The sequence below is a fragment of the Muntiacus reevesi genome, chromosome 1 (assembly GCF_963930625.1).
Source record: "Muntiacus reevesi chromosome 1, mMunRee1.1, whole genome shotgun sequence".
Classification (NCBI taxonomy): Eukaryota; Metazoa; Chordata; class Mammalia; order Artiodactyla; family Cervidae; genus Muntiacus; species Muntiacus reevesi.
The window spans coordinates 50,056,700-50,178,595 of NC_089249.1; the positions used below are offsets into that span (position 1 = coordinate 50,056,700).

A 121,896-nucleotide genomic window follows, 5' to 3' on the forward strand; every position below is an offset into this window, starting at 1 on the left:
GGGGATAATACTGGGTAAAGCACTAACTTAAGCAGAATGCCAGGAATATAGTTGGTGCTCAATAAATGTTTCTCATGCCTCCTGCACCTTATTCTGCCATTCCCTTCTTTCTCTCCCTATCATTTCTAACCACATTACTGCCTAGGCTCAGCCAGAGAGCAGAGTGGTTAGGGAAAAGTGGGTCATTTGGGAAAGCTGGGAAATGACTGGCAAGTCTGAGAGAGAGCATGGCAGCTGGACCAACTGCTTGGTCTTTGGAAGAAAGGCATAATGAGAAACTGGTGATGCCCCCAGCCCATGTAGATTGCTAAGAATGACAGAAACAGGTATGTCTTTGTTCATAAAGTAACTGGACCCTTAGAAAGAAGACTAGTATTTTTTGCTCCCAGGATATCTCAAATGGCACCTGGGTCACCAAGAGCCTGCTATTCAATCATTGAAGTCACCCGGGGAGCAGTAGAAATGTTTTCATTGGACGTTAACTAGAAAGTGATAAGAGATGGATGGATGAAAGAAAATGAATATAGCCTACCAGACTCCTCTGTCCATGGGATTTTCCAGGCAAGAACACTGGAGTGGGTGGCTATTTCCTTCTCCAGGGGATCTTCCCGACCCAGGGATTGAACCCGGGTCTCCTGTACTGCAGGTAGACGTTTTACCGTCTGAGCCACCAGGGAAGTTAGAGATGGATAGGAATTAACCAAAGCTGGAGGTCAGAGGACTTGGGCCCTCAAACTCTTTCTCAGCACCAGACGTGGCACCTGGAACTTCCCGGGAAACACCTATAGATTCTGTCTTCACCTCTGCTCTGCAGATGCCCACATTAGTGAGAAAGTGACAGGGGGCCCCAGCTCTGTTCACCCCGTCACTAGCCATCTTTTTTCCCGAGTTGCAAGGCAGAGGAGGGGACCCAAAGGTCTCCCATCGCTGCTGCGGTCACCAGCCAAGCCCCTGCCCAATCCTGTGCCCCTGTCTCCCAACAGAACCCTGTTAGGTGCTAGGTGTAGCTGCACTCCACACGCCAAAGCGCTTCCTTCTTCTATGTTTGTCACAAACATGTGCGATGTTGATTGCACACATTTGCAGGTAGGCTTCAGGAGACTGCGAGTCAGTCCACTTATACAAGAGAACACCCAGTGACCACATCTGCAGCCAAAGAAGGCTTTCAGGAGAGCACAGCTGGTTTTCCATGAGGTGTGAGGTGTGCCTGCCCCCGTGTTAGGCTAGCACGCCGACACAGGATTTCCCACGCCTGCCCTCCCCACAACAGGCCCAGGAAAGGGGCGCTCTCTTTGAACGTTGACTTGAAGTCACGCCCACTAGGGAAGAAACAAAAGTTTTGCCCAGACATGTGGGCAGATGAGGAGGGGGACGGAGGGCAGCCAAGAGTCCCAGTCTAGAGCTGGTCACAAGCACTGAACATGTGGTAACGCTGCCCAAGGTTCTTAGATTTCTAGGCAGTCAGACCTGGCCCTGGTTTCCAAAGCAGGTGTCCCCAGAAGAGCTGAGGGAGTAAAAGGTTTCTGACTGAAAGGTGAACGTAGGAAGAGCGGCCCCGGCCGTCAGGTCCTCGGGCCACCCTGACAAACGTCTACTATGTCACACCTTCAATCTTTGCACACACCTAACCTAGGGAAAGAAAAAAATCCCCAACTAGAAAGGCAAGCAAAAAATCCCCAACTCCGTGGGGCCAATCATTTTCAAGTGGACACCCTCTGAGGAAGTTGGCAAATAAACCAGGCCTTGACCTTTTCCCAGGAAGACTCGGCAAAGTCTCCTGTTGATTGCCCACACAAGAGAGGGGTTCAGATGATCACCCCGAGAGGGAGTAACTGGCCACCGACTGCAGAGGCAAGTGGGGTGAGACCCAGAGAATGAGAAAAGTCTCGGGGGCCACCAAAGCCATCAAATGCAGACAAGGAAGTCAGTACTCGCCAAACAAGGGGAGGGTCCCACTGCATTAAGAAAGGTCAGGGAGGTGGTCCCAATGGAAGGGCCATGGGACAGGGAGAGTGTGCACCAGAGAAAGTTTGGTCCCAACTTTGGAGTGGTTCAAAAAGCAAATTATAAACTCTGTCTTGGGATACCTCGCTGTTCAGACTTTGTAGCACAGAGGCCCGGGCACAGCTCGGAACAGATCCCGGAGGGATGGACTTGTGGTGCCTGGTCCCAGCTGTAGGGGATGCGTCTGCTGTCAGGTCGGGGAAGTTTTTCTTTGACATACACTTTCGTGAAGAGTTAGGATCCCTAAGCTTCTTGGCTCCTACATAGCTTTAAAAGTGCCCTGATATCACTCCAGCGGTCTTTTCCTCGCTGCCGACAATGGACAGGCATGCCTCTCTCTTGGCCAAACAGATGCGATAATCATGGGAAAGTAGTTGGATAAATTTGTTAGCAGGTGGCTACGTTTTCCAAACAGGAAAACTGAGGTCCAGAGCCCCAGCCCTGGAAGCTGGGGGAAATAATACATGATTTCAATACAGCTGTATCGGGGTAGGGCGAGGCCAGCTGGAATGATCTCACCAGAGGTCAACAAGCACTCAAATGTGGGCGATGGGATTACAGGTGATTTTTATTTTCTTCTTTTCTGGATCTGTTTTCTATATTATTCTTTCCCATGCTGGGGTTCTATATTCTCCGAATTTTTCCACTAGGTGTGGTTTTGAAATCATATTTTTGAAAAAAAATGTTGATGCAGCAAGGATGAACTCAAGGTCAAGGTGGCTGTGGAGCTGAGGGTGGGGGGTGTTGCCCCCGCCTTCACCCCCGACTCCACCCAGGAGTTGAGAATTCAGACCCTTCTCCTGAGTTTGGCACCCCATGCCGACCAGAGCCCCCTGGGGTCCATCTAAGCCAGAGGGGCCTGTCTGTGCTCCCCCCACAGAAAGGGTGGCCATGTGGGTCCAGGTTCCAGACACCAGCTCTTGTAAAGCTCACTCGGAATCCAGGTGGAGCAGAAACTGCAATGAGCATCTGGCCCTTAGGAGACACCTCCTCTGCAAGATGGACAGAGAGCCCCAGTGCCAGAGGACGGGGTGGGGAAGGTGCCTGGTACTCTCCCCAGGTCCCTGGGTCCCCAGGATGCTACTTCTCCGGCCTAAGTGTTTCCATGACCGGGATGGTCAGCAGACCAGGCCCCCAGTCCCAGCCACCCACCCAAGAGAAAGTCTCTGAGTTGAGAGAGCCCACAACTTCTGTTCTGTTGTTCACCTATTATTTCCCTGCAGGAGGGTTTCAATTCTGTCTGGTAAAACTTCCTTCCCCACACCCACCCACCCCTGGCCTTTTTTCCTCTCTTGTTCGATCCTTAGTCAACAGGGAGGAGAGGGTGGACACCGCCAGTGTCTCAGTCCCTCTGATCTTCACTGATCTTCACTGCAGTGTGTCCTCCAGGCCCAGACGACCCAACCCCAGGACTGGGGTGGGGACCTTCCCCACCACCCACCTCTAGTCCTCGATGTGTGTGTTCCTTCCACACTGGGTGGATTCGGAAGCACCGCCCTGGCCCTCTCACAAGGGAAAGACCGGAGAACACCTGGCCAACAGAGCAAGTCACTCACCGTGTCAACATTTACACTCATGCGTCCTGGTTTTCCATCTGGCGAAAGAGTTTTGCAAGTGGCTTTGGAGACTTTGAGAGTTCCCCTGAAATGCTATAGAAAATGGTATAGGATGGATGTGTTGGCATTGGGCTTTTTTTTTTTTTTTGACTTGGGAGAGGGATCCATGGTTTTTGTTAGTTTCTGAAAGAAGTCTGTCAACCAGAAGAGCATGGAGAATGTTTCACCCAATGGCTCCGTCCACCAACTTAGACAGAGCCATTACCCCAGCAGTCTTGGGTTGTGGTGGGTGCGAGGTGGCCACCTCCTAGGGGGTGGGCTGCACAAGACTGCCATAATAGATTCTGATGTGGCCACAGAGACTTGTGGTTCCAAGAAAGGAGGCAGGTGCCCTTTATGGGGAGTTTGTGGTTCAGCCAGGAGCCCAGCTCCACAGCTCTGGGGTTCAGTCCTTGCTCAAGCCCCACTTTTCCTCAGCCACATGGGAATTATTATCCTCATTTTACAGATGAGGAAAAGGCTCAGAGAAGTTAAGGAACTTCCCCTATATCACAAAGGTAGAGAGAGACAGAACCGGACCTAAAACGGGGACTGTGTTGAGGGCTCAAGATCTGTGCCAGTTTCACGGCCTTCTGCAGCTGGGTCCCCGCCTCTGAGGTCCCTGCTGGGGTGGGCGGAGGCCAGAGACACTTCACCTGGCCTCTTGGGCATCCTGGTCCCCGTATCTGCAGAATGGCCTTCCATCCCTCCGCGCCTGGCTGTTTGCGGGAGGGAGGCAGAAGGACCTAGCCGGCCATCTTCAGTTTAGCGGGTTCAGCTCCACCGCCTCTCCTCCCTCAGCCTCCGCCAACCAGGAGCTGGGTAGAAGGTGGAGGCCACCAGCCGGGGGTGCCCTCAGCCAGGGCAGAGCCCAAGACCCGGGCCCCCCTCACTGCCTCCTCTCCGTCACCTGGGGTGGTGGTTCAGATAGGAGTGAGGCAAGAATCCCTGCTTGCCAGGTGGGAGCTGCTGCCCCAAAGCCCACAGTGGGCAGTTCCCACCTGGCATGCTCAGAAGTACCCTAAGTGTATGGTACGTTGTTCATGGGGGAGGGGTCAATTTCAATTTAGCAAGGGGCTCAGAAGCAGAAGTAAGGGCAGCACCTCTCCCTCCCCCAGCTCCCCCAATGCCTCTGGCCCTGTCTGAGGGTCCTAGTCCTTGTGCTGTGCCCCCTCCTCCAGGCTCAGGCCCCTGCCCCACCTGCAGCCTTCCTCCCCCCGAAAAAGTCCACAAAGACGAGCTGGTGCATCATCACGGCTGGGTTTGGGGAGGGACTGAGAGCCACTGTTCCCGGCCCCACCCTCCCATCCCCACCCCCCACCCCCGGATGCTCCGCCAGGAACCACTTCCTCTGTGGTCCTTCCCTTCCACTCCAGCCCCCATCACCCCCTCCTCTAAAGAGCACTCACATAATGTGGTCTTGTCATCAGGATGGGTGATTCACTTCCCATCCAACTTTAAATACTGGCCCCCTCTGCAATGAGTAATCCTGACTCCAAAGGGAGCCTTGCCGTCCGTCACAAGGTTCTCTGGTTCCTGCTGCTCCTGGCTTCCCCATATAAGGCCCTGAGAGGTGGTGGGTGGGGGAGGCCTTGGTGGGTGACTGGGCACCCAGCCCAGGTAGGGGAGGGACTGATGTGGGTGGGGATCCAGGGGACTCAGCACGTGGACTAGAGATGGGAGCCTGAGGCTCTAGCCCCCCCCCCCCCATAGCCCTTTGCAGCCCCACCCTTGAATGGTCTGTGAAGGGCCTTTGTAGGTGCATATGAGAACCTCAGATAACATGGGGAGGTGTCCCTGAGGCTCTTTCCCAGCTCTCTGATCACCCCCACCCCTGGGCTCCCCTCAAGCACACGCCCAGATCTCAAGAGGGCAACCACCGGCCACCCCGCGCCTGCAGGTCACCATGCTTTGTACCCTGTGACACCACCAACCACCCCGGCCAAGATGCTGGATGTGGGGTTAGTGCCTAAGCCCATGGCGGCCCCCTCGGGGCCAACCAGCAGCCTAGGAGGTATGCTCGATGGGGCCCTGGCCCCCTCGAGCCCAGTGTGTCCCCCCACCCCCACCTCGTAAGGACTGGGAGAGAACTTAAGGAGATGCTGATAGAAGGACAGAGAAGCCAGGGCCTCCCCGGGGTCAGGCAGGGGCCGCGGGACGTGAGACAGATGGCGAGTGAGAGGCGGGAAGCAGGTGGCTCGCTTTGGAGCAAGGCGGGGACGAGGGCAGGGGCTGGACCTGCTGCGAGTGTCTGGTGCTGCCCTCAGCTGAGAGCCGGACGTGGCCTGGCCTGGCTGTTCCCCCGTATATCCTTACAATACACCCCCGTTACCCAAGGTGACCTGAGCCTATCACTGCTGCTCATACTTGACAGAGCCCATCGTAGACTTTCCACGAGAGACCCAGGCGACTGTGGAGTCCCAGCCCCGAGGCCCATGCTCTACCAGAAGCCAAAAGGCCCTCTTGCCGCTGGGAGGCCAGGTTGAGGGAGGGGGCTTCCGTGAATAAGAGCATCAGGGTGCCACGTGCCAGGCCACCTAGGGACCTGATGGCAGGGGCCGGATGTTAGCCCCCCAGCGCCAGGAGGCCTGGAGCAGTCAGGACCTGGGCTGCCCAGGAGGGGAGGCTGGTGGGGCAGGGCGGTCTGTGAAACAAGGGGCTTCTGGGCCAACAGTCACCCTTGCTGGTACATCCTCAGATGTGGTCCTTGGTCACTGCTAACAAGAACCACAGGAAGGAACCAGAGATGCCACCTAGCCCAGCCTCCGGCTCTGGACAGGGGGACTCCAGCCCGGGACAGCTTCAAACGAGATCACTTGGGGTACTAGCTCTTAGAGCTCCCTGGTGGGGAAAAGGCACAGAAGACAGGGCTGGAAATAATTTTCAAGTTCCATGTCAGACTTCTAAACTTTCCCATGCTCTGCAGTTGGCCAGTAAATTATCTTTCTGCAGTGCTTAAGTGAAACCAAGGGGGAAGGGGGGCCCTTTTTCTCAGCTCAGCCCCCACCAAAGGCAGGCCCTGCACTCCCTTTCTAAAGAACACTGCAGGTCACCAGGAAGAGGTCCTTGCCCTCACCGTCATGAATAACTGTGACTCCATGCCAGAAGCCTGTTTACGGGGAGAAGCCGCATCTGTTTTCCACGTCCCGCACTCCCCACCCTGCCTCCTGGGACAGAGAAAAACAGCTGCAGTTTTCCTGTGGAATACTGTTTCGAGGCACAGGAGGTCATAGTGATGGCTGAGGACACGGAAGCTCCCTGGAAAACCTTCAGAAGCTTCTTTTAAGTTTGTCAAAGTGCAAGGTCAGCTCAGTTCAGTTCAGTCGCTCAGTCGTGTCCGACTCTGCGACCCCATGAACCGCAGCATGCCAGGCCTCCCTGTCCATCACCAACTCCCAGAGGCCACCCAAACCCATGTCCATTGAGTCGGTGATGCCATCCAACCACCTAGTCCTCTGTTGTCCCCTTCTCCTCCTGCCCTCAATCTTTCCCAGCATCAGGGTCTTTTCAAATGAGTCTGCTCTTTGAATCAGGTGGCCAAAGTAATGGAGTTACAGTTTCAGCATCAGTCCTTCCAATGAACACCCATCTCCTTTAGGATGGACTGGTTGGATCTCCTTGCAGTCCAAGGGACTCTCAAGAGTCTTCTCCAACACCACAGTTCAAAAGCATTAATTCTTCTGCGCTTAGCTTTCTCTATAGTCCAACTCTCACATCCATACATGACCACTGGAAAAACCATAGCCTTGACTAGACAGACCTTTGTTGACAAAGTAACGTCCCTGCTTTTTAATATGCTGTCTGGGCTGGTCATAACTTTCCTTCCAAGGAGTAAGTGTCTTTTAATTTCATGGCTGCAATCACCATCTGCAGTGATTTTGGAACCCAGAAAAATAGTCAGCCACTGTTTCCACTGTTTCCCCATTTATTTGCCATGAAGTGATGGGACCAGATGCCATGATCTTATTTTTCTGAATGCTAAGCTTTAAGCCAACTTTTTCACTCTGTTCTTTCACTTTCATCAAGAGGCTCTTTAGTTCTTCTTCACTTTCTGCCATGAGGACGGTGTCATCTGCATATCTGAGGTTATTGATATTTCTCCCGGCAATCTTGATTCCAGTTTGTGCTTCCTCCAGTCCAGCATTTCTCATGATGTACTCTGCATATAAGTTAAATAAGTAGGGTGACAATATACAGCCTTGACGTACTCCTTTTCCTATTTGGAACCAGTCTGTTGTTCCATGTCCAGTTCTAACTGTGGCTTCCTGACCTGCATACAGATTTCTCAAGAGGCAGGTCAGGTGGTCTGATATTCCCGTCTCTTTAAGAATTTTCCACAGTTAATTGTGATCCACACAGTCAAAGGCTTTGGCATAGTCAATAAAACAGAAATAGATGTTTTTCTGGAACTCTCTTGTTTTTTCGATGATCTAGCGGATGTTGGCAATTTGATCTCTGGTTCCTCTGCCTTTTCTAAAACCAGCTTGAACATCTGGAAGTTCATGGTTCATATATTGCTGAAGCCTGGCTTGGAGAATTTTGAGCATTACTGTATTAGCATGTGAGATGAGTGCAATTGTGCAGCAGTTTGAGCATTCTTTGGCATTGCCTTTCTTAGGGATTGGAATGAAAACTGACCTTTTCCAGTCCTGTGGCCACTGCTGAGTTTTCCATATTTGCTGGCATATTGAGCGCAGCACTTTCACAGCATCATCTTTCAGGATTTGAAAGAGTTCAACTGGAATTGCATCACCTCCACTAGCTTTGTTGGGGTGTGGGGTAGCTCCTCCTGGCCGCAGCCCCTGACCTCGGTCGGACATGGAGTAGCTCCACCCAGCCGCGCTTGTGCGCCGTCGCAGCCGCCCACAACGGCTCAATCCAAGAGATAGGCTCTTCTCTATCCACCCTGCGTAGTACACCAATATTTACTGGTTTTCTGAGAGTTTTGATGATCTGATAGACCTGCACAGTGCCTCAGCATCCAGATGTCAGGAATTTCTGTGGTCTATTATGATGATGTCATGGTGTTTGTCCAGGAAACAGGCGAGGGCAGTCTGAGCCTCCTTGATAACTGTACACATAAACCCTGCTTTTTCACATGCTCTGAAGACTCCATTACACTGGTTATCTTCTTTGATAAATACTAAAAGTACCTGCAGTTGATCTGGATGAAATCTTTCGGGACCAAATTGCACATCAGCTACTGCTACTTTGTTGCTGTTTCTGCTGCTGCTGCCTCTGTGAGGCTCCAACTCTGTGCAAGGTGGGGAGTCCTTATAAAGTAATCACACTGTGATATGACCCAATGAAGCCAAAGAACCACAGAGTTCCCTGGCTAATCAGCTCGAAGGGGTGCCTGACTGTCGGAACACACAGGGGCCACCTGGCACCTCTGCCCACCTGGTGGTCCCAGCACCTGGAGACACTAGCAGCCAGCCGCTTTCCCCAACCCCCTCAGTGCTGCTGGGCCAAAAGAAGCTTGCCGACACATGACCTGTATGTGAGTATAATGATGTACAGTCACCCCACGTGCCCTCAAGCATCATCTTGCAGGTGGATGCCTGTTGAGGCCCCAAGAGGGCTTGAGGACTAAGGGGTGAGAGCTAGGAGGAAGAGCACTGGACTGGGAATCAGAAGACCTGGGTTCTAGGTCTAGTTCCTCCATGAGCAGCTGTGAGAACTTGGGTCTATCCCCTGGCTGGGTCTCCGTCTGCCAGTCTGCAGTCCAAAGAGGCTGGATCAGACCACCTCCTGGGGCCCTTCCCTAGCTCACCATGTAAACAGCTCCTGTTTGCTCAAGACAGACACCTGCAGTAGTCTTACCTCACCATCAGAGGGAGACGAGGCTGGTGGAGACCAGAAGGCATCCCCTGGGGTCCCCAAACCCCTTCTGGTTCAGCAAGGTCAGAACTAGCTTCGTCGTTAATCGAAGGTGCCATGTGCCTTTGCTGCTGGGTTGATACTCGCACTGATGGTGTTGAGTGTGCGGCAGATGCATCAGACGGGTCTCAGGGCCAGTTGAACGAAGGCCGTGCTGGTCGTCGTGGTTGTTACAGGGGACTGGGAAGGGGGATGGGGAGTGGAGGGGGGAAAAAGCCAGTTTCCCTTAGGAATGCCCTTGATGAAGCAGTAAACGTGAATCTCACTCCACTGCTGATACACTTTTATGATATTCTTTGGGCTGCTGAGGGAGGCACCCAGAAAGCACTCAGGCTGTCCATCGGGGCGAGGTGGGGTGTCGGGAAGGAGCCCATGGGGGCGGGGTTTGAGTGAGGGGCTGCAGCAACTGCTTTAAACACAGAACAGTATCTTCATTTGGAAGAACCATCTGTACTCCAATTGTGTAAACGCTGGTATTCGGTAGCCATTTTTTCAATCATCAGCGAGCCGGTCACTTCCAGGAGAACAATTTGTAGTGTTTTTTGGACAAAATCGGATTTTTGACAAAATCGGATCTTTCCAGGTGGAAACAGATTTTTGGATAACTTGAATCTGTTGTTGTGATCTTGACAGTTGCCCAGAATTTTAAAACTTTTGTAATAAAATGAATACGAACACATGTAATTTCTTTTACAGTGAGATGCGTCAAACTTGACAAGACCCGCACAAAACTTTTCCAAAGAAGTTATGTGTGATGTTTCGAAAATAAGGAACCATCCAAAGGTTAAGATAAACGGATGTATTTGGATGTAACAGAGTAGAAAAAGTTCATGACCACAGCAGACTCCACGTTACAACTAAGCTTGAAGAAACCGCCACACGTTGGGTTTTGGGGTAGCACCAAAGAAGACTACACACAGTTATTTTGAAAGCTATTAAAATGCATCTCCCTTCTCCAACCACATGTCTGTGGACAGCTGTAAGTTCAAGACGCACTTCAACCCAAACAACATAATCACTGCAGACTGAATGCAGAAGCGGGTGGAAGGATTCAGTTGTCTTCTGTAAATGAAGACATTTAAAAGATCTGCAGATGTAAAACAGTGGTTCTCAACCAGGATGAGACTGTTCCCTGCCCCACTCCAGGGGACATTAGTTGTCATAGCTGAGAGGCGGTGGTGGGTGGCCCTAGGTGCCCCTAACACCTAGTGGGCATGAACACCAGGGATTTTGCTCAAAGTTCTACAAGTAGGCACAGGAAAGCTCCCTCTGCCCCCCTCCCCACACATCACCAAGAATAACCTGGCCCAAGATTTCCATATTGCCATGGTTTAGAAACCCTGATATAAAATAACACTACCTCCTCCTTTGTTTGTTTCAAAAATACTCATGTGAGTGTGAAACGGATTTATTGTTGTTATGTTTAAGGTAGTGTATATATAAATATTTTTTAAGTTCAGCTTTACCGCATAACACTGGAACCATCAGTAGACATAATCCACATAAACAAAAGCTCTTTGGTGTCTTTAGTGACTTTCAAGATTACAAAAGGCTCCTGAGACCAAAACGTCTGAGGACTCCCCAGACAGGCAGGAGAAGGGTATAGATGACAAAAGGAAAGTTGCCTAGAGGGTCTACCCACTGGCCAGCATAAAAAGAAGAGCCCTTCTTCGTGGTAGATGTGCCCCCAAGTATATGTCATTTCTTCTCGAGGCCAGCTGAGGGGGCGAGCGCCAGAGTGGGGTGAGAGTATCAGCAGAAGAACATACCTGGGCTTGTGGTCACCAAGGCGGACATGACCAGGACTGACATGCACTGTTCCCAAAAAGCTTACTGTCTAGAAGGGAAGAGAGACACAATAGCTTCGACTGTAATTAATATATGGATGAGAAGCATGGAAAATACATGCACAGGTGTCATGAGATCAGTGGGCAAGAGTCCAAGGTTAGGGGTTGGCTGAGGGTGGGGGTTGAGGGGTGGAGATAAAGGAGACAGGGACGGCTCCCCAGAGAAAGTGCTGTCTCAGTTGAGTCTTGAAGGATGAGTAGGAGTTTGGTCTCAGGGCTTGGGAGGAGCCCTAAGGAGGAGATGGGGGTCCCAGGCACAGGGAACAGCGTTTAAGTGAAGGTTCAGAAGTACCAAACGGCCCGGGGATTTGGAGAAGGTATGAAAGTGTGTAGAGAAAACGAACACTATGCTAGATATGCCCCCTCCAAACAAAATGCAATGCCACCAATAAAACTAACGTATTTTCAAATCAAGAAAGAACCAGAAAAATAATAAAGGAAAGAACAGCTCTGATAACATGCGGTATCTGTTTTTAGAAGAGAACAACATTCCAGTGTTCTGATACCAGCTACCTATTTGGGAAAACACAAATGAGACCTTGCTCTCTTGTCCAGACACAGGGTAAAGATGCTCGGTGATTCCTTCACCACCACCCTCCACCCCCAAGCCCCACATGCCCGTCCCTGTCTTTACGCTCTTTCCATCTTGGGTCCACCAGCGCTTTCTAGAACATTTGCTGTGGGTCAGCAGATCCTGCCAAGAAAGGGCGAGGGAAGCTCATTAGCACAGATGCCCCGGACCTGACTCCCCATCGTTCAGAAAAGGGTCCCCATGGCTCATTCCATCAAAGGCAGTCACACTTGCTTCTCCCACCAAAGAAGACGAGCGAGGTGGTTGTGGGTTGATTTTCGAAGCAGTAAGTCAACAGCATCCAGCGCACTGGACCAAATAAAAGAGGAGTGGGGGGAGAAGAGCCCATCTCTGCTCACCAACAGCCCCCAACAGAGGCTTGAGCTGGTGGGCAGCACACGCTGTGTTTGCCCCAGGCCCAGGGGAGAGCCTGCCATTCCCAACAGTCACTGCTGGCTGCACAAGAAGTCGGTCTGACACGCATCCGTGACTCTGTTTCCAATACAAGTCTGACGGGTCTCCCTTGAATTAAAGAAGCCTAGCTGGTCTCCATCCGGCCTGGGGTCTCAGCTTCCCAGGACCCCTCAGAGGGCCGCCTGCACAGGCTGGTATGGGTGACCCACGAGAGTTCAACCAAGATGTTTTCCCAGAACAGTGGATAGCTGAGACCGCGTGGCTAGTGTGCGGGGGACGAGGGGCTCAGGATGGGGAGTGAGGTGCTGGGGAGGAGGGCTGGTGGATGCTTCTAGGAACAGGAGAAGGAAATGACCAGGAAGGGCAGAGGCCCCAGAGCAGCCAAGGTGGGACAATTTAGGGCAGCCTGGGGCAGACAGCAAAGGCTCGAGGGTGCAGAGATGCGTGACAAGCGAATCCTTACTCAGGAGCAGACAGCTTAACCACGAGGGTCTCACCCCCAGAGGCCTTGCTCACACACTCCTCTGGCCAATAGTCCAGGGGTAGACAACTGCTCCTGGACTTTGTGAACATCTATGAGCCCAGTGGGCTGTGTGTCTGTGCCTGAGTCAGTGAGCTGGGCAGGGAAGAGGGTGCCCTGAATCCCAGGTTGGCCCAGCCCCACCCAGTGTCCCGGGCCAGGACACAGGCCCAGAGTGAAGGCTTATTAGCCAAGTCTCTAAATTCAGGTGGAATCATATGGGCACCCCCTTTGGTGGTGCCAGGAGGCAGATGGCTCAGAAGGTAACACCCACATCACAAGTCCCACCAGCGGATGGGTGGCCTGCACACACCCTATTAGCACATGCCCGTTGCTAAAGGGGGCCTCTGGGCTGGCCAAGCACTTCACCCACATGAGGCCCCAGTGCCAGAGATTCAGTTCAGTTCAGTCGCTCAGTCGTGTCCAATTCTTTGCGACCCCATAGACTGCAGCACGCCAGGTTTCCCTGTCTCATCATCAACTCCCGGAGCTTACTCAAACACATGTCCACTGAGTCGGTGATGCCATCCAACCATCTCATCCTCTGTCTGCCCTTCTCCTGTCTTCAGTCTTTCCCAGCATCAGGGTCTTTTCCAACAATTCGGTTCTTCACAACAGGTGGCCAAAGTATTGGAGTTTCAGCAATAGCATCAGTCCTTCCAATGAATATTCAGGACTGATTTCCTTTAGGATGGACTGGTTGGATCTCCTCACAGTGCAAGGGACTCTCAAGAGTCTTCTCCTGCAACACAGTTCAAAAGCATCAATTCTTTGCTGCTTAGCCTTCTTTATAGTCCAGCTCTCATGTCCGTAGATGACCACTGGAAAAACCAAAGCCAGAGTGTTAGGTTCAAACAAACAGCCATGTGGACCAGCTGCTTGGGTGACTTCCTCCTCCCCGCCTGTGAAGCTCATCCAATGAGCCAATGGAACCCATGGGTGCTTCCCTGTTACCCTCGAGTAACCCTGGTTTACTCGGGTTATCAGAAATTAGTGGCTGAAACACTGCAGCTGCTATAATGATAACAATAGCTGGAACAGCTAACAGTGCCAAGCACTGTCTAAGCACTTCACAAACATTAACTCAGCTGATGGGCATGAGTCGATAGAGTGTTGTGTCTGCAACTTAAATCAGCAAAGTAAAGGTACCTGCCTCTGGTGACTAACAAGAAAGCCAGCAGGCTGTGGCAGGGCCTCGGTATGGCTCCCCCGCTCCCAGGGTCTGATGCTGCCTGGATGGCCTCAGGCACCAGAGGCAGAGGGTTTCCTTCTGTCTGTGCTTGTCCGGCTTTGATTCAGCAATGGAGACAGTGAGGACACACGTGGATGCACATAACTCTGATTTATCAAGTCCACTCCCTGTCAGGTTATAAAAGCAGAACTGGGAGGTCTACCCCAGCCCAGAGGTTCCCTCCAGCCTGCAGCCCCCCAAATCCCTGCCCTACTCTACTCCAAGTCCCTCATTCAAACATCATTAACTAATATGGTACAAAAGCCCCTTCCCTCACCTCCTGACCTCCCCCCAAGGAAGCAGGGGAGCCCCAGGACGTGCCCTTGAGGACCATGTGTTCCCCAGCCTTTTTTCCCCCATGGTCACAGCCAGAGGCAAGGCCATAGCCGGGACCACCTCAGGGAGCATATGCGGGCAGCTTCGGCACACTTTCGGCCACCCTGTGGAGCCCCCTCACCCTCACCCTTGAAGCAGGTCAGCCCACCGCTGCGCCTCCTGTGTCTCCCCACTTCACTCTTGCCTGAGGATTCACTCTTGCCCCAGGAATTCCAGCAGCGTCCACAGTCTGCCCCGATTATAGCAGCCTAGTTCCTTCCATCAACATGGTGCTATTGGCCTGACCTGCATGCCAGTCCCTTCCCATCGAGGGAGAACTGATCTCTGACTTTCCCCTCTGACCACGACTTCCACTCAACACCTACTGCTCACAAGAAATATCTGGAGGGAACTGAGACCAGATTTTTCAAACAGACTAAAAGCGGACGACTTTGGAGGAGAGGGGCCCATCTCCCTGGGACTTTGCCCTGCTGCGGAGGGGGCTGCAAGAGACCACAGCCCCAATGCTCTTGTCTGGAGCAGGCGATCTCCTCCTGGCCCCAATCCCCTTAGGGATCAGCGGGCTAACACAGCATGAGAAGCAAGGGGACAAGCCCCAGGGGGAGAGATGCCAGTGGGGAGGTGATCACCAGGAAGCAAGGTGTTAGCACCAGAGGGAGAAACGCCGATGGGCGGGCAGGGGTGTTTCTGTGATCACCAGGAAGGCCAGGAAGGCAGCTCAGACAGGAGAAAAGCGTTCCCAGCATCTGGGAGCAGCATGCTCCTAGAGTGACAGGGGAAAAGCTTCATAGTGCACCTTATAAGAAGGGAAATTAACCCAAATCCTTGGTGACTGAGTTCCAGACTCAGGAGGAATAGGACTGGCCACTGGCCATTCCTGGCCACTGCCACAGGTGTGCGGCAAAGTACAAGGACTTTGCGATCACTCTGCACCTAACATTGAAAATATCACGGGGAGGTGTCAGAGAGGGAATGGGGGGTGCGGCTCCTTGAGCTGGGTTCAGAGAGAAGACATTTAAGCTGAAATCAGGCAAGTTTAAATGATCCAGTTACAAGAAGATTTGGGGGCATGCATTTTGGGGAAAAGGAGCCGGGGCCAGTCTCTAAGATAGGAACAAACTTGGAGAAAAGAGACAAAGGCTACTGTGGCCAGGGCGGGCTGGGTGTAGGGGAGAAAGTCAAGGCTGACGCTGACGGGGCTGGAGGGGGCCAGGCTGTGTGTATAAGTCAGGAGACTGAAGGCCAGGGAAAGGGGTCTGGATTTTATCACAAACCAGACGAATGTCGCTTAGAAGGTGGTGGGTGATGTGGTCTATTCACAGTTAAAGATAACTCCATGTGGTTCACGGAGAAACCCAGAGAGGAAAGGAGCAGACATGTGAACACCACGTAAGAAAGGGGCTGTGGGCCACGGCTCTCGGGGCGGGAAATCGGGGTGGGAGACAGACACAGTGCCAGTTTGGGAAATGTCTTAGAGGCAGTCTCGATGAGACTTTATGGTAGATTGCATGTGAGTCAGGGGAGAAGGAAACCGAAGACAGATCCCAAGGGTTTCCCTTGAGCAACTCTAGCTGGATGGCTGGGCCACTTAGTTAGATGAAGTTGGGGGGAGCAGGGAGCAGGTTTGGGAGTCGTTAAGAACTCTTGTTTTTATAACAGTTGATCAAAATAGTGGACAACTTTGCCTATCAGAATGGAGTTTTATTTGCCAGATTAAAATCTAGAACATCCCAAAGGGAGTCTGAGCATTTGTGTATGTGTGTGTGTGTATGTGTGTATTCTCCAAATTATAAAATCCTATCACTCAAAAAATCTTCACCTTGAATATATTCTGAAATAAAACTTGGTTTCACAGACCACCAGCCCAGGTGGGAAGCATGAGTCAAGTGTTCGGGCCTGGTGGGCTGGGAAGACCCAGAGGAATCGGGTGGAGAGGGAGGTGGGATGGGGGACCAGGATGGGGAATTCGTGTAACTCTATGGCTGATTCATATCAATGTATGACAAAACCCACTGAAAAAAAAAATTAAAAAAAAAACTTGGTTTCAAATTTTAAAAATAAATAAATGAAAAAGAAGGCTGGTTTTGGACATGTCGAATTTGAGAATTAATGGCTTGTAAAATGTAATGCCATTGTAGGACCCAGAACCCTCCCCAGAGCTATGGCTTCTTCCCTGAGATTTTAAGCTCTACGGTGAAGACCATCTACAGAGCCCACAGGGTTACAGGTCATCCTCAAGGTCATCAAATGATGGCTTTGTCCTTGGGACACTCATTCGTTCATCTGTCCCACAACTATACACATGGGTTCCAGGGAGGAGGTCTGCACTTCCCGCGATCTTCATAAGAATCCAAACTGTAAAAGACTTTGGACCCAGAATCTGTCGTCTCACTTTTTAAAGATGATCTTTTGTAGCAGATGGAGGCAAGGGAAAGTACAAAAAGGCCCAACCATGGCCACCAGCCCCCAGGACAGGGTGCATCCGAGGGGACTCGCAGCCGCTCCCAGCCTACCCGGGGATCCCAGTCACAGGGTGGTCCAGATGGGAATGTCTTACCCCCCATCCACCCCAGGAGGGACTGCACTGTTCTCATGGGGTGGTGGAGGGAACTGGTCGGGGTGGGCAGTTGCCCAGGAGCCTCAAACAACATCACCACCAGCTCCCCGTCTCTTCCCCCACCAGCACAGCCTTCTGGAAGGTAGGCTCCGAAAAGTCACTTTCCTCTTTGCCTTTGGGTTTCCATTCTTTTTCATTTACACTGTTGTATCTCTGCCTTCTCTGTTTAAAGAGAAGAAATAATAGCCACCCTACAATCCACCCTTCAGTTACTTTATTGAGTCTTCAGATTTTCTGAGTTCGGAAAGACTTTGTTGCAACATTATTTCCTCTGCTCTCCTTTCCTTGTATTTCTTTTTCTCCCCACTTCTAACTTTTCTAGCCAGATGCTCAGTTGTCCAATTCATCACCACACTCTCATCTTTAGTTAAGTACGAAATGCAAAAATGTTCCTCTTTGTATAACACTGGCTCTCTTTCACAGGTATCTATACAGTGCTTTCACTGTCAGTATCCTAAATAACGGTGCAGTTTGGACTCTTGTGGGTTATTTTTTTTTTTCCTGATTCAAAGTTTATTTAGAAGAGTTTTGAGATTTCCAGAGCTGCTTTTTGATTTTTGTGTCTTGTTTACTAAATTTGCCAAAATGTGATTATAGAAAATGACCATCAGAAAATTTTATTTTTCAAATAACGTTGAGTTCTTCTTTGTAATTCAAAGGGTGAATTCTGATGAATGGTTTGTGGTCACCCAATGTCAAACATTTGTTAAGTGTTTTTAATTATTTTACACAGATGCTTTAGGCCCAGGGGAGTTCAAAACCCATGGAACAGAACCATCCCCTGAAAGAGTAGAACTTTCTGTTGAGTCCTCAGAGACTGCCAACGATGGCTGTTTCACTTATTTGGGCTTTTATTCCACAAACATGGGGAACGCTGCGTGCCAGGCCCCACACAGGGCCCAGGGACACCAGCGTGAGGCCTGATGGTTATGGATAGACACATGCTCACCACACTGTCCTGAGTTCAAAGACCTTCCCGGTATAGGGGACGGTGAGAGTTTCACCCTGTGATGGAGAAAGACCAATGCCTGGGGTCCCTGGAGGTCTAGACGCACCAACCTTGAGGTTCTGCCCATCACAGGCTTTTTAGCAACCCCTGGATGGTCAGATCAAGAGGAGGACCAGATGTCTATCACTTCAACAAAGATCCAAGTTCTGAACGAAGAAGCCAAACCCATCGGAACACAAGAGGAAGAAGCTAAAACACTTTAAAATTATTGCAGGCAACTGAAGGAATACTCGGGACCTGTATACTGACCTCTAGGACCCGTGGAAGGCTGACCAGTCTCTGCAGGAATGTCCGTTGATGGAGGAAGAAGTGGCAGCTTCCATGAGAGAAGACACACAGGTGATAATGTGGGGTCAGGAGGTAGAAACTGGCTGGACCACTAGGCTCCTGCTCTTGGGGCCTGGAGAGAAGGACTGATATGAGGAAGGAAGGGAGCATCTGAGTGCCCAAGATGGAAAGAAAAGTCCGTATCAGGGCAGAAGAAGAAGAGGGAGATATGAGAGCAAGACCCAGTGGAGAGTACAGATTCAAATTTTTCAGGCAAGTCCCTGAAGTGACTGAACTTTGTCAAGAAGTAGAGCTTCTAGGAATATTCTGTCAAAGCAGATGATCTGGAGCAAAGGGGGAACTGTCCCGAAGCAAGAGACGAGGTAAGCCATGCAGATGAAGCTCCAGATATCTACAGGGCAGGAGGCGGGGTGGGGGTGGGGGTGCAGGGGTAACTACAAGACCTTGAAGAAAAGCAGAGAAGTATTTCTTCTTCTCCAAAGCCTGATGCTGTCCGGTGAGCTGAGAGCTCTCAAAGGTCCTCTGGGAGCTCGGGAGACTGATAGTTGCCTCCTCATCTCCACAACGGGGTTGCAGATCAGAGAAGAGTCGTCACTGAAACAGATTAAAGTCAAGCTCCTGGAAGTGGACCCTCGTGCGTCTGATAACCCAGGTGGAGCATCTCCCAGAGAACACTGCTCCCGGTCCCTGGGCACAGGTTTAGAAGGCTTGGCTCCTTCCCTCCAAGAAGCCCCTAGTGGGTGCTACCCTTTCCTCCTCGTCCCCTCTTCTGCTCCTCCTTCCCTCCATTTATCCCCAAATCCCACATTTCCATGGATACAAACAGGGAGGTCAGGACAAGAGTTTGTTCCACCCCCAGGAGCTGCCCAGGCTCTGCGGTTCACCCCATCCTCCCTCCCTCAGGGCCAGATTGTCCCTGGACCCCCTCCCTCAAAACAGAGCGAGTTCCCTCCCAGAGTCCCTGACTCTCTCATGACCACACTCGTCAAAATGGCAAAAGACCAAGAAGGCCTCAGGGCACTGTGCTGCTCCAGATATTTTTGAATTTTCTGCATTTATTTTTAGTTTAGAAAACTTCTAAATGGCAATTGTATTTTTACTCAACTTGATTTGATAGTATTATGAATTTCAAGACTTTTAAAAAATAGAGGTCATTGAAGATGCATTGTATTATCCAGATATCTACAGGGTGGGTGTAATATGTTTTATGTAATAATATGTAATATGTATTATGCATTGTATTATCTCTTCTAGAAAATGTAAGCAGTAAATTTTCATTTAATGATTCGCTTGTCTGCTTCCCAAAAGTATATAGCATCTCTAAGCAGTGCAGCAATAAAGGACATTTGAAATAGCAAAGACTGTATCCTTCTGTTAATGTTCCACAGTGATAAAAAGGTAGAAGCCACTTATAGGTCTCAACAAATTTTTGATCGATCTTCTAAAAATTTAAGTTAGATGTCAGATCCTGATACACCCTCTACAAACGTTTCTTCCTGTAATTGTGACCTGGCTTCTGAAAGAGACCCCAAGGGAAACATCATAGCCAGAAGATTCGTCCATAATTGTCAGATTCACATCTTTACCCTTTTTTGATGGGATATCTCTTATCAATAAAAATCCTGGGTCACACCCCCAAACAGGTATTTCTTTGTATATAAATTATAACGCATGTGTCTCTGTATAAATATATTTCTTGTAAAGCAAATGTTTAAATGCTTTTTGAAAGGATGCCATGAAAAATTTTAAACGTTCCCAATGTATTTAAATTTACTCATTAATTATGCAAAATGTCTGCTCTCCTTAAAATGCTATCCATATTTTTAGTGAGAGCAATGTGGTAGAAGTCACGCCATTTTGAAAACAGGTTTGGTGGTATGCTTTGACATACATCCATGTGAACATCTCAAATACCAAACGTTTGAAGTGCCAGTTCATGCTTGCTTTTAATGGTCATCAGAGTTTAATGGTCATCTGAGTTGTGCTCCCAAAGGCACAATGGACACACCACTTGGTTTTTGGCTCTGCCACTCTGAACATCCCCTGTGTCATCTCAGAAGCCAAGCAGGGTTGGGGCTGGTGAATGCTTGGATGGAGACACACCACGCAAAGCACATTGTTAACAAGAGGAAGCAAGTCTATATTTTTAAAGCCTAGAGAACTGGGCAGTTTAAGTCAAGTTCTTATGTGATCCAATTAGGGCTTTCATTGTCTTTTGTTCATAATGAGAGTGACAGATTGTTCTAGGCACAGAAGAAAGGTTGATTATACTGTTTTTCTTGCTGTTTTTCTGTCTTCACAAAATCACTTCTCATTCATCCATGCATTTCTTCAAGAAATCTTAGTCACTCATCCTTGTTAAGGGTTAGTTTGGTTCAAACTAGATAATACACTTTAGTGGGGCCTGGGGAAAGGGGAAAACGCCGCATTGGGCTGAAAGCCAACGCTTTTGCATAATGAAGCTCCTCCTTCCCTCAGCACCATACGGGACACGCCATCCAGGGGGACTGTTACAGGGCTTCAGACTCATGAACCGTAGGTGGAGCATGAGTGCCTGGCACAAGACGTCAATCTCTATCCAGATGGATTATTTTTAAAGATAAAGTAAGAATACAAGGTCTAATATCTTCATCCTGTGCCTTGATGGCTTGCACGGGCATCCCAGTAGAGGCCACCTATCCGCTTTTCAGATTCAGAAAGACTCGGCACGTGCAAGTGGCAACTTCCCCCAGGTCTCACATCACAGCCAGAGGAAGAGCAGGCTGCGCCAAATGCCCAGGGCTTGCTCTGCAACACAGGGTACCTGAAGCTTCTGCCACAGCCACCCTCTCCAGTTCCTGACCCAGTTTGAGACCCCTAATTCCCTCAGAAAACAATGAATGCTCCAAAATTAAGTCAGCAATTTTACACACGAGTGCAAATGGGTGTGTCTTAGCGAGGTGACAGTGGGTGACACAGGAGACACTGCTTGTTATGACTATAAATGCAAGGGAACAGGGTCACCCCCATCTTTATTTCCCACGTGGATTGCTCTGAGTGAGATGTAGCAGTAGCCGTTGTCTGTGAGAAATCAGAAAACACTGAACTGGTGCCTACTGAGAGGTGTGAGCTGCAGTAGCAGCTTCAGAGGATGAGGCTGAAACTGCGAGCTGATGGAGTTTTGTGCCAACAAGTCAACCAGGAAAGACGCTGGGATGGAAGGTGAGAAAAGGCGAATCCAACATTTTAGAGAAATCAGGAAATGATCAGAAAATGTATCAGATTTTGTTATTGTTTTTTTTTAAACGATCTCAGATGACAACACCTCCAGTTGTGTTGGTGACATCAAGTGTAAATGAGGTGTGATGCTGGGCTAAAGAGCCTGTTACATTGAAACCAGTGGTACCCAGGAGTGGGCAAGGGAGTAGGAGAGGCCACCTGGAACAGTGTCGCCAAGCCTCAGGATGTAACAGTTCAGTTCAGTCACTCAGTCAGTCTGACTCTTGACTCTTGGTGACCCCATGGACTGCAGCATGCCAGGCTTCCCTTCCATTACCTACTCTCAGAGCTTACTCAAACTTAAGTCCATTGAGTCGGTGATGCCATCCAACCATCTCATCCTCTGTCTTCTCCTTCTCCTCCTGCCTTCAATCTTTCCCAGCATCAGGGTCTTTTCCAATGAGTCAGTTCTTCGCATTAGGTGGCCAAAGTATTGGAGCGTCAGCATCAGTCCTTCCAGTGAATATTCAGGACTGTATATATTCAGGATGTAATAGATAAGGACAATTCTAAAGTTTGGGACTCCACAAAGGATTGCCTATTTTCTAATCTGTCCAAATATGGATGTAAAAACAGGGGAGAAACTAATAAAATATTGAAGTTTGAGGGAGAAAAACCATACAAATTTGAAATATAAAATAGATTTCTCACAGCTTTATCTAAATTGCAAAAAGAATTGAATATGAATACATAAAAATGCAAACTACACACCAAAAAGTGTGATCCATAAAATCAAGTGACATACGACAAGTTGGGAAGACTTTGCAAATATTTTCCTTAGAGAGGTTGATGTTTGTAAAATCTAGGCTATTTTACAAATCAACATGAAAAGCATTAATACCCAATGGACATATGGGCCAAGTCCTTGAACAGAAAAATCACAGAAATGAAAATATCATTGGAAATGCTTCCAATTGTCAAAAAAGAAATGACCACCATTTTCAAAATGACATTTTAATGCCAAAAAGGCTATCTCTCCACCGCAGAGTATTAAGAACAGTCCTCAAAATTGACCATACTCAACATTAAGAAAATTCACCACTCTGTTATTTTTCTCATTTCACCATGAACCAGTGATGGAAACCAGTGTGGGGGCCACTATTGGCATCTCTGACCTAGAAAATTCTGAGTACATGGACAAGCCCCAAACCACATGGACACCCAAGGGTTTCTGGGCTATTAAGGAGGCCAGGGGGGTACACGTATCTGATGGCCTTGGAGTCTCCAGAGAGAAGCAGTAGAATGACTCACGGATGACCCCAGTGGCCCCTGGACCCTAGAATGGAGAGGATCTGCAAAGCAAACCATGTCAGCCTCTTGGTTGGTATGCGGGTGGGGGGCCGGCCCCATGGAGGCAGATGGGATCCCGTGGATGTTCTGCCTGTTTGCAGAATGCACGGGGCTGACACCCAGACCCCGTGTGTTGTCAGCTTTTCATCACAGGAGGCTGACTGTTCAAGACCAGCTCCATGGCACTTGCCAGCTGCAGCCACTGAGAACTGAGATAAATCTAGATAAACGACGACAGCCCTTAAGGAGAAGTGCCAGTGACATTGACGCAGGAGGTGGCAGCCACTGCCACAGCTGAAGGAGCTTATCTGCCGCATGGGTGCCTGGCACAGGGACTGAACTGGGGAATGGGGAGCCTCAGAGGGGTTCTACTCACAGAGCAGAGGCAAGAGGCCTAGTTACTCCCTGGTGCTTCCCGGGGCCCTGCCCCGCCGACCCCCGCCAGAGGAGGCTGCATCTTTGCTGCTGTTCAGTCTCACTGTTGTGTTCAACTCTTTGCAACCCCAAGGACTGCAGCATGCCAGGCTTCCTTTACACCATCTCCTGGAGCTGGCTCACACTCATGTCCCTTAAGTCGGTGGTGCCATCCAACCATCTCATCCTTTGTCGTCCCTCTTCTCCTGCCTTTAATCTTTCCCAGCATCAGGGTCTTTTCCAGTGAGTCAGCTCTTTGCATCAGGTGGCCAAAGTACTGGTGCTTCAGTTTCAGCATCAGTCTTTCCAATGAATATTCAGGGTTGATGTCCTTTATAATTGACCGGTTTGCTCTCCTTGCTGTCCAGGAGACTCTCAAGAGTCTTCTCCAGCAACACAGTTCCAAAGCATGAATTCTTCAGCATTCAGCCTTCTCTATGGTTCAACTCTCACATGACTGCAAGTATGGAAGGGTTGGCATGGTGGGATCTGCATTCCCCAGACCCTGGAGAGTCCTAGCCTCCAGTCACAAACAGCAAGAAACCTGCCAAGACAAGCAGAGCCTTCCAAACCTGCAGGCGCCCCTGATGTTTTTTGAGCACCCGCACATGTCAGGCCCTTCTCCCAGACACTTGATCTGGACCATCCCCTGCCAGCCTCACCGCGTCACTTCAGTCCCCATTTTGCAGCTGATGACGCTGAAGTTAGAAGAGCTCAGAGACGACATGAAAGCTCACACAATAAATGGCAAAGCCGAGATTCACACCCAGGTCTCTCTTCTCCCAAAGCCCCTGTTTAGGCACAAATACTTCCAGAAGGAAGCCTCTGGGAGCAAAAGCTAGAAACAACCTGAAAACACATGGGAAGGAGAACGATGAAAGAAACCACACAGCCCCCATAACGTAACCAAGCAGGACCCTATGAGGCTTTCTCTGAACAGATTACCACCTACCCCACTCTCAAGTCCTCCGTCCACCTTTCGTCTGTAGAAAACCTTTAGTCTCCTAGGTCTTCCCCAAGTTCCAAAGAGTAAATCAGGGAAGTGAGAAAATGCAGAAAGGAAAACAGTCAAGCAGGACAAAATAATAGTTTAGTCATTAAACAAAGTCTAGGGCCTTTAATTCCTCTTCAAGGGTTATAGATAATATTCTGAGCTGGGTCCTTTGAGCTATTTTACAGATATTGAAATCTCCACCAGGTGGAAGAAGTTAACTGCCATAAGCCTGTAGATCCCAGACCAATTGGAAACACAAGTTGGAACCACAAGGTAAATGCCCAATGACCTCACCACCAACCAATCAGAAGAAGGCCCGCTCCCAATGACCTCACCACCAACCAATCAGAAGAAGGCCCGTGAGCTGATGACACACCCCACAAACCTTCTCCTTCACCCTGTCTTTAACAACCTTTCCCTGAAAGTGTTTGGAGAGTTTTAGTCTTTTAAGCAGTAGCTGTCTGGACTCCCTGCTTGACACCTGCAATAAACACTGTGAGCAGACCCAAGTTTGGTTCCGTAACAATAGCATGGGATCATACGCAGCTATTGAACAGAAATAAGCTGGATTTATATGTATAAACCTAGAAACTCTGTTATATGGTTAGGAGCGGGGGTGGGGGGGGCAAAGAAAGTTGCAGAAAATACAAATTGCATCATGCATATACCTGTAAATTCCTATACTTGTGAACATGTTCGCAATGGCATAGAAAACCTATGGAAGCCTACGGTGCGGAGGCACCTTGGACACCTCATGGAGCTGGGAGTTGAAGGGGAAGAGGATGATCATCGAACTTGTCATTAGAATTATTATGACAAGATTATTTCAAATCCATAATTTAACATCACAGAGAAGACTTGCTTTTATGTACTCTGGGCACAAAGTGGGAACTGAGCAAATGTTTGCTAAAATAATCAAATTGAACCAATTGAACCCTCCAGTCCACTGGATCCCCCACCAGTGAGGCAGGTTGGCCCAGAGCAGGAACGGGGAGTCTGTGCTCCCAGGGACAGAAGTCAGGGAGCCGGGGGATGGCATGGGCAGCCTCGCCTGCCAAGTCCGCTCTCCATCACCCGGGCCTCAATGCTGCCAGTGATCAGCTGGAAATAACTTCACCTTGATCTTTAACTGACTCATGGCTTTTGCATTTCCAGGCAGCACGATCACATTAGTAGCCCCACAACCCAATTACGGCCACGCACCCAGCCGAAACCTCATACAAAAGTGGACAGCCAAGCTTGGCCAGCTGCATCAATGCCTCCTCTTAGAAAAACCCCCAGAAGCATGAACTCTTTAGTCTATTAATAGAGATCTCCTGCACTCTGACAATAGCAGTGCATGAAAAGAGAACGCTGATGCCCGGGTTCTGAGGGATGAGACCAGAATTTTCTCACTGTGGCTCAGCCTCCGGCTTACCTGGGGCTGCCATCATTGAAAAGATGGAGAGCTTTGTGCCTTTCAAAGGCGTGAGCTTGAAAGTTACCTGGCGTTCCTGTGGAAACCGTATTAAGGTGTTTTAAAGGCAAGTTGAGGGTCAAAGTGTGATGGAGCCATGAGACGGGAAAAGCCAAGGATTTCTTAGCACTTTGGGTGAACTCAGTGCATGACTGGATCCCACAAATCCTCACCAGGCCATGATTTTTATTCAGGTGAGTTAAGGGGACCCAAGGAGCCCAGTAACCTTGACTCCAAGTCACAAGGCAACGACTGCCTCACCTCGGACCAACCTCAGCACAGCGTGGGCTCTGATCCTGGACCTGTTCCATCCCCAACTCTTCTCCCAACCTCCATCACTCCTTCCTAAGGAAGAATCAGTGGTGGGACTTCCCACTGGTTAAGACTCCAGTGGTCAAGACCCAGTGCTTCCACTGCAGGGGGCACGGGGTCCATCCCTGGTTGGAGAACTCAGATCTCAAGTACCGTGAAGTGTGGCCAAAATATACAAATAAAGGATTAAATGGGATCTGGGCTCAGTTTCCATTCTGACATGGAGTGGTGTCTGGGACCAAACCCTGGTTCCCTACAGGTGACATGTAACAGGTGAATCCCCCCCAGCAGCACACAGAAAGGACCTGTGAGCCTGTGAGGTCCCGAGATGGTTCAGATGAAGACACATGACATTATCACAAGAAGGAAACAGCATCCTGGACCCCAGCAGTTGCTCCATTGGGGGGATAGATGGATATGCCAGAATGTTCTACTCTCTGTGGGGCAAACTCTGCCTTAAATATATTATAATATGGTTAGTTCTTGGTGCCAGGCTGGACAGGCTTAGATAAAGTCAACCAGTGCAATGAAGGGACCTGAAACTATGTCACTGGAAGATTTTAAACAGGGTGGGGAGTAGGGTAACAGAAAGGGCAGCTGTTGATGGCTTCTTAGTCAGGATTTCTTAAAAAGGAGATCTCATTCAGTCTCCATAAGAATGACCTGAAATCAATGTTACATTCATTTTACAGATCCAGAATGGAGGCACACCAGCTGCACTGAGGCTACACGTCTAAGTGGGAACACCAGATTTAAACACAGGTCTGTGTCTCATCTCGTTCTCTCCACCGCATTTTGCCCAAGATCCGTACAGACGACAGCGAAGGTTGGAATGGGGAGGGAGGAGGTGGAGATGAGGGACAAGACTGTTTGAGGGTCCTAGTGACGGATGCCAACAATGTGAACCAGGACAGGAACCGTGGGAATGCGGAGCCGGATGTGGATTTCAGGCTCCTACGAGGGAGCATCACACAACGTGATGTCCAGCTGGACAGCCCGAGGAGGGGGAGAGTGGGCGTGGCTTCTGGGGCAACTGGATGGACGGGGGTGTCCCTGCAAAGAGAGGCTAGTTTTCTGTGACCTTTAGAGGGATGTGACAGGAGTTGGACTCCTGCTCTGTACACGGACATGCTCTCTGGCCAGGATGAAAGGGGACAGAAGTGGAGGGCGACGGACACCAGCTCAGAGCCCCTCGGCAGGGATGGGCGACCATGGGCACCAGGAGCATTGAGGTGAGGACTAAAGGGAATGCCCTGACTGACCAGCCGGTGGCTCTGATCCACTCCACAGGTGTTGAAGGGGATTGCAGAACAAAGCCATCTGCTTAGCTTCTCCTACACTTCATAGAGGCAATAAGGATGTGGTTTAATGCAGGTCAAGAGGAAGGACCTAAAAGCTGAACCACCAGCTCACAGGCAAATATGGCCATGACATCCTCCCGCCTCACCATCCGGCTCTAATGATGCATTCTATATTGTCTGGCTTTTTGCTTAAAAGAAGACATACAAACTTTCATATTAACTTCCTTTAAATTCAATGGTACTCTACATGTAATAAAATAAACTTACTTGGTTAAAATGGAACATTTTTGGAATAGCTCCTAGGGGTTCTGTTTCTGCTCCCACTGGCTTCTTATTTTCTAAGCCACGCAACTGGCCTCATTGGCTGTCTTACCCTCCGACAGTCTGATGTCTGGGATACATAAACAGCCCAACTCCGCCAGCCCCTCTGATCCATCTGATCTGAGCTCACAGCAGGTGAAGTTCATTTCCAGGGAGGACACAAGGACATGCTTCCCCAGCTCCCTTTGTTTATCACCAAGATGTGCGTGTTGTGTGTTAAGTCGCTTCAGTCATATCCAACTCTTTATGACCCTATGAACTGTAGCCCGCCAGGCTCCTCTGTCCATAGGATTCTCCAGGCAAGAATACTGGAGTGGGTTGCCATGCCCTGCTCCAGGGGATCTTCCTGACCCAGGGATTGAACCCGCTTCTCTTATATCTCCTGCATTGGCAGGAGGTTTCTTTACAACTAGCGCCACCTGGGAAGCCCCAAGTGTGCTTATCACCAAGATAAGTCCAGGCAATTCCAGGGAGAAGGGTCTCTGTTCAGTGTAAGGGGATGCAGAAAGCAGCTTTGCTCCTTTCTAATTGCTGATGGTCCAAACCCCAGAACCACAGCCCGGCAGCCTGACACCTCAGAGGCTCATGGGAAATACAGACTGGTCAAAGAAAAGCTTGGCCATCTTTGCATCTTACCCCATGCCCCATTTTACAGATGAGGCAACCGAGGCCCACAGAGCTAAAGGGAGAGCTGGTTTTGATCTTCCAGGCCCACCTCCAGCACCCCAGCTCAGACCCCACATCCCCACAGCCTCCCCGACCCTCTGCCCCCAGAGGACCCACAGGCTTCATGTAGACTTTGAGGAAGTGCTGAGGACGCAACCCTGTCACCCCAGGCGAGCACCACCCCGGGGAGAGGCCGGCAATGCCCGTGGCCCCAGCAGATGCAGAGACCCGGACCAGCTCCCCCAGCAGCAGCCTCAGCCCAGGCCCCTGGGTTATGGCCCTTCCTCCTCCAAGAGGTTAATGGCTCTGCCTTCACATCTGTCTGCCTGGCTACTTGCTCTTTCAAAATGGAAAAGAAATTAGAGAAACACGGTGATTAAGTTCTGTGCCTTCAAAGGGCCTCTTTCCCCCAGGTGGCAGTTATGAGTTCCAGGGGTGGGGTTCGAAGGTGTGTCCTTTCTGTTCCCGAGGCAGCAGGAGTCAGGCTCTTATGAGAATGCTGTCCAAGGTGGAGGAGACAGCAGCCCGGCTTTCAGGGACCAAAAGGCTGAACAGAGGGAGCTTATATTGCTCCCCGGCGTGTGGAGAGCTGACATCAACTTCACAGGGGTCTGAACCCCCAGGAGAAGCCTGATCCTTGGTGGGCAGCTTCTCAGGCTCCATGCTGGGGGAGACCCGGTCCACCGCCTATAGGGCTGTCTTTCCAGCCTGCCCTCAGCTACGGAAAAGTGACCCCAGAGGCTGCTGCACTGAACCCAAACCCACTTGATTCTGAGCAGAAATAAATCCCTGCCTTCTGGGTGCTCACAGTCTATGGAGGTGGGTCTGCACCACTCTCCACTTTTTTTTTTCCCCTGAATTACGTTTTTAAGCTAAACTGAAGGCATAGTGGAAGAGTGGGAGGTGAAATGGTTGGATGGCATCATCAACTCAATGGACATGAGTTTGAGCAAACTCCAGGAGATGGTGAAGGACAGGGAAGCCTGGTGTGCTGCAGCCCATGGGATCGCAAAGAGTCAGACACGACTGAGCGACAATCAAGAGGCCCCTCAATTGGTGAGACAAGGAGAAGGTCTTACACTCTCCTTGGCCTCACAGAGCATTTTCTCAATATCTCTGCCTCCCAAAGGACGCCTGACATTTGATATAATTCTGATCATTAAGATTTCGGCTTTCTCTAAAGCGTGTGTGTCCCAGGTCCCACCCCCTCCCACCAAGCCACACTCCAGTCTCACGGAAGCAGCTCCATTGACATGTCCTACTTGACCCCAACCATCTATGCAGGGGGTGGAGTTATAAGCCAAGAAGACCCTAGGTTCCGTCCCCAGAAACAGATTGGCCAACTGAAGAGCATGAATGGAATTTACTGGGAGGGGACAGTGCCGCTCCCAGACAATTCTAGAAGGCAGGGGAGACAGGATCCAAGCTCTGGCTGCAGGGGAGTCTGGGCTGGACACCCTGACGAGTGACAGCCTCCAGTGGCACTGTCACGGTCACTTCTAATTTTCCACCGCACCTACCTGTTTTTATGAGAAAATTTAAAGTACTGAAAATAAAAACTAAAACAAATGAATGGGTGTGAGGAGGCCATGCAGGAGGCTGATGTAGCTACAAGTGTTTGGAGCCAGACGGAGAGAAACAGAGGGATTCAGGAATGTTTTAAACATGGGATTGAAAGTTCTCAGCGATGGATTAAACACACGTCGGGGGTTGGGGTGGGGTGGGGGGAGGGGAGGGCACACAAAAAGGAAAAGCCAGTGGCTCAGGCAAGTGGGTGGTCTGTGGTGCTCTCTAGGACCGCAGGTGAAAATGGGCCGGGAGGCTCGGAGCTGAGAACCCAGGCAGTAAGCTGGAAGCTTAAAGGTCAAATACAGCCTCTTGGATGGTCACTGTGGGTGGCGCCCTGGTATCTGAAGGCTGCAGTGGCATCAGTACCCTGCATAGGGCATCGAAAGGCAAGCTGACAAGCAACAGCCCCTGCAGGTAACCCCAAGGTGCAGGGGAACCTGGGGTCTCCTATCAGCTCTGCGACAAACCCAATTTGTGACCTTGAGCAAACTGCTTGCCTTCTGGGGTCTTGGTCTCCTGGCCATCACTAACACTCCAGGGACTCACGGATGAATACTGGAGGAGGCGAATGCCTTGTAAATGTTTTCCGCTAATGCCAAACCGTCCACAAAACGTCTGTGTATTGCCTGGGCAACCCAACGGCTTTAAAAATCTTAAGTGGCTCTTGTTCTTCTGATTCATCGCATCCTATGCATTTAACTTCTAGAACACATTTAGCCCTCAAAATATCTTGGTACATTTTCTACCCACCCCTTAACATTTCAGTCCTCCGTCTTCCACACCACGGCTCCATTTCGGCGTCACCTGTTCCCCCAGCACATCCTCATCCTTTTCCTCTCCGAGTCAGGAGCCCAGCGCACCCACCCTCCCCCCGGAGAAGACAAAAAGCCACCAGACACACTGCCTCGCTGGGTCTGCCCAGCCCCCTCCCGAAAGAGAAACCAGCAGAGATCTAAAAGAAAAACACCATAGAGGCATCACAGGGTCACAGAGTCAGACACGACGGAAGCAACTTAGCACACACAGGGGAGGGGAGGCAAGGAGTCAGGACCCAATTGAAGGGAGGGACAGCGTGGTTAGATTCAAACCTGACCAACACACACACACACACACACACACACACACACACACACACACACACACGTGAATCCTCCGGAAGCCGTGGGATCAGGGAAGCTCTCTGCAGCATGTCAGTTTCAGCCCTCTGGTCACTGGCTAGATCACCAGTGTCATCAGCAGTGGGGCTGAACCAACCTGGAGTCCCAGCCCACCCTTTTGGTCATTTGGACCAAAGCCAAGGTTTGCACTACTGTCAGAAGCATGTGCCTCACCCTCCCATCCTTCCCACTACTTGCTTTTTTATTTAAGTAGAAATTGCTTCTAGGGACTTCTCTGGCGGTTAAGAGCCCATGTTTCCAATGCCAGGGTGCAGGTTCAGTCTCTGGTAGGAGAGCTAAGATTTTCACAGCCAAAAAACCAAAACATAAATCAGAACCAGTATTGTAACAAATTCAATAAATACTTTAAAAATGGTCCACATCAAAAAAATACATATTTTTTAAAAAATTGCCCCTAAAATGACCAGCAAGGCTGCTGTGTTTGCTCGATTGTCGGATCAGCATGTAGGGAGCTGAAGAGCAGGGATTGAATAATTCCCTCATTCATTGTCGTCGTTTAGTCAGTAGGTCATGTTCAACTCTTTTGCGACCCCATGGACTATAGCCCTCCAGGCTCCTCTGTCCATGGAATTCTCCAGGCAAGAACACTGGAGTGGGTTGCCATTTCCTTCTGCAGCAGATCTTCCCGACCCAGGGATCCAACTCAGGTCTCCTGCGCTGCAGGCAGGATCTTTACCACTGAGTCACCGGGGAAGCCCAATCCCCTCGTTAACGGGTGGCCAGATCCGATGCGTGAGATTTTGCTCCAAGGAAGCTTCTCTTGAAAACACTTAGCCCGGGTGTCGCTTCCCCTGTGACCTGTTTGTTTGTCTGATTTTTCCTTCCTTCCTCTGAGTGCTCACCCCACATCCCAGTTTCATTCTTCCCATCACAAGGGCTGAAGGGCATTCTGAGTGTCTGCAGTTGAGAAGTGGAGAGAACTCGCAGCTGCGCCCAGTCTCCATCCCTCAAACAGCAGCCGCCAGCCTCCGGAAAGCTAGGACGAGTCTGGACAGAATTGGCACTGAGCACTTCATAGGTTTCAGGAGCCGCACTGAGTATCTTATATGCAATATAAGAGCCTCGTGAAGTGAATACTCTTAGCATCTTCATTTTACAGATAGGAAAGCAAAGCACAAAGCGGGTAGACCACCAGCCCCAAGCCCCCCAGGTGGAAGCTGCAGAGCCCGGTTCTGAAGCCAGGCAGGTGGCTTCCACCAGGGCGCCTCTGAAAACGAACACACCTGGTCTACATCCATGACCAGAGAAGCCACTAAGGTGGGATTTCTGTCTCCTTGCCCCACCTCTTCTCCCCGGGTGCCATTCGAAGTCCCTTAGAAATGGGAAGAGGACCTCCCTAAGCCCCACTTGAATAAGGAAGGGGTGACAAGGTGGGATGAATGCCTGGTGGAGAAGTTTCCAGCCTCCGGGCTTCTGAGCACAGGTGGGATTTTGAGCTGGGATCGGAGCATCAGCCCTTGAGATCTAAATGCTACTTCAAGTGCGTGCTCAGTGCTCAGGTGTGTCTGACTCTTTGCAACCACATGAGCTATAGCCCACCAGGCTCCTCTGCCCATGGAATTCTGCAGGCAAGAATACTGGACTGGGTTGCCATTTCCTACTCCAGGGGATCTTCCCGACCCAGGGATCAAACCCGCGTCTCTTCACATCTCCTGCATTGGCAGAAGGAATCTTTACCACTAGCGCAGGTGGTGAGACCAGCCCACTCCATATCCAACAAAGTGCGCCAGTGCAGGGACCCCACCTCCTCCAGGCAGTCCCCCATCTCTCCAGACCCGAGTCCCCATCCCATTGCTTCCTCTTTCAATTATCTTCACCTCAAACAGCACAAATCGTTCTTCTCCTTTCAATATTGTCCCTTCCTGACTCAGGGCCCTCTTAACGTCTTTCTGAAACTGACACCAGCATCTGGGAGAAAAGAGAAGCCGGCAGAAAGTCTTTGAAGGGCTCTGCTAACGAGCTCTGCACTGCCTGTCCCTCTCCCAGCTGCTCGTCCAAATTTCCAGTCTGTTCCTTCCAGACCTGCCCCGGCCTTTCACAAGCATGCTCCTTCCAACAGCTCACACCTGCCTCACAAGTGTTCACAGCACTCACACCAGACACCGACTGGTGGGCCGGGAGGATACCAGCGTGCAGACGAAGCCATCCCTACCTTAGAGTCTCAACAAGGAGAACGCCAAGCCTAGGGGGGTCTTCCCAGATGAGAGGCACAGCCTCTACCCACCAAAGAAGGGGAGGATGAACCCCGGAGTCGCTGGTGGAGGGAACAGGAGAGGGGGTCCTGATAGGGGGTCCGGGGAACAAAGCCACTAGCACCCTGGGGACGGTGAGTCTGCTGCTCGGCGTGGGAGGACCAGACGAGGGTGGTGGGGTTGAGAGGGTGGCGCACGGGCCAGGGAAGACAGGGGGAATTTTTATCTTTGTTCACCTCTGCCTGGAAAGGTATCTGGCATGCAAGCGATGCTTGTACTATCATACCTATGAAATAGGTATTTAACTATCGGCTGGATAAATTAATGAGAGAATGAGTGCACCCTACAGGAGATGAGAGCAGTGCCAAAGAGAGGAGGAACCCTGGTCCTTCTCCCCAGAGGCCACCTTCCAGAGCGCAGAGCCCCCATCACTGAGAAAAACACACACAGCCTATCTTCATTGACTTCTCAGGCTAGAGTAATCAGCCTATTGGCTGAACAGCCTATTGGCCTATTGGCCTAAATAAAACAGCCCATTGGCCTGACCCACAGCTATTCATTCAGCCCAAAAGATGCATTAAACATCTGTGTCTGTGTGTGCGTGTACGTGTGTGCCCTGTCGCTCAGTCATGTCTGACTGTTGTGACCCCACGGACTGTAGTCCACCAGGGTTCTCTGTCCCAGGCAAGATTTCCCAGGCAAGAATGCTGGAGTAGGTAGCTAGTTCCTTCTCCAGGGAATCTTCCCAAACCAGGGATCAAATTAAGCACCTACTATGTGCAAAGGATGGCACTGGGCAGTGGAGGGCCAGTGGTGAACAAAATGACCAGTTCTCTGCCCTCCTGGACATTATCATCCAATGAACAACATCAAACCAAACGAACAGCAGAACTATCCATCATAAGACGTGCTAGAACTCCTTCCCAAGTCACATCCTTCTGAGACGAGGCAGTGTGGCCTAGTGGACAGCAGTGTGAGCTCAGAAAGCACACCACCTGATTCAGTCCTGGCCACACTATTAGCTGTGTGACCTCAGGCAATTTACTTACCCTCTCTGAGCTTCAGTTCATGCATGCATGCACACTAAGTCGCTTCAGTCATGTTTGACTCTTTACGACCCTATGGACCGTGGCCCACCAGGCTCCTCTGTCCATGGGATTCTCCAGGCAAGAATACTGAAATGGGTTACCATGCTCTCCTCTGGGGATCTTCCTGACCCAGGGATCAAACATACATCTTTTATTTCTTCTGCATTGGCAGGTAGGTTCTTTACTGCTAGCGCCACCTGGGAAGCCCGAGCTTCAGTTCCCTCCTATGCAAAACAGGAATCTTAGTAATATCTTCATCTTATCTGGGTTACTGCAAGGATGAAATAGGTCATCCATATAAATACCACAAAACAGTCTGGCATCATAAAATATCACGAATCTGTCATGGTTGTTGCCAACTATTGTCAAGGGCAAGGATCCATGGCCAAACTGCATAAAGTCATTTCATCAGCTCACTAAGAGCTGATGCTTCCTAACTGGCCTGACCATGCCACTGGTCAGCGGCAGGAACAGAACAGTGCACCCCAAACTTTTCACTGCCTGCCTACGCCTTGGTCTAACCAGCACCAAATTCCTCCCTTCCAGCTTGTGATGTGATCGTTCCCCTGTGCAGAATCAGATTCAGGCTTAGATTGGAGTGATAACTGTCCGTCCTGCACTGAGCCGGGGGATCACAGGGCCCCCGGCAGCTGGCGCGGCAATTAGTGACCTGCGGGCCGTCGTGTCCCTGCTTCTCGGCGTCCTCCCCTCTTCGCCCCCGGCTGCCGCCCCCACGCCCACAAGCACAAACAGCTCTGGAGCTGGGCGGCCACAGAGGACGCCGAGCTCTCGTTTAAACCTTTGAACCAAGCCGATAACCAGCTCCAGGCTGTTAATGGCCTGTGGTACTTACATACACACCAGCCACACCAATTACTCCCGAGGCCCTGACAGGCTGTGTTTCTGGGTCCCTTCTGAACTCCTCTCATTGCACATTTACCAGCTCTACTCTGCTTTTCCTTCCCGTCCTCTCTTCCCCTTCCGTGTGTGTGGGGGTGGGGTGGGTGAGGCGGTCATATCTATCTCAGCAAACTCCCACATGCCCACAGAACATCAAGGCAGCCTTCCTTTTCTGCATCTCAGGGGCTCTAGACGCAGTGTTACCCCAGCACTGAACACTTAGTATGGTGGTTGTCGAATTCCCTCCTCCAGCTAAACAGGATCTGCTTCGAGGCTGACACTGTGTCTCTTTTCTCTCTGTACCCCTGCACCTGGCACACAGCAGGAGGAGGATAAATGTAGGTTAGCAATGAATGAACCAATGAAGGAACGGGGGAAACATGACCCAGCACCTTCCAAAAAAACAAATCTGAGAAGAGAAAGGCCGGGAGAGGGCAGCGGAGAGACCGGGGATCAGGCAGGCTGGTCAGTGAGGCTGACCCTGGGCAAGGGTGCGACCGAGATAACCTTAGTGGTTTTGCGGCACTAGTGGTAAAGAATCCACCTGCCAATGCAGGAGATGCAAGAGACATGGGTTCGATCCTTGGGTTGGGAAGGTCCCCTGGAGTAGGAAATGGCCACCCACTCCAGTATTCTTGCCTAGAGAATTTCATTGACAGGGAAGCCTGGTGGGCTACAGGTCCAGGGGGTTGCAAAGAGTCAGACACGACTGAGCATGCACACATGCAAGGAATCCCTAGTCTGGCTCCAGATCTGTGGGTCACCAGTTGTGACCTTGGGCAGTCCTCTTACCACTCCAGGGCTCAGCTTCCTCATCTACAAAAGAAAGGAGTTGGACTGGGTATCGCTTCACTCTTGTAATTTTAATACATTCCCATGTTTTAATTCAGCTCTTCTTTCTTTCTGACCTTGCCCCGTGGCACATGAGATCTTGGTTTCCCGACCAGAGACCAAATTCGTGCCCCCTACCCTTGAAAGTACAGAGTCCTAATCCCTGGACTTCCAGGGAAGTCCCTTGAAATCAATTCTTGACTGGCAAGTTTGGCACCAGTAGAAAAGAATATCCCTACCCCCATCCCCAGGATCCCTCAAATCCACCTTTCTGGGTCCCAAGAGTACCCCAGGTGAACAGTATCACTCAAGGACTTAGCACAGAATATTATGGTGGTTGGATTGATCTCCCCCACCTACGTTGTGACCCAGAGAGAAGCCCCATGAAGTCAACGCTGGGGATTGAGGCAGTGGTCTTCCTCACAGCTGGATGGACCGATACCACGTGTGAGGGCATCAACCACAGTCCAGTGCTGGCCAGCGTCAGTCCTGGACCCCAGGACAGCAAATCAAAGGAGAACAGCACAGTCCAGGGGCCACTGGACAAAAGCATAATTTATTCACCACGTGTCAGATAACAGTGAAAGGTGAAGCAAGAGGGACGGACGAGGCTTCAACAGGGGGGAAAAGTGCTTAGGGAATAAGGAGAAAGAGACTCCAGGGTTGAAATGAACTGTGTCTGATATGATCTTAAAAACCACTTTTTCTTGTCTTGCCTGGAGCAAAAGGGATGTGATGTTTACCTCCAGATAGAACGACGTGGGGAGCAGTAATAGAAGAAGCGTGAGAGGCAGCCAGACTTGGATTGAAAGCCCAGCTCCATCCCTTACCAGCTTTGAGCACGCCTCTTTATCTCTCTAAGATTCAGCCTCTTCACTGTAAAAATAGGGGAAACGGTATCTTCCTCACAGGGTTATTATGCGAGTTTAAAAAGATAACGTATGATCATGGCCAATGATTGCGAAAACCGCCAGGGAAAGTCACACAACCACCCAGTAGCGCCCTGCAGCTTTTGAAAATGGCATCTCTGAGACACAGAAGTCAGGGAAGGGAAGGGAAAATGGCATCTCTGAGACACAGAAGTCAGGCAACAGCCGCCTCGGCCAAGTGATCCTAACATCATCAGTGACGGGACAAACTGACATTTTACATCGCCCCCCAATGGGATGAACTGAGAAGCACATAGCGTCATTTGTGCAATTATCCTTGCCAAACAATATTTACCCTGAAGTCTTTCCACAAGGGAAGATCAAACACATCTAAAACTGAGGGACATTTTGCAAAATAACTAGCTTGGACTCCTGACAATGGAAGGAGAAAAGGGGGCTGAGAAACTGTTCTACATTAAAGGAAACTAACAAAGCATGAAAAATAAGTGCAATTGACAAGCCTTGATTAGATCCAGGAAGGAAGGAAGGATTGTTGTTATGAAAATTGGGAAATTTTTAATAACCACCACAAAATGCATAATGGAATTGGTTTAATGTTAAATTTCTTGGATGGGGGTTCTACTTTATTTACATAGAAGAATGCCCTTGTTCTGAGGAATTATATGCTGATATATTTAGGACGGAAGTGTCGTGATGTCTGCATGTAACTCTGAAATGGTTCAAATATATATGTATATATATAGAGAGAGAAAGAGAGAAATAAAGCAAAAATGTGAAACTAGGTGTAAGAAATAAAGCAATTAGTAAAATTCAATGTTTCATTTTATATTACTACTAAATGTAGGTTTGGAATTTTTTTCAAAGTAAAGCTTTTGGAGAAAAGATAATGCTTATCAAGTTCTTGGCACTTAATAAGAGCTCCATAAATAGTAAATATGATATGCTGGTGATGATTATATCTCAGCTTGATGGAAACTATTAAAACCTAACAATGCCTATTCTATCGCTTATATCTCAGTTCCTGACTTTCCCTATGCGGTGGCTCAGCCCCCAGGCCATTGGGCTGAGGTTTGGTTTTTCTACCCATAAACCAGGACAGTTATAAGATCCATATGTGGAATAGCAATAAGAAATGGGATGCTGAGAGGATGGTAATTAGACATAATGAAGCAATCAAATTCTTCTTAGGGGCTGGGATAAGTCAGTCCACATTTCTGGAATCATGACAGTGACACTCTCTGATTATTTGTGTGAACTCTGTCCTGGTTTATTTTCCTCTTTTTTTGCATCCTCTTTCAGACTCTGATGAAATTAGTGTCTCTCTATGCTTTTTTAACATCCCAGGAAACTTAAAAGGGAAAAGGACTGCCTGTCTCAGGAGGCTTGACGAGAAGGCAGGCGCTGTCAGAGGGATAATCCAATTCTACAAACGTTGATTGAGTACCTTCCTCTGTGTCAGGCACTTGGTACAGAAAGAGTAACAAGAGCCTTTCTTGTCCCTGCTTAAAGAATCTATAACCTACCAAAGGAAAAAATCTCATAATCAAAAAACTGACAAACCACATGAATTCTTTCTTAAATGTTAAGGCATGTAAAATATAGTAGGGTCATTGTAAGTAGGTGTTTACCAATTCATTGTTGAATTAAAGAATAGCTGAGTGGATGGATGGATAATGGAAGGATGGTGGGATGAAGGGATGATGGAGGGATAGAGGAAGAGATGGATAGGTGGATGGATGAACAGGCAAAGGGATGGAGAGGTAAGTCATGAATAACTCTCAATACAGGCAAAGTAGAAATGCCCCCAGGAATTGCTTCCTTAAGGATGTGTCTATTCCAAAGCTCTCAGTGGCTGGTTTTGCCTCCTGGAAGCCTTGCACAAGCAAAATAGCTTTACAATGCCTAGAATCATTGAGAAAATAAAAAAGCATGAAGAAAGTCAGAGCTTAGATATGGAGTAATTAAAAGCAATACTTGAGGAAGACAACTTATACTCACTGCCATATTTTAATTTTGTACTAATCATATCTTTTCTTAAGAACTGTAAACTCTGGGTTGTAATTAAGGCATACCCTAATAGTTAAACTGTTGCTTTAATGAGGAGTTTTTCTTTTAGAAATAGCAAAATAATATGGCTGAATCACGCTCTTCATCTCTTATCCCTTTCTCAGTCATACAAAACTAGAGTAAATTTATTCATTTTCCCCTACATTCCCTCCAGCTGGTAGGGAGACACGGTCACTGTGGGCATAATCTAGGAAGACTTGCCAGACTTTTGGAGAATGTCTTGCTAATTCACTCAGAATAAATGAAAGCAAGAGACCAAAAAAGGCTTATTTTACTGGGGAAGAAGTACAGTAGACCAGCAAATCCTGCTGATTTCGGGAATCAGATCTTAAGCAACTTCCTTCCTTTTGCTCTGCAGAAGATCCCGTCAAGAGGACGAAAAAGCAGCCCACAAGCAGGGAGAAAATGTTTGCCAACCACGTATCTGACAAAGCGCTGGTGTCCAGAAGAGGTCAGAACTCTTAAAACTCAATAGTAAAAAACAAACAATCCTATTAGAAAAATAGGCCAGAAATACAAAGAAACATTTCAACAGGGAGGCTATACAGGTGGCAGTTAAGCCTATGAGAAGACAGTGAAGAGCACCGGTGACTAGGAACATGCAAACATAAGTCACAGCAAGACATCATAGAGCCCGGTCAGAACGACCACGGTCAAAAAGTAGAGGCCACATTAAACACCGGTGAAGATGTAAGGAAACGATGACTCACACGTGGCCGGGGGGCATGTGCAACGGAACAGCCACCCTGGAGAACAGTTTGAAGTTTTGTTCAAAAGAACTAAATATGCAACAATCACATGACCCAGCAATTGCATTCCTGGGTATTTATCCTGGAGAGACGAAAACTTGTATTCACACAAGAAACCCATATACAACTGTTTCTGGCAGCTTTCGTCAAAACAGCCCCAAACTGCAAGCAACACAGGTGTCCTTCAATGAATGAACGGGGACAAATTTATACCAGGAATACTGCTTAGCAATAAGGAGGATCTATTGATATATGCAACAGTTTGGATGAATGTCCAGAGAATTATGCCTAGGATGCAAACCAAGCCAATCCCAGAAGGTTACAGAACATATGATTCCATTTATATAGCTTCCTTGAAATGACAAAATTATAGAAGTGAAGACCAGATTAGCGGTTGCCATGGGTAACTGAGGGGTACAGTAGGAGGGGAGGGATGAGGGAAGGCGTGGCCATAAAAGGATAACAGCAGAGACCCTTGCATTAAGATGCTCTGCATCTTGAAAGTACTAGCATATTTCTCCTCCACATCCTCCTTGTGATACTGGCTATAGTTCTGCGAGATGCTACCATGGGGGAAACCAGTAAACAGGGTCTGGACTCTCTCTGCATTTTTCTTACAACAGCCTGTGGAACGAAAATGAGCTGGTAAGTAAAAAGTTTAATTTTTAAACATTGCACCAGGAAGCCCAGATTCCTGTGGTGGGTGTTGGAGAAAGATGACAACAGGCCCTGCAGGTGAACAAGAGGGAAAAAGCCAACAACCCCACAAGGGGTCAAGACACACACATACTGATATTCCCCTCGCAGGAAGAAGAAAGGAAAAGAATTACCATGCAGGCCGGTTTACCAAAAGAAACCTCTTTCAGCCCAAACTCCTCTGAAGCCAGAGGCTCCATTCAGCCTGGCACACGTTCAAACATCAAGGCCCCAGCCCTCCCCGACAGACTTGGAGATCCGATCTGTTCGCACAGAGTCAGCAGTCTGGAACATGTGTTTGCAATTGGAGGCTTCCTGTGAGGTTTGCGGGCCTTCATCACGTGTCTTCCGGCATCTCTGTGGTTTGGGAGGCCTGGCCAGCCGGTCGTTGGACTAAATTTCTGGCTGAGCACAAACAAGGGGTCTAAAGGGCAGTTCTCCAGCCAGCAGGCTGGACTGTGGGCCTTGGGGTGCAGACGGGGCCTGCTCTCATGCATTTTCTCAGAAGATCATTTATCTTTTTTCCCCCTCGTATCAGAGAAGAAAATCCCTCTAGGACTGACCCACTGCTCCATTCCGGCCTCTCCTGGGAGCCAGGGAGGTGGCACAGAGCCCCCTGCCCTGCCCACCCCCACCCTCCCTGCAGCCCAAGGGAAAGCTGGCAGGCCGGCCACACAGGTCAAGCAAAACCACTGCCTGCCCCCAGCCTGGCTGCCGCCTGGGTGCCCCCACGTGCCCTGGCTCATGCAAGGCCTGTTTTGCAGGAGTCACTCCCAGAGGAGCCATTCTCTTCCTAATGTGCTTCTTGGGCATTTCAAGGGATTCCATGAACCACACTCTCAAAAATCATGTTCTAAGGTATTAGCGTGACCGATTTCTCATTTAATCTGCCCCTACCGTTCTCAACTTCTTTTCCGGATGGGATAACAGAGATCTGGAAAAGCTCATTCTTTCTTACCTAACGCTGACATCCTATCAACAATTTCTCCTCCCCCCGCCGTCTGCTTCAGGAAACAGAAATCAAGAGTTTGATGAGGAAACTTTCGGGAATTCCCTGGCAGTCCAGGGGTTGGGATTCTTGAGTTCTCACTACTGCAGGCTTGGATTCGATCCCTGGTCAGGGAACTGAGATTCCACAGCCATGTAGCTGGTCAAAAATGATACATAAATAGGTGAGGACTTCCCTGGTGGCCCAGTTGTTAGGAATCCTGCCAACGGAGGGGACATGCGTTCGATCCCTGGGCTGGGAAGATCCCACAGGCTGCTGGGCAACTAAGCACGCGCACCATTATGACTGCCCAGGCGCTGTAACTACTGAAGCCCGTGGGCCCTAGAGCCTGCGCTCTGCAACAAGAGAAGCCACAGCAATGAGAAGCCTGTGCACCGCAACTAGAGAGCAGTCCCCGCTTGCTACAACTACAGAAAGCCCTCACATAGCAATGAAGACCCAGCACAGCCAAAAATAAATAAATAAAATTCAAAAATAAATAGGTGAGGACACTTCCTTAAGCTATCAGCACACACTGATTCTCCATCTGGTCAGAGTCCTGAGCCCCCTCCCTCCATCCAGGGTCTCCAGGACTATCCTCAAAGGCAAAGGAAAGCAGCTGATGAATTTTTCCAGAGGCTCTTCTGCAAATGTCCTTTATCATATGCAGCCTCAGGGCCCACATACTGGAAAGAAATGTCAGCCAGCCAGGGGGACCATGAATGTTCTCTATCCGGACATGGAACTTTCTCAAGGCCTGTGCTTTTGTTTAGTAGGGGGTGAGGTGGGCACAGAGGAGAAAAGTGAGAGAAAGGACGAGGAAAACTACCCAAATGACTAAGAAATCTGGTGACAGAAGTTCCCGGACTCTGACGTCCTGGCTCCCCATTCCCAGGATCAAACATCATGTCCTCAAGGGTTACAGGGGAAGGTCCTCAGAAACAGGGGGAAGGGGCCCGGGGTGCATCTGCAGGGCTGCTGATCCTCTGTCTCAGCTGTACCGTGAAGGCTACTTACCGCGCCAAAAACACAACGGAGGAGGGCAGGTAGGGCGGCAAGTGCAGTGGACTTCCAGTGTGTGGATTGCATGCTCTGCAGTTCTCTGTCCTCATTAGTCAGACACAGATATTAACACCCATCTCACCTTGGACAGCAAGGAAATCAAACCAATCAATCCTAAAGGAAATCAACCCTGAATATTCACTGGAAGGACTGACGCTGAAGCTGAAGCTCCAACACTGTGGCCACCTGATGAGAGGATCCGACTGACTGGAAATGACCCTGATGCTGGAAAAGACTGAAGGAAAAAGGAGAGGGTGGCAGAGGATGAGATGGTTAGAGAACATCACCGACTCAATGGACATGAATGTGAGCATACTACATGAGACAGTGGAAGACGGGGGAACCTGGCAGGCAGCAGTCCACGTGGTTGCAAAGAGTCAGACTCGACTGAGCAACTGAACAACAGGAGATGCCATAAATACCAGAAAGCCTGCCAACCAGGCCCCAGAGAAATAGGGGTTCTTTGTTCTCACATGAATCTAGAGGTATATATTCCAGGGCTCAGATACTTATTCCATATTCATCGACCTGAAGGCCCACTTTTCTCTTTTTCACATTTTAACATCTTGGGAATCTGACTGTGCTTTACCAATAAACCAGGGTTTCATTAGCAGTGAGCACATCTCTTTCCTACTGATACTTAAGTAAAGGTGTGTCTTAAAATATGGTTTGCACTTCAGTGAAAGACAACGTGTTCTCAGGAGCTACACTCTTACCTTGGGGGCATTCACCCTCCTGCCTTGCCTCATGGTTGCAGGGTGGCTGCTGCACCTTCGACCATCACATCCAGATTGCAGATGGCAGGAAAAGAGACATGGGAAGGAAAATCAAGGTTTTTTCTTCTGGAAACTTTGTCTTTTTAGCTAGGAAGAGATGTTCCTTCCAATAAATGTCCACTTTTATATTATTGACCAGGACTGGGTCTCATGGCCATCTGTTGTGTGCTGGAAAGGTAAGCTTTAGGCTCCCAGGTTCTGAGTGAGCCAACGTGTCGTGTCTGCTCCAGGGGGTAAAATAACTATCCCATGTCCTGGCTATTGTAAATAGAGCTGCACTATAGCCAGGACATGGAAGCAACCTAAATGTCCATCAACAAAAGAATGGATAAAGAAGATGTGATACATACATACAATGGAATATTACTCGGCCATAGAAAGGAATGAAATAGTTTCATTTGCAGCAACGTGAATGGACCTAGAGACTATCATACAGAGAGAAGTAAGAAAGAGAAAAACAAATCTCATATATTAATGTGTACATACGGAATCTAGAAAATGGTATAGATGATCTTATCTGCCTGCAATGTAGGAAACTCGGGTTCAGTTCCTGGGTTGGGAAGGTGGACCAGATGCCAAGATCTTAGTTTTTGACTACTGAGTTTTAAGCCAGATTTTTCACTCTCCTCTTTCACTTTCATCAAGAGGCTCTAAAAAGCCTCTAAAAAGCCTCTTTGCTTTCTGCCATAAGGGTGGTGTCATCTGCATACCTGAGGTTATTGATATTTCTCCCGGCAATCTTGATTCCAGCTCGTGCTTCATCCAGTAACTATTCTCTAATAAAAATTAATTTGAAAACATAGCATAATAACAAGCCCAGCCTCTGCCATGTATAATAGTAGAAGCTGCCCAAGCAGCAGCTCTTTACCTCTACACACAAACAAAAAGGCATGACTTCTGTGCTGGGGTGAGGAAGCCAGCACACTAAACAGCCTCACTTCTTGGAACGTGGCAACCAACACTCTCTAGGAATGCAAATGAGCTTTGCCCAGGGAAGAGGGAGACACACAAGATTCTGCAGAACTATCTCCACAAGCTTATACACCTATTTATTTTCTGGTGCAAAATAAATAAACACACTGTTGTACTTTGCTCACAAATGGTTTCTTTGGTTTTTCCCCCACCAAGTGCAGCCCATCTCCTGCGCCCACTCTTGGGCACTCTCAGCCCTGCAGCCCCTTCCAGCCTCAGCAGGAATGAGCCAGGCATCCTGGGCATCCAGCCATCCCATGGATATGCCCAGCTTTCTCAGGCAACTGGAAAGGAGTTGATCTCTCTTCAGCCCTTCATAGGGCTCCCCTGGTGCCTTAGATGGTAAAGAATCTGCCTGCAACGCCAGTGATATGAGTTCAGTCCCTGGCTCGGGAGATCCCCTGGAGAAGGGAATGGCAATCCACTCCAGTATGCTTGCCTGGAGAATTCCATGGACAGAGGAGCCTGGTGGGCTATAGTCCATGGGATCTCAAAGAGTCAGATACAACTGATCGACTAACATTTTCACTTACTTTCAGCTTCTCATAGAGTAACTCACATAATCTTCCTGAGAATCTGCACGCAGGGTCGAAGCGTTCCTATTTGCCAAAACTACGGCTCGGAGAAGTTAGGGACGTGTTCAGGGTTACTGGCTGGGAAGCAAGGAGCTGAGACACAAACCCAGGCCGCCTGCACCCCATCCCCTCTGCAGCATGACTCAGTGCCTCCCCCGTGTTGCCACTGTGTACCTCTCTGCTTAGGCCAGAAAGCAGCACATCAGGAGGCCATGGAAAGAGGAGGTATTGCAACTGCGGGGGCCCTAGGACCCCAAGACCTCCTCTCTTCTGCACGTGCTGGGCGGGCAGTGCTCTGGAATCATGGAGATGTCCGGCACATGGCCAGCACAAGACCAGCCAATCCGGTTCCCTCCCGAGACAGGTGAGGACATGGAGGCCCTGAATGGTAACAAGAAGGAATGGAGCCAGGGCTCAGATCACAGCTTCTAGGCCACTTGCCGTTTCCAGCATGATCTTCAAGCTCTCCGACGACAGTCACTCACAGGGCCAGGACAAGAAGTCGCCCCCACCACAGCTATCTTGTGGATTTCCATTCGTCAACTGCACAAAAATATTTCCAGAGGGAGGACCACAGGCCCAGCATTGTTCTGGAAACGGGGCGACCAACAAGAGGTAATGACTAGGTTCTCATGCAGCTTATATCCTTGTGTGGCAGACAGGAAGGTTGTAAAAAGGACCCAGAGCTGCACTTGAGAACGGGGATCAGGGAAGCACTCTCGAAGGAGGTGACACTTACACGGGGAAGAATGAGAAAGAAGCAGCAGGTGAAGGTCTAGAGGAAGAACGGTCCAGGCAGAGGACAGAAGGCCTTGACGGGGAGAGGGCTTGGCTACCCTACCAAAGAAGGGAGGCCACTGGGGCTTGATTCTGGAAGAGAAGAAAGTGACAGGAGGAAGAGGAGGCCAAGGGCAGGTCCCATGCAGCCCAAGGGCAGGGAGAGGGGCTTGGCTTTTGTTCTCCATACAGTGAGGAGTCACTGCAAGGTTTGCACCTGAGCCTATGCTCTCACTTCAGCTTTAGAAAGATTGTTCTGGATGCTGGGGAAAGAGCAGAGAAGGGGCAAGAATACAAAGAGGCAGCTGAGTCCTCAAGCAGGGCCAGCCGTCCTCAGGTCATGTCCTCATTAAGCTGTGAACCTGGAGTTTTCACAAGGCCGCACGGCACAGCTGTGCAGGTTGTGCACTGCCCAACTCTGGGATGCCCATCACTTAATCTACATATGGACAGCATCCTGATTGCTTCAGTCCTTTGTGACTCTGAAAGACTCTTACCAGCCTGACACAGTCATGTCAAAGGAGCAAAATGAAAACTCCTTTAGCACCATTTTTCTACATGAAAGTGAGACACTCTACAAATCACTGTGTCTAGGATGGGATCCTTAATTATACAATGATGTAAATAGGAGGAACCATAAAATCTAAAATAATCTTGTACCTTTAATGAATTCACATCCACTGGAAAATACATTAATCTCTTGGTTATCTGGCTCAGCACTTAAAAAAAAGTCATTGATGATCCCCCAAAAATGGGCTTATAATTGTAATTGATTTAAACATGCACCAGGGACTTCCCTGGCAGTCCAGTGGTCGAAACTCCTCCTTCATCCTCCTCCATCCCTGGTTGGGGAGCTAAGATTTCACATTGGCCTCCAGGCCAAAAATTCAAAACATAAAAAAAGAAGCAATGTTGTAACAAATTCAATAAAGACTTTAAAACTGATCCACATAAAAAAAAAGTCTTAATAAAATCAGCATGCACGGGACGATGGGTACTCACAGAGATAAGCTGCAGCTCTTCCACGGTCAATGGCATTTCAGTTCATATTACTGTCCAAACCTGACTCATGAATATTTAAAACGAACATAAATCCTCGTTCATTCTCTCATCAAACATGTGTTGAGAGTCTGCTGTACGTAGCCAGACATTGCTGGGTCTTGGAGCAAACAAGCTGTATGTCCCCTGCTTTCAAGGACCTTGGCATCTAATGGTCTGCACAGACACTAAACAAGGAAAAACACACAAATGCATAGACCGTTATAACTTATAATAAGGGCTAGAAAAGAAAAGGACAGAGAAGAGATTGGGGTGGGGGAGGGGACTCCTTTAGGTTGTAAGGATCCGAGAACAAATCCCTGGTGCCTTTATGATGATCAAGGGCCACCACGGCTATGACACCTTTCCATGGCTCTCCTGCCTCATTCTCCTCACTCTCTCTTCAAGCTTATATTTGCTCAATAATTCACTCTCTTACCCCCATTATCCTCTCTGCCCACCCCAGGCACTCCAAGCTCTTCTGAAGCACGCAGATAATCCTCAGAACCAGCACTGCTTATCAAAGTGTTCTCGGAAGGACAGCAGTGAGCAGTTTGAAGAGAGAGCTTGGTTTCTTATCCAGGAATTGGACCTGGGTAGCCTGAAAACCAGGAATCCCGGCCACGAGTCCACCAGGTGTGCGGGAGCAAGCACACAGCCCCTGGAGTCCCCACGTGAACCCCCAGAATTGACTGCTGCACAGATGGCCTCAGCAGCCCCACAGCAGACTGGCAGACAGACTCCCAGACCAGCCAGGGAGCAGAGCAGCAGAGAGCATCACAGAAGAGCCCCAACCCCTGCCGGATCCCCCAGCAGGGGACCAGGGCCAGACCCCAGGCACAGACTCCCCAAAGACGTCTTTGCAAAGTCTGCCCAGGGCCGTGCTGCTGAAACTTACCGCATCACCTGAGTGTATCCAACAGGCTTAAGAGCCACTGCCCCCAGCAGACCGGATCTGGGAAATTTACATTAACCACATTTTAGATTGGGCCCAAATCATGATCTATGCTGTCAGCAGAGCCTCTGGCTGGTTTCATAATTTATCCCACAGGTATCGAGGTCTATTACTGTCCGGCTGTGCTCCGAGCTAGAGAAATAAAGATGAATGGAACCCAGTCCTCACTCTTCAGCAATTTCCAGCTGACTGACTGTAGCACCCTGGGGTGTCCTGAGCTAGAGCACCCATTAGTCCAAATTGCACCTTTTACACAAACTAGGGGAGCCCCTCTGGGCCAGTGTAGCCTGGTGGACAGATGGGGCCGGCCACTGGTCCCCTTCTGTCTCTTCATATGAGCACCCTGATGCAGCAAGCAATCTTGCCTCTGAGCTGGAAGGTCATGATGGGCTGACAACTTAACAGTCAGTGTCTAGCAGATGTTTCTGCTCCCGTGGGATTCGCATGTTAATGATGTCTTTCAAATGGAACACAGACCCAAAAAGTCCCATGACAGTGGAGGGAGGAGCAAGCCAGCTCTGAGAAGGTGAGAGCTGTAAACTCAAGCCAGCATGGTGTTTATTGGAACATAAGAAACCATAATGTTTAAAATATACAAGAGCTCATATTCAGAGCAGCAAACCGGTATTAATGGGGACCAAGTGATAGATAGAGTGGGAGCTTTTATAGCCGCTGTGGGACCCAGTTACACTGCAGCAGTGACTGTGCTATGATTATTCTCGACTTGTTTAATGTGTTTTTAGTATTTTAATGCCACAGGGTGCCACACACACACCAATGAGGAAACACACACATACACAAAGGTTGGAAACCTTCAGTCTACCAGGAAAGAGGTGTAAAGAAAAGAATTCTAGCTCCTTGATTCAGTTCTTACTGGAGACCTCAGATCAAGAAGACAAGACATGTAGTTCTACCTGAAGAGGTCAAGGAGGGCTTCCTGAAGGAGGTGAGAATGCAAACAATTTTGAAGACCGAGTAGGAGCTTCCTGAGCAGACAGGATGGGGAGAGCCTTGTGCAGATGTGAGAGGAAAGAGCAAGCTTTGTGTACATCCTAACTGTAGGCTGTGATGTGGCTGGATGCGGAGAGGGGATGAGTAAAGGAGGGAGTAGGAGGGGGAGGGGAAGCAGCTCATGAAAGAAAATCAACGATGTGGCTCTGTTCCTTTTATTTCCCCTCCATTCAATGCCCCCCCCAAACCCTGCAGAAAACAGAAGATTAGTCTGAAGACATACGATGGCACTTTCTTTGGGATGAGTGCGATTCCACAAGCCTGCATCTTTAACTTGAGTGGGGAATGAGTAGTTTGCAGAAATATCCAGGGCCCAGCTCTGCCGAACAGAAGCCCATGTTCAGGATCAGTGATGCAAAATGAAAATGAGGGCCTCTTGTTAGAAAATTACAGAGAATTTCAAGACAGCACCAGCAAAGCATTAAATGAAGGACAAGCCTCTTTGTGTCATCCATGATTCTAAGTGCTGGGCCAGATAATCAAGGGATTAATGTATTTTCCAATGAGCATGAAGTAATTAAAAGTACAAGATTAATGCCATTTTCAAAAATTGTATGGTCCTAGAGATGATTATACTAAGTCAGCGGTCCCCAACTCCATTTTGGCACCTAGGGTCAAATCTTATATATAATGGAATACTATTCAGACATAAAAAAAGAATGAAATTTTGTCTCCAAGTCAGCATCATGGATGGACTTGTAGGGCATTATGCTAAGTGAAACAAGTCAGAAGGAAAAAGACAAATACTGTACAATGTTATTGATATGTGGAATTTAAAAACTACAACAGACTAGTGAATATAACACAAAAAAGGCAGACTCACAGATATAGAGAACAAACTAGTGGTTACCAGTGGGAGGGGGGAGGGGAGGGGCAATAGAAGGGTAGGAGATTAAGAGGCACAAACTATTACGTAGAAAATAAGTCACAAGGAAATACTGCATAACATGGGGAATATAGCCAATATTTTATAATAAGTATAAATGGAGTATAACCTTTAAACACTGTGAATCACTGTATTATACCTGTAACTTATATAATACGCATCAACTACACTTCAATTTAAATTTTTTAATTAAAAAAAGAATGTAAAATCTCTAAGTCAAATGCTCCCTTTATGTCATTTTTACCTTATACATTTTGAAACTGTGCACAAAGATTTATGAGCACAGAAGACCAAAGCAGAACAAAACCCTCTTCTCGGACCATTAATTCTTTTGGCTTCAAATTCCATTCTATCTTACGTTAATAATGGCACACCTATTTCCCATGGTGGGCGTTTCCATTTCTTCACTTTGCAACTTTCTGTCTTATACTTTTGTGTCCCCATTTAAACAACATACACCTGGATTTTGTTTTGTTACCCAATATGAGAGGCACAACCTTTTAACAGACACTTTAACCAAAGCACACAAATTGTGAGCACTGGAATACAAGGATGTATTTGGTAAACTTGTATTTTCTATTCACAGGGCTTTCCTATTGCTTCTTTTCTTTTTTTCATTTCTTGCTTTTGTTGTATTAGTCACCTTTTAGTTGCTGTGTTTCCCTTCTCTCTTTTAACAGTTTATAATTTATATATCCCATTTCTACTCTTCTTTTTTTAAACTTTTATTTTTTTTCAGTAGAAGAATTTTTTTTTCAATAGAAGAAAATGAACAGTTTTACTTCCAATGATGTGTGATTTTCAGCTGATAACTACTTTATCTTGCCCTGTTTGTTGCTGTTGTTTTTAATTTTTAGCAATGTAAAGTTACACAGACATTTTCTTCTTGTGAAAAACAAAAACATCATGGATTTGGTCAATTCCTCTTTGATTACATCCCCAGTGCCAATCCCCTCTCAAAAAGTAGTGACTATATTAAGTTTAAAGATATTCTTCTAACATTTTCCATGGATTATATTATATATATTATATATATATTCAGTACACGTGTGCTAGGTCACTCAGTCGTGTCCAACTCTTTGTGACCCCATGAACTGTAGCCTGCCAGGTTCCTCTGTCCATGGGATTTCCCAGGCAAGAATACTGGAGCGGATTGGCACTTCCTACTCCAGGGGATCTCCCCAACCCAGGGGTTGAGCCCACGTCTCTTCCATCTCCTGCATTGACCAGCTAATTCTTTACCACTAGCGATACCTGGGGAGCCCCACATTCAATACACATATATTCACAAAAACTGGTATTTTCTTCAATTCCATTTCTAGAAATCTGTTATAAAGAAATAATTGAATAAGTAGGCCAAAATATTGGAGAAGGAAATGGCAACCCACTCCAGTATTCTTGCATACAGAATCCCGTGGACGGAGGAGCCTGGTGGGCTGCTGTCCATAGGGTCACACAGAGTCAGACACGACTGAGGCAACTTAGCATGCATGCATGCATTGGAGAAGGAAATGGCAACCCACTCCAGTGTTCTTGCCTGGAGAATCCCAGGGACAGAGGAGCCTGGTGGGCTCCCGTCTATGGGGTCACACAGAGTGGGACACGACTGAAGTGACTTAGCAGCAGCAGGCCAAAATATATGTGAAAAAATGTTTCATAACTACACTGTGAAATTTTTAATTAAAAACACTCTAAATATTCATCAATAGAAGACTGGTTAAGTAAATTGTTGTATATTCATATATTACATCAAAGGTGATGTAATATATTCTTAATTTCATTGACATAAAACAGTGACTAGAACATATTTTTAAAAGAAACAAGGATTTCCCTGGTGGTCCAGTGGCTAAGCCTCTATGCTCCAGTGCAGGGAGCCCAGGTTTGGTTCCTGGTCAGGAAACTAGATCCCAAGGGCTGCAACTAAGACCCGGCAGAGCCACATACATAAGAAATATTTTTTTAAAAAGAAGAAGAAAGAGAAATAAATCAGGTTACAATCACACACACACAAGTGTGCACACATGCACACGCACACAAACACACACACACACTACGGAAAGGGTACTGACATAATAATCCAGTGATTCCCTCTGATGGCTAAGATTTCAAGTGATTTTGCTTTCTTTATTATCTTATATTAATTGAATTTTTACGAACAGCATACATAGATGTTCTAATTTTAAAAATATTAAAAAATCTTTTCCAAAAAGATTAATCTTAAATGACATAAATGCTCCGGGAATATTTGTCATGTTTATCCAAAGGTTTCTCCTCCTCCCTGGCATATGGCCTTTGACGCCGGGAAATCCTATGTCCCCATTATAAAAGCAAGCTCTGGAGAACTTCTAAATAAGGAGGAAAGAGGGTTAGCATCATGTGCTATGCATACTAAAAACATCCAGCTGCAAATAGTCTGTGTCACTTCGCATGTCACTGGTATTATTTGCTCAGCTGTCAGTCCTTATGTTTTCTGAACCCTAGACACGTTTTTCTGTGTTTTGCCTTAAATATTCTTCTTCTGGAAAAGAAGCAGGCAGTAAAGCCCTTCGTGAAGAATGCCAAGAGCATGGCAAGCAGTCTAAGCAATGCTTCTGACACTGTTAATGAAAATCAATAATTATTTCAAGTACTCATTAGTGCAATTAATGTTCTTGGCGTCATTGGAAGTGTGCCTCGCAACCGCTGAAAAACTCCTACTCCTGGTGAAACATTTCTGTCCTGGGAATTATCCCTGAGATCGTGAGGTTTGGTGCCACAATCATTTTGTTACCACCTCCTATTAAGCCCCAAGAGTTGTTGCAAAAAAGAGTAGCTTGGTCATTAAGCTCACAGTTAAACGCAGGCTGAAACCAAGCTGATCAATATTTCATATCTTGTCATTCTCCTGTCCCTTTGGAAGAGGCTCACCAGAGGCTACTTAATGCTATTTGTCACGTGAAGAAACCAAGACCAGTTCCCTCACCCTGGGGGTAGAAAGAGTCTTAAGAAGAGTTTCTCCTGATTTTAAATAAAGATGAGGGGCCAGGCTGTCACACAAGCTAAAGGCTGTACACAAGAGGGGAGTGCTTTCCACCTGGTTGAGTCCACCTGCAGGAACATGGCTATTTTTCCTGAAAAGGGCTCTCAGAGTCTACACAAGGAGTTCTTATCGGGGCCACATCAGGACTGTGGTTTAACAAGCAGGCATGTCAGGGAGCAGGAGGAGAGGTTGTCAAGGGAAACTTCATTTCCTTGCAACCCTCCTGGGTGCTGACTGCAAATTGTTTGGGAAGACAGGCTTGTCCTGGAGGATGGAGAAAGCCAGGTTTTACATTTCCTGACCTGTGACGGTTCAGGGTCCAACCTGAACGCTAGGCTGATACACCAAATGTCCCGGGGGTGGGGATGCCAATAACATCAGATCATGCTCTTTAGTGTGTGTGTGTAAGCATCCACCCAAATAATAAGGTATTTTCTGTGACTCCATCTCTAGGAGTGGACATGGATACCATTGCCAGAAAACAAGGATATCAAGCCCCATGCTGACATGAAGGGGACCCCACAAGATCTACCCTGCACCTCCAAGCAATAGGTGACAGTCATTTTAGATCTAAGGAAAGACGTCTAAGTGGCATTATTTTTTTACATCTCTAAAGGAGTTTCAACAACTCCCACACTCCAGCACCCTGTGATCCGTCTCGCTCAGACATAAGGCAGCAAACAGTGCCGAGTGCCAACTGGAAGCAGAAGCTGCCAGTCTCCAGCCAGGGGCAGAGAACGCAGGGCAGGCCTGGACGAGGTGTGCACGTGCTAAGGCACTTCAGTTGTGTCCAAATCTTTGCAATCTTATGGACTGTAGCCCACCAGGCTCCTCTGTCCATGGGATTCGCCAGGCAAGAATACTAGAGTGGGTTGCCATGCCCGCCTCCAGGGGATCTTCCCAACCCAGGGATCAAACTTACAACTCTTGTGTCTCCTCCATTGGCAGGCGGACTCTTTACCACTAGCGCCGTTGGGACAGCCCAGGATGAGGAACACAGGACTCCAATCTGGGACTAAAACTCCTCCTTCACTGTAGCTTCCTGTTGGGGGTTTCACCAGTCCCTACTGGTTTTTCTCCCAAATGAAGGACTTTGTTGTGATTGTCTAGTCAGTCGCTCAGTCGTTTCTGACTCTTTGCAACCTTGTGGACTGTGGCCCACCAAGCTCTTCTGTCCGTGGGATTTCCCAGGCAAAAATACTGGAGTGGGTAGCCATTCCCTTCTCCAGGGAATCCTCCAAACCCAGGGATTGAACCCGTGTCTCCTGCATTGCAGGCAGACTCTACCACTGAGCCACCAGGGAAGCCCAAATGAAGGACTATTCTTCCCATTTTTCAGATGCAGGAGCCAAGGCCAGGACCCAGCAGCCAAGCCCAAGCGCCTGTGACTCAGTGCTCAGAACTCGGGGGGCCAGTGTGGGGAGCTATGACAGGGGGGTCCTGGCCTGCATAAGGAGAGCCTTCGGAGGAGCTGGCTTGACCAGGAAACCATGGCCTTCTTCACATGAACACGGGAGGAGAATGGGAATGAAATATGTCCAACTCACATCTCACTTATCTCTCCTCACCAAAGTGGTCCAAGCCGACGCCCAGTTCCCTCCCCACAGGGGCTGGATCCTCAGCCACTCTGCCATCTTCTCCAAGCGTGTCCTGTGAAACAGAATGGAATGGATCAGGCTCTTGTTGGTGGAGCAGCACCTGGAGGGGACCAGGGGCCCATTCTTTCAAAGAAGGTGAGGACAAAGCAAAGACTAAAGTCTAGGATTTCATAACCACGAGCCTGGTATGGGAACACGGGCCACGTGTGGTTACTGAACACTTGAAATGTGTTAAGTGCAACTAAAGCACTAAATGTTTTATTTCAATTAATTTAATTAACCTAAATAAATGTAAAAACTGACCATTTGAGGGACTTCCCTGGCAGTCCAGTGGTTAAGACTGCAATTCCTCTGTAGGGACGCAGGTTCATTCCCTGGTATGGGAACTAACATCCCGCATGCCACACAGTGTGACCAAAAAATAAATCAGTAAAAATGAGAAATTGGTCATTCGATTTGGTTTTTGAAAAGCATAAGTATGTGTCAAGCAACTTAGGCTTATAAATCTACTTTCTCAATCTTAAATTTTATGAAATCTAAATGCAAAGCAGACATCTCCAGTGAAGAGGGAGCATCTGAACTCAGAGGGGCTGTGAGTGTACAGTGCACACCAGGGCTGGAAACTCAGTAGGAAGAAAATCTAAAATATCTCTTTAATAACTTTTTATATTGATGTGTCCTGAAGCCATCACATTCTAGATACACTGTGTTAAATAAGATGTATTATGAAAAGTCATTTCACCTGTTTCTTTTTTTACATTTTTTTTTAATGCGGCTACTGGGAAATTTAAAATTGCGTATCACATTTCCATGGGTTCACTACTCTCTATGTTAATGTTGCCAGGGGCAGTGCTGGAAAGCGGACAGCCTGGCCCAGAGGTTCATTTGTCACTGGTCCTCTCATATTGTTAAAAGGTCCCTCTGGGACATTTTCCAGCCCTCTCTTTACTAATTACTGTTTCAACAACACTAATTTCCATGAGCACGCACGTCTCCTGCTCCTTACCCCCACAGCCTCTTCTCCGCTCAAGCCTCCTCCTTCTTCTCTCCTCCACCGTTTTGAAACTACCTTCTATATCTCCTCCCACCCATTTCTCAGGGCTTTTTCTTTACCGTTACCTTCTCTGGCATATCTATGTCACTTCACTAGAAGTTAAGGTGCTCCCCAGAGGTCAAAGTCCTCCCCAGAGGCCATGGAAGGTCAGGGAGAGGCCCTCATATTCCATCTGCCCTGTCCTCTCTCCCACCACAGGCTCAGCCTTCACCCCAAGTGCAGTGCCAGGGGTCCACAGCCTCTCCCTTGCCCAGTCCACCACCTCTTCCTTCTCACTGACATTCTGTCTCAGGGTGGATTTCTGGAAAACAGGCTGTGCACAGAGATGGACAGCCCAGCGTCAATGGGAGGGACTCTTGGGGACATGACTGTGAGAAAGCCAGAGAACAAGACCGGGCAGACAGTGAACTTGAACTGGATGCCATTTCCCCAGCAGCTGAGCCCTCAGGAAGCCTGGGAGCCCGGATGGCCTCAGAGGCCTCCGGAGCAGAAGCAGGTCACTCGAGTGGGTGTAGATGCCCCTAAAGGGCTTGAAGGCAGGAGACAACAGAGGATGAGATGGTTAGCTGGCATCACTGACTCAATGGACATGAGTTTGAGTAAACTCTGGGAGTTGGTGATGGACAGGGAGGCCTGGCATACTGTGGTCCATGGGGTCGCGAAGAGTTGGACACAACTGAGCGACTAAACTGAACTGAACTGAAAGGTGAGGGATCGTGGTTCATCTTCCCCCCCACCTCCAGCAAAGAGACTCTCTCAGAAGCCCCCAAAGATGCACTCATCGCCAAGTCTAATGCCGCCTCCTCTTCAGCATCCCTGGAGGAGGGGCCCTGCAGGACCTGCCCTCCCCCCCACCTCCTACTCCAGTGATGTGACCCCTGGCACCGTGCAGACCCCCGCCAGCTGGGACAGTTTCTTTCACCCACTCCTTTCCCGCTTAGACTGGGGTCTGTCTTCAGCCAGGCCCTCTCTGCCCCGTCTACACTCATCCTGCAACTCAGCTTCCAAACCTTGGGCTGGCTCCCTCACCCCCAGCGCCACGGAGGCCTCTTTTCTGAGACCGGCCCCCTCCACTTTCAGCTGCACACCCCCTTCCCCCTCATCCCCCCACAGCTCTAGAGAGCTGTCCGTTGCATCTTCCCCAGTCACTCGCCCCCATTTCAGGTCTTCCTCTATAGGGACCACGGCCATCATCTCCTTCCGAGACCCCCCCACTCCACCTCCCCTCTGTCCACCTCTCACTGTCCTGGGAGGCCTGTCAGCTCTCCCCCGACTGTATTCCCTGACCCAGCAGTCTGGCAAATGGGTAACCCGGCTCTCTGTGGTCAAGTCTTAAGAGACCACGGGTTGGATAAGTTCTGGCCTTTGCTGCTTGGGGAAATGGCAGTAGCTGTCTCGCCCTGCGGGTTAGATCCAGTTTAGGCAGCTCTGCCCCTGCGAGGGGCCAGGACGGGACGGGGCGGGGCGGGGCGCGGAATGGGAAACTGACAGCACACGAGACTCCCAGACGGCTAGGGCAGTGATGGGGTCGTCCTTGTTGGCGGGGCTCTGGGGGGTGGGCAGGAGGGAAGGGAGGATCTTTGTGACAAGAAGGGCTGGTTCTTGGAGTCCCTGGGCAACCCCCACCCCCACGGGCAAGTTCTCCCAGGACCCTGCCGGTTTCCCGCCCCAGTAGAGGCCGACCCGGGGTAGGTGGGGCCAACGAGCCCTGGCGGACGCCCAAGTGGGTACTTGCAGGCCGCCCGACATCTATCCGTCCATCCGTCCATCCGTTCGTACCCGCTCCCCGCAGGGACCCCGGGGCCGCCGCCCAGCTGCCCTGATTCCCACTGGATTCGCCCCCGCTCTCCGAACGAGAGAAAGATCAACCCCAAACAAAGACCGGCAGCCGGCGGGGCGGCGGGAGAAGGAGCCCTGGCATTGGAGGGGCCGGGGGTGGGCGCTCGGGAGGCGGGGCGCGGCCGCAGGAAGTGCCGATCTCGATCTCGGGGCTGAGCGCGGCTGCGGTGCTGACCCGCCAGCCCTGCAGCCCCCAGCCGGCCCGGCCCTGGCGGCCCTCGCTGCGGAGCCCGCAGCCGGTGAGTGCGGCGGGGGCGCGGGAGGGGGCCCGGCGGCCGCTAGGGACTCCAAGGGAGGGGGCTGGAGTGGGGGGTGCCCGGGGCCCAGCGCCGCGGCCCATTCTGGAGAGGAGGGGCAGGATGGGGCGGGCACGCAGTGCAGACAGCCCTGTCCCCAGCTGGTGTCCCCAGCTGTCCTCCCGAGATTGCCCGTATGCACTTTGTGTCTTGGAAGGAAGCTCAGTGCACGCTGTCCCTGCTCCAGACGTCACTCCCTTTGTCCACCCTGACTCCTGGCAGCTCTTATGTGCTACCCAAGGTGACAGGTCCCGGGCCATCCCAGCTAGCACGGAAGGGTCCTTGGCTCCGTAACCAGGCAAAATTCACTCAATGCGGGCTGCTGGCATGTCTCCTCCAGGCGTTGGACTGTTCTCCGCGCAGGAGTCGTCTGTCTGCTGGGCAGGGTGGTCCACAAGTCCGCGGGCACATCTGTGTATTGGGGTACCGGGCCCTGCGGGGCCTGTCACCCGCGTGGCCTGCCCCTTCCTGTGCGTGCAGCTGGCTGGCTTGCATGGAAGGGCAGGAGGTGCGGAAGGTTCTGGGTGTGTTGTTTTCACCAACTCTGTGTCCACACACGTGACTTGGCTGGAGAACATGAAGGGGGCTCAGGAAGGCATCTCGAGCTGGGTCTCAGATCCGAGGGCGAGGGGTGAGTGCTGGTGGTCTCTGCGTGTGGGCACGCGCTATGGGGCAGGGTGGAGGGGTAAGGCTTCCCTGGTGGCTCAGTGGTAAAGAATCCGCCTGCCAGTGCAGGAGACACAGGTTCAATCCCCAGATCGGGAAGATCCCCTGGAGAAGGGAATGGCTACCCACTCCAGTATTCTTGCATGGAGGATCCCATGAACAGAGGCAGGCTACAGTTCATGGGGTTGCAAAGAGTTGGAGAGGGAAGAGCTTCTGGAAAAACCGCAAGGGCCCTCTAGCTCCTGGACTCTCGGGGACACGTCTCGGGTAGGTGGACATGTGGGGAGAGACCGGGGCTGTGGGCAGCTGTGGGCAGCTGCATTAGAGGTGACCTTCGAGACCTGAGTTTGAACCAGTGACATCTCCCCCGCTCCTGTCATCCTGGGGCTCCACTGCTTTGGGTCTAATGACTGCTGTCCTGCCCACCTCTCGAGGCGGCTGGCTGCTTAAGTGGGCTGAGTCCTGGGAGAGTGCTTTGGCAGCAGGCAGGCTCTGACGGCACAGGCCGAGGGCCAGGGCCACAGTTCCAGTCGAGGATTTGGGGAGTGCCTGCAGGAGACCCAGGTTTGATCCGGGTCAGGAAGATCCCCCTGGAGAAGGGAATGGCAACCCACTCTAGTATTCTTGCCTGGAGAATCCCATGAACAAAGGAGACTGGAGGGCTACAGTTCGTGGGGTCTCAAAGGGTCGGACACGATGGAGCGACCCTCAGAGGCCCGCTCTGCGGGCAGTGGAAGGACCTATCTTTTCGTTGTTTCCCTGCGTGTTCCAGAGATGAGAGTGTGTGCCTGGCGCCGGCCTTGATCCTCTGGAGTGTGAGGTTTGTAGGGCAGGCCCTTAGGTGTGGACACTTCAGCAGTAACCAAGGACAGCTGGCTCGATGGGTCCTCGCCTCGTAGCCCTGGAGCAGCTGCACTGTACAGAGAGCCTTCTCCAGGCAGGCCAGGACCTTCATACCCACCGGCTGGCTTTTCTCGTGTGACTCCTGGGCACGGCCAGGGCACCTTCCACAACTCAGGCCAGGGAGGTGGCAGAGGAGGGAGCTCTCTGTCCCAAGTTACCAGCCTCATTTCAGTTCAGTTGAGTTCAGTCGCTCAGTCGTGTCTGACTCTTTGTGACCACATGGACTGCAGCACGCCAGGCCTCCCTGTCCATCGCCAACTCCTGGAGCTTACTCAAACTCATGTCCATTGAGTTGGTAATGCCATCCAACTGTCTCATCCTCTGTTGTCCCCGTCTCCTCCTGCCTTCAATCTTTCCCAGCATCAGGGTCTTTTCCAATGAGTCAGTTCACCAGCTTCAAGTTTCTCTCCTCTGGTCTCGGGGGCTCCTGCCCCACGCTGGACCTGCCAAGGAACCCCGGGAGGGTGTCTAGAGTCCTGACAGCCCCAGACACTAGGGAGTGGCTTTTCTTTGTGGCCCCTGGATGTCACCTGTCACCGAGGTTTCTTGGCTCATAGTAGCTGTTTAGGAAGCATTGAGAGGAGAACCAGGTTCAGCCCAGCTCGGCTTCCTACCTGCTGTGTGACCGGGGAATGTCCCTTCACCTCTCTGGGCTGTTCCCTCGTCTTTTTTCGAGATTGGCATCTTTCCAGGTTACAATTCTGATCTCGACTCACATTTCACATCCTCAGAGAGGAAGTGACCCTTTATCTAAAGCAGCCGCCTCCTGGCCTCAGTCACATCGCCCTGGTCTGTTTCCTTCCTAGCACTTCATACCGTCTGACCCTTTCTTGCCAGCATCCGACCACACAGAGAGCTTTGCTGAGGAGTGGCCCTACCTGGGTTCTGTTACCTGCCGGCTCATCTCACCTGGAACTTGGTAGGTGCTCCGAGAGGCTGTGTCGGTGACTGAGTGAGTGACTCAGTGAGGAGTGGACGTGTATCTTTCACCTTGTGCTCCTGGGAGCTTGTGCAGGAGCTGCAGCCCCATAGGCAGGACCTGGGGTCACGCACCCCAGCCCCGGACTGATCTGATTACAGGCGGGTTTCCGGGTAGGACTTCCTTTGAAAAAAGGGCCTTCCCACTATAATAAAGCTAGAAAATCGTTGCATCCAAAGACAATAGGGCCCTTTCAATACCAGTCCTGGCATGGAATATCCCATACTTGGGGAGGACCAGAGGCGAAGGTTCAGATGCTCAGAGCTATCATCCCACCAGGTGTCTCTGCTTGGCCATGGAATCCATCACATGGGTGATTTTTTGCAACTGATTTAATTTCCTGAGCTTTGGGTCAAGGCTAGTGGGAAATGATTCTGCATGTGGTATGGCAGCGAGGGATACACGGGGCGCTCAATCAGGAGGCTACAGCCGGCATCGCAGAGTGAACGGGATGCACGCTGATATTGGAGAACTACACGTGCAGGGGATCCTTCTGTCACTGTCTTCCCCTGGGTGTGTCCCAGGCCAGCTGCCCAGATATGCCTCTCTCTAGGAGATTGCTCAACCTGGTTCTCCTGAGTAGTTGGCAGTGGAGGACGCCCTTCTCTTTGAGTGACTCTTGAGCCTGGTGGCCGAGGCGGATGGCAGGCCCTGCCCTATGTTTAAGGAGCCATGGGAAATGTCCCTCCTTTGTGGCTTCTTGTAAATTCACTTGTGAGTGGCAGGGTGACTCCGTGTCCAGTGCTGTGCCTGGGTTTGGGATATAGTTCCTCACCACTTTTGCTGAACCCCGAGGGCCAGGCGTCAGTGGTTCACCCAGAGATGGGCAAGGAGGTCTAGCTGTTTGTAGGGTTGTTTTAGGTCACTAGTCAAGGAGGGAGACTGGGGAGAAGTAGACAGAAGGGACCTGAGTGCAGGACTGAGCCCCCTCTCTGTTAATTCCTTCGGCCATTGACCTTGCTTCTCATATGTTTCCCCCCTGGGCTGGCTTGTGGTTCTTGGGTCCATAAGGTTTATACTTCCAAGATGGCACAGGCAGAGGGCAGAGCTATGGGGGGGAGGGGAGCCAGGGGTTCGGGGGGTGACCCTTGGTCCTGAGAAATAATAAAGACCCAGCCCTGACCTTCTGGCATCCAGTTGTGGAGGAGACGCTGCTTACTCCCAGGAGGAGAGCAGAGAAGAGCTGAGTGCAAACTGCGGAGGAGGCAGGAAGCAGGACTCCCCCAGGCCACAGTTGGAGCTCAGAGAAGGATCGGGAAAGTGCAGCCTGGAATCTGGGCTCTGCTTTCTCCTGAGCAGCTTCCGTTCGGTGACCTCACTAAGCCTCAATCTCCTGCCATGTAAACGGAGGAGATGGTCTCTGGGTCCTAACCTGGGTTCAGGTCGTTGAGGTTACCCAGTAGGCCAGCCCCACCTCTGGATGCCCCTCCAACTGGGCGATTCCCCTCCCCAAAGATCTGCGAGGAGGAGCCAGTTATATTCCAGAACTTCTGCCCCACTCCCTGGGGGAGGGGTGGGTGCGCAGATGGCCCTTCTTAAAGGCTTAAGGAGCTTTGCTGGCAAATACCAAGAATTCAAGACCTGGAGAGATTACAGAGGCTCAGGAAATGTTATGGGAAGTTGCTCGACCAGGTCCCTGATCTGCTTAGATCCAGAGCAGTGTTCTCAAACCCTCTCTGAAGGTAGTGGGGGTAGGTAACCCGCAGTGGTTCTCACCCTCGTCCTGACGTGCAGATTCCTCCTCTTCTTTTTAAACATGAACCTTTGAAAGATGTTTTATCAGCCTAACTTCAACATAAGTGAAAAATGTGTTTTTCCATCTGACAAAAGTAACCAAAGACCATAAAACAGTGCCTGCCTTTCAGCTTTGTTTCATTATGTTTTCTTAAAATATCAGCTTATGTCATTTACTGACAAATTCTATTGTGTTTAAAAGGCTCAGAAGGGGGCCATCCAGTGGTTAAGACTTTGCTGTTCAGTGTAGGGGTTGCAGATTCAATCCCTAGTTGGGGAGCTAAGACCCCACATGTCTCGGGGCCAAAAATCCAAAACATAAAACAGAAGCAATATTATAACAGATTTTAAAAAGACTTTAAAAGTGTTCCACATTTTTTAAAAAATCTTTTTTAATAATTAGTAAATAAAAATAAAAGACTCAGAAGAGGAAAGAATAAAGGACAGAAGTGAGCTGTGCGTGTCGGTTTGTTTGAGGCCTGGAACTGATTGCAAAAGTTTAATAAAAAAGTATCACCTCTTCTGGTTGATCAAGGAGGGTGGTAACTGATCTCTGAAGTATATTTGATAGGTGAAGGCCCAAGTTTCTTGTAATATTGTAAAGAGACTTCTCTCTCAGAAGCCCCTTTCATGGACATATATGAGAGTTCTCATATTTGAAAAGCGATGTCCCAAATCCTGGTTGCAGAATGCTGTTGCACCCCACCACTGAAGGATGGAAATTACATTCACAGTATTGACTTTCTGCTCTGGCAACCAGCACACAGCTGGGCAGACAGTGGGAGTTCAGTAAATGTTCACTGGGTGAATATTTTAGGACGGACTCATCAGCCTGAGACCGTGTCTCAAACTCTCATCCGGGACCTTAGTTCCAAAATCAGGAAAAAAGATGTATAATAAAAATCTTAATTAACAACAACAAAAAAATTTCTGTACAATGATTGATGGCAGATTGATCCATCTCCTGCAAAAATGAGGCTGAACAACACTGAAGGTGAACCAGAGAACCTTTATTTTTTTCTATCTTTAGTGTATTTTTTCTCTGTCCTTTTATCTTCTAAATTTTGAAGTAAAAGTTGCAAGGTATCAAGAATCTCAATAACCACTTATGAAAATCTCATAACCCTAGAAAACTATTTATAATTAAAATTAATATTTCTCTCAATATAAAGAAATAAAATTGAATTATAGATTGGTTTATTTTTTTTTTTTTTAATCAGGAAAAAAGGACCATTAACATTAAAGGCACTAAAATATAAAGCCTTTTCCTTTCCTCCGTGCCCTCTTTCTTGACTTGTCATGACGGGTTATTTTTTAACTTGCTTTTTAATGACATTGTAAGTAAAGTCAAAATTTTGAATGATTTGCATGAATTGTAGCATTCATTTTACATCGTTGTTCAGCCTCTCAGTCGTGTCCGACTCCCTGCGATCCCGTGGACCGCAGCACGCCAGGCTTCCCTGTCCCTCACCACCTCCTGGAGTCTGCTCAAACTCGTGTCCGCTGAGTCGGTGATGCCTTTACATTGGGCAGTGCCAGTTTTCAATGTAAATAGACAGGCCTGTAACTCGTATGTTGCGTCATCAAAGTGACAACGATTCTTATCGCAAACCCGTGTGTGCACAGGTATTTTATTCTTATCAGGGCAGTAGAAAGAGGGCACGGAACTGATTCAAACTGTTTCTATTTCACTTCTTGACACACACACACTCTATCAACACACTCCACTTTTGGCTTGGTAATGATAAGGGAAGGCTGAAAAGGAAAAGAAACTATGCCTGGCCATCCTTGCTTTCCTCCCGTGTCCTCATTTGCGGTATAAGTGGGTGTCTAACGCAGGAGGTAGCAGAAATCGGAAAGGACAGGCCGCCTCAGGGTCCTTTGGTTGTTGGTATTTCTCAGAATGCACGGCTTTCTGTCAGCTTTGAACCAAGCTCTGGTTCCTGGCCAGCAGGGAAGGGAGCCTGGCCTCAGGGGCTGCTATGTCGTCGGTATAACCCCTTCCCCGTGCAATAAGCCCCCTACCTACGAACCTTCACATTATGAACTTTCAAAGATGCGAGTGTGCGTTCACATGTCCATCACGTAAGTTAGTTCCCGTGCCTGGGGCACGCTGTCACATGCGTGTACCCTCTACAAGTGGGTGTGTATTTGTGCTCTTGGTACAGTGGTGTGTAGAGGACAGTAGTACAGTGTCTTCATTTCAAGCCCAGGATGTCTGGAAGCAAGTGTAAAACCAGCAGCGATATAGCTAGTACTGCTATAATTTTCAAGGTACTGTACTGTAAGATTAAAATTGTTTCTTTATTTTTGTGTTTTTTAATGCGTTATTTGTATGAAAACTATTATAAAACCTATTACAGTACAGTACTGTATAGCCTTTCGTGTTGGTTGGATACCTGGGCTAACGTTATTAGACTGAGCAGCAAGTTGGACTTAACGAACGCACTCACACGACCAAACTCCTTTGTATGCAGGGGGCTTATTGTACTTGTTCTGAGGCTCTCTGAACCCCACGCAGCAAGAATGCCCTGGGATTCTGTGCTCACGGGACACCAGAAACGCCAGGTCAGACGTGGCGGCAAGGTGCAGTGGGCCCGTATACTGCGTGTATCTCCCCAACGTGCCCACCGTCCGGTGGAACTCCATGTACAAAACACAAGTTCAAAGGTAAATGATTAAGAATTCCAAGATGAAACAGCTGAGCATTAAACCAGGGGTGGAGTCCGGTGAGGCTGTTCATGTTTCTGACCCAGGAAGTCCAGGAGGACCCTCATGTGGTCACATTTCTGGATAGTGGCCCAGTTAGGGCAGAATTAATCCTTTAAGGCAAAAGGAGAAGAGGGTGGCAGAGGGTGAGATGGTTAGATAGCATCACCGACTTCAGGAGATAGTGGAAGACAGAGAAGCCTGGCGTGCTGCAGCCCATGGGGTCACAGAGAGTCAGACCCAACTTAGCAACTGAACAACAACAACAAATCCCTTAAAAGAGTGTGCTGGTCAAGTGTCCTCAGATCCCCATTCAAAGTTTATATCTTTGGAAAATTCTGGAGGCTGCTGTTTCCTTTCTAGGCCTCCACCCTTCTACTTGAAATCATTTACATTTTTTAAAAGTCAGCTTAGGTCATTCACTCACAGGTTCTAGTGAGTTTTAAAGGCTAGGAAGAAAAGAACAGGAAAGGAGCAGAGGTGGGTGTTGTCCATTTCATCTGGGATCTGGAACGGATCAGAAAGCAAAAAGCCTCTAGGAGTTCTGCTACTGCTGCTGCTGCTAAGTCGCTTCAGTCGTGTCTGACTCTGTGCAACCCCATAAACGGCAGCCCACCAGGCTCCCCCGTCCCTGGGATTCTCCAGGAAAGAACACTGGAGTGGCTTGCCATTTCCTTCTCCAATGCATGAAAGTGAAAAGTGAAAGTGAAGTCACTCAGTCGTGTCCGACTCTTAGCGACCCCATGGACTGCAGCCTACCAGGCTCCTCCGTCCATGGGATTTTTCAGGCAAGAATACTGGAGTGGGGTGCCATTGCCTTCTCTGCTAGGAGTTCTGAGTCCCATTCAGAGAAGCTCGCCAGCTGCTCCGGGCACGGTTATTTTCTTGCCAAAACTGAGCAGACAAGTTGAGACAGGGAGGGAGTGGCCTGGTGACCAGGGACCCAGTGCCCTCGGGGCTGGAGAGAAGGGAGGAGAGGAGGGGCCGTGGGGAGGTGCCACGTGGCTCCACATTCGGGGTGTGTTTGGCACACACAGAGGCTTTAGGAAGCCAGGAGTTTCATTCCAGAAGAAAAACTCTCTCCCTGTGGGGAGGCAGGGTGAAACAGGAAGCTCGGACTAGAAGCACAGGGAGAGAAATAAATGCTCAGAAAGCAATTAGCACTTTCTGGCAACTCTGAGCAGATCACTGAGGGCTTTTAAGTCACTGGAAACGGAAAGTTACAAGCACATTGTAGGAAGCAGGTCTTGGTACCTTGAGCCAGGAGGAGGAGGGTGAGAGGAAGCCTGCCCCCTCTTTAATGGAGAAGGAACACTGTGTTAGCGGAAACAGTGAGGATGAGAAGTAAAAGGTGAGTGGGAAAAGCCGCGTTTACAGGGTACCTTCCGTTCCTTTGACTCAGTCTGCCTTCTACCTTGGTTTTCATTTACTGTGTGATTAATGCAGATTGTGGGTCGCTGTTTCCATCATTAGATTTAATAGTTGCATGACTGACTGTCCTCCAGGGCTCTGCACACCGTTTTTGGATGACCAGCAAGCTGAGGGTGCTTTTTACCTGTTTAAAGGGCCGAAATAAAAAAAACACAAAGAATATACGGCCGAGGCCAGAGGCCCACAAAGCCTGAAATGTTGCAACTGGTCCTGTGCAAAGATGAAGCACTGGGCGGTAACAGTGAGCCCCAGGCTGAGATCATGGACAGCTCAGCGCACCCAGGGCGTCCCCCCTCTGAGATCCCAACATTCAGTGCAACTCAGGTTGAAAAGCACTGCCCTGAGGCAGCGGTTCTCAAAGGGAGATCTCGGCCTCCTCCAGCTGGTTAGAGATGCAGCATTCCGGCCCACCTGACCTGCCAGCTCAAGAACTCTTGGGCGGGGCTAGTAAACCGCATTTTAACAAGCCCTCCAAGGGACTCTGATACACCTCAAGTCAAAGACCACTGTCTCTCTTAGCCTTGGCCTTTCAAGCCTAAACCTTCTTGCTTGCAGGCAAACGTCATAGATGGTTAGGTGGAGAGGGCAAGGTGTAGAGGGGTGGAGCTGCGAGGCCTGGAAGACTCTTTCAAGGCTGCACATAACTGTAATCGTTGCTTTATACACAACCAAGGCACTAGGAGACACTAGTTAGGAGAAACTAGTTCGATCCCTGGGTCAGGAAGATCCCCTGGAGAAGGAAATGGCAAGCCACTCCACTATTCTTGCCTGGGAAATTCCACGGACAGAAGAGGCTGGTGGGCTACAATCTGTGGGGTCGCAAAAAGTCAGACACAATTGGCGACTAAACACAGGGCCCTAGGAAGTGAAATGAGTTGCAGGAAGCAGATCTTGGTACTAGACCAACACCACCATCGACAGCAATAATGTTATCCTTTAAATTTTTTTTTTTTTTTAAATTTTTTGGTTGTAGCACATGGCATGTAGGATCTTAGATTCCTGACCATGGCTCTAACGGTCGTCCCCTGCATTGGAAGAGCTGAGTCTGTACCACCAGGGAAGTCCCAACAATAATGTTATCCTTAATCAATGTTACCATGAGCATCAATAGTAGCTTTGGGCTCTATTTTTCATGACTATGTGTATGTTTGTCTTTTAGTACACTGATTTATAGAAGGTGCGCATTTGGTAAATGCAAAGATTTAAGCACACTTCTAAACCACCTTGAAATCATTGAAATAAACACTGTACGTGCCTGGGGAGTCGGAAGGCTGTATTGCTGACCTTGACATCATGACTGTGAATTCTGTTCTCTCAGCATCCCTCAAGGGTAGACAGACCACCCCCACCCAGGCTGCTTCAACCAGTTGCTGGCCCTCCAGTGATGTAGCACGTGGCACACTCATCAGAACTTCGTAGGGACTTGAACCCATTGATGTCCTGCCGCATGCCAAGCACCGTGTGAGGTGTGCATGCACGCTCAGTCACCATGTCTGACTCCTTGCGACCCTGTGTATCATAGCCCGCCAGGCTCCTCTGTCCATGGAATTCTCTGGGCAAGAATACTGGAGTGGGTTGCCATTTCCTCCTCCAGGGAATCTTCCTGATCCAGGGATGGAATCTGTCTCTTCTGCATTGACAGGTGGGGTCTTTACCACTGAGCCCCCTGGGAAGCCCATGTGTGATAGCCTATGTCATCTTCTACCATCATCATGGTGTAGTTATCCCCATTTTACAGCTGTGGATTCTGAGGCACAGAGAGGTTCAAGGCTTCCCCCAGTCCCAGGATGTCTGGCCTCAGCATTGGTGGGAGTGGAGGGAATGCTTGCCCATGTTCAGGCAGTATGGGGCATTTCGGTAAATCTAAGCTGGTGAGCCTGTGGACATGGAAACCAGTTATTTCCTTCCCAGTTCTCCCAAGCCTTGCCCAGTGTCCTGGGTGTCCTTGGAAGGGTGAGCCTGCGCCCTCCAAAGGCTTGCATCGCTGATGTGCCATCTTAGAAAGAATTCAAGGATCAGAGGCACATGGGCGACCAGAAAGAAAGACTCCATCTGGGTTGTCAGAAATGCAGTTGCTCCCTGCGGAGCTGGCTGGGTCCTTCCATTCTTCCTTCCTCATTTAGAAAATTAGTAGCCAGACTGGTAGACAGAATTTATGTATCATCAGCATCAGTAGTAATGAGGCATCATTTTAGAGTGTTCACATCTCCGAAGTACTAGAGCCTCCCTAGCTTCTGATGTCCTGGTGTTAGCGGACTTGGTTATGACCCGGGGCAGCGAGAGCTCAGGGATCATGACCATGGGGGCAGCCCTGTGGGTCTACACCACTGCCCCCCCGACTCCCAAACCAGGACTGAAGACCAGAAGTACAGGTTTGTGTCCCAGCTCCTCCCAGTCTTACCTGGTGAGAACAGAGAAATGGTTTCCCTGGCGAACACATGGGGGTGAAGTGATTTCTAAGTGATTTCTCCATCTTCTGGACCTGGAATCCGCAGGCAACTTTCCAAACTTTGGGAACAATGGATAATGATGCTCCTGGTGATGATGTAATCGGTACCCGATTAGGGAGCCAATGTGGGCAATAGCTAGGGCGCTCTGATGCCAAGCCCATTTCTATAACATCCTCCCTCTGTAACTCATGAAACTAAAGCTCTTTTGAAAAGAATTAGGGTGACAGTACAGGGGTTACTGGTTAGTTGCCATATGAGTGTGCTATTTCTTGGCCCAGAAAGGTCGAGCATCTCTAAAGAGACAGGTTTCTGTATGCTTGGCTCTCCTGCAGGGGAGATTCTAATACTTTGGGATGGGGGGGCAGGGGTGGGTGATGGAAGTCCCTAGAAAATGCGTTTTCATAGACCTGGGGATGAAGAAACATGATTTATTTATCAGGGAGCTTAGCAGCTTCCAAACGCTCTTCAATAAATTACGTGATCTCCTGGACTTAATACCTAGCAGATTTACATCCGAGTCCCAAAGTGAAAATTGGAGTGTAGAATCGGATGCATGAGTGTCCTCTCTCGCCGCCTTGCACACGCACGTGCACGGATCCACCAGTCCGTGTGCTGTGGCAGACAGCGAACTGAAGCAGCGGGAGGTCTGAAGACCCAGGACGCCTGGCCTCCTCCCCACCTCGGCCTCTGCTGCTTCCCTGGGGTCTCTGAGCCTGTGTCTAAGACACGGCCCTTCCTGCACGAGTTCACAGTCCAGGTCTTGTCTGTACCCACCCAAAACAGGCGCCTTAACCTGTTGTGGAGGAAAATCATAAACCCCTTTGGAGATGTACTGAAACTAATGGGACCCCCACAGGTCAATGGCAACATTTTTCACACAAATTAAGGGGCCTCCAAGTTATATATCTAACTCCTTGGAAGCAATGGTCTTCCAAAGCCTACTGTTAGGCCACAGTATCCTGTACCAGACACAGTACAGGCCCTATTTTGAAACCAAATGAGGAATTGCACCAATCCTCCTCTCTGGGAATGGAGATGAATTATTGTGTCATTTGGGGCCTTTTTAAAAAAAATTTCCTGGTGCCTAGAAAGAAGTGTCTGTGCCTTTCTGAATCCCGGCGGTGGGGGCGGGGTAGGGGGCGGCGGGGTTGTGAATGTCCGTCAGTATGATGTCCTGTGCATCATATTGAAGGCCTCTGAGTCATCCCACCCCCCATCCCCAGCATCCCTCCTGCAGTCTGACTGGTCCCTTAGAGCCACAGAGCATCCAAACCACCATGGTCCCCTCGATGGAGGTGCTGCTGCTGCTGGTGTGATGGGGGTGGGGTGGGGGCAGACTGCATGTTAGCCACACTTCCTGGTCTTCGTGGTCACTCTCTCGGGGGTCCTCACCCTCTCGCCCTCACAGGATGGAGGGGGAAACTGACTCAGGTACTTAGATGACCTACGCAAGGTCACACTGCTGGTCAGGATGACATGTATGTGACAGGCCAAGCCAAACATCAGAGAACCACACTGGGACAAGGGGGTGCGGGAGCAGTGTTGTGGGGGCATCTATGTCTGAAGATTTGGGCCCCCGAGTCAAGCCCAGTAGCAAGTCTTTGTTGAGTCTGAGAGCTGGGACCATCGTTGCCGGGGGCCTTAGTGCCTCATGCACCCTTCAGACTATGAGTGTATCTTACGCCCCTTCCCTGCTCAATGCCCACAACGGAGGAAACACCTCCCCTTATCCCAGCCTCCAAGGACAGCGCCACCCCGAGTTCCTCCAGCTCCAGTCTGAGCCTTGAATCCGAGTTTGGGAGGCCCGCGGGCCCTGTGTCCCCCACTTCTGCCTGGATCACTGGGAGACTGCGGGTGTAGGGTTTTCCCTCTGCTCTCGGGATCATATTCACCCAGCCCTTCTGACCGTCTGTGAGTTCTCCAAGGCACGAGCACCCAGATGTCGGCTGGACCACCGATAGGTGGACGGGTGGGGGGCAGACTGATGGGAAGACCTGCTTCAGTGGCTCCCAGCCCACCCTGTGCCAGAGGGGCTGGAGCAGAGCTGACGGGCCGGCATCTCTGGCCACCGCCTCCTCCGGGCCTGTGTGTGGCAGTCAGCCTTTTTGCCTGGCCACAGTCACCGTGGACCCGGACTCCTGAGGTCCCAGTGCAGCTTCCTAAGAGCCAGCCTAGGCGCCGTCTCCCTGGCTGAGTCCAGGGTCGGGACAGTGCGAGTCAGAAGTGCTGGGAGCCTCTGTGAGGAGAGAGAAGAGGCCAGTCCTCCTGACCTGGGTTCCCTGGGCCCCCACCGAGAGCACAGAGCAAGGCTCCACTCCTGGAGCAGGCCACCTCCTGGGCAGAGGTGCTGTCATCAGCAGCTAGGAGCTGAGCAGATATCAGAGAAGCCTGATGCTGAAACCGGAGAATAGCTGGGCTCATGAACTGGCCTGGCCAGACCCAAACTAGGATGTGCTCCAGGGAGGCAGGCACCAGGAGCTGGCAGGATGACCTGCCAGGGCTCCGGGAGGCGGGGGAGCATGCGGGGAGTGGGCGAGGGGGTGGATTTGTATTTAGACTGAGCCGTATGTCCTTGAGTGACTTTGCTTGTCTGTGGGATTGGGAGTCCTAAGAATGCCGACCTCGTAGTTATCGTGAGAATCGCTCACCCCTTGGCTCTATTATTCCTGTGGTCTGTTCAGGTGACCTGAGATGGTGACAGCAGTACATTTTACGTTGTGTGTATTTCGCCACAATAAAAAATCAAAGAAAAAGTAGGATGGGGTTGAGGCCAAGGAGGACCACACAAGTTGAAAGTGAAACTATAGTTGCTCAGTCGTGTCCGACCCTTTGCGACCCCATGGACTGTAGCCCCAAGGGTCCTCAATCCATGGGATTCTCCAGGCAAGAATACTGGAGTGGGCTGCCATGCCCTTCTCCAGGAGATCCTGCCAACCCAGAGGTCGAACCCAGGTCTCCTGCACTGCAGGCAGATTCTTTCCTGTCTGAGCCACCAGGGGATCTCAGCACAAGCCAAACCATTTATCAGATGACGGGCTTCTCAGATGATGGTGGAGGTCCCTTTCAGTTCAAACAATATCTCCTGGGTCTCTGATACAGACTCCTGGAACGTAGACCCCCGGCTGTCCCCTGGCTTATCTGACTGTGGACAGCGCCGAGTGTTGTTGCTGTTGCTGTTCTCCAGTCGCTCAGTCGTGTCCGACTCTTAGCTACCCAATGGACTGTTACCCACCAGGCTCCTCTGTCCATGGGATTCTCCAGGCAAGAACAGTGGAGTGGGTTGCCATTTCCTTCTCCAAAACGAATCTCAGTGCAACCCAGATGGGACACAAACCCGCAATCCCTAATGCCAGGTGATGGCACCATTAAAGAATAAGGAATCTCATGCCAGCATCTTGGCCTCAGACAGAGCTAGAGCAGGTTTCTCTGTGGTTTCCACTTTAGGGTGCCTAGGGGAGGGGAGACAGGGATCAAGTGAACTTGAATGCAGGGAAGGGACTTAACACACCCCCTCTGCCAGAGAAGCTGCACTTTATCTGTTTCGTATATTAATGTTCTACAGGAATATTTACCTAAAAGAGTGCCCTGCTAGAACAGCCACATCCTCTTATGCAGATAAAGAGACTGAGGTACACAGAGGGCAGTGACCTGCCCAAGGTGCTGGCAGGTAGGGAGGGATGCCCCAAAGTAGACACCCAGACACCTGGCCCCTGCTCCGTCTGCCAGTGCCTCTGTAACACCACGCCATGTCCATTAGCCATGCCGAGCATCTTTCTCTTTGGGAATCATGGGGAGGGAGGACCACCCTTGGTGCCTGTCCCTCGCCAGGGTCCAGGGCACACACTGTCCCACCCAAACCCCCTCATGCTGAGTGCCCCCCTTCCCTAGGGATGATGACCAAGCAGCTCCCTGCCCCCAACAGGGTCTCACACACATGCCTCCATGTGGATGATGAAAAGAGCAGCTCTTTCTAGGTGGAAAGCACAATCCATTCATTCAAGAAGATCAGGAAAATTATAATATAGATCCATCTGTGAGTGTGGTAAAAATTATAGACTGTATTCTTCACTATAATTAAGCTGGTTTTAGTGGGAGCAGTAAGTACATTTGATGGCAATGCTTTGTTCTTTAAAGGTGCATTTGAGACCCAGTGCATCAGAATTAAAACCCTGTGGTGTTAGTTTGGAGCGGCGATGATTTTCCCTGGTGGGCTCAGGGTCCCACGTCTCACCACCAGCCTCCTCTGCTCCCCTGGCTTGGTCCGCCCGTGCAGGTAGGCAGCCTGGGCCGCTGCCTGGGACTGATGGTGGCCTAGATGACCAGCCCTTGGATGTGAGAGTTGGACTATAAAGAAAGCTGAGCACCGAAGAATTGATGCTTTTGAACTGTGGTGTTGGAGAAGACTCTTGAGAGTCCCTTTCACTGCAAGGAGATCCAACCAGTCCATCCTAAAGGATAGCAGTCCTGAATATTCATTGGAAGGACTGATGCTGAAGCTGAAACTCCAATCCTTTGGCCACCTGATTCGAAGAACTGACTCATTTGAAAAGACCCTGATGCTGGGAAAGATTGAAGGCAGGAGGAAAAGGGGACAACAGAAGATGAGATGGTTGGATGGCATCACCGACTCAATGGACATGAATTTGAGTAAGCTCCAGGAGCTGGTGATAGGCAGGGAAGCCTGGCATGCTTCAGTTCATGGGGTTGCAAAGAGTTGGACATGCGACTGAACTGAAGTGACCTTCCTAATACCACAGTTTCTATTGTAACCTTACAGAGTCACCAGAAGTCAACAAAACACATACCCAGGCCCGTGGGTGATTTTGAAAATTTGCTTAAGTGATGCTTATCCGCAACCCCAGGCTCTGCTTTATAACTTGCTTAACCATTTGGGTTTACTTAATTTAACCTCATAAGTAGTGGTTCTAATCCTGTCATCCCGAGTCAGAAGGTCCTGGGGTGTCCCCATGTTCCAGAATAAAGGCCAACCTTGAGTCTGGCATGGACCTGCTTTGCACCTTCTTTGCTAAATTCCTGCTCATCCTGAGCACTCTCCCGGGGCTCCCCCCTCAGCACCCCCTGCACACATTTGTTTCAGCTTGTGTATGGTGTGGAAGTGATGCCCATGTGTCTGACTCCCCAGCTGTGGGCTCTGCGAGATCGGGGCTGTCTCAGTCATCTCATCCCAGAACCTGGAGCATCACACAGTGAGGTTCCATGAATTCATAGATTAATGAGTTCCTCTCAGACGGGAGGTTAAAGTGTCTGCCTGCAATGCGGGAGACCCGGGTTCGATCCCTGGGTCAGGAAGATGCCGTGGAGAAGGAAATGGCAACCGACTCCAGTATTCTTGCCTGGAGAATCCCATGGACGGAGGAGCCTGGTAGGCTACAGTTCACGGGGTCGCAAAGAGTCGGACACGACTGAGCAACTTCACTTTCACTTTCTCAGATGGGAAAACAGATACAGGAGCAGTGAGAAACCCACTGCAGCCAGAGATGTGGATGGGTCTGTGGCAGGATGTGGGCAGCGAGCAAGATGTGCAGAAGGAGTGGGTTTTCGTGGCAGGTCGGTTAAGGAGAGCCAGGAGAGGGGTCGGGAGACAGAGGAGCCCTGAACCCAGCTGCTGAGAGCGAGCTTCAAGGGGAAGGTGAGATGGGTGGTTTCAAAGGCAGCAGAGCTGAAGAAGGATGGGTTTGAGACGCTGCCTCTGGCTTCGGCAACTAGAAGTGACTTTGAGGTGAGTGGAGGGAGTAGGGGGCCAGACGCCTGGTTATATTCCCCAACCACGTCTCCCCTTTGCAGAGCCTCACAGCCTGGGCTCTGGGGACTTCTGCTTACGCTGCTGCTTGCCCTACAGACCCTGAGCCCACCCAGAAAGGCCCCCTTTGAGCCTCCATCCTCACTGTTCGAGGCTTCTCAGGAGGTGTGTCCAGGCTCTGGGGGCCAAGCCTGGACAGGGCAGTGAACTCTGCATGGAGGCGACTCCTCCCCTCCCCTCAAAGCCTGCGGAAAACCCAGACCCAAGGGGCCTGGACTTTGATGTCCCTGACCCCAGGACCTGGTTCCCGGGTGTGCCTGGGGGAAGCCTCAGCCTCCTCGTTTATGAAATACATGTGATTGCACCTGCTTCGCTGAACTGTTGAGACCCTTGAAGGCCTGGCCCCGATGAGGGTCAAAGCTCCAGGGGGCTGAGGTTCAGACTGCTGGCCAGACTCTGGGAGAGGCACTGGGGCTGGAGATGGCTTCTCCGGGCCCTAAAACATCTCATCTCCGTGACTAGGAAAGCTTCCATTTCTGGAACAGAGCAGGATGACCTGCCTCCCTCGGAGCTGGCATTTGTTTATTTAATGAGCTACTTCCCAGCTCAGCGTACCTCTAACAGCTCAGCCACCACTGCTGTGATGCTGAGCCTCCTACAGTAGGAGGGGGAGGAAGCCAGAGGGTTTGTAGGCCTGAGATCCCCCTGGGGTGGCCCTCAGGGCTGTGGGCTTTCCCAGCCTTGGCCAGAGAGCCTCCCCAAGTGCTGGAGCCAACACAGGGAAAAGAAGGCACGTGGGGGTCGGAGAGGAGCTGATACATGTCCATTTGCAACACCTGTGGTTTCATCTGAGGTTGGCCTTCTCTAGGGAGCACCTGTATGTCCAGGTATCTCCCCCTGGAGGTATGTCCTGGTTCCTGGTCCCTTTCGTGCTGCATTTGGATTATTTTCAGAAGGGTTTTCTACTTTGATGTACTGTGGATCTGGGACTGTGTTTCTCAGCTGGGGCTGGCGTTGAAAGATGAGGGAAAGGAGCGGGTGGCCTAGAGAGGAGGGAGGAAGCACCCAGTGGCTCGGGTGGGACATCCCGGGAGGCCTGGTGGGAGTTGCTGAGCTGGTGCTGAACTATCCATGCGAAATGTCTTCCACACTCGTTTGCGTCAGGGCACACAAAGGATGATGTAAGTTTTGCTTCTCTCTTTTCATCATCTTTGACCCAGGTATCCTGGGGAACTAATGAGACATAGTTCTGTAACTGTCACAGTTACAGACTTTCACGTGGCTCTTTGGTGCTTATGTTCATCCATCCATTCATTCCGCATCCAGTGATGCACTGGGTGCCAGGAGCTTGTTCAGGATACAGACTTAGCTCCAATCTTAGCCAGTGCTGTGGTTTTGGAAAATGCCTTACGCTTCTCCATGGCATTGGTGAGTCTGGATGTCAGAGCTTGTGGGCTGGAGAAATCTACAGCATGTGGAGGGGTTGGGCCAGAAAGAGTCGGGGGCTTGAGGAATGTTGAACGTTGTTGACGCACAATGTAAGCTAGGGGTGAAGAGTCAGGACTGAACATCCATGTCGGGATATTTTTTTAAGTGAAAAAGAGTACTGCCAATCTTCATGTCAAGGCAATAGGTGTGAACCAGGACTGTCTAGAGAAACTGGCCTTGGGTGGTCACAATGGAACATGTGGGCCCCCGAGAAGAGTCCACTTTGAAGCCAGACGGCATGACTGAATTCCACCCCCAGTCAGTGACAGACTGGCCCAGGCAGAATCTGTCCCCCCTCTCTCCCTTTCTTCTTCTGTCACGTGGAGTAATGCCTATGCCCACTCATGGGGTTACTGTGAGAATTAAAAGAGGGGGCATTTCCAAAGGGCTTAGGACCATACCTGACATGTGGCACGTGATCAGTAAGTATTGGCCCTTGTTATGTGTGAGCACATGATCATACACACGGAGCCTCGGGTGAGGCAGAAATTGCATGCCAGCAGTAAGTCCTAGAATAGAGACGCAGCCTTACCCACCTCAGTAACGGATACAGAGTCATTGCAGTTTTATGTGCTAAGTTGCTTCAGTAGTGTCTGACTCTGCAACCCCGTGGACTGTAGTCTGACAGGCTCTTCTGCCCATGGGATTTTCCAGGCAAGAATACTGGAGTGGGTTGCCTTTTCCTTCTCTATGGTGTCCTCCTGACCCAGGGGTTGAACCTGCATCTCTTATGTCTCCTGCATTGGCAGGCGGGTTCTTTACCACTAGTGATAGTGATGTCGCTCAGTCGTGTCTGACTCGCTGCGATCCCATGGACTGTAGCCCACCAGGCTCCTCTGTCCATGGGATTTTCCAGGCAAGAGTACTGGAGTAGGTTGCCTTTTCCTTGAGGCCCACAGACACAGAGCAAGGTAGAAACAGAAATGGGACCAGAGCCCAGGTCTCTAGATGCCAAGGCTAGTCCTCCCTACGTCCTGCAGAGGGACAGAAGGGTTATGGAGGGAATCGGTAGGCGTGATAGCCATCCCCCTCTGGGCTTAATGACCTCATTAGCCCTACTTTGATGACAGAGGCCTTGCCACGCTGTCCCATGGAGCCCCACCCCTGGCCCCCCAGACTGCAGCCCTGCCTTGGGGCCCCTTCTCCCACCCCACAGAGGGTGTTCCTTTCGCAGCATCTTCCTGTGTTGAGAATGGAGATGAGGTGCTTAAAGTTCACCAAAACCCTTGCCGTTTTCCCCCTTCTTTTTCAGTAGAAATATATGTTTTAAAAACATAATTAACAAAACTGAGTACACACTCTTTTCAACACGCATGGAACATTCACTAAAGGAAATGATTTTTCTGGGCCATAAAGCGAGTCTCAACAAATTTCAAAGGACTAAAATGATAGAGCATTTTCTCAAGCCACAGTAGAGTCAAGCCAGAAATCGGCAAGAAAATCACAGCTAAAACATTCTCCAAATGTTTGAAAAATCAAGCAACACACATATAACCCTGGATCAAAAAAGAAATGGCAGTGGGGGTTAGAAAATACTTTGAAATGAATGGTGAGAATATGACAAATTAAAATGTGCAGGAAGCAGCCAACACAGTACTCAGAGGGAAATACATAGCCTTCAGATGAATCTATTCACTGTGAAAAAGATCATCAAGCTATACACTTAAGATCTCTACACTTCACTATATATTTATTGAACTTCAACTTTAAAATTTAGTAAAACAGGAAATCATCCAGTTTAGCAAATTCACACTAAAATACAAATGAGTGAGAACATTCAACTATACCTACCTTTTAAGAGAAGGGTATTAAAAGGTATAGGAGAAAATGATTTTTTGCCACACTTTCAAGCAGAATGTCCTTACAGACTGGAAAATTTCAGATGTCCCATGTCAGAGAGTTTGGAAGCCTTTCAAATGAAACAGACCAACCCATCCAACAGGAAGTTGTACAAAAATTGCATTTTAGAAACATATTTGGGTGAAAGAGAGCTTAGAAAGAGAGATGCTGATGAATGATAAGAAGGGGAAGTCTAGGAAAAATAATATCCAAATACATATTTTATAGGTTCATATTAAACGTGGTTGATAGGGACCTAAGGAGCTCTTTACTGGAATCAGCCATACTATTTCTAGTATAATCCTCAGTAAAGATTCTCTTCAACCTTCAGTTGCCTTCCAAATGTATAAGCTCAAGTTGATTTCCCTGTAATTCTATAGAGAGTATAATTCTTCATCATTCTTTCCCTGCCTGCTTTCATCGCAGGTTAGTTGATAGAGTGTCATGATTTAGAGGCTCATCTTAATGTAGCCTTAGTTAAATATTATTAATATTTTCCCCCTCCCTTCTTTTAAATGACTGTCATGTCTGGACCAATCTACTTTGTCAAATAAGGTGCCGGTTTTCTGCAGGTGTATTCTTCCTGGTCAGCTGAGGACAAGGTCTCCTGTCACGGCCATCACAGTGGCACCCACTAGTGGGCAGCGGGCCTAAGCAGAGGCTGTGAGCCTGTGTCCCCAGCTATCAGGTACACGGCCTCTGGTCGATGTTTTCTCTCGGGTTACCCATGCCTTGTTCCTCATCCAAGAGCTCTTAGGGTGTTGGTTGTAATAATCCCTTCACCCTGCCATGGCACTGAGGCTGTCTTCATAGCACACACACTTCTTGTAAATTCTTCCGCTCATGTGATCCCCATGACCACCCTGCAAGGAAGACACAGCCGGACCAGCACCAGCCCCATTTCACAGATGAGAAAGCTGAGGCCCGAGAGGGCCTATGACCTGCCCAGGGTCACACAGCCATAGTTGACAGCTAATATTCACACCAGGATCTTCTAACCCGCCGACTAATACTGTTTTCATTTGTTTGATGATTCTTTTTTTTTTTTTTTTTTTTTTGACTGTGCTGCATCTTTTTTCCTCCAAAGGCTTTTCTCGGTGGTAGGTTGTGGTGCTTGGGCTTCTCATTGTAATGGCTTCTTTTGTTGCAGAGTCCGGGTTCTAAGGTGCTCAGGCCTCAGTAACTGTGGCATGTGGGCTCAGTAGTTGTGACTTCGGGCTCTGGAGCACAGCCTCAGTAGTTGTGGCGCACTGGCTTGGTTGCTCCGAGGCGTGTGGGATCTTCCTGGATCAGGGATCGAACCCATGTCTCCTGCATTGGCAGGCAGATTCTTTACCACTGAGCCACCAGGGAAGCCCTCCCTGTTCACTGATTCCTATCATAAGCGCTAGGGAAGTCCTCATTTCCTAGGTCAGACAGCGATTTTTTTTTTTTTTTAAGAAGGACCCAGTAAAAAAAACAACAGAGAGTGATACTCGCCTACAGGCAGAATCTCCAAGACTGTGTATGTATTGCTGCAGAAACTCAGAAGGCAGACAAACCACCTGCTTTAGGTTCTGAGCGCAGCCACGACTAATCCATTGAATACACATTGGCACTTGCACATGAAGTAAAAAAAAATAGCCCCGTACTTAGGAAAATATGTGTCTCTGGGGATTTAGACTAAGAGTTTTTGGTGTTGGGATTTTAATTTGTTTCACCCCTGGCACCATCCACATGATGCTCTAAGTAGCATTTGAACCTGTGTGTGGTCCAGAAGAGTCGCCTGCATCCCTACCTGCCCACAGTAAACACGATGATGTAACGGAACAAGCCGGTGGTCACCCAGAGCCCCCAGGCCAGCCGCAGTCTTGCTATAGCACTCACAGCTGCTGACCCTCAGCCTTGAGGTCAAGGAGATGGAAGAGCAGGGAGGAGGGCATGGCCCCCCACAGGGTCCCCAGGCATTTGGGGTCTTGGTGGCACTCCTGACCCAGGATCCTGCCAGGATCAGAGAACATTGGCCCCGCCCCCCCATGCAGTCCCCATTTGGGATCTATGCCGGGCGAAGACCCCTTCATTCAACTTCAGCCAGAGGCTGCCGAGCTGGAAGCAGTTACAAGAGGCCGAAACTAGAACTTTCCAAAGACCAGTAAACATCTGCTCCCACTCTCATGCCCCCCTCCACTTTCTCATGCTGTGCCTCGGTTTCCCCCCCAGTAAAAGGGCTGATAACCCTCCCGTGGTTGTTCTTGGTGTTAAATCAGTTAGCGCACAGACAGCCCTGAGTGCAGTGCTTACCACGTTTTGTTGCTGCTGTTAGTTACTAGGTCGTGTCCGACTTTGCAACACCATGGACCCAGGCTCTTCTGTCTATGGGATTCTCCAGGCAAGAATACTAGAGTGGGTAGCCATTCCCTTCTCCAGGGGATCTTCACAACCCAGGGGTCCAACCCACACCTCCTGCATTGGCAGGTAGATTCTTTACCACTGGGCCACCCGGGAAGCCCCTAAGCACCTATTGGCATTTTAGCAAAAGTTAATAATGATGATACACATATCAGCCAATCAGAATCCTCTTGGTGGCCATGGAGCCAGAAGGCCAGCTCTCTGTCCTGCCATTAATCTGCAGTGTGACCTTGGCCACATTATGACCCCCCCAGCCCACCCCGGGGCTCAGCTTTCTCAGTTCTCAAAGGGGCCGAGTCAGAAATGCTGGGTTCTGACCAGCTGTCCCTTTTGGAGGCCTGAGGGAGCCCCACTTCTCGGACCCCTTCAGGGGGACGGCCCACCCACCAGGCCTAGGTCAGGCATGTGGAAATGAAACAGAGAGGGAAGAGGGTGAAGAAGGACCACACACGCAGCGGCTGCAGCCAAGGTTCATTCCAAGCCTATGTTCAGTTACGCATTAAACCACTTAGACTGTTTTTTCCTTTCCAACTGTTTGACCATCACGAAGGCCTGACCTTTTGTTGACCAAGAACTCAGAGCAGGAAAGTGGCACTTATTTAACTGATGGAGAGGGTGGAGCTGGTTTTTCCACAGCAAATATACTGGCTTCATTTTTATTTTAGAATCACCAAGCTTCCCCTACACCCCAAGTATGGGATCTCTCCACTTGAGAGATGGAGGCTCAGGGCACCTCCAGCCTGAGCTAGGGCTCACAGGAGCATCAGAGAATAAGGGGTTGGTGAGACCCCGGGAGTAAAGGGTGTATTACAGACAGTGTATTATTGTGGTGTTGTTGTTGTTCAGTTGCTAATTCATGTCTGGCTCTTTGTGACCCCATGAACTGGGGCCTGCCAGGCTCTTCTGTCCATGGAATTCTCCAGGCGGGAATACTGGAGTAGGTTGCCTTTCCCTTCTCCAGGGGACCTTCCCGACCCAGGGATCGAACCTGGGTCTCCTATACTGACAGGTGGATTCTTTACTGTCTGAGCCACCAGGAGTGAGGGTCAAGGAGGCAGGGTCACCTCTTCATACCCACAGGATTTTCTGGGATCCTGTGACACAGTTGACTATCATCCCCTGAGGGGAGGGGGGGTCTCTGCCCTGCCTGCCTCCCCCACCACTATCTCGTACCCCTTAGAGGAGCGTCCTCCCATTGATTCCTGCCCACCCAATGAAACCCACTTAAGAAGATGAGTCTGTTTCTGACAAATCACGAGACACTCCTTGGGAAAATGGTTCTGGAAGATGATCCGAAGCCTGGCTCCTCCAGTCACTGGGGGTGGAGGACGGGGGCGCAGGGGGGCAGGAAAAAGCCTATCAGGCAGCTGGGGTTTGCTTTCCTTTCCTGGGGCTGCTGCCGCCATTCCCACCCCCACCCCTACTACAGGCCTCCCCAGGAGATGGTCTTAATCACAGGGGAGGGCTGAGGAGAGCGGGGAGAAAGGAGGGCGGGGAGGAGAGTGCTCTAAGCCGGCTGCCTGCCGGGCCCATCTGGAACCACTTGGGCCCACCCACCCGCCTTCAGCCCGTCCCCCCATCCCTGGTCACTAGCCAGGAGGGTTTAGTAGTGTCTGTGGCATCTTTCCCCGTGAGATGGTCATGCAAATCACCCTTCCTTACAAAGTCAGAAACCCTTCTCCACCTTAACTAGGCCTTCTAGCTGCTTCCCCCGCCTTCTCATTTGAAAATATCTACCTTGGGTCTCCACTCCCTCCCCGCCCTCACTACTGGATCCCTAGCCCTCAGTATCCTCCGCTGATGCTGCTCTGGCAAAGGTGAGGCCTGCCAGGCTCTTGGGACTCAGCAGCCCGTGGCCCTACAGCCCACTCCTGGCTCCCTTGTTCTCCTTCGGCCCAGTCCCTTGTGAATCAGTCTCCCCGAGGCTGCTTCCTCCTCCCAGGATCTTTCCTCTGCTGCCTCCTAGCTGTATGTGCGCCTGCCTTCAGTGTCTGACCCCTGCTCTGCAGCCTGCTGCCCCTTGCATGGTTCAGACCCTGCTGTCTTTCTCTTGGACACCAGCCTCAACTGTACCAACTGCTTAACTGGTCTCCCCAAGCACCCAGTTGGCCCCAGCCCCGTGCTGCCCCTGCCCGGGACTCTCTCTGAAATGCGGGTCTCATCAAGGGACTGCCTCGCTGAGCACTTAACCGTGGTTCTCATCACTTCAGGATGTGAGTCTAAGTTCCGAGGCTTGGCTGCCCATGGTCTGACCCCGACCTGCCTGTACACCTCTCACTCCTCCACTTATAGCCTGCACCAGTGAACCCCAAAGTGCAGACAGCCGATCTACTTAGGATTCCTGTTCCTAATTACTTTCATCTTTTTTTAAAAAAAAAAAAAGCAAAATTAAGCTTTGATGATATTTACTGTATAGATTGACAACAGTCCATGAATAAAATTTATAAATAAATATACATATTTATGGGGTATGCTGAAAACATTTTAGTGATGAAGTATACAGTTAGAAGCTTGGTGACCAGCGCCCAGCATCACAGCCCATCTCCCTGCCCATCCTCAGTTACCCTATTCGCATTCTCTGGCAGACGTTTGTACTTAGCATTCCATCCACCACACCAGGCTGAAGTTAGCTGTGGGTGATAGAATGTTCAAACACATACCTTAAAGAAGCCATCCGTTTTTTTTGTTCTCTCATATAACCTACGTCTGGAGGTGAACAGCCCACAGCTGATGTAGCAGCTCCAAAATCATCTGAGATCCAGGCTCTTTGAACTGATTGCTCATGGTTTTCAACTCATGGTTTCCAGCTCATGGTTCAAAATGGCTGCTTGAGCTCCAGCCATTTCATCAGCCTTCCAACTTGCTAGAAGAAGGAAGGGGTGAAGAGAGACATGCCTCGCCTTACTTTTAGGATATTTCTGATTACTAGAGATAAAGAATGGCATTTACTAATGATAAAGGGGTTGATCCATCAGGATGATATCACAACACCAAATCTGTATACACTCCAAGATATATGAAGCAAAAATGAACAGAGTTAGCCAACAAGAACATACTGTATAGCAAGGGAACTATGCTCAATTTATTGTAATAAATTCTAATGGAAAATAACCTGAAAAAGAAAAAAAATAAATATATATATATATATATATATATACTATCTCAATATCTTGCAATAACCTATAATGGAAAATAATCTGAAAAAGAGAATATATATGTATATACATATACATATACATATATATGTATACATATTCTTTTTCAGATTAGTACATATATTATTATATAATATCATTATATATTTTATATATATATATATATATATAGTTGAATCGCCTTGCATACACCTGAAACGCAACATTGTAAATTAATTATATTTTAGTAAAAAATGTTTTAAAGAAAACAATAAACAGAGTTGAAGACAGATATACAAGTTCACGGTCCTAGTGAGAGTCGATATACCTTTCTTAAGAGCCAGTAGAGCAAGCAGACACAAAATCAGTAAGGATGAAGCTGTAAAAAGCGCAACTAGCAAGTTTGACCTAATTGATGGCTGTAGACCATGGCAGCTCACAGTGACAGGATCTACCTTCTCAAACACACGGGAAACGCTTGCCCGAAAATGTTACTTTAAGTAGGTGCGTACACTGCTTCTGCTTCCATGCCCTCTGCTGTCAGTTAATCCTGGCAGAACCCAGCAGGGAGGGGGGCTGGGAAGTGTCATCTGCTCCAGGTGGCCAGGTGCCCACCTGAAATGGGGGCTTCTGGTCCTAAGGCTGAGGGGGAACAGGTGTTGAGGAAGCCAGCAACCTCGGTCCTCCTTGCTCCCTTCCCCTGGCAGCTCTGGTCCCAGCAGCAACGCGTGGTGGATAAGATCTTGGGCTGAGTCAGAAGCTCCTCGTTCTGTTCTGGTTTTACCACTTACTTGCTCTGTGATTTGGACAAGTTATTTAACCTCTCGGAGCCTCAGTTTGTTTATCTAGCAAAACGAGAATAGCTCTGCTTCATACCATCTCATCCATCTGGCATCATTGACTCAATGGACATGAATTTGAGCAAACTCCGGGAGATGGTGAAGGACAGGGAAGTCTGGTGTGCTGCAGTCCATGGGGTTGCAAAGGGTCAGACACGACTGAGCGACTGAACAACTACTGCTTCGTAGGGCTCTTGGGTAGCTGGAACAAGATCAAGTGTGTAAAGCGCTTAGTCCTAGGCTTGGCACGTGATAAGTGCTCAGTAAGTGTTACCTGCACAGAGAGGTTAAGTAACTTGCCTCACGTCACACAGCCAGGAAATGACAAGGCTAGATTTCACATCCAGGCATCTGGCTCCAGGCTAGTTCTGATACTTCTCTGGGGACCTCTGCCACTCCCAGCAGATGGTAGGGCCCCATGGAAGGAGCACAAAATAGGGAGGATAGGAAACCATTAGCCATGCGACTTAGAGTTATGTTAAAGTGTGTGACTTAACTCAGATGTGTGTTAATTTCCTCATTTCTTCTGCAGAAGTTTGGATTAAGTGAGCCCAGAGGTTTCTGCTGACCCTGACATTCCAGAGACCCATGTGGTTCTGTCTTCTCTATCCCTAGTGGCAGAAACTTTGCCATTAGAAATGTATGATTTTAATTAAATCCTGTCATCTGCCTGAACTCCACTTAAAAATACAGTTTCCTTCGGAGCATCATGATGCCTTGGTTTGCAGGTCTAGAAAAGGCTCTGGTGCATGGGTCCAGTGGGTCCCGGCTGGGAGGGGAGGACCAGACCCAGGGAGAGGAGAATGCAGACAGGAGAGGCCGAGCCCACTGGCCAGAGGGTCCCTTCCTAGGTACCTGCATAGTGACCTGCGTGATGACTGCGTAATTGCTCCTGGGCCAGTCGCCTAGCCAACTCCAGCCACTTTTTTATAGGGCTTCCTTTTTTCTCCTTCTGTATTTTTTCTGCCACCCTACCTCTCAGACTAAATTGGAGAAAAATGGGTTTTGCCTTTTTTTAACAAGAAGACAAAGTCTTAAATTACCTTATTTGAGGTCTGCAAATAGAAATCCCAAATAAGACAGCCACCTCTTCTTTTCTCTCTTCCTCTTGCCTTGTCTCAGGAGCCCCTGAGCTTGAAATAAAGTGCAGAGCAATGGGTCTGGAGGAAGTAATCTGGGTCGGATCGGTACCAGTCACCAAGAGTGGGCAAGGCTGCCCGATCGGACAGGGGTGGGAACTGGGGAGAAGAAGACAGGTGGGCAGAACCATGGCCTTGCTGCTCTGGGTCTGGAATAAAAGAGGTCCCCCTAAAGGGGCTATTCCTTAAGGAGCAGCTACGCTGAGTGTCAGCATGTGTGACCAGGGGATGAGAAGCCTGAGGAGGGACCACAGAGGCTGCTGTTGGGACTTAGATGCGAATGAGACCACTGGGCACAGTGACCCTTCACCTTGTCATCCCACTGACACCAGCGCCCAAGGAGCCCACCGGTGGGCATCAGGACTAGGGGAGGGAGCCTGGCTCTGGGGCAAAGACTAGGAGTTCTACGGCCAGCATCCTGGTTTAATCCCTGCCCCAGGCAATCAAAATTAGCCAACCGAGATTTACCTTGTGCTGGGGACTGTGGTCAGCCCCTCACAGAGACCATCCCAACCGAGTCTGCGAGACACCCCGCCATGCAGGCATCGTCATCATTTCCTCCCATCCAGATGAGGATACAGAAGACAAGAGGTTCCCTAACTACCCAGATTCTCACGTGCCTGTGACAGATAAGGGTTGGAACCCAGGGAGCTGGGCTCCAGAGCTCTTGTCTTCCTCCTGCCAAGCCACTCAGCCCGCTGACCCACTTCCTTCTTTGGAAAGTCGATGTGCTGGGGGCAGGTGAGGTGGCCTGGGGATCACTCAGGCCCTTTCTGAGCACGGATGCTCTGATTTGAGGTTCATGCCTCACCTACGTGTGCAAAGGTCCGGCTCAAATGATGCAGGATTCCACTGCAAAGCAGGTGCACTGAGTGTGTGTGTGTGTGTGTGTGTGTGTGTGTGTATGTGCATTCACGCACTTGCATCTGGCAGCCCTGCTGAGACAGGGCAGAGAGTAAGAGCAGAACAAGACTGGAGACTTCTCTGGTGGTCCAGTGGCTTAGAATCTGCACTCCTGATGCGGGGCCCCAGGTTCGATCCCTGCTCAGGGAACTAGATCCTACATACCACAACGAAGACTTCACATGCCACAGCTAAAGATCCCACATGTCGCCAGTAAGACCCAGCACAACCATGGAATTCTCCAGGCTAGAATACTGGAGCGGGTAGCCGTTCCCTTCTCCAGGAGGTCTTCCCGACTCAGGGATCAAACCCAGGTCTCCTGCATTGCAGGCAGATTCTTTACCATCTGAGCCACCAGAAAAGCCTGTTTAAGAAACAAAAGGACGCTGCAAAGTTGGTAGGAAGACTTGCAGGTTAGACTTACGTCAGAGGGGCCAAACCAAGATCCACAGGCCTAGAAAATTCTGTCTGGGTCACCTCCATTGTACGTCTAATGGCCTCTGGGTTTTTCTGTTCTTTGCTCAGGGTTGCACACCCCCAACCTCAGAGCCCCCGGTCAGCCAGGCTTGGGAACCCCTTGAAGGGAACCTCACTGGGGAGCCTGGCTCCGGGCTGGCGAGGCCGCCTCAGTGGACGCCCTGGCCACGCATGTGTCTTCTTTGCAGGCCCGACAGCCATGGCCCATTACAAGGTGGAGCAGGACGACTGGCTGACCGTCTACCTGAAGTATTTGCTCTTCGTCTTTAACTTCTTCTTCTGGGTAAGTGCACCCGGCACGCTCCCCCAGCCCCCAGCACTGAGTGAGTCAAGTCATCTTTGCTGTTTTGTGAGTCATCACTCTGGCGTTGATTTTCTTCTTTTCCAAAGACCACTCAGGGGCAAATTCTGCCTGCTTGAGGGCAAATGTGTGAATTTGTTACTGAGGGGAAATGAAAGATTCAATCCACAGGTTGGCGTGGGCAGCGTCACGGCCTCTGAGAGAAGGATGCTCGGCCTGGCTTGTGTCCCAGCCTCCTCAGCCTGCGGGGTCCACTCTGCCTTCCCAGCCATAACTCGAGGCCCCAGATCCTGGTGGGAAATGCGACGGCCTCTAATAACTGCTTCTTTGTGTTTGAAGCCCATTTGCCTCTTGTGACTCATATTCTCCAGGCCCGAGGCAGAGAGACGCAAGTCCCGGGGTGGGTTGGGGGATGGCAGTAGGGGGTGGTGGGATGTCTCTGTGCTTGAGGGACGGTCTCCATAGTGACCCCGCCCCAGGAAACTGCCCAGACTGGGTCTTCTAGGATCAGAGGGGTCTGTCCACTTGAGACGACTCTCCGGGTAACCGGGAGCAGAATACCATCAGGTGCCCAAAGTAGCCAGGTACTGGAGTGTGTATATCACTTTGTGAGATGGTCTCACTGGACCTGGAGGGCTAGGGTGTGGGCAGCGTGGGCAGCCCTGCTGTGAGCAGCTCATCTGTGCTGGCTCAGGCTGTTGTTCTTTTTCATCAGTAAGTTATAATCGACTCTTTTGCGACCCCATGGACTACAGCGTGCCAGGCTTCCCTGTCCTTTATTGTCTCCTGAAATTTGCTCAAACTCATGTCCATCCAGTCAGTGATGCCATCCAACCATCTCATCCCCTGTCGCCCCCTTCTCCTCCTGCCTTCAGTCCTTCCCAGCATTAGGTTCTTTTCAATGAGTCAGCTCTTCACATCAGGTGGGCAAAGTATTGGAGCTTCGGCTTCAGCATCAGTCCTTCCAGTGAATTTCCAGCTAAACAAAAGTTAGCTCTGCAGTGACAAACCTGCATTTTTGCCTGAGTAATGTGCTCATTCCCCCTCGCTCCTGCCTGGAAAAATCTTTCATGTTATACGGCTCTAAGAGCTCCTTTTCATCTACTCGATGGGATGCTGCCTAGATTCAAATGGAGTTTTGTTCAAATCAACTTCAGATTTTGAATGTGCCTCAGTTTATCTTTTATTGGTGTGTTTCACAGATGCCTGGAAATGGTGTATATAAAGTGCTCGATTCCGTCTCTGCACACAAAAGGCACTCAATAAATGCAGTATTTTGGATACATGAGATGTAGAAGACCCCCAGATGCCACCAGATCAACCTGCCAGTGAGGCTGGGCTAGGTTTCCTTGTTGCCATGGCAAAAAATGCAGTCTCGGAAGCATCTCGGAAAGGCAGAGGCAGAGATGGGCTGTGTCTGCCTTTTCGGTCTTTCACTAAGATGAATGAAATTGCTTAATACGGGGAAGGGTCCTGGCACGGTAGTTAAGGCTTGGTGCACACACCGAGGCAAGGGTTTCAAGGAGTCTTGGAGAGGAGACACGTGATGCTATCTATTCAGTAGTTGAATGATCTGATACTTGTGCAAAATTCCTGAAACAAACCATAAACTCATTTTATTTGCACCTTTTATCTTCCTGGGCAAGTGTTTCCTGGAATAGTGAAGTTGTACAGATGAAGACAGTAGAACAATAAAGTCACGTGGCTGTGATCAGTATGCTCTGTGGGTGTAGATACTTCCGATTCCCAGAGATAAATCCAGTGGGGTGTTTAGGATACTCGCTGAGTGAGGGTTTTTTTTTAAAGAAGAAGTATGCTTTTCCTGATCATGAAAGTCTGATGTATCTACTAATAATCTTAAAATGCTAAAAAATATAAATAAGGAAAAATTGGCCCAGTATCTCACTGTCTTGGGCTGCTGAGGACCCTTAACAAAGGAGCATAAATTGGGTGGCTTCAGACATCAGATATTTGTTGTCTCATAGCTCTGGAGGTCAAAAGTCAAAAGTCAGCTCCCCACACAGACCTCCTGCTCTGAGTTAAAAATACCCCATCCTGGGGGGCCTGGCTAAACACGGCCGGCCTCCAGGGACCCAGTCAGCCGAGTCTCCTCCCCATGTAGGGGATGGTCAGTTTCAAAGGTTCAAGCTTTGAGGTTCTGCCCCCCGGACCCCCTGCAATCTCAGTAGACATGGGACAGACCCCTGGACAGTCTTCCTTCTCCCGCAGCAGAGCCCACCCTCATGCGTTCGGCAGCACACAGGGTCCCTGGGAATTTTCAAGAATTCTCCAGGGAGGGGTCTTGTCCATGAGGACCCCTCCCACACACCCCAGAATCTAGTGGCTGGTCCTCCCCTCGGAGCAGCCCCTCTTATAAGATGATATCAGAGCCAGTGTCTGCACTGCGGGTGCTCTTCACCCCCCAGAGGTCCCCACCTCTTCTCCCTTCCCCATGGAACCTGTGTAGAGCACCAGGGAGGGTCCCCAGACACCCCACTGCCCCTCCTCTACCCCGAGCGCAGCCTCAGAAGGTGCCCTGGACGGCAGAGGCAGATTGATTGGGGTGAACACTCCAAACACTTCCCCGTCAGAACAGTGGTCCTGCCCCGTGCATCTCCTTGCTACACCGTTCAGATTCGGCCGGGAGACAGTAAGAAAGCCCAGGTCCTCTCCATGGGAGGATTCATGGGGACTCCCCTGGATAAAGACCTTATGTGGATCATCCCTTGCGATGCTCATATCAGCCCTGGTGGCCGTACCTCTGTTATCCTCGTCACCAACAGGGAGCAGGCACATTCAGTTCAGATTCCTTCTTGCTGTCTTGTGATAAGCACGCTGGAGCTGACATCCAGGTATTTCTGGTCAACGATAATTGAAAATCCAGTCCGTGGCATTTATTAAGCACGTGCTAAGTGCCAAGCCCTGCTGTTGGCCCTTGGAGTATGTCTATGGACCAAGCTTCCCACGTCCATGAAGCTCACAGCTGAGGGCTCCCCCGGGCTGTGCTTCCACCTGCATCATCCTAGGTAACCTCCCAGTGTCCCGAGGCTGTGAACAGCTTTGTGAGAGCCCCGGTTTACCTAGGGGGAAGCCATCTGCCCAAAGCCCCTGAGCTGTGTGCTTGACCATCGGCTCTGATGTCATCCATTGCCTCCAGCTCTGAGTCCTGCACATTCCCAGTGTCCTGGGGGTACATGCTAAGTCGCTTCAGTCGTGTCCAACTCTTTGCAACCCTATGAACTGTAGCCCTCCAGGCTCCTCTGTCCATGGGATTCTCCAGGCAAGAATACTGGAGTGGGTTGCTGTGCCTCCTCCAGGGGATCTTCCTGGCACAGGGATCCAAACTGCATCTCTTATGTCTCCTGCATTGGCAGGCAGGTTCTCTACCACTAGTGCCATCTAGGAAGCCCATGAGTTAGTGACACAGTAGGGCATGCCAGGAAGACTCAGGCTCAAGTTCTAGCTCAAATTCAGTCTATTGTCTACTGTCATGGTGCTGTGGACTGAGTCGTGACCCATTGGGATTCATGTGTTGAAGCCTCAATCGTCAGGGAGGCTCTATTTGAAGACAGGACGTTTAGGAGGTAATTAAGGTTAAGTAAGGTCATAAGACCTGCCTCTTGAGAAATCTGTGTGCAGGTCAAGAAGCAACAGTTAGAACTGGACATGGAACAACAGACTGGTTCCAAATTGGGAAAGAAGTACATCAAAGCTGTATATTGTCACCCTACTTATTTAACTTATATGCAGAGTGCATCATGAGAAACGCTGGACTGGAAGAAGCACAAGCTGGAATCACGATTGCCGGGAGAAATATCAATAACCTCAGATATGCAGATGATGCCATCCTTATGGCAGAAAGTGAAGAAGAACTAAAGAGCCTCTTGATGAAAGTGAAAGAGGAGAGTGAAAAAGTTGACTTGAAGCTCAACATTCAGAAAACTAAGATCATGGCATCTGGTCCCATCACTTCATGGCAAATAGATGGGGAAACAGTGGAAACAGTGACAGACTTTATTTGGGGGGACTGCAAAATCACTGCAGATGGTGACTGCAGCCTTGAAATTAAAAAACGTTTACTCCTTGGAAGAAAAGTTATGACCAATCTAAACGGCATATTAAAGAGCAGAGACATTGCTTTGCCAACAAAGGTCCATCTAGTCAAGGCTATGGTTTTTCCAGTAGTCATATATCGATGTGAGAATTGGACTGTAAAGAAAGCTGAGAATGGAAGAATTGATGCTTTTGAACTGTGCTGTTGGAGAAGACTCTTGAGAGTCCTTTGGACTTCGAGGAGAGCCAACCAGTCCATCCTAAAGGAAATCAGTCCTGAATATTCATTGGAAGGACTTATGTTGAACTGAAACTCCAATCCTTTGGCCACCTGATGTGAAGAACTGACTCATTGGAAAAGACCCTGATGCTGGCAAAGATTGAAGGCAAGAGGAGAAGGGGACAACAGAGGATGAGATGGTTGGATGGCATCACCAACTCAATGGACATGAATATGAGTTAGCTTCGGAAGTTGGTGATGGACAAGGAGGCCTGGCATGCTGTAGTCCATGGGGTCACAAAAAGTCGGACACAACTGAGTGACTGAACTGAACTGAACTGAACTGAAGATCATAAGAGGCTTCCCAGGTGGTGCTAGTGGTAAAGAATCTGCCTACCAATGCAGGAGACTTGGGTTCAATCCCTGGGTAGAGAAGATCCCCTGGAGAAGGAGTATTCTTGCCTGGAGAATCCCACAGACAGCGGAGCCTGCCGGGCTACAGTCCATAGGGTCACAAAGAGTCAGACACGACTGAAGCGACTTAGCACACATGCACTCACAGGAGGTCATGAAGGTGGGGTCCTCATTCCATAGGGTTGGTGGCCTTACAAGTGGAGAAGGAGCACGCTCTCCAGAGGACATGTGAGGACACAGTGAGAAGACAGCTGTCCGTAGGCAAAGAAGATCCTCACCAAAACTGAATCAGCCAGCACCTTATTTTGAGGACTTCCCACCTCCAAAACTGTGAGAAATGGAAATAAATTTCTGTTTAAGTCGCCCAGCTATGGTGTTTTATCACGGCAACCTTGAACAGGCTAAGACATTAGGCAAATCACTTCATCCCACCGAGCCTCACTGTTTTCATACGTCGTATGGGACTCCCAGTACCTGTAAGAATTAAAGATTAGTATTGAGGAAAACATTTCACACTATTTCTGGCACATACTGGGTGCTTAGCTGCTCTGCGTCGCTACGGTGATTAGACTAAGGGGTTGTGCCTCACCTCCAACAGCTTTCTGTGTCCAGAGCTCTGACTCGATGGCTTTGGGGATCATGACCCATGTAAGCAGTTCATGAGCGCATAAGAAACGCTTCCACGAAGCTAAACTTACCGTTACTGTGTGCTGTGCACTCATGTTTTCTCTCCCACGTCATGGGGGGGTGTTCTGTTCTGTGTTTTAGTGCCAGTTGCTGTTTCTCTTCTTGTTTAGTTGCTAAGTCCTGTCCAGCTTTTTGTGACCCCGTGGACCTCAACCCACCAGGCTCCTCTGTCCATGGGATTCTCCGGGCAAGAATACTAGAGTGGGTTGCCATTTCCTCCTCCAGGGGATCTTCCCGACCCAGGGATCGAACCCGGGTCTCCCTTGTTTCCTGCATTAGCAGGCGGGTTCTTTACCACTGAGCTACCTGGGAAGCCCTTTAGTGCAGGTTGCATCCATCCCACCAAGTTTATCTCACGGCCCTAAATGGTTACATCCCAAAGTTTGAAACACCCAGAGCAATGGGATAGGGGTTGGGGAGGGGGAAGATTCAGGTGCCAGTTATGCAGAGCAAGGTCTTGATGAGATTTTAAACCAAGCCTCCACCAGCTGCCAGCGCAGCACAGTTTGAGGGTTATAAATCATCTCACTCTCAAGCACTCTGTAATTATCCTCACTCCCATTCGGTAGATGATAAAATGTCAGCTGGGCTGGTTCCCAGAGGTCAGTTCTGGGCTTTCTGACTCTGAGTCCACTGCTCTTCCTTCTCCATAGACCACGGACATGTAACTACAGCCTTAGACCCACCTCGCTGATGCTCGTGTGAACTCCCAAATGTCCCCAGGGGTCAGGGTTGAACCCAGATTAAGATGTGTTTTGATGGCATGGGCAGTTTAGACACGCAGAGCATGAAGAATATAAGCAAAACTGAAGTAGCACGGCAATACACACCCACGTTCTACATCTGAGCTCCACCCACCTCCGGACCCCTACCCCCGACTCATCCCATGCCTGCCCCCCATCCTTCACCATCACCTGCCCATGATTCCCCCACCCCCACCATGCAGTTCCGTTAATGCAGAGTTGATCACGCCCATCTCACCAGCAGGATACAGCTCTGGGTCAGGAACCAAAATGCCAGTGTTTTCATGACCCTAAAATGAGCGTGACCCAGGCTTGCTAGGAAATGCTTTACTCGCCCTCCCATGTCCTGCATGGGTCCCTACAGTTTCCATCCCTCTTGCAATGTTGCTCTCTAACTTATTGTTTTAATTAGCTGCTTGGCTGTGTTAATAATGAAGGCTTTCCCAGCCTCCCAGGAGCTGTGCGGGCTGGGAGAACCGGAGAGCAGCGGCTCCCTTCCCTAGAGAGGCGTCTCTGCTCCGGAAGCTCTGTGCTATCCGGGATGCTGGCTGCTGAGTGGGCCTCTCCCTCAGGGGCCCATGGGGCTCAGCCTTCGGGAAATCCCTGGGATCCCCTGGGAGGACACGGGCCAAGACGGGAGGCAGCCGTGATGGAGGACTCGCCCAGCCAGGGGGAGAGAGGTGGCTCGAGAGCACCCCTCCAGGGTCCCCAGGAAAGGAAGAGTCTCTGCTCACCTCCCCGCTGAGGGGAGAAGCCTTCACTGTTCACCATCACGCCCACAGAACGTGGCCTGTGCCCGCCTCCCAGAGCAGGCCATCCGAGAAAGAACAGCGGAGGGGCCCTGTGGCTGGCCTTTCTGCCATGTCCCATCTTAAGATGCCAAAGTCGCAGGACCCCATGGTGCCCGGGCATCCTGCCTCTTTGAGCCGCAGCATCTGCTGGGGGACAGGCCCTGCTTGGGGCGGGGGTGCTCATCTGGTCTGCCCAGGGCCACGGTGGGGAGGCCGGTCCAGGAGGAAGCCTGGGGTGGCTGCTCTGAGACGGTTTGCTTGGAGGAATCCCCTCATGAGTCTGGGCTGGGGGCCCTGGGTGCTGGTGCTGGGGGTGATTTTTCAGTGAGGACCCCAGGTGGTCAGCCCTGGAAGCACACACACTGCCTCTGGAGTGAGCAGGGACCAGGAGGCCATACAGGGTGGGCGGTTGTTGTTGTTGAGTTGCTAAGTCGTGTCCAACTGTTTGCAACCCCATGGACTGAAGCACACCGCTGCCAAGGGACTCTCAAGAGCCTTCTCCAGGGTGGGGTGGGGCACGAAAAACCGTGGCAGCACTTGGGGTGGCCAAGTGGTGGGCTATGAGGTCAGAGGGGGACAGGTCCTTACTGTCCCTGCGGGAGAGTGAAGTATCCAGAGTGACCCTGGGGGGCCTGGTTTGGGCAGTGGTGGTCCCGTTGATGAGGCTGCTGGGGGTGGATAGCTGGAGGACAGAAGTGGTTCTAACTGGGCGAACTCACATCCAGCTCCTAGTCCTTCCAGTTCAGGCGGTGCTTGGCCCCTGGAGGCCTGTAGCAAGCACTTGAGGGAGAGGAAAACACTGTCACCTGTGCAATCCCACTCCAGTCCAGGGACCTCCAGCACTGGGACCCCCACCATCCTGGGCCTGCTCCATCGGCCAGTCCTCCACCGACCCCAGCACAGAAAGCCTTCCAGCGGCCACACAAGATAAGGAGAACCTGCAATGGCTTTTCCACTCTGCCTGCTTTCCTTTTCTGCCTGCAGCCTGAGGTCTCTCTGGACCAGCGTGTGCGGCCACTCAGGCTAATCCTCCCTGTGATGACAAGTGACTTTTTGGCCATGTTTCTCTTCTATAAATGGGCCGTTCCTAAAATTACATGGCCTGGGTGCCCTGCCGCCCCTCCCGGCCTGCGTGTGTCCTCTTGGGTAAGAAGGCCAGCTTCACCCTCTGCAGGGTTTTTCTGGCTGATTGGCTGCAGGCTCTGGTTTTGAAAGATGTACCTAATATTCCACAGGAAACCAACCCAGTTTCTGCAAAGAGCCAAATGCTGTTGGATCAACTCTATGCAAATAGCCGTCTGCCCAGCTCAGCGGGGTCATTTGGCTCCAGCCCGAATAGTCCTCCCCTGGGGCCTCTTCCACTGCTCTTTCTGCTGACCCGGCATCTCAGAACTGCTTGTCGAAAGCTATGAGTGCTCTGGGTTTTTTTGTGTGTGTGTTTTGGGTTTTGGCCCACAAGGCATATGGGATTTTATCTCCCCTACCAGGGATCAAACCCACTCCCCCTACATTAGAAGGCAAAGTCTTAACCACTAGACTAACCAGGGAAGTCCCTAAAAATGATTTTCTAAACAGCCAACCAGATTCCGAGGAGGACACCCCCTGGAGGACTTGAAACCCACTCCGTGTCCCCAGCAGACACACGGGATACCCCAGTGGAGGGTTGGGGGCCCCACTGACTCAGACTTCTTCTGAAGGTCAGAACCAGTCTGGATTTGTTGCTCTCCAGACCCAAATCAGGGCAGTGTGTCCACCCAGACGCTCCTGTGTGGGCGGGGGCCCTGCTGCCCCCATGTCTGAGCTGCGGCCCCACTCCCTTGTGAGACCCCAGCCCGTCTGTGACCGCAGGGCACGCTCTTCCTTTAGGGGTCAGTGTGCGCCTCCCTACTTCCTCCCCTGGGAGCATGTAGTCTTTTCCTTTCTTGCATGATCTGCTTTTCATCCCTTTGAACCAAACATCCTGCTCCTCGCTACCCCAGCTTCTAAAGCTCCCATCACAGCGAGCACCCTGATGCAGACAGGGAAGGGGATGGGCAGTCCAGAGCCCGGCCAAGCGCCTCCAGATGGTGGCCCAAAGGGAAGGTGTTCTTGGGGTCCTGCTTGGGGAGGGGGGACAGGACTCTGACCTCTGTTAACTAGGAGACTATTTAGTGGTTCTCAGCTGGAAGCTCCTGGAACTTAGTAAAGGAACCATACCAGGTCCCACCCCCAGTCACCTGGGTGATGCTCTGGGGTCCCCAGGCCGTGCAGCCCGACTAAGAAGCGCTGTCTTTGAGGATGAGAGATGGTGGGGGCCCCAGAGGCATCTACGCTGGGGTTGTTGTCTCTGCAAGCTGGGGCCACGACCCCTGAAGCAGGGCACATTAGTTCATGTGGATGGCATTTCTCTGGGCACTGTGTGCAGAGGCTTTTATCAGATTCTCAGTGGGTTCCTTGTCCCCCAGCAAATTAGGTGTCCCCAGGGCAGTCCACGCCCATCCCTTTGGGTGGTTCTAGATCCAGTGTAAGCCTCTGGGGTTGACAAGCCTCGTGGATGATGTGCAGGTTTCTCTAAAGACCCTACATGCGCTAAAAGTTAGAGCCACTCAATGTGGTCAGGTTGGCTGTTTCCTGCTGCTCAGAATCTCTTCTTGGTAGTAGCATGTGCCTTTGATTAATAAGAAATGAGAAATGAATTATCACTTAATACACTGCGTTTGGTAGACAGAAGCCCTTCAAAACCTAAGATCCGTGGGAGAAAGTCATCAAAGGGGCCCTTGGTGATTAGAGGTTGGGAACCGCCGGCCTAATACACCCACATTGTTTGAGAGATGGAGACATGAGACCCAGAGAGGTTCAGGGACCATCTTTAGGCCACACAGCTAGTTATGCACAGTTGAGACCCTCAACCCCAAGCTTCTCAGGTGGACTGTAGGGGCAGAAAGAATATGTGCAGAATAGTTTGCCGGAAACCCTCTCTTGACACAGTCCCGCGAACCCAGTTGTAGGAAATCCCTTACTGGTCATGGAGGTTGTGTGGCCAGAGATAGCCCATGCGCTCAGAGGACTGGAAAGTCCATCATAGTCCAGGATTTCATCAGATCTAAGATACCATCAGTTGTAAGATACACCCTTGTTTTCTGTACCACGAGGCAGGAATGTTGCCTGTGTGGTTGCCAGATGCCATCAACCATAAGATGTATCTTGATCTTTGTTGTTGGTGTTCAGTCACTCAGTTGTGTCTGACTCTGGGACCTCAAGGACGGCAGCACACCAGGCTTCCCTGTCCTTCATTATCTCCTGGAGTTTGCTCAAATTCATGTCCATTGAGTCCGTGATTCCATCCAACCATCTCGTCCTCTGTCGTCCCCTTCTCCTCCCTCCCTCAGTCTTTCCCAGCATCAGGGTCTTTTCCAATGAGTCGGCTCTTCGAATCAGGTGGCCAAAGTATTGGAGCTTCGGCTTCAGCATCAGTCCTTCTAATGAATATTCAGGGTTGATTTCCTTTAAAATTGACTGGTATGATCTCCTTGCAGTCCAAGGGACTGCAAAAAATTTCGATCTTAAGAGATGTTACAATGTGAGAAAAAAAGTGTCATGGAATCAGAGCAGGTGGATTCCACTCAGAGCTGGTTCTCTTACCTGCTGGAGGTGCTAAGGGGGATAAAATGGTCCTTAGAGGGAAACCCGTGTATCTGAAAAGCAGGAGTGAGTCGAGAGCCTCCCAGCCCGGTGTGTGCAATCCCAAGTTGGAATACTCAGATTGGCCCCCAGCAGACCTAGATCTATGTCTCAGTCTTGAAACTTGGCTGTGCTCATGAGCACATTCTGGTCCCTCCGGCTTCCGTTTCTTCATGTGCAAAAGAGGGGAAATGTGTGCCCCCCCCTGCCTGCCCTGAGCCTCTGGACTCTTGTAAAGCTCGGAAGAGGACATAGGAAGTTGAGTCCGAGAGGCGCCTGGTGCAGACTCATGGTTAAGGAGCCCCCACCCACCCGCAGAGGTCCCCGTCCGGCCCCTGGAGGACACACACTCACACACAAGCACACACACTCTGCCCGGCATCACAGCCACAGGAAGGGTCCTTGAGCCTCACTGCAGGAGGGACAGGGCAGGTGTGTTCTCAGGGCCCCTTCCTGGGATCAGGGCTAGAAAGGATCAGTCAGCAAACAGGACTCCTCCCCTCCTGCTCAATGTCCTGCCGTCCCAGAGCGACTCCAGCCTGTGGGGGCATGTGTCCCTTCTGCCGAGGGGGCAGCACGGCTGAGCCACAGGCCAGGGCCCAGAACTGGAGCCAGCTCTGCCCCACGTCTCCCCTTAAAGGTGGCCCTCAGGTAGCTCCCCTTCTTCTGGCGGCCTGTCTTCCATTGGTAGAGCGCACGCAGGTAAGAAGCCCAGTTGTGTGGCCCCCAGGGCGATGAGAAGGGGGCTTGTGAAAGCGCCCCTCGGGGGACACGAGTGGCAGGACAGCAGGAGGGGTCCCCACGACTGAAGTGTGCCTGACTCGCGACAGGAACGCACAGGCATTGTGGTGGGAAGCAGGGGACTGGGGGGTCAGACCTGGATTCTCGCTCTGTCGCTGCTTCTCCCCTCGACCGTGGACAAGCTTCCTTTTCCCCATCTGCAAAATGGGCAGGCAGACCCTTTCCCCGGGCTCCTCCAAGGACCAAGCGAGTGGATAGGTGAGAAGGGCCCCGTGTGGAGTGGGCGCTCAGACCCCATGTCCCGCAGGTGGGAGGCGCCGCGGTCATGGCAGTGGGCGTCTGGACCCTGGTGGAGAAGAGTGGCTACCTCAGCGTCCTGGCCTCTAGCACCTTCGCCGCCTCCGCCTACATCCTCATCTTCGCGGGCGCCCTCGTCATGGTGACCGGCTTCCTAGGCTTCAGCGCCATCATCCGCGAGGACAGGGGCTGCCTCTCTGCGGTGAGTGCCTGCCCGGTCCTGCCCGGTGCCAGGGCAGAGGGGGCCACCCTCCTGGGGCCTCCAACCACCTGTTCCCCCCCATCCCCCAACCAGGCTCCGTGCTGAGAGCCCCACTCGGTGACACCGGCCCCGGCTCTGAGGCCTGCGGAAGGCTGCGGAGGGGCGGGTGGCCACGGGTCTGCTGTTTGCCACTGTCTCCAGGTTCTTATTAGGACCAAAGCCAGGAGGACACCTCGGTGGTGGTGGCAAAACTGCTCCCTCACCTCCTTCCCGTCTCCTCCTCTTCTTCCTCTGTCCAGGTTTTATCATGGCGATTTCCAAACATAGGCTAAAATGAAAAGAACATTTTCATGAAGCTCGTGTCATCACCCAGACTCACCTCCACGATCTCAGAGCCAATCCTCTCTGCCTGCACTGTCCCCCACCCCTGCCCCGCCCCGACCCGAGACCCTGTCAGTGCCTCAGGGTATACCTTGGAAATCAGGATTCTCTTTTTAGAAAGGGTACCGACAAGACCGTTATCATACCTAGAAACCATTAAGAGTCGTTCTTTATTTTATTTTATTTTTTTTAGAGTTGTTCTTTATTTTATTTTATTTTTTTTAGAGTTGTTCTTTAATATCATGAAATAACCAGGCAATTTCAGATTTCCCCCATTGGGCCATAAGCTATTCTTTTTTTGTTTTTTCAGTTTATTTGAATCAGGATGGAAGTGAGGTCTGTGTGTTAAAGTCGGTCAAGTTGTCCCTTAGGTCTCTCTGGGTCTCTCCGCTCCCCATCAATCTCTGACTCTTCCTCGCAGTGTATCTGCTGGAGGAATCAGGTCGTTGATGGCTCTGCTCCCTCCCCATCTGGACTTTCCCATGCCATCCCGATGCTGCTTTGGGAGTTGGATGTAGAAGCCTGGTCAGACTCAGGTGGGATTGTTCAGGCAGGTGTTTGTTTCATGGGTGAGGTGGCACAGGCTCCTTGACAAACACCCCCTGGGAAGCTGTGAAGACCGCCCCCTACCACCACCACTGCTGGCCCTGAGCACTAGGGAAGGAAGTCAGGGCTATACCCAAGGGGGCAGAAGCCGGAGTCCCACTCTGGACTCCCAGGCCTGACCCTCCCTCCCTCCCTCCTGGGCACCTGTCAACAGATCAGGTTCCGTGGGGCCCGGCTGGTGTCTCCCCCTTCATGTCCCCAACCACAAGCTCTGTGTGGGCAGTAATTAAAACATGTTAGTCACTCAGTCGCATGCAACTCTTTGCAACCCCATGGACTGTAGCCCACCAGGATCCTCTGTCCATGGGGTTCTCCAGGCAAGAATACTGGAGTGGATTGCCATGCCCTCCTCCAGAGGATCTTCTCTACCCAGAGATCGAACCCAGGTCTTCTGCATTGCAGATGGATTCTTTACCATCTGAGCCACCAGGGCAGGGGAGAGAGGCTGCAAAACATCCAGACATAGACAGGAAGGGCCAAGGCAGATCCAGTCTGAGTCTCAGTGAGGAACCAGGTTGAGCTACAGGGATCAGGTGACGGGAAGAAGCCTTGAGGTCAGTACCCACCCCCCGCCCCTCTTTACGTGTCCACTGCTGACCCAGCAGCCTGGGACCCACACATCCAGCCAGGGAGAGGAAGCTCCATCCGGAGGGGCTGAGCCCCGGGCCTCTCTCACCAGCTGTGACCTAGTTTTAGCTCTGGATGCAGCAGTGTACGTGTCCAGGCTCAGCGGGATGGCTCTCCGCTGCCTGGAAGAAGTTCTTAGTTCTGCTCTGAGGATCGCCCAGAGCAAGGTGCGGGCCGTGGGATATGGTGCCCGGGGAAGGGGGGAGCGTGAAGGGCCACAGGGACCAGCCTCCAGAGCATGGCTTTGACCTGACCTGTCCTTCCAGTCCTGGGTCGGGGGTGCCCTGAGCCAGCCTGTCCCCAACAATGTCCCGTACGCCTGAGTCCCAGAGAGCCTGCTGATGCCCCTGATCAGACCACTGTGAGCTGGATGAGCGAGAACACAGGGCCTGACTGAGTGACCAGGGATGCAGTGTGAGGGGGGCGGGGAGGTCCAGCTGTGATGGGACAGAGGCTTACAGGGGCTGGGGCCGCTGGGCTCTTCCCCTTGGCGCCCTTGGGGACCAGAGGAGAGCCAAGGGGTCCATAACCGACCTGCCTAGCGCCGACCGCAACCTCCCCTTCCTACACCGTCCATCTGTGAGACCTGTCCCGCCATCCAGCCTCCCCAATCACAGCCAGACTATCACGTGGTCTGAGACCTGCCCTGGGGTGGTAGGTGGGGGGAGGGGGGCAACCATGCAGGGAAGATGCAGAGACCCAGGAAGGCCAGAAGCTTGGGCCTGTGGCCTCGGCGCACACCTTTCACCCTTCTGGGTTTTGGAAGGTCAGCAAACAGACCTCTCATCTCCCTGGGCCTGGAGGCAGGACAGGGGGCCACAGGGGCTGCTGGACAGGCTGGTATGAGATGCCTTCCTCCTTCTCAGCCCCACCTTGACCCTCCTGCCTGTGTTCACTTCCATCCACACAGAACCGATGGTCTCTTTGCCCCAGCATCACTGACCAGACACTTCAAAGAGGCGTCCACTTGAAAGTGAGGTCAGGAGAAAGTACCTGTATGTGTGCGCGCATGCACACACACACACACACACACACACACCCTATCTAGGTGTGTGGAGCCCGGGGCTTACAGACAGCACACCTCAAAACCTGGTGTTTTCTTCCTTTGCTTTTCCGTGCCCGACCCTTGAAAGAATCAGAGACAGACCCAGTCTGGGGACTCAACAACAGGTGAGGGGTCAGACCCTGAGTCATCCAGCTGCTGGCCTATAGCCCCTGAATTACTGAGCATTGGAATGTTTTAACCAAGAAGACAGCTGTCAGATGTTTTTCCCCTGGCTAACCCAAATAGACATTTTAAAATCCAGGCTCCCATTTGAAGGCAAGTAGGGATGCTTAAGGCAGTTTAAAAGTGTTCTGTGGTTTCTGGAGTTTCCTTCCTGGTTTCATTTCTTTTCTCCCCCTCCACGTCTGACTTCCTTTTGAAACCTTGAGTCAGCTAAAAGGAGAAGTGCAGTGAGTGGAACTCTATACAAAGTTGTCCCTGAAGAGGAGAGGGGGAGATGCAAGACCAGGCATCCGAGGAATGTATGTCCAGCTTAGCTCAGGCCGAGGAAGGGGCCTGACATCAAAAGCTCCCCTTGAGCTGCCGGGCGAGGGCTGGCCGGCTCCCACAGGCACGGCATCTGTCCCGGCCCGAGCCCTTCCTCCAACACATCTGCAGCCCCTCAGAGTCACTTTCCCCAGAAGGAAACGTTCACTGGGGACAGGAATAGCACATCTTCGCTGGTGCCGAAATCATGATCAGCGAGGAGTCGGAAATCTGCAAAAGGGAAAAGGGAGCGGGGTTTAAATTATTCACACCAGCTCTTCTTTTTTAGCGCAGGCTGCGTGAATGAGCCAGGTCATTCAGGCCAGCCCAGTCCAAGACGATGACCGAGACAGATGCTGCCCTGATCGAATGCAAGGGATGTTTTTAGAGTTTTGAATACGGGCTCTGAACGCTCACATCTTCGGTCAGATGAAGATGAGAATGGGTGGTTCAGGCTCGGCTGGGTCTTCATCAGGGGTTCTTTTATATTTAGGGGAGTTGAAAGAAGAAGTTCTAGAACCGGTTTCTGAAAATGAGGGGACCCCAAGTTGCAGCACCTCCATCGGGCTTCGTTAACCTGGGTAGTCAGGGCTGGAGTAGAAACTGTGTCTGGTGCAGCCTGCTTGGGAACCCCTTGGAAGTCACCTGGCCCCTCCTGGCCACCTTCATGTCCCCATCCCCATACGGGGGGCTGGGGGAAGCATGAAGAGAACAAGGCAGTATTTTAGGTCTTAGGAAACGAGTCACCGCATTATATAAAGATCATCAAGTGTGGCTATAATTATCATTTGCATCACCAGCACCAGCTCCTTTGAGAAGGAGCCTAAATAAATGGAGTTATTCTTAGGGCCGTGACTCCCAGGGTCCCCGCATCTTGGCGGGGCCACTCTCTCCATAGAAGCAGGGGACAGAGGTGGTGCACAGGGTGCCTGCATCTCCATGTCCACGGTTTTGACCATGTCCTCCCCAGGCTGGTTTCTTTCTTTCTTTCTTTTTCTGGGGAGGGGCACCCCATTCAGTATGTGGGATCTTAGTTCCCCAAGTGGGGATCAAACCCGTGCCCCTCGCATTGGAAGCATGGAGTCTTAACCACTGGGCCTCCAGGGAAGTGCCTCCCCAGGCTGGCTTTTCACCCACTCCTTACATTGTCAGAGCCCCACCAGTCGCCCAACCAGTGGTCACAGCCTTGTCCGTTGGGCACTCTGATCTTGGTGTCACTGCCTGCGTGTGTCAAAGGAATGGGTCCTGCAGCTGAGGCTTGGGGAACCCCGACTCTGCCCCGTTAGAGAGGGCCTCTGCTTATCCACTTCGTTTGGAGCAGTGGAGGCGGGGAATGGGGAAGAGGACCCTTGCCAGGCTCTTGGGGAGGCAGGTATGAGTAGCCCCGGGAGCCATCCAGAAGGTGCCCCACGAGAGCCCCCACAGTCACCCAGGACCCCACTCTCCCAGCTGGGGCCTGGGCTGAACCCTGCTGTCCACCCCACCAGAACGGCATACAGTCGCCTTCTAGACTCAGTCCCTTCTTCTCAGATCCTCCCGTCAGCCTCCTCCCCACCAGCCTTGCTTAGTTTAGAGGCTGTGCAGGAAGGGGCTCCCTGGAGGCCAAGGGGTGAACCGCCCCACCCTCACCGCAGCCCAGGAAAAACAGACTTGCCCGAGGTCACACGGCCACCACCCCAGCTTGGTCCAGGCCCTTCCCCTGCCCCAACCGCTGCTGTCCCCACCTCCTGGGGAACTCCCACACAGGGAGTGGGCACTCAGCTTGTCATAACTTAGGGCCTGTGGTTGGCGTCCCAGGTGCAAAGGGAAACAGGGGTGAGGACTGGAGTCCAGTTACCTGGCTGCCTGCCACCTGGCCCCTGGGAAGTGGGGGTCAGGCTGCAGGGCGCTGGGGTGCAGGGGTCAGCTGTGAGTGCACCAGAGAAGCACTTTGGCTGAGTTGGAGATGAGTCTAACGCAGCTGGAGCTTCCCAGGTGGCGCTAGAGGTAAAGAACCCACCTGCCAATGCACGAGATACAAGAGATGCGGGTTCAGTCCCTGGGTAGCAGGTCGGGGGGCTCAAGGCAACAGTTGCTATGGGCCTTTGTCAGTTCTGGAGATGAGCTTGGTGTGGCACTCTGCATCTGTGGCCTTGGTCTAGGGCTCCACACGAATCTTATTCCACAAGCAAGCGCCCAGCAAGGATGGCCCAGTGAGGGCTGGCCGTGGAGCAGAGCTGATGTGGAGAGGAAAAACTCCCCTCCCAGCCTGGCCCTCTCTCTGCTCCCAGCCCCTCAAGTATACCCCTGCTCCCAGCCCCTGAGGTATACCCCTCAGGTATACCCCACAGGTATCAGCATCAGACAGGAACTAGAGCACACCCCGGCGTCCTGCCGAGCAGCCCCGGCCAGGTGGAGTCACTATGGCTGGGCTGTGAGCCCCGGGTTGGGGCCAGGAGGGTAGAGGTCACCTTCATCCTTCCAACAGTGACATTTTGTTACTGGAATGGCTCCAGGCTCCAAAATCCATGTCCTCACTTTTCTGCACGAACAAGTAGGCAGCTGCGCCCCTGAGCCCTGACTGCCTCCAGCCGGCAGTTAATTGCCAGCAAATAACGTGGCCTGAGGTCACTGCTGCTCAAACAGCTGGCTCTGTCTTTTCCGGTCCAGCCTCTTTGGCTGCTCCAAGCTCCCTGACCCTCCCACGGCCGTGATCAGATCGCACAGCCAAGCTGGGGGCTGCAGGCCGGCTCTTCTTCTTCCTGAGACTTAAGCTCGGCTGCACCTGACTCTGCTCTCTCCCCGCTGCCCTGAGTCAAGCCGGCCGGTGTCTCTGCCTCACCCCCACCTGCCTGGACACCGAGCCAGCTGTGGCTTGGTCTCCATCCCTGACTATGCTAGTGTGGAGGAGACAGAGGAGAAAACCTTTGGCCAAGGCCCCTTTTTTATGGCAGAAGCAGTTCCGTGGAGAAATTCCCAAAGTCCAATGGTACAAAGTTCTTAAAACTGACCTCAAGGACAGCACCAGCTAGGCTAAGCTGCCCAGTCTCGTGGACACCAAGTGAATCCACCCCAGAAACTATATCTGGGGCTCAGCTTGCCCCAGATATAGGCAGGGTTAGTCCATCTGAAAACCCAATTAATCACCTTAATGTCACAACGAGGAATATTTTTGCATGGTTCCTGTGGAGTCTCTCATTAAAGAAGGTATCAGTTTGGTTCAGAAAGGGTTGTGCTGTTTCAACTTCATTTGGAATCCATAGCTTAAGAAACCATCTACCTTTTCTTCCAGTACAAACTACTCCATTAGAGAATTAAAGAAAAAAAAATGTTAGTAGATGGTACATGGTGGAGGTGAATGTTTGGGTCCTGTTCTGTCTTAGCAGGCTGGTCCGTTCTGTGACTGGGCTCCAGTCTGGCATGTTTGGAAGGGGCCTGTCTTGATGGAGGGCTCTGGAGCAGAGGTTCTGAGAGCTGTCCTTGGAAATCTCATTACTGGTTTCTATCAGATCAAGATTTGGGGGGTCAGTTCTGGAAGGATGAGGGGCAGGGCTGAGTACAGGATTGGGAGGCGGTCACAAAACTCAGCAAGGGGCAGGAGTCTGGGAGGAGTGGGTTTGGGTGAGCTTCTTTCACCCTGAAGAGCAAGAGGACAGGACGAGATGCAGGTCAGAGCCAGAGGGTGAACATCCCCAGGAGTCGGACAGGCCTGAGTCCCGGGAGTCAGATGGGGTCAGGAGGAAGGGTGTGGCCACGAGGTCACGGTCAGGACCTTCTGGCTCGGGGAGGGCTTTGCGGAGGCCTTACCCGAGCCCAGACTAGACGGCGCTCAGCTGCACACACAGATGTGGTCAGGGCGGCAAACCCAGGCAGGACCGGCAGAGACCGAGGCATGCCTGGTGTGCACACGAGGGGTGTAGCTCAGCTGGGCAGTCACTGGACTCGGAGGGTCAGACTGGGCTGAGCAGAGTGAACGGGATGGACATAGACATTCAAGCAGGGGCTGTGACTCCAGCACAGGCGTGAAGGCTCAGGGCCCTTCGGGAGGAGGTGGGCTGCCCAGGGCGAGGCGTGCCTGGCCTGCCCGGAGGGTGCTCAGGCTGGGGGCTGACTGGTGGTTGGAGAGAGACCTCCTGTGCCTAGTTTCCCCTCTGCCTCTTGTCACCACCCTCTCCTGATGCCCGGCATCCCCCCAACCCTGACCCCCACCATGAGCTCAGCCAGCCCATCTGCCCGCCACCCCCCATGCTGTCAGCCTTCAAGGAGACCCAGTGGGGTCAGCACCGAGCTCTGCAGCCGGGATCCCTGGATTCAATTCCAGACTTGGCATGACCTCGGTCAAACTGTAACCCCTCCATGCACACGTGTGACGCTGGGGCCATAGAGCCGTGTGACGAACAGGGTCGTGCAAGGAGCACCTGCTGGGCGTGCTTGGGGAGCACCTGGGTGGATCAGGCACTGATTCTGCCCAGGGAGGGCTAATTTGGGTTTTGGGGGTTGTTTTGGTATAGGGGATCCTGCCCACCACTCCCATATAGAAAACCTGCCTTTCCCCTGTTCCTGAGAAGGCGGCACCCGTCAACAGTTATCACCCACTAAGCCACAGGCTGGGAATTCTGGTGGCCTCATGGGGATGGTAGGCTTGGGGTCCATGACGTCCTGACTCACGTTGAAATACGACTTCTGCAAATGACTCACAGGGGATCTGAGAACTTTTTACTGCCTTTTGTTAATAATTCCAAACTAACACCAAACCAGATTTAAAGGGGACACACTGTAGCTTGAGAACCTTCTTCATGCTTCCCAGAATCAGGTACTAAACACAGACCTTCAGGGCCAGCCGTTTCCCAAGGACCCACCTGGGGACCCCAGAGTGCCCCCCAGACAGCAGCATCTTCTCTGCACTCCAGGTCCCACGGTGCCCTCAGCTGAAGCCATATAGACGTCCCTCATCCTTCCCTGAATCGTGGTCAGCAACCTCCTGCCGTGAAGGTGCCCTCCCAGGCAGGTGCAGGGTGAAACCCCTCACCTGCTTCTCTGTGTTGTCTCAGGCTTCTCAGGGCCCAGACAACCTTCCTCAGACACGTTTTTGCCGTGTCTCCCATAATACTTAGAGGCACACACGCAAATCAAGTCCCAGCAGCAGCCTCAGAGCCAGAAGGTAAATGTGTGAGTCAGAGCTTCTCAGCGGCCTTGGCACCGGTGACATTTAGGCCAAATCATCTTTGCCATGGGACCTGCCCCATGACCGTGTCCCCGGGGCCTCTGCCCACTCGAAGCCAACAGCACTCCTTCTGCAAGTTGTAACAACAACAACAACAAAAAATGCCTCTGGACATCGCTGGTTGTCCCTGGGGGCAGAATCATGCCAGGTGGAGAAGTTTTGGCATAAATTAAACTAAAGCCACAGTTCCACGCCATCCGCACATCAGAAAAGGATTAAGCTGCTGCCCCCACGTGTGGGTTGCAAGCTGTGGCCAGTTCCCCATCTCACAGGCGCGCTCCGTGAGAAGCTCACTTACAGGTCTCTTTTTGGAGCTGTTTTCCGAGCCTGGCGACCCAGCTCTGCACCAGGCCCTGAGGAAGAGCCAGAGGAGCCTAAGAGAGGGGCCCGCTCCCCAGGGGCTCACAGCCACCTGGGGAGAGAGTGCAGTAGCACTGACGCAGCCTCCAGAGAGCGGTGGGTGAAGTCACGTCCCTCACCCAGTGGAGGCCACTCACACACCTGGGGACTGCTGCGTGAGGACCCAGAGGTGGGCAGGGGGAAGCCACAGTGGAGGACCAGTGCCTGGTCAAGGGGAGAAGGGGCCAAACAGGCGTTGTCGGGAGACGGAGCAGGTGAAGTGCTGAGGCACTGGGGCTAGGACCCAGGGTGGGCTCGTGGGGGGCTGTGATGAGTTGCACGTGGAAGGCCAGGTAGGCCTGCCTGGGACTCCAGGTAGGGAACAGGGCAAAGAAAGTCTGGGAGGCTGGGCCTGGATTCAGGGACCATCTACACAGACTTTTGTGCCGTGGGAGTGCTAAGATGATGTGGCTTGACCAGGGGAGTCAGGGCAGGCTTGGTGGAGTGCAAAGTGGGGTGCAAAGATGAAGCGTGTTACAGCTCATGGCCCCCAGTGGCAGAGCACCCCCCCCCGCCCCCGCCTGGCTCCCCATGCCCAAGCTGCAGCCAGCCCCGCTCTAGAAGCCGGACTGCCAGGCTCCCTGTGTGGGAGGATCTCTGTGCAGGAGGGTCCCAGTGAGCACGACCCTTCCCCACCCCCAGGGACTGTCACCCTGAGCTGAGACTCAGGGCCTCCCCCGCGCAGGTGAGTGACACGCCTGCAACCACCAAAGCTGCTGCCTGGAGCCGGCGCCCTGCCCACTGATCACCCCGCCACTGGCACCCGCTGTCCATCCCACAGAGCCCCGGCCTGGCCCTCACTCCCCTTGCAGAGGCATCTTCACATCTGGAGCGCAGGTGGGAGGGAGCCTGGAAGCGTCTCGGGAACGCCCCCGTCCCTCCTGACAGCTCTTGCAGGTCGCAGGTCGGGTAGCACGTTTGACACTCGCTTGATGCCTCAGGGTGGTTTTGAGTGGCTGGCAGGTACTCATTTAGCTTGCCATCCCGTCAGGATGTGGCTGGGTCCCCTCCCTTCCCATCAGCCCTCCGCCCCAGCCCAGCTTCGGGAGCAACTGTGGCAGCGATGTCCCAGGGGCAGCACGGGCCACCCTCCCACGTGATCCGTGGCTAGAGGGGCGCTGGGCCTCCCAGCACCGAGGGCCCCGGTGTGCACTCAGGAAGCCTGGGAGCGGTCACTGCGAGTAGGGGCCAGGTGGCAGGAGGGTGGTCTCAGTAACCGGTGGGCAGGGGAACAGGGGCTGTCACCCGCTAGAGGAGGGTGGCGGGGGCGGCAGGCTAGTGCCGTCATCCCAACCACTGGTTCAGCCGCACAGGCCTGGCTGCAGGGGCTTATGGGGGTGGGAAGGCTGGTTCCAACCCCCCACTCACTGAGCTACATCATCTGCTTCACACAAGGCACCAGGGCCCCCCACGTGGAGCCAAGCCGGTGGCTGAGCCTGGACTCGAGCCTGGACGTCAGCCGACATCCCATCACTGCTCCTTGGGTTTCCAGGCCCTGTATCCAGGTCCCGTATCCCAGAGGTTCCTCCAGCAGCAAGGGCGCATCCACAGACCTGTGAGATGCCTCCAGCCTTGGCTTATCTGGACACTGTTCCACTTATGCGGGGACCCCTTCATCCAGACTCCTCCCCGTGGCAGGAAAGGTCCACGGGACCCTCATGGAACCTGCTGCTCCCGTCCCCACCTCTCATTCAGCCATCTAGGAGCCTGGAGAGCCCCGTGCTTCCACCCAGAACCCGCATGGGCATGAGGGTCCCGTGAACCTGGCCTTGCTTCACATCCTCGCCGAGGGAAGGCCGGGGCTCCTGGCCCTGCTGGGGGATGGACAGAGCTCAGACATGCAGGCTTTCCCGGAGCAGCACTCACCCTGAGGCGGGGTGGGAAGGGGGCCAGGGACCCCCGCTGTGCTCTTGCCTCAGGCCCCACCCCACCCATACTTGGGACCCTGCTGGCAGCTCTCATGCTGGGAGGGCAGGGCCCAGGGAGATGCCTGTGAGTAGGGGGGGTGATTTACTCACCCTGAAAGGACTGGCTCTCGGTGGAGAGTTCCTCCTCTGTGCCAGCTGCCTCAGGGGCTAGGAGGTGGTCAAGCTAGCCCTGCAGCCCCATGGACTGGCATCACCCCGGAACTGGCTTCCCGCTTTCTGCCCTCCTCCCGTCCCCTGCCTGATGAGCCCTGGTTGCCACATTCACCCCCAGGCCAAGCCTTCCCTGGAGTCCAGTGACCCAGTGGCTAGTGGGTGGGCAGTTCCCCCGGGGAGAAGGAGGCGGCACCAGCCAGTGATGGGGGAGGGGCCTCTTCCTTGCCGTCCTCCTCTCTCCCCCTCCCTCCTCCCCATCCTCCCTCAGCCCCTTCCCTGTCCCTCCCGGCCACACGGGTCTGGCAGGCATTCCCAACCCCTCGGCTCCTGCAAGAACACCGCAGGACAGGCAGTGACACCAGGCAGGGATGGGAGAGGGTGCAGACCCGTCCTCCCGCGGTCACCATGCGTGCACAGCCTGGAACCCAGCCGGCAGGGCTGTGACGGGCAGAGCGGTGCTGAGGGGCGTTTAGAGCCCCGGCAGGGCCCTGCAGAACTGGAAGAGGACAGGACAGTGCCTTTCCCGGGATCTCCGCTTTGCTGTTTCCCAGCCTCAGCTGTTGCTGCCTAGCCGGTCTCAATATACTCAGCCTCACCTCTCTCTCCACTCCCTGAACTCCAGCCCCACCTCCCCTGAGCGCTGTACTCCCTTCAGGCTTCCCCATGCTCTCCCCTCCATCTAGAATGTGCATCCTTTCTCCTTCACCTGGCATCTCATTCTCAGAGATGCTACTCGGGTGTCACCTCCTCCAGGAAGCCCACTCTGACTGCTCCCCCCAATCCAGGGCCTCCCATAGTTTTTAGAGCTTGCCCCATAGTAGCATTTATAACACTACGTCATGATCACATACTTATCTGTCCCCGCCACCAATAATTGAGGGCAATAATTGCCTTACTCTACCATACCTGGCATATGGTAAGTATTTAACAAACACTGGATGTGTGCTCAGATTAATGAACTGATAGCAGATCAGTGCGTGAAAGGTTGAGAGGGGAACTCCAGGCTGGCAGCCAGGAGAGATGGGTGTGTCCAGAAGATGCTCTGAGGGATGGGGGTCCCCGTTGTTCTGGGGAAGTGTTTGTCAGGGGTCCTGAGGGGCCAGCTGGCCGCCCAGGCCTGACCCTCCCCCCGTGACTGCCTTCTCTCCTTGCTTCTAGTATTTCTGCCTGTTGCTGGTGATCTTCCTCGTTGAGCTGGTAGCGGGCGTCCTGGCCCACGTGTACTACCAGAGGGTGAGTGGAATGCCCTCCTTGTGTTTACTTTCCCCATTGGCACCCCCAGGAGGGGACCACAGTGGGAGGGGCGAACAGGGGCAGGGAGGCAGCGATACATGGGTGGTCCCAGGCCTCCCCTGCCCGCTCTGGACAAGGAAGAAGTGATCAGACTCCTCCCACTGGGCAGTCTGTGACTCAGGGGTGATACTCAGCTCTTACATACGGATGACCACATTGTCCTTTCACACCAGCGCCCATGTGACTGACAGATATGCTCAGATAACTGTGTAAATATTTTGAATGCATGCTTGCATGCTCAGTCGTGTCTGACTCTTTGCGACCCCCATGGACTGTAGCCCGCCAGGCTCCTCTGTCCATGAAATTTTTCAGGCAAGAATACTGGAATGGGTTGCCATTCTCCAGGGAATCTTCCCAACCTGCGGATTGAACCTGTGGTTTGCATTGCAGGCAGGTTCTTTACCACTGAGCCACCAGGGAAGCCCTATTTTGAATATCACCTTGTAATCAAAATGAAAATCAACACATACAGACAGCCCTCCATATTCATGGGTTCCAGATTCACAGATTCAACCAACCTTGGATCAAAACTATTCAGAAAAATGTTCCAGAAAACTCCCTAAAGTAGAACGTGAATTTGCCATGCACAAGTGTTTATGTAGCATTTACATTGAATTTACAGCTGTTACTACAGTGTTTACATGGCATTAGGTATTATCAGTAATCTAGAGATGACTCAAGTATACAGGAGGGTGCACATAAGTGATATGCAAACACTGAACCATCTTATTTAAGGGACTTGAGCATCCATGGAGGATCCATGCTGGCCCTGGAACCAATCCCTGGATACCAAAGGATGATCTAAAGTCACCTGGTGCTCGGCCTCCCCTTTGCCATCCCATCGGCCTGGAACTGTGGCCCCCCACCTGTCTCCCATTTCCATCTATCACACTCTGCCCTGACACAGGATAACAACATTTGCAACACCATCTTCACAGATCCTGCCTTCTGTGTAGCCTCCTTCCCATGGTCCTCTGGTCCTGGGCAGTCAGAGAGGGCTTCCTGGAGGAGGTGACACCTGAGTGGCATCTCTAAGGATGAGATGCCAGGTGAAGGAGGCATGGCCTTAGAGGGGTCTGGGGGCTGTCGGTGGGTGGTTCTGCTAACGCACCTTCCCTCTCCATGATCCTCAGCTGAGCGATGAGCTGAAGCAACACTTAACACGGACCCTGGCCGAGAACTACAGGCAGCCTGGCGCTGCGGAAATCACAGCATCTGTGGACCGTCTACAGCAGGATGTAAGCATCGCCCTGGGGCCTGAAAGCCACGCAGACATGGTTGCCATCCTATCTCTGTCCCTGCCCGTCTGTGTGACCCTGGGCGAGTTACTCACCTTCTCTGAGCCTAACTTGCCATGTCTCTGAAATGAAGGCTCACAGGGTGTGAGAGCATTAACTGCAGTCCCCTAGGTAGAAGGCCCTCCCATGTGACAGTGCTTCCTGGATCCTGGTTCGCTCCTTTCTCCCCTTCCTCTGCATTCCCCTCTGGGTACCTGGTGGGCAACAAGCTGGCCGTGCCAGGATCCAGGCTCTTCCCATCAGCAGGGCCTCCTCCTTCCTCCCTGGGGAACTGACGGCCACGGCTCCGGGAGAGTGAACTGAAACAGGCAGAGTGTTTTAGAAAAGCAACTGCAAGAATTTCCCAGTTATGAGCTATCAGGCAGAACTCGGGGAATGGGGGGGGAGGGTCTCTCCTTGCCAAGAAGGGACTTGCATTCCCCCAGTGAGGCCCACAGTCCTGCAGAGGTCGGGGAGGGGCACGTGGACCTCAGGCCAACACTGTCGCCACTGGCCACACGTGGCTCTTTACATCCAAAGGTAAGACCTCGGCCTTATTCAGCACTCACACCGGCCCTTCTGGTCAGCACTGATCTGCCCGTGCAGAGGCCTCTGGAACACTTCTGTGTCCTGCAGGTCTGGGGGCGCCGAAGCTTAAAGGCCTGGATGGGGGACACCTGAGCTTCTGGCAAGACTGAATCACTGTCCTGGGCGTCCTATCTCCCTGGATGACCAGGAACCCACGCCCTGGTGGTTTGGCGCTGCCCTGGGCCTGCCACACAAGGGTACACAGCCCCCCTCCTGCGAGGACCTGCCAGCACCCACCCCCGCCCACCCGTCTTCTCCCAGATCCCCCCTGCCCCCAGGACACCCAGCACAATCTCCCTAAAGGACATGGGTGGCCCAGAGAGATGGCCAGCAGTGTTCCTACAGCCAGTTCCCCACTTGTCTGGAGAGAAGCCCCCCACCGCCCAGAGCCAGCTCCCTGCTCAAAACAGGGAAAGCAAAAAGTCTCCAGCAAATAGGGATGAGGTTAGGGTCTGAATACTGTCCTGCGGCGGCCCCAGCTCCCTCCTCACCTCCAGCCTCTGCCTCTCCCCTCCAGTTCAAATGCTGCGGGAGCAACAGCTCAGCCGACTGGCTTCAGAGCAACTACATCCTGTCCCCGGAAGCCGAGGGCCGCCGGGTGCCGGACAGCTGCTGCAAGACGGTGGTGGCACGCTGCGGCCAGCGGGCACACCCCTCCAACATCTACAAGGTGGAGGTGAGTGCCGGTCCCGCGGAGCCTGGAAAGGCCGGGCAGGTGGGCGGGGTGGTGGAGATCACACTGACTCTCTGACCATAAGACGGCGGTGGGCCTTCAAAGGTCCACGCAAAGTCTGGGGGCTGCAGCTGCTCCAGGAATATTTGAGGACACCATGGCGTGCCCCTGGGTCACCTAAGAAGCCTATGGGCACTTGAGAGGCTAGACCTGGCCCTTTAAGTGTCTGGCCTCCCTCGGTGGGGAGCAGCCCCCACCAGTGCCCCTGGGTCACCTAAGAAGCCTATGGGCACTTGAGAGGCTAGACCTGGCCCTTTAAGTGTCTGGCCTCCCTTGGCGGGGAGCAGCCCCCACCAGACTTTCCTCCCCATCCTCACCCACGTCCAGGCCAAGGTGTGTGTGTGACCTGCTTACCTGCCTTCCAGGGAGGTTGCATCAGCAAGCTGGAGCAGTTCCTGGCTGACCACCTGCTGCTCATGGGGGCCGTGGGCATCGGGGTGGCCTGCCTGCAGGTGAGTTGGAGCGAGGATTCTAGGGGGGGTGGTGTCTGGAGCCCCGAACCCCTCTCTTGCTGGCTGAGATCTCAGATCCTGGCCCTCTGCCCGCCCCTGCCCAACCTGCACTCTCCTCTCCCATCTTTCCCCTCTGCAGCCAAGGTCACTCTCTTCCCCCAGAAAACATGAAGGAAAAGGCCCTGGGGGCCACCTTGAACTTGTCAGGAGCAAAGACCTGGGAGGATTGGGAGTGTGGGTGCAGGTATGTGCATGCACTCTGTGTGTGCACGCCGGCCTGCCGTGGTGTGCGTGGGGTCCGTGGGTGTGTCTGCATGTACCCAGGTGTACGTGGTGGGGGCTGGATGCACGTATGTGTTTAGGTGTGCTGTGCATGTGTGTATATGTCCGTGCATGGACACGCATTCATTCCTCTGTGTGTGTGATGTGTGTGTGTGTTTACTCCTGGGGAGGTGTGCACCCCTATGTACACCCAGCTGTGTACTCCAAGGATGAGTGATGCTTTGGCTCCATTTGATTGCTCACACCCCTCCCCCAGCCACCACCCAGGGGTCCTGTGGAAGGTGGAGGGAGTGGACTCAGGAGGGGCAGATGCAGTGAGTAAGGGTTCTGCAGGCCCACCTCGCCTGGCACAGCTAGAGTAGTTGATTACCCTCAAAGTGTCACCCCCGAATCCCCATCCCAGGAGGTCAGAGCAGAGGCCGGCATCACAGGACCCGTCCTGTCCAGCCCCTGCTCTGGTGCGACTTGAAAGGTCACTTCCCCACCCCTCAGGGCCTTCATCCGCGGCGAGCAGCTCATTCCCAGCCACGAGAGGTGTCAGTGGGAAAGGGGGTACCTGATTCATGGAAGGCCTCCCTGAGTGCTCTCCTCCAACCCTACCACGGCTAGAGTCTATCCAGGCCAGCAGATCAGAGGGCCAATGGCCTGAGGGTCTCACTCCCTGAGCTGGCACCAGGCCCCTGGCTCCTGGTCCTTTGTTTTCCCAGGCTCTGTCCCTAATGCAGGGTCCGTAGAGAGTTGGGGTGGTGGTGGCCGTTAGCTTGGGAGCCTCCCTGGATAGGGTTCCTTCTGATCACCATCTCCACCTGTGCACCCAGGGGACCTGGCTGCCTCCCAGGGTGGGTGGGAGATGGCCCAACCTAGGGCTGGCTATTCCATCTCTGAGCCTCGGTTCCTCATTTGTAAACGGGGCTGGTCATACCAAATCAGGGAGCAGAGGGCACGGTGCACGTGCAGTAGTGACAAGTGTGCACGTCAATCACTCGGCTCATCGCAAACGGACTACAGCTGCTCAGGAAACGGTACCCACCACCAAGTTATCATTTGCACGTGGGCATGGCATCTCTCAAGAGAGCCGGTGGTTTCCTGGCCAGACCAGCCCGTCCCCTTCACCCCCCGCTCAAGTGCAGGCACAGCGTGTCTGGGCGCACGCACACGGCCCCGTCGTACCTACCCAGGCAGGTCTCCTGCCCAATGCACTTACCCCCGGGAGCTGCCAGCCTGACTGGGGACGGGGTGTGCCTCCCTCACCCCAACTTTCCGGACACCTCCTGCCAACTTCAGGTGTTAGGGGCCTGCTCTGCGGACACTGACCGGATCTGGGCTTCACTCTCCATCCATTTCCTCCTGACCTCTGCCCTCAAAAGCCTGAAGCTGAAGACAAGGGCAGTGAGGCCAAGGGCAGGGAATGGGATGACCACCGAGCCTGATGTCAGGCAAGTCCAGCCGAAGGAGTAACTCCAAGGAGATCGGGTCACCAGGCGGGGCTCACAGCCTTGCATTGACTCCACCATGGGCAGCTCATCCTTCACAGCGCCCTGCAGAAATGTGCTCCTGTCCCCGAGAGAGTGTCACCAGGCCACCACCAGGGACCCATCCCTGGCCATTTTCTCTGTCCATTCCATCCATTCTGCTGCAGCAACCAAGCCTCGGGCTCCATCGCCCCCTGCCGTCCAGTGCTGGAACTACCGCCCGGCCTTGAGGGGCTCAGGCCAGCTGGGCCTCCAGGCTGTCATTCTCCACCCGACACCCACAAACCTTCCCCGCTCACAGGGACCTAGCACTTTAGAGATCCCCGGGAGATACGAGGCCAAGATGTCCTCTCCCCCTGCCTCCAGGAACGGGGTGGGAAGGTCATGCCTGGGAGTTGGAGGCCCCCGTCATAGACGGAGCTTCCTCTTCCATGTGATCTGGGGGGAGCCACCCTTCCTCCAGAGCCTCAGTTCCCTTACTTGTAATGTAGAGGAATGAGGTGTCTGCAAGCCTTTTTAAGCAGCAGCGTTCTCTCATCAGGGCTTCCCCAGTGGTGCTAGTGGTAAAGAACCTGCCTGCCAATGCAAGAGATGTAAGAGAGGTGGGTTCGATCTCTGGATTGGGAAGATTCTCTGGAGGAGGAAATGACCATCCACTCCAGTATCCTTGCCTGGAGAATCCCCATGGACCAAGGAGCCTGGAGGGCTACAGTCCATAGTGTTGCAAGGACACGACTGAAGTGACTTAGCACGCAGCACGTTCTCTCATTGGTGGGAATCTCCCCCAGGAGCCTGGTTTATTCAACATGAGGCCAGAGCTGACCTGATGGAAAGAAGCAAGAGTCAGGAGGCTGTCATGACAGCCGTCCGGAATAGCCTCCCGTGGTTTTCCAGGAAGGATCGTGCCTCAATGAGACTGAGGTGCTGCAGCTCCTGGATGTCTCATGAATTCTCTGAAGACCAAGCAGGAAACAATGATGAACGGAGCAAACCTGCTTCCAGCCAGACGCCACGTGCTGCCTCCCGAACTTGCGGACCAGGCACTGGTCTGCCTGCAGAGAAGCTGGCAGGCTAAATGGCCAGGATGCAAGAAGGGACAGGCCTCCTGGAGCCTCCAGGCTCTGATCCTCAGCCCAGGCTGCACGTTGGGGTCACCTGGTGAGTTTTGAAAGGTCCAAGGCCAGGCTGCACCCCAGCACGAGACAACACCATCTGCGGCCAGCACCCTGGCCACAGTGCCAGGGTCAAGCGCCTGGGCCCCACGGAGGCTGGCCCAGCAGCCCGTCCTGCCTGCCCTCCGCCTCCTCCTGCTCCTGCAGTGCCCTGTCCTGGGTGTTTTCTGCTCACAGCTGGTGGTGCAGATTCCTCTGTGTCCTCTGTCGGGAAGCGGACACTGGGGCTCTTTCAGGGACCAGGTAGTTAGTAGCCATGCCTCATCTGCCTGTATTGGGGTGGTGTGTCTGTGTGTGTGCGTGCACATGTGTGTGTGTACATGTGTGTGTGTGTGTATGGACACTCATTGATGTCCACCTCACTGTGCCTTCTCCGGGGCACCCTGGGGCCACACGTTGTGTACAGAGTGCTGGGCGCTCGGTCCTCCGGGTCCTCCCCAGCGTGAGGCATGCACCTTAGAAGATGCAGCCATGAGTCTGTGCTGGGCTGGCTGCGCCCATCTGGCCTCCCCTTCAACAAGGGTCAGAAAGGTCCAGATGACCCTGCAGGACAAGTCATCAAGCCCTGAGGTGGGGACAGGGCAGAGAGCATGCCCGACACTTGGGCAGAATGGCTGTGACAGTCACCGGCTTAGAGCAAAAGATGAGATGAGCTCTAAGCCACCTTTCAGCCCAAGCCTGAGTCCCCCGGGTGGATTAGCACTGCTCTTAGCACCAAGTCTGACAGCTGAAAGCCGTGTTCCCAGGGGGTGAACCTCCCACATGGGGACAGAGTTGGAAGGAGGAAGGGGACGCCGAAGGGCTCACCCTCTGTGCCTTCCTTGAGCCTCTCGAAGAGAAACTAGTGTCTGCCAGTCCTGGGGCGTCCTCGTCCACCTGTCCTCGGGTGTGTCCAGAGGTATCCCAGAAAGATCAGGTCAGCACTGCCACTGGGAAGGTCTGGGGAAGATGGGGCACTGCTTCCCGTATTTGGGAACCCCTCTGGACCCCTGTCCGAGGCACAGTCACGGGCTGCCCTCCCACCGCCCCCTCCCGTGGGCAGGGAGCCAGGAGCCAGTGGCATCATCTTTATCAGGGTCACTGTCACAGCCCTGGGCCTCCTTGGTCTTCATATCTCCACCTCCTCATCCTCAGTGCATCCTTGAGTGGGAGGGAGGGCAGAGGAGGCAAATGAAGGGAGAGGCGGGGAACAGCGATCCTAGTCCTCTGCATTTTGAAGTCGGTAAATGAAATGTGGAAGGTGACTGCCTAGCACTGCCAGCTAGTCGGTAGGACAGAAGGGCCAACAGGCAGGCTCCCCTGGCCCAGAGCTCGTCCTGAGCTGACTTACAGGATGAGCTGGTGACTGTCCTGGGCCCTCCACTCAGAGCCTCAGTTTCCTTTCCTGCACATCAGCTGGAGAATCAACTCCACACCCTGGTCTTTGCTCCAGAATCTGAGAGCAGCAAGACATAGACAGATCTTCCTGGAGAAAGGCTGCTTCAGCAGTGATGAGGAGTGACGATGTCACTACCCGGGGTCTAATTGAATCAGGCCCTCTCTGGAGAAGAACCGGGACCACGGAGCTGCAACATGGATGGGAGTCTTGTTTAGAGGTGCAAGCCCTCACCCAGGCCTCAGGGCTGCCATCCACAGCATCCCTGGGCAACCCGTGCACATTCAAATGTGAGAAATACTGCTCTTGGCTAGTGGTTCTCAAAGTGGTCCCCCGCCTCCAGCCCCTACCCACATCACCTGGGAGCTTACTAGAAATGCAGGCTTGCAGGCCACACCCGAGGCCCCCTGGGTCTGAATCTGCCCTTGATTGAGTCCGCAGGGGGTTCCCCAGGGTGGGAAACTCAGCTCCACCAGCAGGCTGGCGGGCTCTGACTCCTGTGTGTCTCTGCACTCTTCCCCGGCAGATCTGTGGCATGATACTCACCTGCAGCTTGCACCGGAGGCTCCAACTGCATTTTTACTAATGGCCAACTGCATCCTGCTCCGACTGCCCCTCACAAGTTCAGGGGCACAAAGCCCACGGGCCAGGCCTGCGGGGTCAGCACCGGCTGGCCTGGAAGCTCCCAGCAATTCCCCCTTCTCTGCGCCCAGCCCCTCCGGACCCACCCAGTGCCTGCGACCATGGCCCCTCCAGCCCCCACCTGGCCAGGGACCCTCGGCCCCCGCCCTCCACTTCTGCGTGCTCACCACCGGAATCCTAGCCTCCTATGGGGGCTGTGGTGAAATCTGCTTTCCTCCCCACTCCTGAACCCTGAATGGGGGCTGGCCACTTTGCCCCCATTGGGACACCTGCACATGAGCCTGTGATCCCCCAATGGGCGCTGAGCACCCCTCTCCCGGCCCTGCTGGATGTGCTCCCTGAGAAATGCATCGAATAGGCAGTTACAGTTGGCTCTGCCCCAAGAACACCCCAGCCTTTGCCCTCCCCACTTCCGCTCCCTTCCCACCCGTACCATCTCACCTGGAGAGAAGTCTCCCATGGCCTGGTTCCTTCCTGCAGGGCAGGGTTGGGTGGTGGTGGGGTGGGGCGCAGGGGTGAAGTCAGCAGAGTAGGGAGCAGGTGCCTGCCTCCAGGCCCTCCCCAGGAGGGTCCCCTGGGAGCCCATGACCCCAAGCCCCCATCTCCAGCCGTATGCCCTGAGGGGGGGTCTCCTCTCTGGCCTGATGCTCAAAGAAAGCCAGGTTTTTAAAACTATCATCTGCCCTTCATGTTGGTGGGAGTAAACTCCTTCCTGATTAAAACAAACCACAGACCCTGCGAAGCTGGAGCCAAGGAGAAGGTGCAGCTCTGAGCCGAGGGGTGCTCTGCCCCAAAACTCCTTTTCCTGAGCCGGTGCTCCTGGACCCCCCCGCCCCCAGCACTTGGCCTGCAGGGGCCCTGCTCTGCTTCCCAGAATGGACACGGTCCCTTCATTAGGTTTTCTCTTGCATATCTGAAGCAGGGAATTTTCAGAAAAGACTTTCCAAAACGTGGACGGAGAACAGAAAGGAAATCCTAGGAAACAGAGCACAGATTCTGGCAGTTTTCCAGAGAACACGAATCAACTCATAAGATCCCCCAGAGGGTCCTACGTGGGCAGAGACCCCCACGCAGGCTCCTGGGTCGCAGGTCCTGGATCCCGCACTTCCTACTTCCCACCCTCAGGATGCCGAGGTCAAGTCCAGAAGGGGCACACCTGGTCTCTGCTGTCGCTTGCTGACCTGGGCCCATCCCAGGCGAAGGTGTTTTCTTTCCCCTTCATGGGTCAGCGCTGTCCCCATCACAGCCCCCACTGTACCCAAACCACACACTCCCAGAGAGGGGCGACCCACACACGCAGAGGGCAGACCAGCCTCCTGCAACTGGTTGCCTCCTGCCCTGGGATTCTCTGGGGCTGTCGGGAAGGGCCCTGGGGTCCCTGATGCTGGTTCACTCAAAGGGAGACCAGCATTCTAGCAACCCCAGATTCCCAAGGCCCCCCAAAAATTGGTGCTGTGATTATCTTTGCTGCATCCAACTTCCTGGATTTGTGCAGATAACCAAAAATGACCGTTAAGTCCCAACTTATCTGCAGGGTTAGATGTCAGCTGACGTCTTACAAAGTGAGAGCTAAAAGGGAGATCACGTTCTTCCCTCTGAGGGGCCCGAGGGAGGCGGCAGTGGGCTGGGCAGTGCTGACCGGCTGCACCTGTGCCCCTGCTGGGGTCCTTGCTGGCTTTATCAAGGTCAGCGGGGCTCGCGGAGGGGTGACGGGCAGGTGCCACCTGCACAACCTTGTCCTGGCGGAGGCCCCAAAGAGCCTGAGTCTTCTGCCGCCACCCCCATGGGTGGAGGCAGCCTGGCTGGGGCAGGAGAACTGTGATTCTGCCCTGGGCACGGTCCCACCCAGAGGGCGGAGGTCCACGTTGCAGAGAGAGCGGGAGAAAATGGCCCCATGCTTTCTGAAACCGGGACCTCCCTGCTGGTGCCAGCAGCCCGGGAGGTGAGACAATGTGAGAGGAAACTAGGCCCAGGAAACAGCAGTTTCTCATGGAGCACACAAAAGGTTAGGATAGGGAGGCTGGCCTGCCCTGCCTGCAAGGACGCCGCTCTGTGCCCAGGACAGCCCCTCCCAGGTCCCTGCTGGGAGATGTCCCAATCCCGAGCTCCTTGGAGAGGGAGTAGGACACGATGCTTAAAGGTCATCCATCAGTGACCGGGGGCTGGCCAGAAAGCCAGGCTTGTGCAGAGGTCTGGACACAGCAGGCACGGGAGTCCACGCGGCCCTGGTCCTCACCCTGGACCAGGCTGCCCCACCTCCCTGGGCTCCTAGCGCCGCACCCAGGAGGGGCGGAATGCTACACCCCAGGGACCTTCATGGCCACAGCCGGTTTCCGGCTTGGACTCTGCCACATGGTTCGCCTTGGGGGGTTGGGGTAGAGGAAGTGAACTGAACCCATTACTACCATCGCCGCCCATCCCCCTGTCAGCCTTGTAAAGGGTCTCCGCCTGGTTTGCCACTTGAAGCCTGGACAGAAGGGGACGGGGTTTCCACGGGCTAAGGAGGACACCTGTGTTTGTACCAGCAGTGGGTGGTGCCCGCGCCCCCGGGGGACACCGGTGATGGAGTTGTCTAAGCCGGGTTCTTGGCATTGGTCGGGATCAGCCTGAGAGCTTCTGAACCATTGCTGGGCCACCCTGGGCTTCTCATCAGTAGCGTCTGCGTCCTAACAAGCTCCCAGGTGACAGTGATGCTACTGGCCCCGGGCCACATTTTGACAGCAACTGCCCTAGAACACGCCATGAGGCAGGTCTCTGCCACCTCCCGTGTGTGTCAGAGCCCCCGGGGTTCAGAAGCACCCCCGGGTGCCAGGCCGAATCGCACTGGATTCACCGGAGCATGGGATAAAGCATCTGACCCGCTGTGTACCTGCCCGTCCATGACCTGGGCAGGAGGACCAGGGGCCTGGGTCCTCTCCCCGGAAGGGACGAGTGATGTCCCAGCCCCGTTTTCCCACCACCTCTGTGTGCCTTGGGAGGGCCCACTCCACCCTCGCCCCCCTTCTTCTGTTTCCACACGCCCAGCCCTGTGCTCTGTTCACAGTCTCCCCTGTGGGCCTCCTCCCCGCCCTGCTCCTGCACCAGACACAGACTGCTAAGGGTCCCGGCAGCCCAGTGTCAGGAGGGCTCCTGGATCCAGCTGCCCATGGATATGGGTCATCACAATGTTCTGGAAACAGAAAAGTTGCCATAAACGTCTGCACATAGAGGAATTGCCTCAGCGTAAACACGCCCCTCCTTAGCATCCGCCTCCGTCCTAGGGGCACGCCAATAAAGGAATGGTATCCAGGGCTGCAGTCTTCACTGTCCCTTCTCTGCTGTTGGCTTGTCAGAAGCCCCGCTGCGTGCTGAAGTGATGGGGGGAGAGGTCCCGATAGGAAACCCACACACCACACTGGTCAGGGCCCTGCTCACCTCTGCCCGCCCACCAGTGTCAGCTCCGAGCAAAGGTGGCAGCGGTGGGCTGCCTCAGGCTGGACCCTGTTCCCTCCTGCCCCTGGCTT

The 121,896-nt window shown here is 51.8% G+C and overlaps 1 protein-coding gene across 4 annotated transcripts; it reads left to right on the forward strand.

The window, feature by feature from the left end:
- The first annotated feature begins 56,971 nt into the window (after positions 1 to 56,971).
- On the forward strand, positions 56,972 to 121,677 carry TSPAN11 (tetraspanin 11). 4 transcript variants are annotated; one of them, XM_065942692.1, is made up of 9 exons: positions 56,975 to 57,273; positions 59,706 to 59,818; positions 86,359 to 86,453; positions 98,088 to 98,279; positions 110,266 to 110,340; positions 111,534 to 111,638; positions 112,783 to 112,941; positions 113,364 to 113,450; positions 118,278 to 121,677. In XM_065942692.1, exons 3-9 carry the CDS (start codon positions 86,370 to 86,372, stop codon positions 118,335 to 118,337), a joined length of 762 nt encoding a protein of 253 aa, XP_065798764.1. In that variant the 5' UTR covers positions 56,975 to 57,273; positions 59,706 to 59,818; positions 86,359 to 86,369; the 3' UTR covers positions 118,338 to 121,677. The 4 variants fall into 4 exon arrangements, with proteins under 4 accessions (XP_065798780.1, XP_065798764.1, XP_065798755.1 ...); XM_065942683.1 differs by lacking the exon at positions 59,706 to 59,818 and having other exon boundaries at positions 56,978 to 57,273; XM_065942700.1 differs by lacking the exons at positions 56,975 to 57,273; positions 59,706 to 59,818 and adding an exon at positions 65,430 to 65,672.
- The last annotated feature ends 219 nt before the right edge of the window (positions 121,678 to 121,896 follow it).

Excerpts from the sequence above, each read along its gene's own strand:
- TSPAN11 (XM_065942692.1), top strand. The coding sequence starts at position 86,370 with ATGGCCCATTACAAGGTGGAGCAGGACGACTGGCTGACCGTCTACCTG. Across the intron at positions 110,341-111,533 it reads CCCACGTGTACTACCAGAGG|CTGAGCGATGAGCTGAAGCA; the intron begins GTGAGTGGAATG and ends CATGATCCTCAG. Across the intron at positions 112,942-113,363 it reads CCAACATCTACAAGGTGGAG|GGAGGTTGCATCAGCAAGCT; the intron begins GTGAGTGCCGGT and ends CCTGCCTTCCAG.